This window comes from Pollachius pollachius, assembly GCF_949987615.1.
Source record: "Pollachius pollachius genome assembly, chromosome: 7".
Taxonomy (NCBI): domain Eukaryota; kingdom Metazoa; phylum Chordata; class Actinopteri; order Gadiformes; family Gadidae; genus Pollachius; species Pollachius pollachius.
In genome coordinates this window covers 7,031,750-7,134,843 of record NC_136940.1, presented here as the reverse complement: position 1 = coordinate 7,134,843, position 103,094 = coordinate 7,031,750, and the positions used below count along the sequence as shown (strand labels likewise).

Sequence of the window (103,094 nt, the reverse complement as noted above, 5' to 3'; positions counted from 1 at the left end):
TGTAGTCTAAATGACCGCTTTGTACAGGAAAGTTGATGACAATAATATGAAGATATGATATGAAATTAAAAGAATAACAGTTAGAAATATTTATGTTAATACATGATTCACATGGCAACAGGGAATGAGACCGGCTGCATAAGTGTACTGACTCATTTATGTTTGTTAACAGAGAATTATAACGACATCTGCTGTAGAGTCCCAACCCCCTGGGACCTGCAAACAACAATGTCACAAAGAAGGATTTCAATGTTTTTTGCTCCAAAAGTGGTTGGCAGCCAAGGAGGTAATGGGAATAGAAGGTTTTTTTGTTGTTCTTGTTCTTGTTGAACTCTTTAAGCATATAATGGCACATCCTTCATTTTCAGGTATGATAGCAGATAAGGATGCAGTCAGGGTTCATGCAGGAGACCAAAGGGAGGAGAGTGCAAGTTCAGGTACCTGTAGGCTATGTTAAGAGTGTCTATGTAACAAAGTCGACCTGGTGAATTCCCTCTCAGTATAAAAAGAGGTAAAGACCTCCCACGTGCGCCAAAAAATAGGTTGTTTTGTCCTTGGCATAACTAATAGCACACACGTTTATTTGGTGGTCAATTGTGGTCGCAAATCAGAAGACCTGGTTTCGAGACCAATGAAGGCAAACTAGCAGGAGGAAGCAATACTGACGAGCAACACAATGACACCACTTACATGTAGTATTTAACATATTTTAGTAACCTAATTATAATGTTTGAAATTAAAATTTCTAAATGCAATAATTTGATAGAATATTGATCTTAAGTTTACAGTAGGCTACAGCTTAACTTTTTTTTTATTTATACTTTTATACATTTTCAGAGATAAGGGCAGAGTCAGCATACATAGATGCAGCTGCCAGTGATGCTGCTGACCAGAGTGAGGACAGTGCAAGTGCAAGTGCAGGTACCTGTAGGCTATGTGAGGAGTATCTATACCAATATCTCTAGTCCAGAATTGTATAATATTCAGCAGTGTATCCCAGTATACATCCTTGCCAGTGCCCATTAATTGCAAGTTGTGGATAGCAGAGTTTTATTTAATCATGTTTAAAAAAGGGGGGAGAAGGAGGCCATAGCTTTATTTAGCTTTTTTCCCCTTTTTGGAAACACAGGTGGCTCAGGGTCAGGGAGCACAGGGAACCTGTTAGGAAAGAATGATTTAGGGACACGAGAAACAGGCCCAAAGCAATCCAGACGGGACCAGTACCCCTCCACTAGTTTTGGAAAGCAGCAACGGTCTTTCCAGTACAAATGGTTTGAATCTTTTGACTGGCTGGAGTATTCTTTGAGCAGAAACTCTTCACACTGTTTCTCATGCAAGCTCTTTGGGAAACACAACCCTAGAGCCAGCAAAGATGCCCTCCTCAGCACTGAGGGCTTTAATAACTGGAAAAGGGCCTTGGATAGCTACTGAGAGTATGAGGCAAGTGCTGTCCACAAGTCATCTATCCTGGCCTGGAAGAATTACAGAGCTACGCTAACAGAAGGCGATGTTGTCGACCAAATGAATGTTGGAAATTCCAGTCAGATTAGTGAAAGGAGAGAATACCTGCGGCGCATTGTGGCCGTCACTAGCCTTTTAGGGAAACAAGGCATTGCTTTCCGTGGTCATGATGAAACCAGCTCCTCCCTGAATCAGGGAAACTTTTTAGAAGTAATGAAGCTCCTTGAAACCTTTGACCCCTTCCTCCAGAACTACCAGGCCCCTTCTCATTCAACATATCTATGTCCTGCCTTGCAGAACAGCATGATCGAATGTTGTGCTGATGAAGTGACTGCAACCATCAAGAGATCAAGGCATCGAAAATGTATGCAGTGATGGCTGATGAGGCAAGAGATGGCCACGTTGAACAGCTTTCTGTTTGTGTGCGCTATGTTACAGCTGACGGCGGAGTCAAAGAGCGTCTCCTTGAACTTGTCACCCTTAAGGGATTGAATGCACAGTGCATCACTGACGCAATTGAAAATGTATTGGAGTCGAATGGCCTTAATGATCTCCTGTGTGTCGCTCAGGCTTATGATGGAGCTTCCGTTATGAGTGGTTCAGTAAGTGGAGTTCAAGCTCGCTTTCGTGAGAAACACCCAGAAGCAGTGTACGTACACTGCTATGCTCATGAGCTGAACCTGGTTCTCTGCCATACGTGCAGGGCTGTTCCAGAAGCCAGTGACCTGTTTGAGACATTTGAGAGTGTCTACTGTTTCTTCAGTGTATCAATCGTAAACGATCAGAGATTCTCTGATGTCCAGATGCTCCTGGGCTTGAAGAAGAGTGAGCTTGTCCAGCTGTCAAAAACCCGATGGGCATGTCAGGTGAAGTCTGTGAGAGCAATGCTCAACAATCTGCCAGCTGTTTTAAAGTGCCTGGAAGAGAGTGCAACACCTCTGGCAGTCGGATTACTGTCAAAGCTGTCCAGGTTTTCAAATGTCTACCTGCTGGTCATGTTCCGGAGTATGCTGTCAACTACAGAGGGGCTGCACCTGTACCTTCAGAAGGATTCTGTGGACTTGGCCCAAGCAACACTCAGCAGTCCTTGACACACTGAAATCCATCCGAACCAATGAAATGGCAGACAAGCTTTACAATGAAGCAAAACACATCTATGATGCCAACAACATATGTGAGAGTCACAGTGGTCGCAGGCACAAGCAGAGGGTGATGGAGGACTTTACAATAGAGTCCACCTTGGGTACAAGGGCTCATCTGGGCACAGAAGACCAGCTGAAACAAACTCTGTTGTACCCATGTCTTGACCGTATGGTAACTGAGCTAAACAGCAGATTTTCTGATGTGGGGGCAGAGCTAATGCGAGGCATTCAAGCTTGCAACCCAGCGGCCGTTGATTTCTTCTGTGAGGATTCCCTAGAGCTGATGCAACACATTATAAAATGTCATTGAAAAAAGAGGAGATCCTGGTGGCAAAGCAGTTCCTTTCTAGAAGAAAGAGAGAAGGTGCCGTTTCTGACATGGGCAGTGTTTACAAGCTACTTCACCCAGACATGTTCCCAACCTTGAGCTCAGTTGTCCAAGCAGCCTTGACAATACCTGTCAGCAGTTGCAAGTGTGAGCGGTCGTTCAGTGTACTGCGCCGTGTCCGCACCTGGCTGAGGAGAACCATGGGCCAGGAGAGGCTACATCATTTGGCTATTATGGCAGTGGAGAAGGATGCGCTTTGTGGCTTAGACCATGGTGAAGTCATTGACCGGTTCGCCCAAGTCAAACCGAGGAGATACCCACTTGTGCTCAAAGGACAAAGGTCCAAAGAAAGGAGCAAGAAACAGTGAAACGAGTGAAAATAAAAAGTTCACTACAAACAAGAAATGAACAAAGAAAGACAATACATGTAGAGTAACAGTTAATAATTACACAGACAAATGTACAAGTATACACAATATGGAAAGTGTAAAGTAAAGACAGATATACTGTAGAAGAAAAGAAATGAACAAAGACAAACGCATGACTACAGAAAGATAAGATGTTTAAAAGGCTCTTGCCTTTTAAACATCTTATCTTTCTGCATTTCTGCATTGTATACTTTTTCAGACATTGTTTACTATTGTGAAACTAATAAAAATATGTGAAGAATACATATATGACTATGTGACTCATTTATTATCTAAATGTTTAATGTTGGTGCTTATGAATGAGGCACTTTTTTGTTAAGACAAAGGGAAGTTTGCGAAAATCTATATTTTTACCATTGGTATTAATAAACTGCATACATTGTTTATTTTGTTATTTGTTATTATTTTCAAAAATTGCATGCGCAGTTACGTTTTGGCCCTGGGCTAAGCCCCGGATCTTTCAGAAACCTAGAAACGCCCCTGTGTCAGAATTGTAAAAAATATATATTTTTTTAAGAAACAACATTCACAATTGACAGACCTTGTTTCATATTTACATCTTAATAACTATACGACTTAAGAATCTGCTGACGCTACATACTTTCATTTCCTGACTGCTAAAGAGGAAGTAATACGACCATCTAAATTGACACTTTTAACTGGGTGAGCTTTTTGATGCCCCTTTGGGTTGTGGGCGATATATTTTATACATATTTTGAAATAATTTACTTTTGAGTATTTGTTTAAAAAAATAAATATTTTGTACATTTTTTAATACATGGCGAACAGAACTAGTGTTTTCGTTTGTCATCGCTAGGAGAAATGCAATAGTTCCAAAGTAAAAAGAGCCTAAAACACAGACACACAGCCTAATCACAAACAAGCAAAAAAAAAAGACGCTCCTTTAGATCATCTTTAGATCATCTTTTTACTACACATTGGAAATCTCCCAGAGAAAATGACGAGCAAGTTGTTTTTAATAGGTTAATATGTAACTTTTCTGGCTTTTTTATACACATTCAAATGATTGATGATAATCTTCCTCATTTTGAGTATTTCATCGATTCATTTTGTATATTGAATACTTGTTACATTTGTCCCTGTCATGGGTTACAACCGTCCCTGTACACTGGAACGGTTGTAAAAGTGGAGTGACTTTGATATAAGAACATTTTCCTTCATGTACTTATTTCATAAACACACTTCAATACATTGTTTCAGTAGTTGACACATTGACATTTTAGAAAGTTGTCTATTTCAGTGTAAAATTTGTTGTTTTATTGGGAATATAGCATAAAGTGTCAAAACTGTCCGTACTCCCCTGGTCTCCCTCCTTGTAGTTGACTTCCACACTGTCCCTAAAAAAGGCCTTTCCTGATTGGCTCGCCAGAGGTCGCGTCAACTGTCAAAAAGTCGATCCACGTGTTTAGCGTTTTTCTACCTCAATGTAACGCAGCAAGTGGTTGCTCAGTCGTCCGGCTCCGCACGAACACCCGGTCACTGATGGAAACCTCCTTTTCGTCTACCAATATATCACACGATGGAGTTGTTCGTTCGTCGTTATCTGGGAAGGAGTGACTCCATTAGGTAAGTTAACATATATATATATATATATTAGGTTTTCTGCGCGTAGGTATTTAGAAGTTATTGCGACATATTTGGAATCGAAACTAACTTTATTTAGTTCCGTTCAACGCAGTGAATTGTAAAATATTTAATTAACTCTAAATGTAAGGCATTGTACAATAGCCTGCGTTACAATGTAAGAATCATGTACGTGACTCTTGAGGCAATGTTTATTTCGTTTGGATTACGCAAGATGGGTAAATTTATAACTCCTTAAATTACTCCGAAATGCAAGCCTGCCGCATGCGACGTTCGCGTATCTTCGATAAGTTTGAAGCGTTCCATCTTTCGTATTAAGTGTTAAGCGATTAAACGCTTCGGACTTTTTTGAAAGAAAATGTATTTGATTTGCGTGAAACAAAAGGCATGTTGATGCTACGGACAGATGCACAAAGCCACCGTAGAGGTGAACTGTTTACTGGCGTTTACCGCCATTCAAATACAATCAGATGAGTTGCGTTTTCACGAATAGGACACCCTAATCGATGGAATGGGGAAGAGGTCGCGATGTCCGATCCCCGGTGTGTTGGCGTTGGACCCGTCGATGTACATGTGAAATGCCTATAGGACTAGTTAGGAACGCGTGAGCAGAGAACAGCCTTGGACTTGTACCTGTCACATGAATGTAGTCATTGACCAAGTAGGCCTAACGTTTGGCCTATTGAATGCACTCGCGTTGGCCGTTGACTTGAAGTTCTCCATAAATAAAATGCAGGCCCACATAACGTGTTGCATGATTGAAATTATGAGGTTTTTCCTCATCACTACGTCGCCCACGTTAATGGAAGGTTTTGTATTCTGCGTGTTTAATTTGCGCGTACATTCCTTAATGCTTTGACGATTAAACAATGACTTTGTTGTAGGTCTACACTGACCCCAGACGTCATTAAGGAGGACACTCTGAGGGACGACCTGAGATACTACTTTATGAGCCCTTGTGAGAAGTACAGGTCGCGACGGATTTTGCCATGGAAACTTGGTGTACAGATTCTCAAAATCATCATGATCACCACACAGGTGGGCCTGTGTTTTCTCAAACTTCAGTGCGCCCATCATTGCAGCGGGGACGATTATGGTTCATGATGGTAGAAGATCATTCATGACCTGAATGAGACACGTTTGATGGTCCATAGGCCTTTTTCAATTGTTTTTTATGCTGAGAAGTGAGCTGTAGTTTGATTTAAAGTGTACACCTCGATAGAACAACCAAATAGGGTTTCACCTCTCTGGTGAAACCCTGCTTTAGAGATATTCTACTTCCTCTTTGGCTGTTGTGGACAGATGTTTCATGTTGTTCCACAGCCTAAATTATATTTTAATTCTTTCATGACATTACTTTAAATGTAAATTAATTAGTTGATCAATATAAAATGATTAGATTTTATAATGTTAATCAATTTATCGTTTTAGTAATCTTTTTCTTGGTGGCCCTTTGGACCAAACAAGTAAAGTGAACCGATCTCTTCTCTTTAAGGCTGGGATAGGACTTTGCCCTTGATGAAATCACCTATGACGTGCATAAACTCTACAGTACAGTAATACACGCCTTTAGTGTCTGTTCAGCACTGCGAGGGCCGTGAAAATTGCTACTGCCTAAACAAGAACTAATCATTGGGTCCCCCTCTAATCTCCATCGGCCCCTTGCAGCTCATTCTGTTTGGCCTGAACAACCAGCTGGTGGTCTCGTACAAAGAGGAGAACAGGATGGCGCTGAAGAACCTCTTCCTCAAAGACTACAGCGGCGTGGACGAGGATGACTACAGCATCGCCGTCTACACCCAGCACGGGGTCTACGACTCCCTTTTTTACATTCTCGATCAGGCAAGTGTTCCCTTCGCTCATTCCAAAACATCTCCCCGCTTTTATTTTGACATTTGACACTAATAATTTTGTTTGGTTTTACATTTCCTTAAATTCCCCAAATTGTATCACTTCATTCTAAAATAAATATATTTCGAAATCGATAAATGTTGAGGTTAGATTATGCGGCTGATTTATTCATCCCAGAGAGGAAATGTGTGGTGCAACAGAAGCGCGCGCCAAACGGAAGGGACAAATATTGAACTTGGAAGTGTGTCTCGTGAGTTTGTGGTTAAATTACACATGACTCAAACACGCAGGCCTTTCACAAACCAACAACCCCAGCAATTCACACAGGAAGTGTATATTTTTTTTACCATTGGGCTGACAGTGCTTTCTTTACAGTACAGCCAGCTAGGCAACCTCTCGGTGGGTCCCATCGGCTATGCTGAGGATGAGAATGGGGGTGTCCGGCCCCTTGTGGTATGTAAACGCTACTACAAGAGGGGCACCGTGGAGCCTTCGGACGACGCGTACGACATAGATGCCGAGCTGGAGCACGGTGTGTGTGTGAGGGTTGTATATTTGTGTGTGGGTGGGTGGGCCCTTTATAGATGCTTTCAAGCTTCACATTTTCATTCAGGTTTCAGAACAAATGAACCACTTATTTATATGGACAGCTGAGTAGTGGGATTGCCGTGCCTGACATCGCAAGATCAATGCGTATTAGTCTTGAGCCACTCAGTTCTTTTTAGATTTCAAAGGGCTGACCAAACTTCCCCGGGACGCAATAGGATAGACCTGCAAACAATCAGAGCAACAAAATGTGGGACCCATCAGCGGCAGCCTTCTCGGTTCTTTATGAAAACTCCTCAACGGCTCTCCAATAGGCCACTCCGCTGTTCAGTCATCATATTAAACCCGCCCCGTTTTAGATTAATTGTTGTGATTGGACTGACCTGGGCCAAGTCTGCCTCTGTCGTAACTGCAGGGAGGCCAGACTCGTATGCCAGAGAAAATAAAACATGAGCTCTCACATTAATCTGGTTCACAGGCTAGGGAGCGCAACGATAGAAAGCAACATCCTGGGGAGAACCCAAGAGTATTTTATAAATGCAGATTCTCATACTTGAAGGCAGGACTCAAAATGTATTTGAATAATGTTCCTAAATCCGAACACAAAACTAATGAAGGATAACTTGATAATCCCATATTTGGCCATTTGGATGATTGCTACTGATGCCACAAGGGAAGCATTCCGGGATGTCTCGAGCCCTTGCATATACTTTTATTTATTCTAACCGATGTAACCTAACCTATATGTAAATATTGGTCTTTGCATATTTGCATTTTTGTATTCAGTCATATAAAAACAATCTAGCATTCTTAATTGATACTGTAGTCGCATTTGTTTTTATTCAAAGTCAACCTATGTTTTTTATTTCAGATTGTTTCACATGTCATCCCAAGTCGCAAACACCATGCAAAACCCAAAATGCCTCATTTTATAGTCTTGAGTTCTACAGGTAAGCCCCTGAACTTGTATGTTCAGCAATAATCTATTCATCCACTTCTTCTTTCACCACGTCACAATAAATGGTCTTTCTTTTCTTCTTTACTCTAGACTTGTGGACGTGGAGATCACCTTCCACTTGAAAGGAATTAATTTGCAGTCAGTGCGCGCACGAGAATTACCCGACTGCTATGCTTTCTCTGTGACGGTACAGATAAACAGCTGTATCAATCCTAACCGATTTCTGTCATCATCACAATGCCATCTCTTACCATCTAATGAAACGGCTATCAGTTAATAGTGCATCATTGGATTTTATGTTTATTTTTTAAATACATTTTAAATGACTATTCTCTAGTTGTTTTGAGTTTTAGGTACATGAATTCATAAAAATGTATATATATTCTCCTCCTTAGATAACCCTTGATAATCAGGGCCACAGCGGTAAGATGAAGATCTTCATGGACATTGACTCCATGAGCAGTGCCTGCCTGGAATGGAAGATCTCAGGGACAGGTAGGATCGTTAAGCTGTATCCCACACCGCTCAGACCCAGAGAAGTGGGTAGAGTTGGGAATTGTGTAATATTGATGTAGTGTATATTCTACCAGGGGCAGGCTAGTTTGGTGGTTGGGGAGGTTTGACACCCAGCAGAACGGTTTGCTGTGAGAGTGTGATCCCCAATGTCTACACAGTCTACCTGTAGGCCTCCTGGAGCGAGATGGCTGAAAATGTTTTCCAATTAAGTCTATATTACATTTTTGTCAATTTCCTAACAACCTTTCATGTTTCTTAACCTTTCATCCAATTACATTTCTGTGTTTTTATAGCAACACATTTCCAGACATTTGTGTTTGCATCATAAACACTGCTCGGAAAAACGTTTTTAAAAGACGCGGTACAATGTCTCATGGTAAACACAAGGAGACGGTTGACCTAGACACTGTGTTACGAGGTGTTTTCATATCCACGGCCTTATCAGGAACGGTGCAGAAGGGGGAGGTCACGTGATAATGTGACCAGATAATGACTAGTGTGCCACTGTATCTTTTCTGTTCAGCCCAGAAGAATACCCAATATCTCCTGGTGTTCGACGTCTTCGTCATCATGATCTGCGTCGCCTCGGCCGTGCTGTGCACTCGCTCCATCGTCCTGGCTGTTAGGCTCCTCCAGGTGTGCTGCCCTTTGTTCTTGTTTAAGGGGACATATCATACCACCAGGTGTGAGTGTGATTAGCCATTACAAGCCGTTTTGGAAATCTGCCTCTTCTGACATCACAAGTGGGTGTATCCACCTAGATGTGTGCTGGATAGATAAGCAACGTTTGCTACAGTCCACTGGGTAGGCTGGTAGACTGATCTATCCAGCACACATCTAGGTGGACACGCCCACCTGTGGTGTCAGAAGAGGCAGATTTTCAAAACGGCTTGTAATGGCTAATCACACTGACACCTGGTGGTATAATATGTAACCTTTTAATGCTGCCAACAGCAGTTTCTCCTGGCCCCACTTTGTTCTGTTTTAAATTGTATTTTGATCGAGTCTCATGGTTCTCATACATTCAGAACTGAAATGGCAACACTAATACATCAGAACCATAAGACTCTCGGATCCCAATGCATTCAAAACAGAAATTTGTGATTGCAGCTTTATAAAAGTAGTTAGTTAGTCTGTTCATATCCCACGATCTTCTGACTTCCATCATTTATTTCTGCCTCTGTTCTACTGGGGAAACAAAATATGTAAACAAACTCACAGAATTGTACATTCTGTTCAACCTGGAAATTGCTCATTAATGTATGCTAACCGGTGCGGTCAAGTATTTTTACCTTTTTACATGCTCAGTTCAAACTTTTCATGTCTTTGGCAGAGGTTCACCAGATTTTTCCAGGAGAACTACAATCGCAAACTGTGCGACGAGGACCAAAGCGAGTTCCTGAATGGCTGGTACCTGCTCATTATCGTCAGCGACCTCCTGGCCATCGTGGGTTCCATATTGAAGATGGAGATCCAAGCAAAGGTAATGCATATCATGAGAACCCTCATTATCTGCTGCTTGGTTTAGGGAGGGTCCATCCAGTTGGGATTACTCCATAATGTCACTTTTCACTCATTTGGTTTTCGAAGGTCCAAGTGCCGAATATTGATATTTTTGGACTGAATTGTAGAGTTCAAACCACAATGTCTACCTGTATGTAGGCACATGATGTGTGTTCCCTTTGGGACATTTTAGTGACAATTATTCGTCACAATGCCATGGAAACGGAATTTGTATAGCCCTGAACGTACAGTCTTTAAGGCCTCACTGTACAAATATTTTGATGGCCACCTAACCCCTATCCGTAGGGCATCAGCTCAGTGGCTGGAGGACTTTGGAGCCAATTGAAAGGATGTTGTAAAAGTCTGTTTACCAACTGTTCAGTCCATCCTTTTCCAGAGTTCATGTTCAGTATCTAACACCAAGTTTTAAGAATGTTAAATTAAAGCAGACTTTTGTAAAACTAAATACAAATATCTACCTTGTATCGTTCAATGTAACAAATTCCCCATAGGTGATTAAATTTCTTTTTTAAATCTTTTTTTTAAATCAACATGACCTACAGAACAGTTTAGTATACATATATGAGCAAGCGGACAATGAAAACATTGCTGGTTTATTTTAATTGCTCTTTTCCCCTTCAGAGTCTAACCAACTACGACGTGTGTAGTATTTTTCTCGGGACCTCTACCTTAATGGTGTGGTTTGGCGTTATCAGGTACCTGGGCTACTTCGAGAAGTACAATGTAAGTATATTCTGTTTAGTAGTGTGTTTTGTGTCTATTAAGTATGCTGTAAGGTCTAGTGTACACTATCAATGGTCACCTATCTAAAAATACTCTCAGGGAGCTGTACATGGTCTAGTGGTCAGGGTGTTGGATCGTCAGGGTGAAATGTTGTGCATTTGTACCCCAATGGCCACATCCTCCCCCTTGTCTTTCTAGGTCCTGATCCTCACGATGAAAGCGGCTTTCCCGAAGGTGCTGCGCTTCTGTTGCTGTGCAGGCATGATATACCTGGGCTACACCTTCTGTGGCTGGATCGTATTAGGGCCGTACCATGAGAAGGTAGGGCCCTGGCACACACAGACACGCATGGAGATCCAGAAACTCGCAGACAGACGGACAGAGCCTGGATTTGTGGTCATGAAGGAGTCAATCTTCAAAGTCTGTCTACAGTTCTCTTGATTGGGATGCCTGTTATTTTGTTGAGGTTGTTGGTGTAATTGATTTGGCATTTTGCCCATGGTTCTTCAAAACCCTCTCAGGCTCAACAAGCGCTATATACAAGAGCCTATGGGATTTACAATATGTTTACATGAAAGTTGACAGTATTTAGGCATGGCCGCCAGGGGGCAGTGTTGGTTTGTATTTATTCTTGCATGTTTGGAGCCAGATCGGGGGAGCAGCATCACGATCAGCAGGTGTCTATATAATGCCCGCTCTGGGAATATTTTGACCTGAGAAATGTGCATTCATGACGGGGTTCAAAGCCATCTATCGCATCCTGAAAGTATGACCGATACGGGAATTCCCATGCAGTCAATGCTGTACATTTATTGGTTGAGGCCTAGTCATTTAACTGGTAGTATGTCACAATAGAAAGATCGGTTGAAGCCATCTTGCATTCGGCAGATGTTTTTTACATTTTTGAGTTTTTAGTGGTATTAAAGGAGACATATTATGGGTCCTTTAATTCCTGCCGGACAGCTGACGAAGCTTCGGCGGCAGTCCGGCAGCTCCGGCGGGGGGAACTCGGTGGCAGTCCGGCAGAGAAAGGGATTGTACTCCCGGACCTAAGCGTCCTCCGAGTTCCCCCCAATGGAGGTGCTCGTCCGCTGGTCCACAAAACCTTAGCTATGCTCTGATTGGAGGGGAGTGGGCAAGTGGGAGGTAATATTTAACTGTGCCCCCTTCCTACGTAGGAGGGCGCCGAAACTGACTTGCTCTTAAGGTAACTGTAGGCGGGGTACATTCAGAAATGCATATCTCACTCAAAAAATCATGTATGGACTTTTTTCAAAGTTTGTATGCGTGTGGGAGCACCAGAGACCCAAAACAACACCACAAATCCCAGGGAAAGTGTTGTTTTCATAATATGTCCCCTTTAATGTTAATTGTGGTTGCATCTCCGGTTGTTTTTTGCTATGGTGGAGAGCGGCCTAAAACAGTTTGAGGTGTGTGTGTGTGTGTGTGTGTGTGTGTGTGTGTGTGTGTGTGTGTGTGTGTGTGTGTGTGTGTGTGTGTGTGTGTGTGTGTGTGTGTCATACGACGACAATAAATCGGAATCATAATGTTTTTAACTAACATTATTTTACATTTAAATCGAAAGGACCAACGTCACAAAAAATGTCAAAATGATGAGGCCTAATGTTAAAAAAACATTGCTCAAAGACACATTTTATGGAATTAGCCAAATTATGTATGCGTCAGCCTTGCCGTGCCATCAAGGAAGACTCAAATCTTCCAAACACAACAAGTGCAGATATGTTGTCGTGTCCAGGATCTCCCGTCATGGGACAGCCTCGCTGTATTTACAAAGTGGATGCTCTGGGATTCCCCCTGCAGTCTCGCTCGAAAGAAGCGTCAGCGTCTTGGGTATTTACAAGGGAGGGTAAACAGAGGATGTAGCGCATCTCCTAACATGCCCTCGAGATCCATAGTGTCTCAGCAGTCTGTTGTGTTTAGACGCTATCGCAGTCCCGGGAGGGCGGGGGGGTTTGTAATTCAGCGTGCATATGGGTTTAGGTCTCCTGTGAAATGTTTCATTTATTCACATAAATTTATGGTACGTTCCCAAGGTCATGTGACTTAAGAAATCATAGGTCGACGTAAAAGAGGAAGTCTTGAAGTCACGGGGGGGGGGTAGTGTTACGTTTCCTCCTGCACGTCCTCCGTGTAGTCCACACGTTTCCCTCGTTTGAGTGTTTATCGTCCGAGGGGGGTGTGTGTATCCTGCGGTTCCCCTCCACCTGTGTAAACTATTTATTGTAAATTAACTTGGTAATCTAGGAAACTGTCTCTCACTCGCTTTCCACCCCCTTTCACCCCCGTCCCTCCATCTATTTCACCCCCTCTCTCTCTTTCCTCCCCTCTCGTTCTCCGTCTTTCCCCCCTCTACTTCTTCACCCTCTCTCCCACTCTTCCCCCTTCTATCTCTTTCCTCCCCCCTCCGGTGTCAGTTCGAGAGCCTGAGCCGCGTGGCCGAGTGTCTTTTCTCGCTGCTCAACGGAGACGACATGTTCTCCACCTTCGCCCAGCTGAAGGACAAGAACGCCGTGGTGTGGTTCTTCAGCCGAGCGTACCTCTACACCTTCATCTCCCTCTTCATCTACATGGTGCTGTCACTCTTCATCGCCCTCATCACCGATGCCTATGACACCATCAAGGTACTCATAAACCAGCAGTGGTCCATAGCTGGTCAGGGTGCCTGACTCGAATCCCAATGTCTTGCCTGTAGGCCTCCCTGGAACGACATGCCGTTGCAACCTACCTGCTCCTTAATGACTCCTGAATGTATGTCAAATATCACTGAGTCAGTTTGGATTGAAACGACCCCGACTCTGAAGAAGGTGTATGTGATTTGATAGACTTGCGCATAAGATAATAGGTGGTCCTCCCCAATTCTGATTCCATTGTGTTTTTTTAAATTTATTAAGGGTTATGGTGACGAGCACATGGATAATAGAGGACATCTAGCTTCATAGCCTCAAGTCATAGATTTACTTGATTAATCCACTTGGTTTAAGACTCTCTGGAACAATTCAACGTTTTCACGTTTTATAGTCGGCATCTGAAACACTAGTGCTACGATGTAAATATTCCATGAATTCTTAAAGGCATCCTGCACTTTGCATAGGTTGGGAAGGATCTCTATTTAACAATGGAATTTGGACTGCTCTTCATGATGATGATGATGATGATGATGATGATGGAGGCTTACACTCATGTCCGCAGAACTACCAGAAGAACGGATTCCCGTTGACGGACCTGCACAAATTTCTAAGAGAGCGGAGTGATTTTGACTCGGTGGAGGATGGAAGCCAGACGGGCGTGGGCTTCAACCCCCTCTGTTGCTGCCAGCGGTACGTCAGCAGTAGACTGGAATAAAATCAAAATGCTAATAAATGAGCTTCTCTTTGCTTGAACCCACCCTATTTTTCTAATCACAATAAAAAATATATATATTGTGTGTTTATGTTGGTGGGTGGGTGGCATACAAGCACATGGTTATCAAATCAATCACACAATTAGGTAGAGTATCAGAGCAAAAAACTAAACCTAGATTTTACAATTTGAAACCGTTCTGTTATGGCAGTAACTAGCTTCAAATTGTTTAATATCTGTGTATGTAAACTTTTAACATTGTAAAAAGCAAAAGTCTCCATCTAAAATTGTTCGAAGGTTATGACAACAAAGAAGGTAGCAGTACTTTCCCAATGGTGAAGCCATACATTACTGATGTTTACCACTCTGGCTGCCTTGCTCATGGGTAAACATTGCCTTTTCTCTGACTGAACTATACCATTATGTCTTGAGCCACATTGCAATTGTAAATCAAGGGCAATCATAAGTTTACTAAAGAATTGTCTAGTTGCTCTAAAACTCTCCATATAATCTGTATGGTAAGTTCCTCCGGTGCATAGTAATTATGGTCAAGTCAACAGTTTGTACATTATAGCACTTTAAATCTGCATTAAAAACATGTTGCCGCCACTAAATGAAGACACAATCTACAACTAATAGACTTGTGATTAGAATCATTGATTCAACAATAACCGCGTCCCTGGCCGTCACACACGGGTTGTGTTTCAATGTAACATAAGCCGGGTTGTTTTGACCGAAGCCCATTCTGCGTCCCCGGCCCGCTTTCACTTCCTTTTACACTCCGCTGCTCGTTCCTCCTCTGTGTTCCCGAAGGCTCGTCATGCAGCGCAGGCAACGGCGGAACGCAGCGGAGTCTCCTCCATGCCGTGGGCTCGCCTGAGCCTATGTGGTTTCAGAGCAATGAAATTAGTGGTGGAAGCGAAGCAGACACACCCAGTGATGGGCCTGATTACAGAGGCTGCTGGGAAGAGCCCCCCCCCCCCCCCCCCCGCTTTATTCGAGATAAACAAGCCATGGCCCAAGTTGAATAGAAAGGAAAGGTTTTTAACTTTGCTGCTTGTGTTGTGTTTTTGTTTCTTTATTTTTGAGGACACAATTCGGTGAGGTTGTTGGGTTGATATCCCACGGTCTTAAGTTTTAGTTGTGTGGTCGGTGAAACTGCAGCTTGTGCTGCCTCGACCGTTTATTTGTACTTGCGCACATGTCTGGATCAACTTATGTGCTGAAACAAGAAATGGTAGAAGCCTTATCTACCACACGAACCTCAACACAGCTGTGAGTCTGTTACTTCCCGTTAACACCGTGTATGATTTCAAAGTAAACCTGAGCACAAGCACCATTTCCCCAGCGTGTAACTAGTTTGCTCGATTTGCTTCTGCATTCATATTCATGTCTACCTCAAACAAGAATTTGGTGAAGGAGGTACACTTCAATTCCTTAGAGGCCTCGTTCTTATTCAAGCAAATACATTTCTCATTATGCAATATTTTTGCAAAAAAAAAGTCAGTGTGGTACAATGTCTTTCATGAATGATTTACCGCTCAAGGAAGCATCACAATGAATCTACTTGTCATCTAGGACATAAAGGACTTGCTTTAATTAGTGTTTCTTTCACTCAAGTTTCTGCTATTCTGACTTTCTATGCAGCCTGATCTAATTTGCATGGCTTTTCTTCCCTTGAGAGTGCTCACAAATTTGATCAGTATTTTCAGTGAGACTGTCTTAATAACCTATGGGAGGAAATTTCATCCATGTGCCATTAGGCTTGTCACAAAGGATTTCCTGCTGGGCTCGTGAAATGCATAATCTGGTTTGTTAACAAGCTGATGGTTAAAGGCCGTCTTGGAGCACTTATGTGGTAGGGTTCAAGACTCTGGCCTTAATGTCTACAGATGCAAAAGCAGTGTAGCGTTGATTGCACTGTATCCAAGTTATGATAGATCTACATATGAAATCCTCCACAATGAAACCAAGTTACACCAACGTTAAAGGGGCCATAATATACCACCAGGTGTGAGTGTGATTAGCCTTACAAGCCGTTTAGAAAATCTGCCCCATATCACATCAAGGGGCAGGCTAATCACACTCACACCTGGTGGTATAATCCCCTTCAATCTTGTCAAAATGTCTCATCCCTGTTTTTTGCTCAATTTGCACCTGTTGGTGCTTGTCGATGTTGCTGAAATATGAGTGGCTAACATATCTAGCCTCTTGAATAACATGGTGATTCACCGATGAATAGGGAGGATTTGGAACCACCATTTCCACACATTCCTTCAACTGTGGAACAGCAAAATGGAGGATTGATGTTGTGGTCAACCCAACCTGTACACTCAGTAACATGGGAGAACAGGAAGAGGAAGTCACCTTAACCTTTATTGTTTATATGAATTTAAATGATGGAAACATGAATAGCATAATATCTTTACACCCTTTACAATCAACTTGATTCTTTGATTCTTCTTTCAACCAAAAGTCTCAATTTTGTTTGAATTTGGATTATGTCATTACAGAGTTCAACCAAATGAAGATGTTGCACTTGTCACATGATGGATATCAAAGCCAAGATGTCATGCCAGACTTCATCAAAGTTCATTGATGAAGACACTGTTCTTGGAAGAGAACATATACTCTTAAAGGAAATGTGTAGTACAATGTTAAAGGCCAAATACTTATTTAACCAAAATATATGTGAAATAGTTGTTGAAGCAAGTTTTTTTTTTATTTTTTCTGTAATGAAATTTACTGTGTGGGTTTGTTTGCTTAATATATTGGTATTTTGATGCAATGTGAGCCCTGAAAGAGAATGTTGTAAACTATGTTGATCATCCGCAACTGAATGTAATTTATTTTTCAAATCTTGAAAATGCTTCAAATGTTATTTGAAATTTTGATTACAATGAATAAAAATGTTTTAACATAAGTTGTTAAAGTTTAGGAATTGTACAACACGTGTACGCCTTGAAGCCATCATTTTAATCAGGCCTACACTTTATTTAAATTGTTTTGGTGTCAGATTAGCCTAATTATTTAAATGGCCATTACAATTGATCCAATTGTAGAAAGAAAATTGGACCACATGAGAGAATTCAATTCAAAGGCCGCAACAGAGACAATTTAGACAAGTAGCACATCCTTTAATTCTAAAAAACGCTGTCTCTTTACATGGCCCTGAATACAAGTAACTGTATGGGTCGAGATCAATTCATTCAACATAACGCCAGTGGCAGTTTTAGCAAATTGGGGGCCCAAGGCCAAGATACCTCATCCGATCTTTAAAAGAACAGAGAAATAAAAAATACTGACTGAATGGTAGATAAGCAGGTAAAGCTAGTCTATGTGGAAGTAAAGGTTGGAGATGAGAAAAAATACCTTCCCCTTTATACCCTGCATACACTTCTTTACTCCAAAATGGAAAGCAGAGAACACACAAAGTGTAGCACTACACAATAGTCACAATGGAACCCAAAAGAGAATAAGGTTTCAGATAACACCTGTCTTTGCCAAAATGCCAGGAAAATTAGCACTGTTAAATTCTTCTTTTTTTTAAGATTAAATCAATATCGATATAACAGCAAGACAAGTAGTTAGGGTAAACCCCCACAAACAGTCATATACTTAGCAAAACATCACAAACTGCCATATACACAAAAATTGCCAAGATGAATAATTTACTTTGTATGTGTGAGTGAGGTTGCAATTTGCATTGCACTTGAGATTGACATTTCAATCATTCTGCAAACAAACCCATGTACAAGATACAGGATATTGTAAGTGAATTGACATTACAGTTGAGATTGAACATTTCAAACATTCTACAAACAAACCTATGTATGAGAGAGAGAGTCTATGAGAGAGAAAAGATAGATTGTTCTCTACATCACACGCTTCTGACACAGTCCTACTTATTGACGTCTTCTCACAGGTCTTCAGCTGGCTGCTGCTGCTTCTGTAGCGGCATGTTCAACGCTTTGGACGTTGTTGTTCCTGTCTGTATCCCCAACCGTAGCCGTAAAAAGTGTCATCTTTGGCAGCGTTTCCAAATACTTATCGGCAACGCTGCCTAATACTTTTAGCTTTTTTCTTTTATTTGAGCCGCTTGCGTAACTTTATTTCCTAACCCTTTTCCTAACCCTTAATTTTATTTTCGCGTGTAGACTCATCTTGCTTCGTCTCTGTTTGTGTATTAAAAAATTATCTTTTTCTTTTTTTGAGGTTGGTTGGGCCCCCCCCCTACTATGGGGGCCCCAAGCGGCCACGGCCAATGCCTCTATGGTAAGACCGCCACTGCATAACGCTCATTTCCGACTGCTCAGTGTGAATAGCCTAGGGCCCAATGTAGTCAGCCTAGACATATACATCATACAACCGTTGCAGTAACTCCTTCATTCGGCACGCTACAATCAAGTAAATCATACTGACCACACCCTCTACGTCATCGCAGCGGAGCCTCGAACTCCTTGTAGTGTGAGGATTGACTTTCATAGGACGGTCCCATTCCACGAGAGAGCACCTCCCGAAAGAATGAGGCGTCCACAGAAAACCTGCGGAGTGCATCAACTTCACTTATATTGACTTTTTGACTGACGACGGCTCTATTTGGTACGGGTAAGCAGCCTTTGTAAATTAATTATCGCTTATGTGACTTTCTTTTTGTGTTTACAGGTTGTTGTTTTCGTCCCATTATTGTTACTAAAGAAACAATTATTATAAGCCTACTATTGGCAAAAGGGTTAATACGATCTAACTTTATTGTATCTTCGATGGTACGAAACTTCTTAAATAGGTCATCACGCCACCCACATTTTCGAAACTTCCCTCGTGTAGGTCGGCTATAGAGAAGGACGTGTAGTATGTCTAATCGTGTATTGTGTAATAGCAGTCGTATTATATTTAATACAAATCATAAAATTCTGATACAGTACAATAGTAATATTGGACTGTAGTTACCGCATATTCTATATACATCAATTGACAACTAAATCTTACAACAAAATTTGCTTTTCAACAATTCTCATGTAAATTGTTAAAAACACAAGTGAATGTGTTAGTGAACTAATTTACTAATTGTGTTAGTGAATGAAACAAATTGCGGATGAACAAGCTGACCAGTGCGCTAAACTGATTTACAATATAAAATCCACTTGGATCTCCTACTGGCTGGTTCACCGCAGTCCAACAAATCCGCTGGCTGCCGACATTCCTTCAAATGTGCAAGATAAGCGACGGTGACAGTAGGCGGCCTATCTTCCTCTTTATCTACAGACTCCCACGGACTCGAGATGGCCTTGCAAAACCATTGCTACTACGACCGGGAGATGCGCTTCTTCTACAGCAACAGCAACCAGACCAAAGACGATTGGGACAGCACACAGCTCATCATGGTTCAGGCGGTGGGCTCTCTCTTCTGTATCTTCATCCTCCTGTCCAACCTCCTGGTCATCACGGCCGTCATCACCAACCGCCGCTTCCACTACCCCTTCTACTACCTGCTGGCCAATCTGGCCGCCTCCGACTTTCTGGCGGCTATCGCCTACGTGTACCTCATGTTCAAAACGGGCCAGGCATCCCGCAAGTTGACGGTCAACGGCTACTTCCTGCGCCAGGGGTTGCTGGACACCAGCCTGTCGGCGTCGCTGGCCAACCTGCTGGTGATCGCGCTGGAACGCTACATCTCCGTCATGAACTGCAAGGTGCACAGCAACCTGACCAAGAGGCGGGTCACCCTGCTCATCGTGCTGGTGTGGGCCGTCTCCATCTCCATGGGCGCCGTGCCCAGCCTGGGCTGGAACTGCGTCTGTGACCTGGAGAAGTGCTCCCAGCTGGCTCCCATCTTCAGCCGCAGCTACCTGATCTTCTGGTCCGTGTCCAACCTGGTGGCCTTCCTGGGCATGGTGTGCATCTACATGCGGATCTACGTGTACGTCAAGCGCAAGACGGCGGTGCTGAAGGTGCACACCAGCGGCTCCATCAGCCGAAAGCGCACGCCCATCAAGCTGATCAAGACGGTCATGACCGTGCTGGGTAAGGCTGACGGGAAGGGGGTTAGGGGCCGCGAGAAGGCTCGGAAACGCTGTGTGTGTGTGTGTGTGTGCGCACGCGCTCACGTACGCACGCGCAACGCACACACGTCACATCCATCCATAAATAAAAAAAAATTAAAAAATCCATAAATACATACATTCATATAAACATACATGCATACATACATACATACATACATACATACACACACATGCACACACACACAAACACACACACTCATGCACAAACATCAACGCACATGCACGCACGCGCAAACACACACACACACACCGCACAAGCACACACGCATGCATACACAGCGCACAAGCACACATACACACACACAACGAACACACACACGCGTATACGCACAAACGTGCTGTGTGTCACGGAGTTGGGGATTGTGTTGTTCTGGGGTCGTGAGTCAACGTGTTTCCCCACAGTGACCGGCCTTGCGATGTGGGATGTTGTAAATCAAGGCAGGGTTTACAGGCATATGTGTGTATGTGAGTACAGTCGCACATTGCGTGCAACTCCGGTTGAGTCACCGCGGAACACGGTGGACTGGATTTAGTTGTTTGTTTATGTTGATTTGGTTGTTACTTAACAGGGAGAATTTCTAAGGAAAAGTTTGTGTGCGCCACTGCACTTTGGGGGTAGCACTGCATAGCAAACAAAATACACATAACTTCAATGTGTCTACCAAGCAGCCAAACTTTGAGTAGGAGTATAAATGGCTCTGTCCTTTGATCCAAGGATAACTAAGATTGTTGAATGGACCAAGAATGCTCTTATCAGTGATGGGAATTAGAACCAATACACACACTTTCATCTCTAGTCTCTGGTATGTCTTTTTTTATGCTGTTCATCTTTCTGGCTTAGAAACGACAGCTTTGCCTTCAATATAAATTCTTGCGTTACTCTCAGTGTGAAAAAGCAGAGATTTTCACTTCCACCCTTGTTAAAAACCGCAGACACAAACGAGGGATTAGTGACAAGAGGTGTCTGTACTAAAAAGTAAACGGTTTTGAAACTCAATAGTTTAGCAGTTGACAGACACAATACCCAGAGTCCACCCCACCCCTCTACCTTTCACACAGCACAGAGAGATAAGGCAGGCAAGATCTCTATCAAACAAGCACCTGGAAAGGTCCTGAATTCACGCATTTTTCTCCAACCCACACAAACACACACACCGACTTCTTTGCATTCTAATGGACTGCACATGTCTGCATATCTCGTGAAATACCCAGTTGGGGATGTTTTTGCATTTTTTGTCGCCATGCAAAAATAGTGGGTATCTTTTCTCTTGAACTGGTGGTTGTGGTTTGTGTAGCTGAGATATGGTGTTGTGTGGGAGTCGTTCTTCCGCCTGCACTCACCCTGTCTCCTTCCCTCTTCTGTGTGTAATTAGTTCACCAACCTGTGTGTGTGTGTGTGTGTGTGTGTGTGTGTGTGTGTGTGTGTGTGTGTGTGTGTGTGTGTGTGTGTGTGTGTGTGTGTGTGTGTGTGTGTGTGCGTGCATGTGTAGTGCAAAACCAGCCTCCCATTTGACACAGTGACTGCTCTGCGACCTTTAACTATACTTACACTAATTGTACTTGTATAACCCTCAAGTGCTCACTCTATTATTTCCAAAAGGAAGATGCGCCAGTGGGTTGGCTTCTCTCAGGAAGTTGAGTGGGTTGACTTGTAACCGGAAGGTTTTAAGTTCGATCCCCGCTTCCTCCTAGCTGAGTGTCGAGGGGTCCCTGAACGACACCTAACCCTAACTGCTCCTGACCAGCTGAATGTCTCCTTGCATGGTTGACGCCGCCGCTGTCGTTCTTGGTTTTTAATGAGATTTCTCGATAACGATTGTTGTTTTGTTGTCCGGTGTCGGCTTGTATGGGAATCATTGCAGAAACAGGGTATATGTGTGTTGGCACAAGCAGTAATTGGAAAACGTCGGCCGATGCCACTGGATGTTGTTTGGAATTGATATAATTACAAGGCAACTAGCTAACTACTTGTAGTGCCCAGAATGAGAAGGTGAACGAAAAGTAGTGACCTGATCGGACCTGATCAGTACTAGATGAGATATGTTGTACATGGCCAATAGATGGATAGGTGGAAATCAAAACAAAGCAATACCATGTCCAAATTGATTCTTAAAAGATCTTTTGTAGCCTGACGTGGAATTTTTTCACACACAGAAGGAACATAATAGAAGCATTAAAGTAAGCAGAAAGAAAATGATGTTCTGATTTTATTAAAACCTCTGCCACTGGTGACTAGAAATCCATCTTAGCTCTGGAAACCAGTCGGACCAGTTTGGGAGTCTTTTATACTTTGTTTAATCCAATAATGCCATATTACACCAGAGTGGAGAACCAGAGCATAGGGGTTGTTTTCTAACAGCGCAAGTCTTAACAGCATTAAAACACTGTAAAACCTACCAATAACACTTCATTGTATCTGCAATGGGAAGTTATCATACATTGGTAAACCTAATAAGCCCGGCTTAAATACATAGGATAATTATACTCTTCTTACAATGGAAACAACATATTTGTTTCACTTGTAAATCATTACTGCCTTGACAGAAATGCACATGTTTTCAGAATATGTGTACTGTAGCCACATTTTTCCTTCTTAGTACAAGTTTTAGATTACAAGGAGCGAAAGTGGCCCTTTTCAAATCGGGAAATATGTCATAAACAGGATACCATTTGATGGGGTTTGACAGTAAAACACACAAAGCCTATATTAGTGCATTCAGTCCACATGTAAGCTAAACATTTGCTCTCTTACCCACTTGCATCAGTGTGTTTGTGTGCCATAGAGAGGGAGAGCATTGTACTTTTTGTTTTTTCGTCTGCTGAGGTCATTTCAGAAAAAAAGAAAGATAGCAGAGGCAAGTTGCTACTTGCAATTTCCTCTAAGCACTTGGTGCACATGATCCTGAATCCTAAATTGTGCCCCGACACGTTTGGGATTGGTGACTAATTTTGCTAGGGTTTCTGCGCCTATTTTAAAAAGGAAAATAGGTAATGATTGCCTGCTATTTCCTCTCCAACAGTGGTGATTTATTTGAACTAGATCTAACATGTCTCTTCAAGATTTACTTACTTCTTGAGAACAATCCTTTAATTGTTAAACTCCGTAAATATATATTTTTTGTTTTGTATTAACATTAACTACATTTATACGTATCATTGTATCGGTTCGTTCAAAAGCAGTTGGAATTGAACTTTCTGAATTGATTGAATAACTCTCATGCCATGTTTTTTGTCATATATTTACACGCATTTAAGAGAAAAGTAAAGAAAGTAAACTTGGTTTGTCGCAAACTGATGGATTGGTTGATAACATCTAAGGGATCTTAGGAGGTGAAGGTCAACAGGAAACGTCAATTAACTGGTGTCAAGGGGGGCGCAGCCCAACTCGTCTCAGCCATCAATCTCACGACACACTGTCTGTGTTCCTTTGGGGGCTCGAAAGAAAGACCAAACCAAACCAAACCAAAATACAGCAAGTTGCATCCGGGGGAATCATGATCGCCTAGGAACGCCATGAGGATGCGGGTAGCTCTCTTTAAACTGTGTTTGAGTTTGGGCCTCATCCTTCTCCTCCCCTCCCCTCCCCTCCTACAGGTGCCTTTGTGATCTGCTGGACCCCCGGCCTTGTGGTTCTCTTGCTTGATGGCCTGAATTGCGAGCAGTGCCAGGTGATGAAGTTCAAGCGCTGGCTGCTGCTTCTGGCCGTGCTCAACTCGGTGATGAACCCCTGCATCTACTCCTACAAGGACGAGGAGATGTGGGCCACCATCAAGAACCTCATCCGCTGCGTGGGCAACGGCACGCGACGCCAGAGGTCATCCAAGGCAAACTCCCGCCCGCTCAGCTCGGGCCAGGACACGGGCGTCAGTCAGCCGCCGTCGGAGGAGACCAAGGCAGGGGAGATAGAGGAGGACATCATCAAGACTTGACCGTTGTGTTAGAAGGAAAGTTGCCCCCCGCCCCCACCTCCTCCCCCAAAGGAATTTGATTCACCAGGTTCCTCTCTCTGCCTCAAAGGACCGCTGGACCGTCTGTGTGTCTATGGGTGGATTGAAACGGTTGTCTTGTATTTGGTTGGGTAGTGTGGACTTGAAATGCAAGTGGAACACTGCTCACTTCCCAAGGAGGTCCCAGTAGGCCTGTGCCTCAAGGAACTGTGTCTGCGCATGGGGAACTTAAAGGGAGCCTCCGTTTTGTCGAAAGGATGATTTATTTCAAAGCGATGGTAAGTCATAAACTAGTTGTATGTTGTTGTTTTTTTTACATATTAAATATAACTCCTATTCATATTTAATGTTTACTACATTAAGCTGTTCTTAACCATCCAATTCGATTTGGATTTTCGATTCGATTTGGTGGTATTTTTGAATAGTTGGATTACAATTGAGCAAAGAAAAGATCTGATTTCTTCTTTTGCCACTGTTTGGATGTAAGTGTATGTGTGGCACCACGACCACAACATGAAGCCCTGTAATGAAATTACACAATGACTCCAACGGCCCTATAACGACGTGCATCAGTTCTGATAACAGGTACGAATGCATGCATGGTGGATTGGCAATCTTCCATTCAATGAACTAGAGTGGTTCTTGTTAAAATGCTCAGAGACATGTGTCATTATGTATCAATCATCTGTGTGTCGCAAAGAGAAGTTCACGATCATGACCAACCAATTATGTCTGGGAAATGACTGACATGAAATCCTAAAAGGAACTCAAACACAACATCTAAACCTAAAGCATGTTTGTATATGGCCTAAAACTGGCATCCTACATTTCTGACAGTGTGCTATAAAATATCCTTATCCAGTTGTTGGAAGAACATAACCATCCGACATCTCAAAAATCGGTCAAACAACCGATGAAGACGTGTTCTGCGTACGACACGACTCATGAACAAATCTGCTGTTATCATCAATGAGCCTTGGGGCCATTATGACACAAGATGCCGATGGACTATGTGGGGTTAAAGTCTTCAACCAACATTGTAATATTACCTATGACATATGTTACCGATCATAGTCTGTTAAAACCACTATCTCCCTCTTGTATATTTGTCAAAACAATACAGTCACAGTAAAAGCATTATTTTACTCGGCAATTATAATAAGCTACGTGGCCTGGTAACTCAGTGTTGTATTCATTCCGATTTACATTTTGATGTTCTTAAGATGCATTGCAGTCATCATTAACCTATTCTGCTTCATCCAGTATTTGCAAGTCCTCGTCTTCCTTCTGACTCGCACCCACACACACAACTGAACGCACACCGCACAAAGCAAACCGGTTCCGGGGGAGATTTTTTAAACACCACTCTTTCAGATGTATTTAGTCTGACGAAATACTTGCTTTCCTGAAAGAAAAATGATGTTGCAACACACACTGGATTCCTGCTGACTTCCCTTAAAGGACATGACTGAAGCCCAAGTGCCACGCCCCAGTGACCCTGGGGCGGGGGGGGGGGGGAAGAGATGAGTAACTGGGGCCAAATGAAGCTCTATTAAGTACCCTGCTGTACAGTATTTATGCTATTTTAACCACTCCTAGAATGATAGGACTTCATTAAATGTTTTGTGACAACTGCTTGTCTGTTTTGAGTTTTCTGTCAGAGTTTAACGTGATTAAAAAAGGTTAAAAGGATGTGAAAGACTTGTGTAATAGATAGTTTATTGGCTGATAAATTGTGCTTTTGTCTAAAGTGGAAGTACCATACATACTTGCATCTTTATGGTATTACAAACATGACATAATAGAATAACTGAAAAAGGCAAGGGACAATGACTTTTAATGTTTGGTCATTGAATATGATAACACAATCTATAAAGCATTGCATGGCAATAAAATGGTCAATGTACTTCCTTGTAAGAATAGGCTTCCATTTGTTTGCATTTTATGGGGAGCAATGAAGGGAGCACAATTAATGTTTATTTTATTTAAACCTTTTGAAAATGTTGGCCTGTATACGACCATTATTTAGGCTTAGCCTACACTTTAACGGCCTCATTTTAAGATTAAGCGATGTGGTTGAAATAAGTTTTTATCTTGACACCATTTCACCATCATAATTTATAATGTTTAAGCCTTGGACAGTTTATTATGAAATATCTTTATTGTTCATGGACATTGAAGAAGGCTATCTAAGAAAAAGAACCAAAAAACACATTTGATTAGACACACCTTTAGATGTAGCTTGTTGTAATGTTACCCAAGATTACGTCATTTTAACCCACATGGGTTGGTTAAAATGACGTCATGGAAGAGTGTGACTTTAATTAATAACTACGGGATGGGTTAAGGTCCAACCCTTATGCGCTGTCACGATGTGCCTTCGATTAAAAACATGTCGTGCTGCATGTGTTGCAGGCAGGGCCGACCGAAGAAGATGGGGACCGTTATACACACTTTGAAACATGAATAGAGATCCATGCTGTGGCACAATGTGGTTATTTTAATGCGTCAACGCTGAGCCTTTCATTTCACGTTCCTAAAGATGCAATTAAATGCAACAGCATGTCAAAGTAGTTCTTTGAGTAGGGATGTTTTATGTCATTTAAAAACCACAGACTACAGCGCCATGGAAAGGAGAAGTGAACCCATTCAGGGATTGGCAGGTAGTTCACATATTTACTGGGACAGACAGACAGACATCCAAGTATTTTTCTTCAATCAACCTGATAACTGTTTTGCATTTGTTTTCACTGTAGGCCCTAGATGGCTTCAGTACCAGAAAGTACAGATGTGTTGGGATGACAGCTGGATTATCAACTGCAAGAACATCAAGTTTGGCAACATTGAGCCTTTCTACAATCGTTAACGACCACAGGTGAACTGAATCAGTTGGCGGTTGGAATGTTGCAAACGATGAACTCAACCAAAACCCCACCAAGACTCTTGGTTGTGTTGGTGCAGAATTATGGCAGATCCACTGTTGTAGTTACACAACAATTTAAATAGCAGTCTATTCGTTTACAAACATGTAGAGAGATTGCTTTTCCTTCATGCCCCTCTGTGATTTATACCCTACATAGCACAAGGCTGAATGCCTTATATATATTTTCAGGACAGAATACCATTATGGCATCTAAAACGTAATCAATAATCAATATGTTATAACTACCTTATGCAAAGCTTAAGCTTAAGCTTAAGCAAACAGTTTAATCCAATTTAAAAGGTTTTCTTCTCAAGTCCCCCGTAGTTTTGAAGATCTTGCTCAAAAAGCAGCCAGGGCCCCGTTTCAAGAATGTCATAATTCTGGGTTTCAGATACCAAGATTAGACTTCTCTCAGTTCAGTCACCATGGATAATCAATGCTGGGAGCCCAATGGAGCCAACTTGGTACAGAGCAGGTTTACATTACTCTGCCCACATCCGTAGTGGTGACTACTTTCTATCATCCCTCATTGTAGATAATGCCAACCAACAACCAAACGATTGTAATCAAATGTGTATTGTTTATCTACCTTGTTTGTATAGTATGTTCAGTGTTTGCACAAGATTACTTCAAGCAGCAGTGCTACTGTGTGCTTGTGTGTTTCATAATACAGTTGCTTCTGTATACAAAAAAATCTTACGGCAGTGGCGCTAGTGGTCCAGCGGCGGCGCTAATTGGTGCATTTGGGGAAATTACATTTTATTGAATTTATCTAATCAATCAACCTTACACGACGAGTCTAAATTGTAGTAATAAGGATCACATTTTCATTGTGCCATAGATGATGGACTTTTGAAGCAACACACATTTTTCAGGTTCAATCTGAGTTTAACTGAAATCATTCTTTGAAATTAACATCAGCTGTTCTGACAGAAAATCATGACTATTCAGTGTTCTGGTTTAAGTTTTAAATATATCCTCACCTGATTCTTAGAATTGGGCCCCTGATTGTGTGCCTTTATATTAATTCACCTCTCAGATTGTTGTTGTGTTCTTTGGATTGAGGGTTGGGTCCTATAGGTTGGTCAAGGTGAACAGAGGCACCTTGTGAGCCAGTCTATTCATAAGCACTGATTGAAGAGCCTCTTATCCTGATTGAACATTTAGGCTTTTCAATAGAAGAGGTACAGGAAGATGCTCTCACACACAAAGGCACGCACACACACACACACGCACACGCACACAGAAACACACACACATACACAGAAACACAGAGAGAAGCAGACACTTACACAGAAAAAAACACACACTCACAAACACACACTCACTCCGAAGAAGCCCTGAAACACACTCACACTTTTGAGATACACCGTCGTACACTCAAGTTGGAGCTCAGTTCCTGCCAGTAACGCTATCGTCCCTGATGGCTCTGTGGACAATCTCCCTCCTCTCTCTCTTTCTGGTAGGTAACCTAAAATCATGTGTGTTTGTTGTTAAAAAGGGGGCTTTTGCTACGGTAGACTTAGACCCCCACAGCCTGACAGCTATAGCATGTTCTATATTAGCCCTGTTGCGGTGCCATAAGAATCGTACAGTGGTCATGACATAAGGACACTGCTGTTGTAAATCACAGTGGGATGGTTAACCTAACCAATGATGAATGATAGCGCTCACATTGTGTGGCCATTGTCATGGGATCCCTGGTGCTTTTGTTTTCTTGTCAAAAACACATGTGCTCCTGGCTCTTGCTGCGTGTTCATGTCATACGTGACTATGTATGTTGTTCATGGGCTCTGCTTGCCTGCCCAACTTCCTTTGACCTGTTTTTATAAAAGATGTTGGGAGATTTTAGATTTGGTTGGTGTTTATGTTGCATGAATAATTTTGTGTACACTATATTTTCTTTCTGAGGATAAGGAACAAGGTTCTGGATTGGATTCTATCAAAGGATATTGGATTGGCATTTTAGTAGATTTGGCAGATTTATACATCTTTACATGTATAATGACGGTATTAACCATGACAACTTTGATACTTGAACCGGACTGTAAAGAGCTGACACTTGATGGATCCTCTTGCAGGGAGTTCATGGCTGGCATGACCTGGATAACAGAGAGTTTGACTGCTGGCCAATGGACAACCCAAATGATTTCAACATGATCAGCTGCCAAGGTAAGATGTCAATAGTTAAACAATACATTAGCTTTAGTATAATTGGATGATGAGAAATACACTTTCTTCAGTTTCTTTTGTAAATGTATGTTGTCTTCAATTACTATCCTAGGCTTATTCATGTGTTTTATCATATGCATATAGTGTATGAATGAATGACTACTACTTATGATTAAACCAGGAGGACATTTTGTCTACATTTGTGATCCAGAGAAGCCTCAAAAGCTTTAAAGGGTTACACAGATTGAGAAAGTTCTGGATTCTTTAGTTATTTAGCAGACGGTTTAATGGCAACTAAAGTGTATGCAGAATAGGCCTACTCACAAAGTAGCATCTTGCTAAAGGATGTCTACAGGTTTTTTTTTGCAACAATATACAGTATATACCAATCCTTGATAAAAAAAACTTAAATTTCAGCTGTAATATAAACCGTACATGTGTCATATACACTGTAAATGTCTAATGTATTACGTACATTTCCGTAAGCATGTGGGAATTGATATTGGTGTCTGACGAACATAAATATTTATAAAGCAACCAACCAAGTTTCTTGTATTTGTTTTGGTGCAGAGCTCCTCCTCTAGTAGTTTTATTTGTCTTGTATATAAGAGGTTTAGAGGTTAAACGTGTGTGTGTGTGTGTGTGTGTGTGTGTGTGTGTGTGTGTGTGTGTGTGTGTGTGTGTGTGTGTGTGTGTGTGTGTGTGTGTGTGTTTGTGTGTGTTCCCCAGGCCTTGAGATGGCCTGGGTGTTGCGTCCCCCTGAGAAGGTGTTCAACGGAGAGGAGTTTAACGTCACGTACACAGTGACTGCCTCGGATTCCTTCTACGAATACGCAGCCAAGAACCAGATTTTCCACTTTAGGTGACTGCTGCTGAATGGGCTGCTCACTCAACACACACACATACATACATACATACATACATACACACATACATACATACATACATACATACATACATACATACACACACACATACATACATACATACATACATACATACATACATACATACATACATACATACATACATACATACATACATACATAACTAACCCTACATACACATACATAAATACAAACACACACCCCATATGGACATACATGTTGTGTTATTAAAAATAACCACTTAAATGTTAAATCAATCAAAATAAAATTCACTATTCTAGAAGTAATTTTGAAATTATCTGGGAAATAGTGCTTCTGCCCACTCTTTTGTTGTGAACAAATAGAAAAAGATCTGTAAACAGTACGGTGTGTTTTGTTTTCTGTGTCCCATATCGCAGCCTGCATACGTGCTTGTCTATGTATCCTTGAACCCGTTTCATGTATGCTCCCTGCCAGTGAAGCGTCGGAGGTGAGGCAGTTCTGCGATCACCATGAATGTCCTTCCAACTGGAACAACGCCAACGAGATAAACTGCTGCGTGTACCACGCCAACATCCACTCCTGTCCCCTGGGACTCATGGTTTGTACCCCCTTGCCGTCTAGTTGGCTTAATTTATGATCTCTACGTGGACTACAGTACACCACTGTTCAATGTTTAGGCCGATTTGTTATTATCTTTCATTTTTAATCATTATCTTACCCTCTTCCCTTAAACAGTCAAATTCAAGAACATTATCCTGAATAGTTCACTTAAAAGCCCTATGTTTCTTAAACTGTCTTTTACAAAGTATAGTTAAAAAACATACTTTTTGTTTAATTTAATTATGAAAACAATTAAAAATCATTCAAAATTTTGGACAAATAGTTAATAGTTCAAATTAATTGGATTCTTTATGATTGTAAATATACTTCAATGCTCGTGCTACCAGCACTGGTGTCTGACTAATCAAGTTGGACAGCAAACTCATCATCAAATTCAAACAACTTTACAGAAACAAGGAGGAATCTGTGGCCCGTGGATCCCTGACGACGGTAAAATAGTGACCCACACCGTGTCCAAAGCTGGCAAGATGTCCCAGAAATTCTGGACTTCAAAGGTACTGATATGGAACTGAAACACACACACCCCTGACTGTAGGAGATTGCAGGTTACTTTGTAATATGCTAGGTCATGAGAGTGATATGTCCATGTATGCCCATGTTGTCATGTATTTTCAAAGTTTTTGATTTTTTTTAGTAGTAGTAGTAGTAGAGGCATTGTTATGAGGCAATAATCATCAATTACTAAGAAGACAGTCATTTCTATTCTATTGAGAAGCTTTCTTTTTAAGGAAGTAGGCAAACAATACAAACTGGTTGAACAGGGTCATATTACATTTTTGTCCAAGATAAAAAAAAGTTCTGTAAACATCTGATGTTTTTACATTCACAATAAAGAGTAAAGGCATGTGTGTGTGTTTTGGTACGGCGTGTCTTTCAGGTGGTCCTGGTCCACATGGGAGTCACCTCAGTGATCGCTCATATCAAAATAGGGAAGATGCACGCAGCGCTGGAGTCCAAAGTCCTGGTGGTCAGCGCCCAAGGTCAGCACCACCGCCATCATGTATCAGACTATTGTTTTGTTGCGGATTATCACTGTGCAACTTCCCAAAATAAAAGCATATAAGCAATGGCTTACTTAAAGGAATACGATATAAAATGTGATACCATCTTACTAAATACAGTATGATATATACAATATGATACATATATGATATAATTCTATAAACAGTATATCATGTAATGATAGCATACAAAATCAAAATTAGGAAGTATATATTGTAATAAAAGCATACCAAATGAAATATAATATAGCTAAGAAAATGTAATGTAATGTTATAAGCTGCTTGTGCATATGTTGCAGTGTGTGGGGAGATGATATGTGTGTGTCTGTGTGTGTTTAAAGGTGTATGTGTTGCAGTGTGTGTGGAGATGATGTGTGTGTGTTAAACGGTGTGTAACTCCTGTAGTGTGTGTGTGGAGATTATGTGTGTTTGTTTAACAGTATGTATGTGTGGCAGTGTGTGTGGAGACGATTGGTGTGTTTTTAACAGTGTATAGATGATCTATGTGTGTTAAATGGTGTGTGCGTTTTTACAGTGCGTGTGGAGACAATGTGTGTCTTTAGATGATGTGTGTGTTTAAGAGTGTGTAAACGATATGTGTGTGTTAAATGGTTTGTATGTGTTGCAGTGTGTGTGTGTGTTAAATGGTTTGTATGTGTTGCAGTGTGTGTGTGTGTGTGTGTGTGTGTGTGTGTGTGTGTGTGTGTGTGTGTGTGTGTGTGTAACGGAGCTTATGTGTTGCAGTGTGTGGGGACGATGTGTGTGAGCTGGAAGAGACGTGTCTGAACTGCCCGGCAGACTGTGGCGTCTGCCCCATGTCCCTGACCATCAAGGTGGCCATCGGCCTGCCGCTCGCACTCTTCTGCTGCGGCTTCATTCTCACTGTAGTGGTGAGGTCCACACGCGCACACGCACACACACACACACACACACACACACACACACACACACACACAGATTAAAAGTACACATGTAGACAAACACACACACACACAGATTAAAAGAACACATGTAGACAAACAAACATATTCTCCCCCCCCACAGACACACGTTCCTCAATCTAAGTAAAGTCAGTTCTGAGTATCCTCCATGAATTCCATGAACCTAATTAGTGCTTTCCATTTCATTTCCCTACAGTGGCTTTGGTACCAGAAACAAAAAATGTTTTGGGACGAGAGCTGGATCATCAACTACAAGAGCATCATGTTTGGTGACATGAGCAACATTTGTGTACATCATTTCTTCTGCCATCCTCCGCGTAGTACTGCCCTCTAAAAGGATGATGTGTTCGCCTCAACAGGTAAAGTGTGTTACATGGGCTTCTGCAGTACCACAAGCCTCCAGCAGGGGAAGAGTCACTCCAGCATGAGCCGCAACACCGATACGACGGTGTGCACCGTGGTCAACACCTGCTTCCAGCCCGGCTTTATCCAACCGGGCATCTAGTAAGTCACCTCAAACCCCAATGGCCAAGGCAGAGCAAAGCCAAGCCCCCCCCACCTCCCTCGTCGTGGCACATGGGCACAGTGGGATGGCTCCATGTGCTCCGCTTCCCTCGACCAAATAAGGTTGTCCATGTTAGGTTCACGGTCCTGCCGGTGCCCTTGACCTAGGCAGAAGCCCTGTCTTCGGTCCCCAGGTGCGTCCTCAATTGAGCGTCCTCAATTTTCTTTTGGGATCATATAAAGTATTTTAAAATAATAAGAGGCTACAATAACAGTAAAACCTGTAAGATCATCAAGGCAGCTTGAAGGTGAAATGAGCAAATTCAAAACAAGGAAGCTGAACTTTAGAGCTGGGAAAGGAAACACAGTTTTGTGGATATAATAATACCGCCTGAGGTGATCCAGGAATACAGGCCATGGTCATCAGAACTAACGAGGGACAGGTGAGACCAGTTACCGGATTCAGAGCCTGATTGGTTGGGAAAAGGCTGTGTTCGATACAAGCAGATAATCTAAACACACAGCAAAACACACAGCAAATCCTAAACACACAGAAAATCCATTTAGTATTGACTCTTTTGAAAATACTTGGGAGTGGAAGTTAAAGGCGGTTGTGTTTCTGGTATAGCCATCCAACATCGATGTCTTTTGTTGAATTAAAGTCTAAAAATAGTTTAACATTTTAGGACACAATTCAATAATTTTTCCTTTTAGTATGACATCTATATAAAGGATGAATCCATCATTTATTTACTTGATAATCTACAATCATTCTTGAAGACCCCTTGGGATGTACTTGAATGAATCCGAACGTTTGGTTTATCTTCCAGTGATGGACGGACGGTGGCAGTGAAACACATCCAGAAGAAACATTTCACCCTGTCCAAGACCATCAGGAAGGAGGTGAAGGAAGTCCGGTATGCAGAAGTCTGCTTCTGATGTCTACGCTGCGTTAGAGAATCACTCTCTATCATCTTTGGTTGTCTACCTTAAAATGCCCTCTGCGATCTTAAAAGTAGTTTATTATTATTTAGCAACCACGGAAGTTTGTGGAAAATGAATATGCACATTTAGGATTTCCAAAGCAAACTGTCATTAACCTTTCAGTTGAATGTGTTTGTTACCAAGGGAACTGGACCACCCAAATCTGTCCAAATTCATCGGGGGCTCGATCGAGGTGCCCTACATCAGCATCATCACGGACTACTGCCCTAAGGGAAGCCTGTCTGACGTCCTGCTGAACGGGGACATCCCCATCAACTGGGGCTTCAGGTGAGACTCACAGAGGGCAAGTCCAAGGGCTTTTTACCGTGTGCGTACAGGAATGATGCATATGCATAGGTTAATAAGACGTGCTGGTGTTTAAGCCAATGTAATACTTGGTACAGAAATATCTCTCCCATACGCCTAACAATAATTAGCAGGTAAACTCAAATGCATTCAAATGGTCCTGCTCCTTTATGGGTTCTATAAAATCTATGCCTGTTCCCACCCTGCTTGTGATTGGGCCATCGCTGTCCAATCAGGTTCTGCCTGTGGAACTAAGCTGAGCAGGTAGAGGTTAAGTTACCCTTCCCACAAGGTCGAGGCTCTTGAGGGGGGTCAATCAGCTGGAGGCTGAGTGGCCCTTAAGAGGGACACTACAAGTCATGGGATTGATTGGTGCTCTGTGTCCAGGCTCTCATTCGCGACGGACATCGCCCGCGGCATGGCCTACCTGCACCAGCACAAGGTGTTCCACGGGCGCCTGCACTCCAGGAATTGTGTCATCGATGATCGCTGGGTGTGCAAAATCTCAGGTAGCCACGAATGGACAAACGTCTCCAAAGTCCCAACCTGTCTAGTGGTGATAAGGGGTTTTATTATTAGTCTTGACTAATGGCGTTCAGTCTATTCCTCATTCATTCAATTATCCAATCTGGATCTTTCCGGATACTTCACTGAGTCAGAGCGAATACGAGTGAATCGTGTTGTTAGTAAATTCTAAAAGAAAACACATGCAGAACCAACCATGCAACAAAAAGTATCAAGTAGATTGCGCAACCGAATTCCTGATTTAGTTATTTTCTATGGAATCCGCGCTGGGATAGACACGGATTAACCATTAAGCCAAGCAAACATCACCCTTCCATCGATTCTGATTCACCTTCCTTTGTCTGTCACAGACTATGGCCTCACGGCTTTCAGGAAGGAGGACTTTGAGGGAGTGAGCTCTGGCTTCCCCTGTGGGGACGTCAACCATCTGTACTGCGCCCCAGAGGTGCTGCTGGGAAACAGCACCAACGCCACTGCGGTAGCAGACGTCTACAGGTGTGTGCGAACCACCACCTGCTCCAGTTGGTCAGAAACAGGAGAAGCACTTCACAAATAACGCACGGTTCAACAGTTGGTATAGTCGGAAATCCACAGGTTGGTATAGTCCACAGGCTGAAAGTCCACGTGTTAATTATACTATAATTACCTTACTCCGACATCAGGATACAGGTTGATGTGTAAACCGGTTTGTAAAGTGCTGTAGGATCAGCAGGTCTTATATGTCAGAGCTCTCCTCGCGTGCTTGTGGTGATGGCTGGTTTATCCTGCGTGCATTAATTGCATCATGCCCCCCAGGTGTACAGCCCCGCCCAAGGAAAACGCGGGGCTGTGGCTGAAAGCGCCCTAGGGCCTAGAGCCGGGTCCCCAATTACTTTTCAAAGTGGGCCACATCGGCCATCGAGCAACCAAACCAATCAGCTTTAAAACTCTCCCCTTGACAGGCCTTCCTGGAGTCTCCTTGTTGTTTTGTGTATTGTTGTTTAAAAAAACTGTTATGCGCTTTGAGATTGTACAAACAAAAAGTCATTTACACATGCTCTCCTCAGTGCAGAGCCAAAAGTACATCATTGTGCAACAGCAAGTACTTGTGTGCCGCTGACATGCCCTCCAGTAGAGCCCTAAAAAGTTGATGTTGTAGACTGGTACACTTATCAGAATTATTATTGGGTAAGGGTCAATTATTATTATTCTCCAAAAACGGGGGTTACTTCTGTAAAAACAAGTTATCTCAGTAATTATTGTGTGGGCCATTAATCGACTCGTGGTGGGCCGGGTCCGGCCCGCGAGCCGCCTATTGAGGACTGCTTGCCTAGACGCTGCTTAAACACGCTGTCAACCACACACACTCAACAAGCCAATGGAAATTCAGCCAAAAGAAGCAAACACTGCATATCAAACAAGAGAAGTTATGATACAAATACACATGCCCATGTAGAACATAAAGCTAAAATTGATTGTAATATTCCTTCAAAGGTAGTTGTCGTTCACACATAAGGGTTGTGTTGTGTTTGACCTAAATGGAGTATTAAGAGCCATCCTACGTCTCTCTCTCTCCCCCCCCCCCCCCCCTCAGCTACTCTATGATCCTCGTTGAGATAGCGACACGCTCGGACCTCATCTCAGTGAGTATGGCAGGTCCTCAAAGTCAAATTCAAAGTCTGCTTCATTGTCCATTCCAAAATATGTGCCAAACAGACAAATAGAGGAATCTAAATTGCGTCTGACCTCTCAGTAGATTACAGCCCCGCTAGGCTCCCGCTGTGGTCGCTGCTCTCTGACAGCCTTCTCCTCTGACAGGAGCAGGAGCAGGGCGAGGGGGGGAAGATGGACATCATGTGGCGCCCTCCGCTGCCTGAGCTGAAGGCCGGCAAGGCGGACACAGACTGCCCCAACAGAGAGGACTACTGCGAGGTGCGGCGCATTAACACGATGACCACTCGCACAGTGGGAGAGCCTCGGGGCAGTTCCAGTGAAATGCTTGGCATTGAAAGATAAAGCGATGATGTGAAGAATGATGTGTCCATAACATCAAGGCCATATAAAGAGATGAATGAGAGATGAGACAATAGTTTTATTTTGCCAAGGTTGGTTTGTGATTTTGTAAAAAAAATCGGGATCATAACAAGAGATAAGGAGAGATAAAACATGAAGCCCTCAGTTGACCAAAGTCGGCTGCTTCTTTCTTTCTTTCTTTGTATTATTTGTTTCTTTGTATGTTCTGTAGCTCATCAAGAAGTGCTGGTCCGATAACCTCACATTGAGGCCCACATTTGAGCAGGTGAAGAAGATGCTGGATAAGATGAACCCCCACAAAGTCAGCCCCGTCGACATGATGATGAATCTGGTAATGACCTGCTTTGAGCTACTCTATAGTCATTACCACTGATTACCAACAGATAATAACCTGCACTTGCAGCCAGAGACAAAGGTTTTCAAATGGATGTTTATCGCCCCCAGATGGAGAAGTACAGCAAGCATCTGGAGGCTATAGTGGCAGAGAGAACTCAGGATCTCCTTCAAGAGAAGCAGAAGACAGACCGCTTGCTATACAGTAAGCTATAGCACAACCACGGTGTTGTATAGAATATGGTTACATACACTATAATCCCCCTAACCCTGCATAGAATGAACCACACATCAAATAACATCATAATATTCAGTTTAATTGGATCTTCAAGTCTGCTATTAAGCTATTCATTGGAAAAATAATAACATGGACCGTAAAAAAAAAATATATATTTTCCAAAAATGATTGTTGTTATTGTTGACCTTTTGATTAACCAGACAGTGCCGACTACTGGCAAATAAGTGTAATAGCTCAAGATGTGAAGTACAGAACGCTAGCCACTATGTGTTGTTGTTGTTGTTGTTGTGGTTGCTGTTGTTTTGACTTAAATACATTTCAGGCATGTTACCAAAGCCAGTGGCCGATGACCTCCGGCAGGGCCGGACCGCAGAGGCTCAGAGTTACTCCAAAGCTACCGTTTATTTCAGGTGTCTATTTCTATAATTCCATTGTGTTGTCATTAACTTTTCTTCGCCTACCATTTTTCATTATATAGTTTATAAGTATAACCCGTTTCCAATTAGCAGAAATGTGGACTCGAGTCACATGACTTGGACTCGAGTCATGATTTTTATGACTTCAGACTCGACTTGACAAAATTACGCATGACTTGCGACTCGACTTAGACTTGACTGCTATTGACTTGAGACTTGACTCGGACTTTGCCTCTTTGACTTGTAATGACGCGACATGTCTTGAGTCAAAAACATTTATTGTTTTAGATATCTAACCTGTTTCCCGCCTAGAGGGCTAGACACCCAAGACGCATTCACTTCCGTGAAGATGAAAAAAAAACAGCGAGCGAAGACTAATCTAACACTTCAATAATATCAAAACGAAATTTCGATATCGTTTATACTTTATTCAGAATACAGTTTTAGTTTCATATCAGCTGCGTTTTGAGTTGGTCCCATTGAAGCCGTCTGGCCAGCCACACACTTAAGACATCGTAACTAAATCATTGTTCAACCATTTACCTTCGTTCAAAAAATATAACAAATCTACACACTCGTATCTTCAATAATATCTAAACTGAATTTTGATATCATTTATGCTTTCTTCAGAATCACAGTTAAAGTTTCATATTGGCTTCGTTTCAGTTGGTCTCATTGATTTACGTTGACGCTGGAGGGGAGGACGTTCAGCAGTGTTGCCAGATTGGGCGTTTTTTACCGACCTATTGGCCTACGTTTTGAGGACGTTCAGGCAGTGTTGCCAGATTGGGTGGTTTTCCCACCCTATTGGGCTACTTTTAAAAACATACGATTTCGGCGCATGCGCATATCATAACACATTTGAAGACAGAAACAATGAACATATTATAACTGTGTTGATAAGAAATGACTACATTAGAGTGATATGTTGAAATTATGATCAATAGCCTAATAATGACATTATCAAGTAAAAAAAACATGATGACTTGTTCAAGACTTGAAAAAGTTTGGGACTTGGACTCCACTTGGCTTTGGTGTGACTTTGACTTGGACTCGACTTGCCTTTCCCTGTCTTGACTTGGGGCTCGACTCGGACTTGACTGCTAAGACTTGGGACTTGCAAACAGTGACTTTGTCCCATCTCTGCCAATTAGTAGCCTATGTCTTTTACCAGGGGTCGACTTTTCGGGCTCTTTTAATAAACAATAATCTACGCCAATCTATTTTTATTTTCTACACACACTGTGGCCCCTTTTTGAAAGAAGTGTGAAGTAGCTGCTTCCTCGATCTCCAGTGGCGATGACCAGAGCAATAAACCAATGCTCCCTGCTTCCCTGGTAGTGACATCGTCGGGTTCACCCAGCTGTCGGGCGCCAGCACGCCACACCAGGTGGTGGACTTCCTCAACAAGCTCTACACCACCTTCGATGACATCATCGACAACTACGACGTCTACAAAGTGGAGACCATCGGTGACGCTTGTACGTCAATGATGCGTTCCTATTATTCTGTCAAAACTGATTCAGTTTTTTCATTTATTTTTTTACACTTTATTTATAAAGATATATATGCATAAAAAAATCTTAACATACACCCCACATCTCCCAGCCCATGGACAAACCTTAGGAAATTAAACGACAACCAGACATTGTTTGGACAGTATGTGAAACTAATTGAAACTATTTTAGGGGCTTAGTCAAAGCTGGAACCACTCAACACTCAGACAGCCGCCCAATGCCATGTACGCTACATGCCCACACATCCACTTATTTAGTACACTTCCTAGGACATGTATCCTCAACTAAAGCGTGCCAAGAGGCTCATCAATAACAGCACATAAAAACACAGCAGTCATGAGTCATAAAGGCAGCACCATTTCCTGACTATGAAAAAAAAAAAAAAAATACTCTGCAGACGAGCAAGAGTGACATCTGTAAAGGGAGGCCAGACTAATCAGATGACTGTTTTCATGTGGTTCATCCATGTCCTCCACGCTAATTGCCACTGACCTCTGACCCCTCAGACATGGTGGTCTCCGGGGTGCCGAACGAAAACGGCATCAACCACGCGGGCGAGATAGCGAGCATGGCTCTGGATCTGGTCAACGTCTGCCACGCCTTCAAGATCCCGCACAAGCCCACGACCCAGCTGCGGATACGAGCTGGCATACACTCAGGTGGGGTGCTGGACCAAACCCGAGGAAGCTGGAGGTTCAGGAGAGTCAGGCCAGGCCACATGATCGCTGAGCGGTTGTCACACGCTTAAAGGGGACACATTCTACCAAGGGCGTAGGAACCGGGGGGGACGGAGGGGACGTGTCCCCTCCAATATCGGAGACAGGCTCATTTGTCCCACCTAAAAATTATACCGGGGGGAGAACAATATTTTATTTTATTTTGAAAGCGCAACACAGCGTCTTGTCACCGCTTCTTATTCTAAAAAACTGGATAATTGAGCGTGCAATTAAAGAATTGATTTGATATTTATCAGTTCATTACTGCCATTCAAAATGTGTTTTCCTTTACATTTACAAATGTATCTTTTTTGTAGAATAAAATGTATTTGTGAATTTTTTCAGTATAGTTAATTTATGACATATTTCTGTTCAAACCATTAACGGATCTGTCAGGTTTCCGAAATGTGTCCCCCCCAATGTTAAACTCCTTCCTACGCCCCTGCATTCTACCACCAGGTGTGAGAGTGATTAGCCGTTACAAGCCGTATTGAAAACCTGCCTCTTACGACATCACCGGTGGGGCATGTCCACCTATATGTGTGCTGGGTAGATGAGCAACGTTTGCTACAGTCCACTGGGTAGGCAGGTGGACTGATCTATCCAGCACACATCTAGGTGGACACGCATCTAGTGATGTCATAAGTCTTTTCAGTCTTTCAATCAAGGGATTTTCAAAACGGCTTGTAACGGCTAATCACACTCACACCAGGTGGTATAATATGTCCCCTTTAACTATCTGTTACCTCGCGCTACTCTTTCTATCCTCTGTGGGGCGATGTTGAGTCACATCTTGTTGGCGTCACTCAGTGCGTTTGCATGGGACAGATAGATCGGATTAAGCCGATTTTGCTACTCGAACAGACCGTGTCAATTATCTGAGTGTACATGGCCTTTAACAGATCGGATAATGGCCGGAGCATGGCTGAATTTGCTACCCTAGGTGGCGACGTAGCCCTTTTAACATGTGGTTATAGAGCCACTTCCGGTTGACCTCTACATCCCAGCAACAACAAACACAGGCGGCATTCGAGAAAGATGTTTTCAGTAGACAGCTGTCAGTTCACTTCGGGTCCATGTCATTTCTCCGACGCTCCATTCTTCCGACCTCTCGGTCGTATGCGGACTCCTCCGGCTGGACTCCTCCCGCTGCTCCACGGTAGGAATAATGTAGCCTCGGTGAAATGACATGGACCCGAAGTGAACTGACAGCTGTCTACTGAAAACGTCTTTCTCGAATACCGCCTGTTTGCTGTTGCTGGGATGTAGAGGTCAACCGGAAGTTGCTCTATAACCACTTGTTGAAAGGGCTACAGCGACACCTAGGGTAGCGGATTCAGCCATGCTCTGGCCATTATCCGATCTCTTAAAGGCCATGTACGTTCAGATAATTGACACGGTTCATTCGAGTAGCAAAATCGGTATAAGGCTTAATCCGATCTAGCTGTCCCATGTAAACGCACTGACTGACTACCCAATCAACTGAGAAGGAATGACAGGATGTCAATTTTCAATGTATTCATCTTAAGATTTCTATGAGAGAAATGATGGTGTGTGTGTGTGTGTGTTGTGTTCTGACAGGACCTGTTGTGGCTGGTGTGGTTGGCACCAAAATGCCCCGCTACTGCCTGTTTGGAGATACAGTGAACACGGCCTCACGCATGGAGTCTACCAGCGAAGGTATTGCACATAGTTACCATGGAATATGTACTATGTGTTTTTCATCGGTCGCATTTCCAGGGGGCTCAAATTAATTAATTATGAGACCAATTTTCACATAAACAATGTATTTCGTTTTGAAAATTTGGTACCCCTACAGTTAAGTAGACAGGTCATTCATTGTAGATGGGATTTTACAAATGATTTACTTCTTTTAATTTTTGCCATGTGTTGCCACTGCTACTGTTGCGTCCAGCTGGCTTCTCTTTGTGTTTGCTAATTGGCACCCCACTGTGGACCTTTTGGTCAAGGGATCAACGTTCCGTGTCTAAGTAATTAATCCCCTGCTCTGTCACATTCTCAATTCCCATTCTCAAGGGCTATTCTGAGTGAATTGAAACGATGCAGCAGCACAGTTCAATGATCAAGATTTTACTGTACTATTAATCCCCGGCCCCACTATAAAAAAGAATTATATGTATTTTCTTAGATAGAAAAAAGTATATAACCCACTATCTTTCAGTCATACTTTCGTGCTCTTACGACTAGTTTGTTGGTTAGTATTAATCAGTATCTACATTCTATACTAACTCACTGCATGTGTGCATACACAGCTCTAAAGATCCAGGTGAGTGGCACCACAGCTGACCTACTGCACACACTGGGAGGTTACGTTCTGATGTGCCGAGGGCCGCTCGTCGTCAAGGTAAGCAATGGTTGAGGTCCCACGGGAGGGGAATCAAACCCTTCATTATTTAGGAGGCAGCCGCCTGGAAGGTTATTTTATAATGGGGGGGCTGCCGTCGCCCTCTTCAGTTACATCAAACACACCAGTACAGCGCAAAACAGCCATTAACAGCCATTAACAGCCAGATAATGACAACAGTCATTATCTGTTATTGTTAGGTCTATATGGTCTATAAAAAAAAAAAAGTATTATGTAAAAAAACAAAAACTTAAAAGAGGACGATGGACCGTTGGTTTGAAACAAGAACATTTTGGTTGGGAGGCAAACAACATTAGAGCACAGCCGACCCCCTGCTCACCAACCCCAGTGTTCGATTCTGATTTGCCGTTTACACGGTGGCAGTCTTCTAAAGCCAGGAGGAATGGCTGGACTAACTTATTAGTGGAAACTTTATCGGTTGGCCATGCTAACATCCACTTTGAAACCACGGGTCTTTTGAAAGCCAGATTTTGAAAAGATTGCAGGAAACCCAATCCCTGCATTAGAACCATTAAGAGACGTCCGATATGGGTGTGTCTACGAGTTCACAGTGTTTGGTTCTAGGGCATTATGTGAGCACGGCGACCATATGGACTTGTTTGGTCGGGGGTGCGGCCAATACATGAAGGGGGATATTCTGTATTCCCGAGGGATGGGGCAGCACATATGCTCCCAGGCACTGCCCTTAAATTAATGGTTTGACGACAGCTGCTTTGCACTGCCACGCATAAAGGAAATTACGGTTCAGGATTCCCTTTGACGTTTTGTGGCTAGCCACGTGGGTAATTAAGGGCAACATTGCAATACAATTCTGAGAAAACATCATCGTACCATGGCATATGGAAAGGAATGTGCTGTCAAGAACATAAACAACAAAATTAAGATTTAAAATCAACTCTGCTGACACACACACACACACACACAGTTCAAATTTATGGTAGCCGAAAACTACAGGCTGTGAAATAATGAATGATTGTAAAAGTGGACATCATTTAAGTGACACAAAAATAAAGCACTCAACCAAACGTATGCTCATTTGCATGGATTCCACACAGGGTAAAGGGGAGATGACGACTTGGTGGCTCCAATCAAGAACAAACGAGCCCAAGGACGTCCTGCTCAGAGGCTCCAACACTGAACTGCAAGAGGTCCCGGTGCCAGTTAGCAACTAGCTTGCTGGCCTAGCATAACACAAATACACACAGGGACTTACATGTTACATCTTTTGTGTAACGTACGGCCAATTCATGTAACAAATATCAGATTTTCTTTTGTAACATTTGTACATTGTACAACACTTGACCAATGAATGACCATGTAGTGAACGTGGATCATGTAGCCTCAGTGGCAGATCTAGACGATTTGACATGGTGTGGCAAGAGGTCTGGCAGGGGGGCATGGGACGACAGTACGTGGGAAGAATCCCAATACGTAAATGGCTTTTACAATAACAAGAACACGAAAATACATAAATTTAACTATTTATTGTTACAGTATATCATGCCATAACACAAACACACTACCATAGTTTATAAATGCACAACAGGAACAAACCCAGTGTTATAACAAAACTGTGCGTCTCTTGAAAGTAGAAGTAGCCTATTAATAGCAACATTTAAATATGAAATATATGAAACGTACAATAATTTCCTGTGGAGTATATGTCTGAAACCGGGGCTTTGGTTAAGTATTTGAGGGGCAGGGACCTAAGATTACATTTCCAATAGAGCGCAACAGTGACCGCCCCCTTTTAAACAGCTCTGGTTCCCGAAGTAAATTTCCCATTCATTTTCTCTATTGAATTTTCAGAAAATCGTCATATAAAGAGTTTTAACCCTAACCAATCATCTCTCAGGTTAGGCGTGACCGTAATACAACTGATTCGGGGCAAAAAAAGAAAACTGGAAAAAAAGGCAAAGGTACAAGACTGTACATTATTCCAACCGAATAGTTTAGCGTGTTTATTGCATCTTATAACTTTTGTCATTATTATAGTGTTTATACTGTTAATAAAATTGTTGTCCTATATATATTGCGTGTGTGTGATAGTGTTTTCTATAGTGTTATATAGTGGAAAGTTCCATTGTTTCTAACTAAAATCACTGCTCACGCGTCCATCAATGCATGTTCATGATGGTTATATAAGGTAATAACGTTACTTGTTCTTAATACATGTGAATTCAGTTTTGGATTCATTCAACATTATGTATTCTTAGCTTTTATTCTACCATATTACTAAATAGCACGGCTAATGCGATATCATATATATATATATATATTTTTTTATCGTATATTCTAAATCAATTTTTTTTTTTACATGAATAGCTCATTTCCTCTACAACTCTAACTTTCCACTAATCTAAGACAATCACGACATTATAGGTAATTATCAAAACCTCTATGCAGAATATGAATGGGATTTTCACTTCCGGAACCACACTGTTGAGCTCTATTATACACCTTTGGTTCATTTACTGTTTGCTGTTGCTTTGAGAGGCTTTTGGACATAGTTGCGTTTTTTTAATATATGTATAATTTTTAAGTACAGTTTTAAGACACAAAAGTTATGGGGGCAGTTGAGGTAGCAAGGCTCACCGTAGATCCGCCGCTGTGTAGCCTGCTTAATTCACACCCGATATGGACATATTGACTTGCAGTACAGCAAAGCTTTTCCATGGAAAATAACCACACACACACACACACACACACACACACACACACACACACACACACACACACACACACACACACACTATATTGCAGAGTTTACCGTAAGCACTTTATTTCTGCATTACATACCATATTTATATTTTTATTTATTTGGATACTATATGAACAATGCATTATATAATTATTTACAAACAAATCAATGTTGGTTGGGTAGTTGATCATGTTAGAAATTATAAATGTAACTGTCATTAACTGAATATAGACAAATGCAACCACCAAGAATGTTATTTTTTTAAAAGCAGAAATGCTCCCTCATGTTAATTCTGAAATAGGAAACAGACAATGTGTCCATAGCTTGTGAAAGAAGCTTTTTGTTTTAGCTATTCTGTAGCGTCATGTGTATGTCACCTTCTAATATAATTTGACCTTATTTTTTCAATCAATCATCTGAGTGAGGGAAAAGTGTTTGAGGATTGGTCATTGTTGTTAAGGCCCCAAATGTAGCGGATAGTAAAGAGTTACAGACTGGTTGCCCCTCATACCTTTATGAGGAAACTACAATAGGAACCGTGAATTATTTTCTCTCTCTAAATAACTGAAGCCAGTCACGCTGGAGGTGGCCTTGGAATACATGTCATGCATTATCATAGAAATAATTTGGGAATACTTTGAAATAAGTATATTTAGTCATCTTTTGCAACTGTAAAATGATTGTAATGTGTCCTAATACTTAATAGTAGCCTGTTGTAATAAATGGCTAGAGACGCAGAAAGTAGGTTTACATTTGCTTCGCACATAAATCAAACATCGTCACCCTCTTAAAGTAATGGCCTAAGTCACCTTTTTGCCAAAATGATTTTCTTGCCTAAATCAGCTCTTTGTGATGCTAGCCACCTCTGGTAAAATCCCCAACATCCTCAGTTGAACAGATCATGACATGATCTGTTAGATGATCTTAGGCCATTACTTTAAGAGGGTGACGACATGCAAAATGAAAACCACCAGGTAATGGATACAGGCATCACATATCATCCACCACCATGTTAAATCTGCTGTTACCTCCAGACAGCATAAGGAGGTAGGTACAAACTCATCTATGGGCAACAGGGAATGAGGCTATTTATAAGGAAACTTAACATTATCACTCCACCCACTCCAGCCCATCCAATAGCTCCCCAACATCCGAGAACACACTCATGTTACTGCAGTCGTGATAAGCCTTCAATGAATGGCAGAGATACTGTACGTCAACATCGCTGACAGGCATTTAACTGCTTCTTAGGTCAGGTTGGGTTTCATCGTATCCAAGACTGCGATTGCAATTTTGTCCAATGTGCTTATTGTTTCACTTTTTACGTCATCATTCTTGGAATAGCATCTAGCTGGCCTACATAAAGCAAGGCATGGATTTAAATGGGGGTACCGACTCAGATGTTGTTGACAGTCAACACTGAGGAATGCGTTTTGTATTGGGTAACAAAGGGCTGAATTAAAAAGTACCTGGCTGATAAATGTACCAAAACTCCGTAAATGTCAAGCTTTTATTTGTAAAATAAAATACATTTCCTCCACTACTTACGTCCACAGGGAGGTTGAAGCGAGTTGAAATTTTGCCCAAATTCACCGGAAGCAAATCCCAGACGAGACCCAATCAAAACAAAGCAGCATTTGGTTGCTAGACAACGAGTTACCGTAGTGTTTGGTGTGACGGCGTTCACGGGCGGCGTCGGAGATCGGGACAGTGAATGGACTATGTTATGAGACAACAGGAAAATACCACGTAAGTAACCCCGTTTCTGTTCCTCACAGGGTCTCGTATTGTAACGCTCAATGTTACTGGCGTGAAGTCACTCTTTATCTTGCCCTTTTTAGCTGTTGTATGGATTTGTGATCCACGTCCGCTGCGAGGGGTTGCGCTTTGACTACCGAGCTGCCAGTGCTCCGATATCGTCCCATATGACTAATAACATGCGATTTAGTAAAATGTTAGCCTTGATAACATTACTCAGCTGATCTATGCTGAGAAAATTCGATCCAATCCTTGGAATCACTATTTACCCGCTCCCTATCTGTAATGACCTATGCAAAGTATTTCCCTTAAGACACACTATCAGGTTTGATACTTTAGACTTCAATGATCGCATAGGGCGTATGTCACGAATGCCTGACTCGTATGCGACGTTTACGCGTGGTGTACTTCAAATCAATTAATTAAATACTTGTTGATTCAATAGGCCATTAAGTAGCTCACTTCTCGTTAAGCTTCGTGACTTGGGCTTGCCATCTGGCAGGTAGAATTACTGTGTGTAGGCCTTTACCTCCACCACTGTACCTACTGAACACATCTATTGTGACACATTGTTTTATCATTACCAAGTTACTATAATGAATGTATAACATCAATTTACTTGATTGCATCCTTATAGTCTGATACACTATTATTGATGTATTCTGTACCTCTGTATATATTTGTAAAATATACAACTTGTTTACAGCAGTTGCCTTGAGGGTTGTTTTTATCCAGCGTACTAAGGGAGATTAGCTCTTCTCCTGTTGCCTTACCTCCAACCAGACATGCTTATCTCTATGGGAACAATGCAAGGCATCTCTAAAAGAAGGCCAACTTCTATCAGAAAGAAGGGCAGAATGCTTCATCAAGTCGGGCCATCAAAGTAATTTCCATCAGAGTTAATGAGTTGGTGATCCCTAATTAGTGAGGAACTAAGTGTAGGTATTTAGTTTGGATGATGGTGTCTCTGGTGCATGTTCAGTTCAATTTGATTCAATTCAGTTGCTATTCATTCAATTTAATTACATTTTCACGTGACACACAAAAACACGACAGGACAATAAACAGACCCAGTATCTGGGTTTGCATTGTGCTTTGCTCGGCTCACTCTCTGACCTTGTGCGTAATCCAGACGGTGCGCCACTCATCCTAATCTGAAGCGTCTATTTCAGGATCCGTGTGTGTGTGCGTATGTAGGCAGATCTGGGGTGTAGCGGATGAGCCAGATACACAGACTCCACGGAGCCCCGGACCACAATGCCAGAGTCAGCCCTCGGTGAGTGTGACCTTCCAGGTGTCTCCCTGGGAAAAATGCCCCATTTGTTGTAGATTTTGCAGTTGGCTTAGTGTATTTCTGAATGTGATAGAGGATGATGTGTGAGACTTGTTACTGACAGTTGGACTGTCTTCATATCAATTTGTGTGTGTGTTACAATGAGGTAGGACTTTTTAGAAAAACTCTGCCCTCTTCAAAAGGCCTGTGTAATAAAAAAGTTCCAAATTACATTATTGTTACATTATAGTAAGAAGTAAAACAAATACATGTTTGTATTTATTATACAGGTACTCACCCGAATAAACCTTATTTAAGAAACATATAGTTAAATGAATATAAGCAGTATGGACTTGTAGTGCTTGTTGATCAAGGCCAAAATACATCAACCGTTGTATTGTAACTCATACTGGGCTCAGGCCAGCATGAGTTACACCCCACCATACTGGGCTTCAAACTGTATTACATGAACGCCAATCCCGTGAATTGAGACCACGAGCTCTGACAAAGCTCTTTTTATCCTTTCTTTCTTTGTATGCGCAGAACACCAGAACACTGCCGGCAGTGCTGTCGTATGTAGGATGTCTCCCCTGGGCCATTTCAGCCAATCAGAGGCCCCCCCTCTATCCGGGCACAGAAGCCCCTTCGTGCTCACCTCGTTCTGCACCGAGGACAACGTGCTAGAATGTCGCTCGTACATCAATCAGGTGCGTGTGACTCAACATGTGTTCTGTGGCTGAGGTGTGCGCTGAACAGCACAGAGGAAGACGTTGCCAACCTATATGCTATGACTACCGCACACTGAATGTAGGTGTACTGTGTGTGGGTCGGCTGTATTATGGTGAACATTGAATGTATGTCTATTGCTCTTTGGTGCTACTAAGGAGTGTCGAAAATAACACAGCATTTCAACTGCGCCTGGGATTCTAGACAATCCTTCATAGACAACCGCAGGTATCAACCTATCACTTATTCCCAGATACCCCTGGGGCAAAAACCTTGAAACAGACGGATCAAGCATGCATCTTAAATGACCCACTGGCACAAAGGATGTGTCTGAAAGAGAAGGGAACACGCCTTGTGGATCCGTATCACATGTGCCTCCCGTGTCTCTCGTGCCCGTTGCCCAGGAGGTGTCGTCTCTGGGCCTGCGTGCCGTGTGGACCCCGACCGACGGGCCCGCAGAGCTCAACGTGGTGGCGGTGCTCAACAGCCTGTACGAGCTGATCCAGCTGCATCGCCAGGGCCTGAGAGCACTCGACGACATGGAGGTCGAGCGGCAACGCTCGGCCAGCAACGCAGAGCTCCTGCAGCTCAGCAACACCCGCCTTAAGGTGATGGGAAAGCCCTCCCCTGTCCCCTACAACAGCAGCCACGCACGCACAAACGAAAACCGTTAAACAACGGTGTGTGTGCTTGGGACATGTAGGCTTTTACTGGTCAGAAATGAGCCTGCGTTTGATTTAAGCTTCACCATTCACTTGGGCTTAATAAGTGCACAACCGATGAGAAGTGCACACTGATCCATACAGGCCATACTTTGTTGAACATGTTGATCTTTTGAGCGACGGATTCAATATTAAACTCAGACGACGTTACCCAATTGAATTGTAATCCCTTAGTTGTATCTTGTTGTGATTCTTGTATTTCTGCTGTGTATTGTCCTACAGGGCCAGCTGGAACTTTCTAAAAGAGAAAACACATCTCTGCTTGAGAAAGAGCGTCAGCTGCAACTTAAAGTGAAGAACTTACAGAGTTGCCTAAAAAATGAAAAAGAAGAGGTACAGATGATGTAATATTTACTTTGATGGCAAGTCTGTATTGTGAAACCAGATCTGGTTCCCTGAGGGAAAGTATGTTGACTTCACCAGTGTGTGTTATGTTTTGTCAGGTCCAAAGACTCCAAAACATAATTGCTAGTCGGGCAAGTCAGTACAATCATGACATGAAGAGGAAGGAGCGAGAGTTTGGGAAACTGAAGGAACGCTTGAATCAGCTCCTTGTCGACAAAAAGGAGAAGAAGCAAGGTCTCAAATGTTTATCATGTTGCCTTTTGTATATTACCTTATCATTTCTACATATTACAGTTAATCTCCGATGATGTCAGACAATACAATTATGGTTTATTTCTTTATATTATGAGATTTATATTTTTGTTCTTGTATTTTTTACTGGCAGCAATGGAAGTGTTAAATTACGTTGAACGCGCTGACGGGAAACGGAGCATGTGGAAAACTGGGAGGACAGAGGCCAGGTATGTTCTGTAGAACTCCCACCTGGAACACCTAGAACTCAATGAGCTGGAGAGGCTACATTACTGATAAGGGGAATTAGATTCGAGGAGCATCATTATCATACAATAATATGATATTATTACATAATTATTATTACCATGATAATAGAATCTGGATGCGTACTATTATGGGGTAGAACTTTATTAAAGTGTGAATGTCAAAATTCACAACAGAAGAACCAGCTTTCTTTATTAACTGACCTTTAGCAATTGCCTTGTATTATAGTCCTCAACGGACCAGTAAAACCCCAAATACAATACAACGGTCAACAAGACACAACCAATACTGTGTTCTCCTATGAAGCTAACCGCTAACGTCCCGCTGCTTCTGAACACCACATGACCGCGTGTATGTGTGAATCAGTATCCTCAACCAAACCAAGTGACAACGTGAAACTGAGAGGCTACTTTTACTTTTACTTTCAATTTTATTTTTATGCATACATGTATTCTTTTCATTTTATCCTGGATTTTCATTATGTGTCTGAGATAAAAATGTCTGCATGTTTATCTGTCTTTTATGTCTGGTGAGCCAAAGAAAAAAGTCCACCTTGGTGGACATTAAAGATTCATTCTATTCTATCCTATTCTATGTGTGAACGATTCTTCCCAAAGGCACGAAGGGGAGGTGTACCGCACCCTGCTGAGCGACTACGACGCCCGTCAGAGGGAGCTGGTCCTGGAGAACTCGGAGCAGCGGAAGGTCCTGCAGCAGATGAAGAGGGACATGGTCTCTCTGCTGCGTGGCTCCAAGCCCGCCAGGAGAGAAGAGAAGCCCGGCGACCCGCAAACACAGGTCAGGGAGAAGTACTGAGGCCTTTGGTTCACCAGGCTCATGTTAGGCACATGGAGGGTCGGCTTAGCTCAGGAGGTAGAGCAGTTGTCTTGCAGCCGAAATGTTGCTAGTTCGATCCCCAGCTCCTCCTAGCTGAGTGTGGATGTGTACCCTGAGCACTTAAGACACTTAACCGCTCCTGACGAGCTGGCTGTCGCCTTGCATGGTTGACTCTGCCGTCGGTGTGTCAACGTGTGTATTAACCGATGTAAGTCGCTTTGGATAAAAGCGTCTGCTGAATGCCCTAACTGCTATTGTAATTGTTAAAATGCTAACGCATCACACTGACATATTTTTTTTATCAAAAGTAGATAGCAAAAGTTACGAAAAATGCACATTTTGATGTGCATTTTTGATGTGCGTCATGAAACGGAAAAAGATCTGTCTGATTGGTTGCTAGATGAGATTTTCGGATTCTTAATGATGGACTTCCTGTCAAGCAGCTCGCCGCTAGTGTGTTCGTAGAGGCGATGAAATACACCGCTGTCATTACACACGATATCATGACATCTTCTACACTGTACAGGGAGACTCGGAGGACTCGGAGGAGGTGTTTGAGTCCAGTAAAGAGGAGTTTGAGGGGTCTTGCGTGGACGCCAGGGAGAAGCTGACCAACAGTATTCGCCTGAAGTGGAGGAAACTCAAGAGCCACATGGAGAGACTGGACAGCCAAGGTAGTGGACCTCGTGGTCGCCATGTCACCGGGGGAGTTGTACCTTACTGCAAAGACAACTTGAATCTTCGCTTTTTGTAACCTAAATGATTAATAGTAAATCATAACACTGATGTCCATATAGCTACTGGTAGCAACATTAGACATTGCTGGATATATATATATATATATATATATATATATATATATATATATATATGTCAATATACAATGTACCTAATATAAGAATGCTTTTACCTATAGAGCACTTTCCACGGTGTCATGTTCAGGATTTAAGTGCTTCTTTGAACAGCTTAAGATAAGCAAATAGCTCTAATATTTTATTACATTTTATTAACTTTTAGGATATATTGTTATTTAATATTCAGATGGTAAATAATTTGTTTTGTGAATGCCATTGTGCAAAAATATATATTTTACAATATTTAACCAAAGAATATGTTTTAATTAAAAAATACAGTTGAATGGGTTCACCTGGTCCAAAGCCTGAGTGGTTGAAACTCCAGGGTTGCTGTGGTCTTGTGTTGTGGCACAGCGTCTTTGGTGCAGGCTGGGGAGGGTACCCAACCTGATGCCGTCCCCCTGGAGACCCATGGGCAGGAGATGGAGCGGCTGAAGCTGGAGATCCAGCAGTGCAAAGACTTCATTCACAGCCAGCAGCAGCTACTGCAGGTCGGGTCATCGTCATTGACTGCTAGTTCGCTACGGATTAGTAACAAAACATTTGTGTGTGTTTTTATGGCTCATCATTCTCTTGCAAAGGTTTCTGAATCATAAAAAAGCAATATTGAAAATACTTTAGATATATATTTGCATCTTTATTAAAAAGCTAGAATCTAGTATTAAACCTCTGCCCTATCTAAGTTCCCTAACTAGCGAGCTTTATTGGCTTGAGTTGTAGCCACAACCTCGGTTTGCCTATTTTTTTTTATATAACCTGGGCAGATTTTAAAGTCCCCTTTTTATACACTCAAGTTCCAGTTCCTACATCATTTTCTTTCATTGGCCTAAAAACAGCAACTGACGGCATCACTTCGAATGACTCCAAACTTGAAGTGTAACTTGCGCCGATATCAGTGAGCTACGGTTGCTCCCTGCGTCCGTCAGCGACCACTCACAGTTCCCTTGGTCCCTCTGCCCAACAGCAGCGGCTGACTTCCCCGTGTGAGGAGGAGGAGGTGGCCTCGCTACCCCCCGGCAGTCCCATGCAGGGGGAGGGAGGGAGGCCGGGGGAGAGGGGGAGGCTTGGGGAAGACTGGAGGGCTCTGGAGGAACAGAGAACCCACTTTGAGAAGGAGAGGAAGACCTTCACCGAGGCGGCCATACGGTTGAGCCACGAGGTGGGAGCGAAAAACACAAAGAACAAATAACCTCAGTGTACTTTTGGCGGGAACGGTTGTGGATAATTGTTGTCCTTGTTAAAAGAAGAGATTCTTACAAAGTGGGAATGTCATGCTGCTTTAGGCAGACTTTCATGAATCAACATGTCTTTGATTCAGTATAGGGCTGGGCGATTAATCGAATTTTGATCGAGATTTAGATTTTAGCGTCAAACGGTCACAAAATTAACATAATCAGTTTTTTTTATTATTATTATTATTTAATGTTTTATGGAAAGGGCAGAACAGCTGGATACATATCTGTATATTATTTTAGATTGGTAAAAAATAACCCTAACCCTTTTTTTGGGAGAGACATGCTGAATAAATACAACTTGTTTTCAAACTCAAAAAGAATCGTTTGAATAATCGTGATTTCAATATTGACCAAAATAATCGTGATTATGAGTTTTCCCATATTCGAGCAGCCCTAATTCAGCATTGTTTCTAGATACAAACTCAGTCAAGCATGTTTTATCCATAGTGCCACAATTTCTCCATATACTTATCGTACCAACCTGAATTGTTGTGTCTGTATCATAGTTGTATAAATCCTTTATCATATATTTGTTTTGGTATTGGCAGCGAATGATGTTCGAGGAGGACCGCGCCATGTGGCTCAAGCACCAGTTCCTACACTGGACTCCCTTCACCGACCAGAACCAAACCCAGATGACTGAATGTAAAAGTGCCCTATCAATATGTGAGTCTTATCCTAACCCGTATCTTGTTATTCACCAACGCTGTTTCTTTGACGATTTTCAGAAACTACCAAGGCAATAAAGTAATGTGAATGATCTGTTATTGATGATGATTAAAGGTGACATATTATACCACCAACTGTGTGATTAGCAATTACAAGCCGTTTTGAAAACCGGCCTCTTCTGACATCACAAGTGGGCATGTCCACCTAGATGTATGAGGGATAGATGAGCAACGTTTACTTCAGTCCACTGGGTAGGCTGGTAGACTGATCTATCCAGCACACATCTAGGTGGACACGCCCACTTGTGATATCAGAAGAGGCAAATTTTCAAAACGGCCTGTAATGGCTAATCACACTCACACATGGTAGTATAATATGTCACCTTTAATGATTGATTATGAATGATTCCACCATGCAGGCGAGCTGGAGGCTGCCTCAGTCTTCTCCCCAGAATGCTTGCCTGGATCCCCGTCCCCTGAGACCTCTTCCTCACCTAGATGCCAAGCTCTCCAGACCCAGTCCACAGCAGACCCTTACCGCAGTCTTCCTCCCTCCCCGGAAAGCAGGTACTGATAAAGGCACAGCTATCTGCCTAGAAGACCAAAAAATATGTATATGTACGTTTTAGGACTAAATGAGCTGTCAAAGTCAAAGTGTTTTATCATCAAATGTGCAGTATAATATTCGTACAATACCATTTGTATAAAACAGGGCAATGGTATTCTACATACAGTAGTGATGAAAATAAAGAAAAAAGGAATGTAGTCTATTAACATAAAATACAAGGTATAAACGGGTTCAGGTTAAACACTATTGACAGTGAGACTCTGCAATAAAGTGACTGTGTGTAAACCCCCCCCCCGCTTTCAGCCACAGCCCGACCCAACCAATCACAATCAACGGCTGCATAGGAGAACTGCCGGTTGGTCCTAGCGGGGGAAAGGCCCCCGTGCGCACACAGTTGACCAGCTGAAATAAAGCTTACGAATAAATGAGTTAATCACAAGAAACCGGCTTGGGATGCAGAGACAGAGGACTCAATGATTGTGCATTAGTTTGGCTCGTAACAGCAGCTTGCAATGATGTAGAACCGTGTGGCATTGTACTCGCACACCCAGATAGGGAAGGCCAACGCTTGAAGACACCTCGTCACGCAGTTGGTCGAAAGTAATGAAGCAGTTGCTCAATCAATCATTTACAATCACTTAATCAATCAATCCATCAATCACAGACACGACGCAACAGGAACTCATATTCCTGTTTTCAAAAAATAAACTAACATGATTGACCACAGATGAAGGAGCCAAAGGAAATGGTTAAGCACAGCGCCCTGGTGTTATGGACATAGGTTCAGCCTCGATAAATACTTATTGATTAACTTATTTTCAATGTGATTCCAAAGTATTTTTAAGTCTTGTATTTTCTATTTATTTTTATGGTAATGCCAATGTTTTTTACTTTTACTTTGAAAGTGTGTGAGTGGTACACCACCATTGCACGCAACTCCAATTGAGTCATTGTTCATTGTTTACATGGAGCTAGGTGTTGTCATCATTTGGGGTTCATCAGCTAAATGTATCTTTAGGTTTTGTGTCATATGAATAATTGTCTAAATATATTTAGGATGGATTGAGATGCTGCTGTTTAAATCGAATCATTTAATATAATGTTCATAACACCTTAGTATCAAATATTGAGTAGCTAATTGTATTTCCTATTGCATTGGGCCTAATGGAACACCTATGCTATAAGTGGACATCATGGGCAGGTGCGTTTGTTGAGGCCCAGAGAGTCAAGAATGTTAAAGCACCAACAATGTTAGCAAAGCATGTTGAAAGCTACCCATACAGTATCTTTGTTCACCATCTCCTTTGTCCAGGTAACAAATGGACATTTTGTGTTCTTGTCCGTACATTTTGTTTTGAAATTGAATACACTCTTTTAGGAGAATAAAGAAAGGTAGAGCTGTTCTCAATAAATGTTAACTAGTAATTTTACAACTTTGATGAATGTGTTTTATGAAAGGAATAAGTCAGAAAAGAGGCAACTCTTTTAGTCTCAAAAAAGGAGTGTTATAAGAAATTAGTTCAAATAATTTAAATCCCAAATATTTATTTTCTGTTAAAATAATTAAAAGTACATAAATAATACCGGACAAAAGTGATATTTGTGCAACCGTTTTTATTATTGTTCTTTGACATTACATTTTATTGTCAGAACCCTGACACCAATCAAACTGCCAAGAAAATCCAAAGAAATATTTGTTGTATTTGATCGCTTTAAGGATACAGTAGTTAATTGATAAATACTCTAAGGGGAGGGGTGGCTTTGGTGAGCGGGGCCAGCTTAAGCACAGAGATTGGCGCAGTTGCAGGCCAAATGAGCCATCACGCTCTCTCTCAGGTCCACACTCTGCTCCAGGACGCTGCTAAGATCTCCAGAGCGTTCCTGCTGAGCGCCTAAAGGAGGAGAAAACATCAATGATGTTGAGGGTCGCTCAGCATGGTGTGTGTGTGTGTGTGTGTGTGTGTGTTATTATTACTATCAAGCTGTGCTAGTAGTGACTTTCCTTTAGATACATTTAGGAGCAGGTGTAGGGTGTTAAGTCATATTGCTCAAGGATGCCTACAGAAAGACTAGGCAATTAGGGATTCAACCTAGAACCCTTTTGGCTTTAGGGGGTCAAACATACTACACACCACTACGACTAGACAATTTGTCCGGTTGCATAAAATCTGTTGTGTGAAGGAATCAGTTAAAGTTGATAAGTGGATCGTTTTGAGGAATAAAGAAAGGTGACAAGGTGGTATTGAGGGTGCTTACTAATAGGCAGGCAGTGGAAGCCAACGGTGACCGGGGTGGTCTTGAGTGGGAAGCAGCCAGGAAGGCAACGCAGCACCGTCTCAACGGAGTGGCAGTTAGACTCCTGTCCGTGGACCATGATCTGTCTCTCCAGCTTCACAGACTCCTGTCTCATACGGCACTCTGTGGCGGGGTGGATGAGGGAAGTGTTGTGCTGAATCATGAAGAGGTCAAGTTTCCCATCCCGACATTTCTACTACTCCTATGCATTGGTGCGTATTGATTTCTCTCTGTACATTATTTTGTCGTTCAGGGTAGTGCCTTTGGATACCTATTGTATTTCTAGGGATTCTTATCATATTTGTATTCTTAAATATTCTCTGCAACCTTAATGCGAGAGAACCTTAATGCCACATTGTACACACTGAACCCTAAATCAACTTTCTTCTAATCATCTCTTTTTTTACTGTTCTGCTGTGATTGGTGTCTTTCAGATTCAGACTATGAGGAAACACAACCGAGGCAGAGGTGGAGTCAAGGCAAAGCGGGTTTTACCGGAGGCATCTTGGCAGTTCTCAGCGGGGATCACCCAGGAATGGGCGTAGCTGACGGCGTCCTTGGCCAGCTGTCCGTTGGGGGTGCGGAACTCCTGTCTGACCTCTCCGTCGGCCTTTCCACAGATTCCGCATGTCTGTCCCTTCATCCAGTCAGCCAACTTGACCTGTGAGTCCAGATGGCATTGTGTCAGAATACCTGGTAACTCTTTTTATCCATGTCAGTCTGCCTAGGCACCTGCTAAAATAGTTGGGATAATATCCAAATGGCAATAGTCCGGAAATACACGTAAACATCCCCAGGTCAACATAATAAATATAAGACTTTGAATTTGGGTCTCATTAAATTTCCTTGTTCAAATGTTTTTAACTCTGTTTTACCTTCCAGGAGCTCTTGTCGAAGTAGACCTCATGAAGACCGTGGCTGGCCGCATATACAGATATGCCCTCACCGTTAGACTTGATCTGGATTGTACCTTGGAAGTGGAAAAGCATTTCGATTTTGAGTTGAAGTCGGAGTGCCATGACAGGATGTTGAAGATTGGATGTTAGATGTTTTTTTCAAGATACCTGTCGGGTGCTGGTAGGGCAGGTTGCTGGTGGGGATCTGCATGCCGTTAACCTTCACAATCACGTCGTCGTTCTCGGGGTACAGGTCGATATCGCTAAAAGAAAAGATAAGAGGCGTTTGGTTAGGCACATGGCTACCAAATATGTTTTTCTTCACAGACACACAAGTACTCACATGTCAGCGAGCTTCACATTGATCCAGTTCTGCTCAATGTTGTCCTTCTTCAGCAGAACCATGAATTTGAGCTCCTGGGAGCAATCCTGGGCCAGAACCTGGTTGCAAGACAGTGGCATCTCGTTCTTGTACCTCCTGCTGTTGAATGTGGTCAGGGTGTTCTTGGCGTAGCTACACTGAGCTGGAATGGTGAAAAAAGGGAACAGCATTTAGGGATCCATGACTCAAACAACTTCTTTGGATGCTAAATACCATAGGTTCTAGCTGCCTTTTACCTTCATAAACCTGAGCCAAGACGTACTGGACTTTTTCCATGATGTTTTCTTCGAAGGGAGTAAGGCTGGTGAGTCCGTCAAGAGGCAGAGCAATGGGAAGATGCAGAGCTAACTTGTAGATAGTGTGCTGCACGGATAAGAACAAAATGTTTTTTTTGTTATTATTCAACATGGCATATCAGAGTCATATTATTTTCATATATAATTTCACATTTATCCTGAACAGAGTGTCGATTTGATATACCTTTGGTGTCTTCATGATCACATCGAGGTCCTTGTTAGAAGTTGCAACCACGATGAGAGAAACCTGCTTCTCAATGTTGATCTCCTTCCCTTCAACGAGTCCAGCGAGGATAGAGGCAGGGATGTACTTGTAGACGCTGTAAGAGGAAGAGTTGGGACACAATTGTAATAGGCTGCGTTACATTACAGTAGCATGGTGCAGGCTGCATGGATGGGGTTGCTCTTACAGCTTGGCGTAAGTCTTGAACGATATCGGCAGCTTTTCCCAGGACACTGTCAGACGAGCCGCAGGGCTTTTGACGACCAGGCCAGTCTCAGCTGTCGCCATGGTGCTGTATTCCTTGCATTCCGCTCCCCAAGCAACCTTAGCCTATTCAAAAGAACATTCTACATCAATGTATAATCCATGCCAATGCCAAGTAAATAAGAGAGAGGACAACATGACAACATTGTTTTTAGAAGCCGCTTTTATCCAAAGGTACTTCTAGTAACCGAGAACAAGCAATGCAGGATATGAAATAAATATTACTTACAGTTACTTTGTGCTTGCTAAGCAGAATTCCATCAGCACACAGTTTCCAGGTGTCATCCTTGGCCAAAGCTGCAATGATCAGCTGGACTCTTTTGTTGGGCTTGTCCAGGTAGGTGGACAGCTCATATCCCATCATTTGGTTGTCAGCTCTGACCACACGGACCCAGATGGCGAAGGCAGGAGGAGCGGCAGCGGCAAGGTATTTGTTCTGTGAAGAAAGTACGAGAGTTGCAATTAATAAAATCTAAATAATTACGTGTGGTTCAAATTGCGTTGATCCAAAGTGACTCTCAGTGTCTTCCGACCGATGTTGTTCAGGAGCAGGTAGGGAGTTGGGTATCTTGCTCAAGGATGCCTACAGGTAGGTGGTGGACATTTGGGATCAAACACCCTAAAATAAAAAGTCTCACATTGTTGTAGATGGCCCGGAAGCTTGAAGCACTGCTTCTGCCTGTGGAGGTTCTCGCTGCAGAGGTGGCCTGAGAAACGACATTTGGTTTACAATATGGAATTAATTGTCAGCAAAGAAAACATAGAAACCTAGGAACGCCATCGTGTATCATGACCGAATCATAGATCATAAGACAGCTTATCACCTGCTTCTTGTGGTCCTTCTGGAACTTCAACGGGTACACAACAGTCTGCATGGAAGAAACACAGAATGTCAACATCAGCAAATATAGACATACACTATACATAGAGCCCGTTTGTAGACGTCAAGCATCTCCATGAGAATCTCAGGGTGGCAATCTCTTACGTTGGACAGACGGCTTCTTGCAGAGCGGGAAGAGCTGGAGGAAGAGCTAGACGAGGAGGAGGAGGATTTGGAGTTCAGTTTGCTGCTACGGCTGCTGCTGCTGCTGCTGCTTCTGGAGGAGGAGGAAGAGGAAGAGGAGGAGAACAACTTGGCGCTGCTGCTGGAGCTGCTGGAGGAAGAGGAAGATCTCTTCACGGAGGGATTCAGGATTTTCTTGAGCTTTAGCAGAGCAGGTGTGCCCTGGGCGAGCTCTTCTTCTACTTCTTCTTGGCTCAGGTTGATCTGCTTAATGAGCTTCCCTGCAGCCGCCGCTCCGACTTGGACCTCGATCTCTATCCTCTCGATCTCCTGTCCGGCAACTGTCGATAAATAAAGACACACGCATACAGGAAGTTATGTGGTTGACTTGAGGCACAGAGCGTTTTTTCCATGCACCGTATAACATGTTTCCTTTTAGTACTCGCCATGTTTAATGACCACAGAGACAACATGCTTTCCAATTAGTTGGTAGAGAGGTGTGTTCCTGATGAATGAGGCATCCTCAGACTCCAGCTTGACGCAGGTCTTCATTGCGGCTACTTTAGCACAATACTTCTTCTCAAATCGGGCAAGCTTGGACTTGATGATGGGTTTCATTCCAGATACCATATCAGAGAAGATCTCAGAGGATTTGGACTAAACAAAAGAAGGGACCAAAAATAAGTAAGGAAGTTATGGTGAAATGATGGTGCAGTAGGGCAGGGTTTTTTCAAAGACGTCATTGTGAACAACTTACCGAGCTACCAGACACAATGGAGTTGGCATTAGACACGAACCGTCTGCCGATGAGGGGCTCCAAGATCTCTGCGGGAATGATAGGCACGATTTTCTCGGCCAGGAGATCTTCAATGTTTCTTGCCACGGCGAAACTCTCATAACTGTTAAGGAAAAAAAGGATCAGGTCATGTTTGGGTAACACACATGAAGACCTTGCAGAGGTGCAGATGATGGAGTTTCGTCTGTAGGGGAGAGATAGGTGGGGGTGTGGCTCTCAGCACCCATACTATTTCATGGGTATGCAGGTTTATGTCTTCTGACAAACTCACTGAGACTGACACTTGATGAGTATGATGCACACGCCATCACACCTCTGTCAAAATTGTAAAGCCTGCCTATTATTTGGAGCTACCTAGACTGAACCAACATGCAGAAACTGTTGTCTTTAATATTTGTATTCACGATCAGCTATGTCATAGCAAAGCCAAACTATTTCCTGTAGCAAACTGTTCTAGATCAGTCTACTCATATCCTTCTGATGGAGAGAGTTCTTCTTGGACTAAAGGAGTGGAAGCCAAAACCATAGGACTGGCCAATGGCTAAATTTTATGTGAGACTTAACATTTCTGTTGGTAGCTGCATTAAACACTGCACATGGTACTAGCTTGGAGCCCAGTGTCTTTTACACTCCTTCAAAGTCTTTTGTTCTTGTTTAAAGTTTAAAGGAGAGAGTTTTCTTTACCGCACGGATGCAAGTTGGTCAGGCACGACCATGGGCAATGCCTGGATCCTGAAGTTGCCTCCAGTTATATCAAGATTGGCTGCAATTTTGCTTGGCAGGACAGAGTTGACCTTGGCTCTGACGAGCACAGATGACTGGATGAGGTCAGTGTTTAAGCCCATCACAGCGAATGACTGAACAGCGACACTAGAGGAAACAATGGATTTGATAGGTTTCATGAATTATATTATCTTTTTTAAATATATATATAGGATTTTAGGAATAACAAAAAGACCTACCTGGGCCTAATCTCAGTCTCCAGGTTAATCTTGGCCTTCAGCAGATGAGTCCAAAGGAAGTTCTGGGGCAGAGCAGGTGTGGTGCTTGCCTTGACTAACAAAAACAAAGTAAAAAAATAAATGCACATTCCGAACGTTTAAAATCCACATGGTGCAAGGCCTCTTCTCTCTCATTCAATTGAAATAATTAGCAAATTTATAGCATTATAAAGTAGTGTTCATTATGTACCAATATACTAACTACTTATTATGGTCAATCCAGAAGACGTTTAACAAGAAACATGTTCTTCTTGGTGTTTTTACTATAGACTGAAGTCACGTACTTTGGACGGCGGCGTTAGCAACAGCAGCGGTGTACATGCTGAGCTCCATGGGGAATCCGGCGGCGGTGGGGAGGATGCGGCGAATCTCGGCAGCCAGCACGGGCTTGGTCAAATGGGCGGTAAATCCAGACAGCAAACTCCTCAGAGCGTCCTTTCCCATTTCCTGAACGATGGGCCTACTGGCAAGCTAACAGGAGTGGCAAAGTGTTATTTAACAGGGGTGGTTGGTAACACGCACGTTGTGACTTACACATTAACACATTGTTTAAATGTTTTAATTGTTATCAATGTTGACATTTGTTTAATTAGCAGCTGGGGAATTGTAAGTTAAAACTTACTGCAATGGCCTGATCGATCAGAACTTTGTCAAGGTTGGCAAAGGCGATTTCCTGGCCCAGGAACTTGATGTACACAGTGGCCAGAGGCTTGCTGGTAGGCAGAGATCTCCACTGGGACAGCTATTGGACAGAGCAAAACAGTACATTGTCACATTCTGAAACATGGAGCATGTTTGTCTGTGTGTGATCTGGTCCATTGGATTGCTTACAGCCTTGATGACACGCCTCATCTTGGTGATCCTGTCAGCGTTCTCGTTATCAGGGTTCTTCAGCAGGGCCTCCTGGAGTCCCTCGGTCCTCACTCCAATCTGAGAAGAAGATGAACAATTTAAAGTGTTTACCAATGGCCTTTCTCAGTTTATTAATTCAATGAGTAAGTTATTTAGTAAGCTCCGCCTGCTTTAGATGGCTAAATGAAAGGGCTCAGTCAACACACCTCAAGAACATCAGCTGCAGCTCCGGCAAGGTAGCCACGGGCTTTGGCCACGAAAGCCCTGGGAAGGATGCTGGCAGCATCGTTGATGTAGAATGCACTGGCAGCAGCACCAAGCATCATGGGCTCTGCCCAAGAGTTCCATAAAAACAACATTTAGATACCAATCACCCGACAATGGTAACCAATCACCCGACAATGGTAATGATTCCTAAATGTTATTTTCCTTGGTGTCCTTACCGCTGTAGGCGTCCATCTGATTGGCTTTGCTGAAACGGTAGCTCAGACGATCAAACTTGGGGCTCAGGATCCGGACAGCAACATTGCATGCGGCAGCACTGCAAGAAAAGCCAACCATAAGTCCTTGCACTATTGGTGAATCACAATTATCATCAGTCATGTGGACTTCATGAGATATCGAGAGGAATGCCTGGTCTTACACAGACGCCTGGTGAGATGCGGTGCTTCTGGTCAGGGACTTCATGTGGGAGTAGGTGAAGCTGGCCACCTGCAGGTTCTCTTCGGTCTTCAGAACGTTGGCAAGAGCAGTTACCAGGCCAATGCGAGGCTTTGTCTCAAACAGCACAATGCACGCAAGCATTCGCAGCTCAGGCTGCAGGGCTTTGTCCATGAACAACTGCATGACCATATCTTGGATCTGTTTTTTGGAGAGAAGAAACAAAGAAACTCAGATCTGGAATCTCCTGCAGATGCTGGCCGAGGTCTCATCATTCTATTGAAATTGACAAGTTACGGACCAATCTGGGCTCCTTCTTGGCGATGTTCCTCATGGCCAGAATGGCGTCAATGTGGACTCTCGTTGGCAGAGCTGCAGCAGCAGAGCCAAACAAGGGCAGGATCTTAGTGATTGTCTTAAGACTGTGGGGGTGTCCGGCATTACCCAGAACCTTCAGAAGCAAAATGATATCCTCGATGTTTTCCTCTGCAACAGCTCTGGCGATTTTCTCGTGGATGGGCTGGCAAAGGGAAATCAAGAATCATCCACATGACCTGACTGTTATAATGTTAAAAACAAAGATAATTTTCTATTTTCTACCTTGATGAGCTCAGAGGGGCAGGCGATCTTGTCAGAGCAGAACTTTGCAACCATGGTACCATAGCCGAGCATAACGATTTGACGCAGAGCAGGATTCTCCAAAACCAAGTTGTTGTTGATCAGGGACTGGACAAATGGAATAAGTCAATTAAGTAGATAGTATATGACAACTGCCATCCAATAAACTGCTTATTTTAAAAATGTTACCCACTTCCACAATCGTAATGGCCTCCTGATCAGCTGTCACCATGTGTATAGATGCTACAAGAGCCTGAGCTGCCTCAAGAATGCTGATATCTCTAGCCAGTAACTTCTCCTTGATGAATCTCAGAGTGGTTGAGGTTCCAATGGCGGGAAGGGTATCCAGGATCCACTGTCTAAGAGTCAAAAAGAAAGTCAAATGAGCTCAACTCAACAGTTTTGTGTCAATTTGTTCATTATGTATCACGATTGTATGATCTAAGTCACCTGTAGACTGGTTTGCTCTTGAATTGACTCCAGATCTGGTTAATGTCCATGGTGTTTGATTTACGGAGCACCTGAACCAGTTCTAGAAACTTCATGGGGGCCTCTTCGTGGACTGTTTGCATGTTGTTGATGACAAGATGGTTGAGGAGCTCCACAACCTAGTGATGGAGCAGAAGAAAGGAAGACGGTTACAAAAACAATATTCATATGAAATCATGTACAAAGTTTATACTTGTCATATAACAACTTCAAGAAGTACCTGAGCTTGGGGGTTTGTGATCTTAATCAGCATAATGGGAGTCTGCAGAAGCTCGGAGGCAAACTCATATTTGATGGATCCACGATGGAGATACTGAGCGTTAACCGGTGCGATGGGGGTCTTCTGAATCTCAAGGAAAACCAAGGACTGCCTAAAAACAACAACAGTTAACTGATGACTTCCTGCCCACCTCCCATATTGACATTGGTTGTTGTGGTTATTCCACGTACTTGGTGTTCATCTGGGTAGCGCCGTTAAGCTCGTTGAAGGGAGAGAACTGGATGAGCTCATTGACGGTGGCCTGCAGGATCAGAACTCCAGTCGGGACTGGCTTGAGGACGTAGTTGTACGCGGCAGCTCCCCTCAGGTTCTTGGCACCCTGTAGAGATGAGGCATACATATACAAATTCAGACATTGGCATTGTTGGCATTGTTTTTGGCATTGCTTTTTACTATCTGTGGCACATGTTAACTTTTTTCTTTTAATTTAACTCGACAAATTTATGAGATTAATGGTGTGCTTATTATCTCGTTATTATCTCATTATTATTATTATTATTATTATTATTATTATTATTATTATTATTATTATTTGTTTTAGCTGTACCTCATGTATTACTGTTATTCATTGACATAGCTCTCAGTGATTTTTTTCTGTGGGTTTCCATGCTTCTCTAGAGTGTGTAAAACATTGCAGACAACTCAAAAAGAGCTTGAGTTACCTTCTGGCACTCTATGCACTTCTCTGTGTAAGCCAGACCTAAATCCTTGACAATCTTCTCCTGGCAGTTATTGAGATCCCTGGTCTTGGTCAACAGAATGCGGTCGGCCTTCTCGTCTTCAGTGATGGCGTAGAATGTGTTGCACACGCCCTGAGCTCCAGCCTGCAAGGCACAACACACGTGCACATTTAGGAAAACTCGGTACAGAGTTAAAAAAAAACCAATCACCGTGGAGTTGCATTTTGTAACAAACCTCCTGCAGCTCGTAGACATTCTGGGTCTTCTTGATGTTCAGCTGCAAGATGTTTAGTACACCTCTGAAGATGTTCAGCACGGTGGTGGAGATGCCTTCTGGGGAGTAGACCTTCCCGACAACACCGTTGGCGTACTCAAACTTGATGGGAGTCGCAAGCTGGGAGGCCAGGGCTTCCTTCAGCTTGTTGGCCGGGATGAATGGATCCTTGGGCAAGACGCCACTGTACTCCAAGAGCTCAGGATCGGCAAGCTAGGAGCGAGATCAGATCATCATTAAACAAGTCAATAGTCGATTTCGGTTTTGCATTTGGGTAGTTGCCTTAGCGGGATGTATACCTTAAGCAGGTAAGTATTCTCAGCAATGTTACTGATTAGAACTTTGCTGAGGACCTTCAACCCAGCACTCGCCAGACCCTCCTCAGGAAGGCCCGCCATGAGCACCGCCTCATACTTGTACACATAGGTCTTGCTGCTGGCGAGGTCAGGAGCTGTAAGCACAGTTCCATTTAACATCCGAGTTCTCATGGAACAGCAATGGAGATACCCATGGAGTTTTTCTCATCTGAAAGTTTACCCCCTGAGAAGAACTGTACACTTACCAAAGTTGACGTACTGTCCAGCTGAAATTAGAGAATAAATAAAAACACAATTACCCATTTTCAAACCTTTTCATGAATTCTAAATGGTAATATTGCACTAGTAGAATACATTTTAATTACTTGAAATTATTACTTCAAGTCCAGGTTCAAATAAAATGAATATCAGAAATGTAGGTTTACAAAATAAGACAATATTTCAAATAATAACAATGATCAAATAGTAATAACTATATATAAAAATATAGACAAACATATAAAAATAATAGTAGATGTTGAAACACGAGCACATGAAACACTCACCCACGACGGCCAGAGCCAGAGCAAACACAAACACCTTCATTGCTGCTGTGAATGTGGTATACTCCAGTCCCAAGCAGCCTTATAAAGGGGAGCATTTTGCGGTTGGCCTATGGTCAAATCCCAATGTCAGGCCAACCCGCACCGATGACATTGAATTGTGCCTATTTTGCGGCACATTTCATTTTTATCTCATGGGGTTAAAAAACCTCCCCTATTTGTTGGTTGTGGTAGCGTATTGGTGTGAATCAATGAATAGGAGGTTAGGGCCACCTGACTTGTACTTGTTTGAATAGGCAGGGCTGCTTTCATCAGAGACCCAAGGGTTACGAGACCAGCTCGTCATTATGAAACTTTGAGCCAAACTTGTATGGGTGGGGGTTGTTTATATTAAAATCGCACATCAACCATATCTTATGGCCATTCCAATCTGACTGTATTCCTTAATCATCTGAACATGATCAAATCAAAGTTTAAAGAATTCACACACTGAGCATGGCTCAGTGACTTGGATAATTTACCTCCATTATCTGTTTACTCATACGGTCATGATTACTGCCATGTTCCTTCACCATGCCTGCTACTGCTGACAGTCTCACAACCATTCAGGGTCCAAAGCATTTACAAATGTAATAGGAATAATGAGATATTTATTAAGAACATAAAAATAGGCACAGGTGTGAAATGTAGTAAAAAAAAAAAAAGTAAACGATACTGTGAAATAGTACTGTTACTGTGTCACCCATCACTTGCAGTTTTCACTTAATACGCCATAATATTGCATCATATAATGTCATATTAAATGTCCACATATTGTGGTTTGGGGTGTGTAGACAAAAATGGTTGTCAGCAAGACGTCAACACAAAGAAACAAATGGGATTGGACACCGCCAAGTGACACCCAAGTGACCCCCACACTAAATCTGTCAGTATTTCAACAATATAATGAAGGCAATATATATTTGTATTCTATTGTCCTAGTTTGTGGACCTATTATCGGATGTGATAATTTTCATATCGTAGATGTGATATTTGTTATAGTGTGGATGTGTCTTCTGAAATATTAAAGATGTGATACAGTTGTATTATTCCCCACAGGTTCAGTGACATATTATGTCGCAAAACTGCTTTAAACCAATGTGGTTCATGTCTTATGTATTCTTTCTCGAGCCCTTTCCTAAATACATACCCAACTGAATAACCAAATTAAGAGCACCTATATGGTCTTAGTTGTTTTTTCATTACTTGAATGGTGGACAGGTGGAAAGGTTAAGACACAGGTGAAAGCTAGGATTAGATTTTTGGTTTTAGAATTAGGGTCAAACCTCCAAGATATTTTCGTCAATCCATTTTCAACATGTTAGAACTGAAAGGCATCAAGTGGAACCGACTTAGCAGAAATGGAATATAGTATTCATAAGTATGTTTTAATTAGTTCATAATCCAATGAAAATAAGAAATTGTGTGTTGCTGTTACCTGAGAATGAGCCCTTTAAATTGACATAGGGTGTGGGTCCTCATCCCCAGAACCAGCCATGTTGTACCGCCTTGTTTCTACACTATCCCAGAAATTGCAATTTTCAAATTGCAAGTGAACTCTGTTTCAGCTTGAATTTGAACACTATGCGATCTTACATTTTGTGTTTCGGGATAAGAGTTCTAGGAAGGAGGGGTGCGTGCTATCCCCATGGATATGACCCATTTGTGAATGTGTTGTGAATTGTTAGTACTGTTGTTGTTGAATATGTTGTCAATGAATTAGGCAACACACCGAGGGGTTATACTATTAATGTCTGAGAAGCTTAAAAAAATCAATTCAACCGATGGCGCTGTGTTTGACTCCCTGAAGTCCCGATTGAACCCCGACATGGAGGAAAAAGGGTGTGTTGCCGATGCGGACTCCCGGACACCCGCCGGCCCCCGGAGCTGAGCTCCTGCCGGAGCTGAATGCCCGAGTCCGGCAGGAGCTCAGCTCCGGGGGCCGGCGGGTGTTGAAGTCTGTGAGTCCATAAACTGCAACAATCCCTTTCTCCATGTTCAAACTTCAGATTGATGTGGAAGTACCAAAGACGAAGAACCGTAATGACGGAGCATTGAGAAGAGCCGTGTAATAAATATGGATTTATATTGGGTTCATATTGGGTTGGGTTATATTGACTTCGCAGAGGCCTACATAGCTTTACCCAATCAAAATTAAGGGCAGAATATTATATTTAATCGTGTATGTTTAATTGCAATCGTCTAAAGTGTGGCCCTCGGACTAAAACAGTTGCCCACCCCTGGTCTATGCACTCTAATTGGAGTCAAAATAATGAGTTGAAGTAATTCATAAATCCAATTTGTTAGTTAGACTTAACTAGAGATGTGCTCTTGTTCATTTTTGCGATTCACATCACCTAAAGCTTTTCTTCTGTTATGTGTGTTTCAGGTGCTTTGTGAAGGCTCAGCTACTCACTCGTTGGATGAAGTGGACTTGCAAGTTTTGCCATTTTGCCTCATACAAGCAGACGACTATAGTAAATCATTACAAGGACAAGCATGGACGTGGAAGAACTGGTTTTAGTTGTATTTACCTTAATTGTTTTACCGTCTTTCAATCCCATGTGGAACTTGTACAACATTTGAAGAGCCACAAACAAGGAACCGGTCCCCTTGCTAAACTTCATTGTGAACTTTGTACTTTTTCAGCGCCAAGCAACATCAAACATTATTTTCTTCATTTAAAGAAACATTTGATAAATAGAGAGACTGTGAATTGCCCGTTTGTGGGATGCTCTTTTAAATCTAGAGTAGCCTCAACTTTTACTGCTCACAGAAGCCGACGTCATCAGGCTTCTACATTCAATATTTTCAAACCTGAACATATTCTTCATTGTCCCAGTCAAGATTATGTCAATGATGAACAGGATAACTCTGATTTAGAGTCACCAGATGTTTCATTGACTAAACCTGACTCTCAGCCTACACAGAAGTCAGTTGAGCGCCGAATTGCATCCCTTTTCCTTCGACTACAAGCCGTCCTTTATGTGTCAAAGTCTGCAATTCAAGAACTTGTCGATGATTTGTTTGATATTGGAGAACATGCTGGACAAATGATAGGGAGTCAATTGAGAATGTTTTGAAGGAGTATAATTACACATCTGAGGAATGTTTGACATCGTTGACTGAAGCATTTCAAAGTGCTAACCCACTTAATTTGCTTTCAAGAGAAGGATCTTTAGGCACCGACTACAAAAGACAGTCATATTATAAAAAAAACTTTAATGTCATTGAGCTTGTCGAATATCTTTTGAACAGACAAGAAAAGTCTCATTCTGTTTTCTAAATCCCCATTCTAAAGTTACTTTCCAATCTTCTTAAAAGAGAAGAGGTACTGCAAGCATTAAGGGAATACAAACCAGTTGAACAGTCTGGCCAGTACAAGTCTTTTCTGGATGGTGACTTCTATAAATCAAATGTAATTCTCTCAGCTCAAGAATTAAGTGTAGCTATTACTTTGTATATTGACGACTCTGAAATCTGCAATCCGTTAGGCACATCAAAAAAGAAACATAAAGTCTGTGGTGTGTATTGGGTTATTGGGAATTTACCCTCTAGATACAAGTCAGCATTGTCCTCAGTCTACCTTGCTTTACTGTGCAAGGTTGAGCATGTCAGGATTTATGGTTATGATAGTGTTTTGAAGCCACTGATTGAAGATATTAAATATCTGGAAACAGTTGGTGTGTTTGTAGACAAACTAGGGTTTAATGTTAAAGGCACCATCTTGTTTGTTGCTGCTCACAGCTTAGCTGCACATTCCTTAGGTGGATTCCAAGAGTCTTTCAATGTTGAAAAGTTTTGTAGGTTTTGTCTAGTTAGTCGTCAAGACATACAGACGTGTGATGTTAGGACTGGGAACTTTGTTTTAAGGTCACCAGAGTCATTTGATGAAGCTGTAAATGTGTTGAAGCAGAGTGACGTTGCGTCTGTTGATGTGTGAAACGAGACTTCCCTCTCAACAGCCTGACAGGTTTTCACACATGCACAGGCTTTCCACCTGATTTCTTACATGATGTGTTGGAAGGGACTGTACCTGTAGAACTAAGTCTGTGCCTTGCCAATTTGATTTCAAAGAAGTACTTCACATTAGAAGAGCTTAATAGTGAAATACAGAGCTTCCCTTTTAAATTCTCTGATAAGACAAACTGTCCTCAGAAAATTTCTTCAACTTTTTATGGCTGTGCGTGTGTGTGTGTGGGGGGGCGGGATCTGTTGTCCGGTCAGCTGTGTTTTTGGACTTCACAAGTCGTCACTGTGATCCTCCATAATTAACCCTCTTGCAATGTTTCCAAATAGGAGCAACCCAGGTGTAGCCTGGCTCCGCCCGCCTAAGTACTTCCGCTCAATTTTAATTTCCCTTCAGTAACCCAGGTGTTGGATTTCCTGCAAAATAACATCCAACAGCCTGATCCAAAAGAATTAACCCTCTTGTAGTGTTTACCAAATCTTTCCAGGAGCAACTATTTGTTTTGTATCTATACAAGGGATTAAACGTTTTTTCTTCAGTTTTAGGTCGAAGTGATCCACGATGCTGCTGCGAGTTGTCCTCTCTGAAACGGATACCAGACGCGTTTCCATCGAAAATACCCCCCCGAGTGTTGAGTAACTGTCCGAGGTGTTGCGTGCAATACTTTGCCTGAGAGGTGGATTTATTTTACAATTTGAGGACCCTGCGTTCAAGGATCAGCTGACCAACTTGACCGACATCAGAGACCTTCCTGAGGAGCGAGCAACATTGAAAGTGTTGTTCATAGCTGATGCAGCTCTCTTGGATTCCACATTGGATACAGCCAGCCTTCCATCTCTCAGCAGTGGTGACTCTGACTACCAGCAAGCCAGAAGCCTACTATTTTGTCTTAGTATGTGTCCTTTGTTCCAGGTGGAAATGCTGAAAAAAGACCCGGATCACCAGCAGATAGAGGATCTGATGTCTGCCACATTCTCCAAGCGCAGAAAGGAGATTGTAGGGGATCAACCTCATCGGGAATGTCATGACCAGATGGCCGGCCATGTTCTGTGAGAGACAGGTATCACAATAAACAACTCGTTCTGAGATCGTTCGTTCACTCGTTCGTTCACTCGTTCGTTCGTACACTTAATCCAATTATGTTTGACTGGAAATCAATGTGTGAGTTTCCCTCCAGGAAGTACTTGAGCTGGATTACATTTTTGCATTGAGTCTTGCTTTGCATTTACAATGAGTCTTTTGTACATTATTTCCACAGAGAAAATGTTGGATACTGTACTGTGGTCCGTTCAGAAAATGTTGTCTTTTAATCTGATTGTGCATACGGATAAGTGAGAAGATTGTGTCTAGTTAATATAACTGAGTGGACAAAAGCCTTTGACAACAGACAACATTAGCTTACATTAGCTTGGTGATGCTTTGTATATCTGTTCTCTAAGCTCTAAACCTTTTTGTCTTTTTTTTTGTTTGTCTCCTCAGGTTCGGGCAGAGTTCAAAAGAGTCGTAAGCACAGACCTTCTTGAGTCGTTCCTCGACGGACTTGATGACCTGGTACCAAGACTGCTGGAAGTGTACGAAGCTGCAACCAAGTCGGGGAAGAAACCTGCACTGAAAGCCATTTTGGACTGTCTGAAGAAAGATGTGAGTGGACGAGCTGAGAATTCTAAAATTGGGCACCCGGTGTTATGATTGCAATAAAATCTCATCACTGCTTATTTTTGTCCTGTAGGACACAAACGAAAGGAGAAGGACTGCTGCTCTGCTGGGTCTGCCACACTACCTATCCGAAGAGCCATCCGACATCATTAGGATGTGTGACGTGAGATCTTTTTCTGTCATGCATAACAGCCAACATACACACAAATCCACCCACATATAGACTTGTGCACACACACAACCTTTAACACAGATATTGGATTATATCCACTCATGGGTGCTGATAAAGTCCTGTGGCAACAGAATAGCGGTGATGTGGGGAAGAGCGAGGGGCAGAATAGTGGTGATTACAGGAGGGAGGGGTAGATCAATGATGTGGGAGGAGAAGGGAGGGGTAGACTAGTGATGGGGGGAGGACTCAGTGCAACATGCACATCCCCAGATCTGAGTGGACACTGAAGTTTTTTTTTAATCTATCACCCCTGCAGTAACCTCCCAACATTGCACCTACAATGCACTTGCACATAGTAATGCGCGATATAAACGATATACGATATAAACGATAAAAAATGGCCTACGATAGAGATTTTAATTCTATCGCTCTATCGCGATAATGCATGTTGATGACGCAAAATACAATGTTTAATTTTTGGTTTGGTGCAATTCCTTTTCGCATTGCAATTTTCGCAACAGTGCCAGAATTCGTCAACAAACCTGCATGTGTGCAAAGAACGTTAAATCATTGGACAAAAAGGTCTGGGGCGTTGTAAAGCGTTAAAGAAAAAGGGGAGGGGGGGCGGGGGGAAGCACCGGTGAAAGTAAACAATCATGGATATCCAGCGTGATATACATTGATCTGCGGACTGGTCCAACTCCTTCTCCCTCATCCTGACTCGGAATGTGTCAAATGCATCGGCATTTTTAAGTTATGTTTTCCAGCATACTTTTTACTTGCTTTTGTCGGACCGTCGGGTGGTGGCTCAACATGGAGCAAAGAGGAGACGGAATGTCTTTTGGATATCGGACCCAAATATCCAAAAGACGTTCCGTCTCCTCTTTGCTCCATGTTGAGCAACGTCTCCGAGACCACCTCTCCGGCTGGGTCAACCTCCTTTTGATGGTTAAAAATATCACGTAATCGACATAAATCGTAATCAATGATCGATCATCAATTAATCATGCCCATCCCTAATTGTCAGTACAGTGTCTGTTCCTTATCTAGAAAGACACCCGTTTTTCCTGTTCTCTGCATCTTGGGTGGCATTTAAGAACCAAGGACTTCAACTAAGTGTAGTGCCTTTTAGAATGGTTTGCACTAAAGGAAAGAAACCCAATACTAATTTTATTTATCTGCAACATTATGTTGTATGATTACAGTGTTTCACAATAAATGTTCTCGAAATGACATACAATATTTCTCTTTTTTTTTAAAATACATTTAGCAGTTTGGCTTTCCTTAGGGTCTATGTAACCTGTTCTGAAACGGTTATTTTATGATTTTATATCGTGATATATATCGTTATCGCAAGAGGCTGCAATGTATATCGCAATATGGATTTTAGGCCATATCGCCCATCTCTACTTGCACATTCACAACGGAAATCCCAAGGATACTCTTATTAACCTGAAAGCATGTCAAGGTTTATGATGACAGAGACACATGTAGCTTTGCAGCGCATGTACTTCTAGACCCAAACATTCACACTATTCTTTATTTCTGCTTTTCAAGGCCCATGGTGATTCTCTGGCTGCAGCCATGAAGGGGAAGGCCTACTGATAGGCTATGAAGGTGAAAACCAGGATGCCTTTCTACGTGAGGTCTTCAATGTGGCAGTTGTGGTTGAGGAGACCATTTTACTGCACAACTTCAAGGATGTGCCATCCAGCTTCGCCATGCTTCTGGGGATCATCTACTGCGGTTGCCTTTAGTACCTACGAGCCATGAAATATTCCTTCGCGTTCCTTCAGAGGGTAGTGATGAAGATCAAACCAGATCAAGCCTCTGCTAGTCCATGGTGTCCGAAAGCAGCTGCTTATGTATAAACTGTAAACCGTGCCCCACTTGGGAATGGGACGGTAATGCATTTTTTTTATTTGTTTCTGTTGCATTGCATTCCAAAGTTGTAAAAGTATTTTGTAATTGTATTTGTTGGACTGAATGTTGTTCAAATAATGTGGTCTGTATTTAACTCTGGTCCTTTTAAACCCATAGCCTTGTTGATCGAGGTTACCGAGTGCGAGTAGGCAAAATAGCGTGAACATTTGGCACAATCACAATATAGACAGTTATCAGGACAGCAGCTAAAGCGAAGCTTTGGAGGCAAGTTAGCTTTAGTTGCCGTTTTGATAACTGTCAATATTGTGCCAAATGTGCACATTCTTTTGTCTACTGAAATCTCTCGGTAACCTCGATCATCAAAAGATATGGGTTAAAAACGAATTCTCCTTTAGATCTAGAGTGTGTATGTTTATGTAGGTAAACACAAGAGTGGGAAACTACTGCTGTACTGTTCATACTACTGCTGTACTGTACTAACTTGTATTGGCTTAAAAATGTTTTTGTACTCAAATTTGTGTGTTTTTATAGTTAATTGTTAAGTGAAAACACAACATTATTTAAGATAATCTTAACTTGATAAGCTGATTCAAAGACATTATTTAATTGAAATTACAAGGTTGAACCCACTAATGAGGATAAGTGTACAGAATGCATAGTGATGAATAAATCACATTCTTTAATTAAAATTTCAAGTTGAAGCCACTAATGGGGATAAGTCAACAGAATGCACATAAATTAGTCCACTATATTTTGAACTTGCAAAGCAAGCTTGAAACAATAACTGTAGTCATGTTGACTCACAGAAGGCAATTCAAAGCTTAACTAGACTCAAAATAATGAGTTGTTTTTACTTGAAATTTTAAGGCAGCTGGGAAACTTATGATTTTAAGTAGAACCAAGTAGATATTTTTTTACAGTGTAATAAGTAAAGATGGAAAAAATGAATTTTGTAATTATTATTATTGAAAACAATTTATCAATATAGGGATGTACTATGTGACGAAAATGTGCACTGCACATAAAAAAAAACTCAACTAAAAACGTATGGGCATATAAATGGGGAATATCAATATCTTAATACCCGAAAAAAAAGCTGAATTGAATCAGCCTTGAAACTGTAATAGAGATATAGTGCACTATGCCATATTAAACAAGGACCTTGATTTGGACTTTTGAAAAAAATGTCAGGCTAACCTTACCTCTGTACTGAAAAAAGTAATGTCATGCATTGGTACAACCTGTTTATTGTGAAATCCGCCCCAAAATGTTTTCCTTTAAAAGGCACCTCCCGACAACATCGTTCACCATTCCAACCGTCATGAAGGTACTGGTCGTGCTAGCTCTGTCGCTGGTCCTTGTGGGTAAGTTGAACAAACATTATTAAACACAATGACTTATTGAGTTGATGGATTTTTAGTATTGAGAAGGTGCATTTTAAATTCATCATTCAGAAAGCAAGAATACTCTATAATTGTAGTATTCAGATTTTAAAAATGTTTTGTTGCATTGTGGCAGTAGGCTATACAATAATATAATTGTTTTTGAATGGGTTGTTTCGTTGACATTGTAAGCAATGCCAAAGCAGTGTGTCCATTCCAATTTTGGAATAATAGGAATATGTTTTGTTATGGCTGCATGCATAATATAACTCTTGATTTTTGTAATAATTATAGCTGGGGTTTTAATAAGGTTTTGTCATAATCATATCCCATCCCGTTCCCCATATTTTACATTTTCTGGCACATATGTCCTTTTACAGTTTTCTTTGCTTACTATTTATTTGTATTTTGCAGCTAGCATAGAACTCAAATACGGTAAGGACATAACACATGCAGTTGCAACATTACATCGTTTAAATGACAATCAATTGTTGCCTGGCTAACTAAGCCTGGCCCACAATTAACTGTATGCTGATGGCTGTTACTCCTGCTTCCAGCCCCAGAGTTTGCTGTAGGAAAGACCTACACGTACAAGTATGAAGCAGTTATCCTGGGAGGTCTGCCTGAAGCTGGTCTGGCCAGGGCTGGTGTCAAACTGAGCAGCAAGGTCGTCATCAGGGCTGAGGCTCCTAACACCTTCTTACTCAAGGTAAATACTTTAGCATTGTTAATATATAGTGCATAGTAACATAGAACCATACTGAGGATATGATTAATAGGAATAAGAATAAAGAATGATAATAATAACAAAATACCAAAATTGAAATGTGTGAATGTTAAGTTACTAACTTAAGTCATTTTCAATTGTCGTTGCAGCTTGTCGACCCAGAGCTCTATGAGTACAGTGGAATCTGGCCCACCGACCCCTTTGTTCCAGCAACCAAGCTTACCTCAGCCCTGGCAGCTCAGCTACTGACACCCATCAAGTTCCAGTATGCTAATGGGGTTGTGGGAACAATCTTTGCACCTGCTGGTGTCTCTACCACAGTGCTGAATGTCTTCAGGGGAGTCCTGAACCTCCTTCAGCTGAACATCAAGAAAACACAGAATGTCTACGAGCTGCAAGAGGTTCGAGATTGTTGCATGCATTACACATTTATTTTCTTTATTTTTTTCTTTGATGACCTCATTATATGCCTAAGTATTTCAGTGCCACAACTTTGTCATTGATTTGTGATCGTTAGGCTGGAACTCAGGGCGTCTGCAGGACCCACTATGTCATCAGTGAGGACGTAAAGACTGAACGTCTTCATCTGACAAAGACCAAGGATCTGAACCACTGCCAGGAGTTAATCCACAAGGATATCGGCTTGGCCTACACAGAGAAATGTGTTCAGTGTCAAGCTGTAAGTTTCCTTGGTTTTCTTTGAACCCTCTCACCTTACCACTCACGCACGGGTGTCATAATTGTTTTGTGTCTTGTCTCAACAGCGGGGTATGGCCCTGAAGGGAGCCGTTGCAGTCAATTACATCTTGAAGCCAGCAGCCACTGGTGCGCTGCTCTTGGAGGCAACTGCCACTGAACTCATCCAGTTCTCCCCCTTTAACATCCTGAATGGGGCTGCCCAGATGGAGGCTAAGTATGCATGAATGATCTTTAAAACAGACGATTGATTTGATATCAATACTTGTGTCACACCTCTACCAAATGACCAGAGATTGATGTTGTTGTGTTCTTTTCCACAGGCAACTTTTGACCTATGTTGGTATTTCAAAGACTCCAGTTCTACCCATTGCTGCATCTTATATTCCCCGTGGATCCCTGCAGTATGAGTTTGCCACTGAGCTTCTCCAGACTCCAATCCAGCTCCTGAGAATCACCAACGCAGAGGCACAGGTGCTTAGCCGGCAAACAAAAACCACACCCAACCAAAACAACAATGCTTACAGAATAACCGTTTTCACATTGTCTGTCTTGACAGATTGTTGAAGTGCTGAACCACATGGTGACTTACAACGTGGCCAAGGTCCATGAAGACGCTCCTCTCAAGTTTGTTGAGCTCATCCAGCTCCTGCGCGTGGTCAGCTACGAAAGGATCGATGCCCTCTGGTCTCAGTACAAGGTTAAGCCAGCCTACAGGTCAGATGATAACAAAATCGTAGCCTTATATCATCATGCATTTCTACTTCCTTTTTTCCCAAAATTAATCAGAAGTTTCTTCCTTCAGAGCAGAATCCCTAAAAAAGTAACGTAATGGCATAATTCAAAACTTTTCGCGACGAGAGTTTCCGTATTGCCTTCTGTGTCTCGCTATGATCACATGGATAACTTTGGCATTGTCCTGCTTGCAAGACACTGATTGGCTCTGTGAAAATGCATGCTTAGCCACTCTAGCAACCGACAACAGACTGAATCACAGAAACATTTTTAAAAGTGCGTTGGGATTCAGGGACTGGAACCAGGCAAATTGTTTCAATCCATACAATCCATGCATTGTATGTTTGTGTTTTGCAGGCATTGGTTCCTGAACGCTGTACCTGCCATTGGAACTCATTTGTCTCTGAAGTTCATCAAGGAGAAGTTCCTCCTCGATGACATCAGTGTCGTTGAGGCAGCTCAGGCTCTGATTGGCTCCATCCACATGGTGACAGCTGACCTGGAGTCTATCAAGTTGGTCGAGGTAGGTCAGCCTGCCAAATGGTCCCTGTGTTTTTTTGTTTTTACATTTTGGAAATGAAGAAACCTCAATGATACATTATTTGGATCACTCCACAGGCCATGATCGCCCACCACAAAATCCAGGCCAATGCTGTTCTTCGTGAAGTTGTTATGTTGGGCTTTGGAACCTTGGTTAACAAATACTGCGTCGCAATGCCACTCTGCCCCGTTGACTTGGTGAAGGTACGTGTTTTTTTCTTCTATTTGTGTGCTAGATTAAGAGCAATGAAAGTCCTTCCAATCCCATCTCACCTTTCTTATGTCTTTAACAGCCCATCCACGACCTGCTCATCCAGTCTGTTGCCAAGGTTGACATTGACGGAGCTATTATCGCTCTCAAAGTTCTGGGTAATGCTGGCCACCCTGCCAGTCTTAAGCCAATCATGAAGCTACTGCCTGGATTCTCCGCTGCCGCTGCTGCCCTGCCCCTGAATGTTCACATCGAGGCCATCCTTGCCCTGAGGAACATCGCAAAGAAGGAGCCCAAACTGGTAGGACTTTGTCACAATCCCTGACAGTTGTGCTTTGAACGCACTATTCTGCTTGTTTGGTTCTAACCCTTCACCTCTGTTCATTAGATCCAGGATTTGGCCGTTCAGGTCTTTATGGACAAGGCTCTCAAGGCTGAAATCCGTATGGCTGCTGCCCTAGTGCTGTTTGAGACCAGACTCCCCACGGGTCTGGTGACTGCCATCGCCGACGCAACCCTGAAGGAAAGCAATCTGCAGGTTGCAAGCTTTGTCTACTCTTACATGAAGTCCATGACCAAGAACACCGCTCCTGATTACGCATCAGTGTAAGATGCAAAACCTATAATGATGATTCATCTATCCTCTATTTTGGGCTGATATGAATGAAACTTAACAGCAGATGACATTGTTCCTCTAGTGCCACAGCATGTGCCGTTGCCGTGAAGATGCTGAGCCCCAAATTCGACCGGCTGAGCCTTCGCTTCAGCAGGGCTCTCTACTTGGATGCCTACCATAGTGAGTTGATTATTATGACAAAGGTTTTCCTTTAGACATGTCATCTTGATCACACTGGCAGCTTGACATGTGTCCTGTTATGTCTGTAGACCCCATGATGGTTGGTGCTGCTGCCAGTGCTTTCTATATCAATGATGCTGCCACAGTGATGCCCAAGGCTGTTGTGGCCAAGGCCCGTACCTACTTCGCTGGAGCTTATGCTGATGTTCTTGAGGTCAGCGTAATTTATAAAAGTTGATGCATAATATAAGAGCACCAAATATCTAACTCTAGCCTGAACCTTCTGCATAACTTAACGTTGGCGATGAAAGAACAAATATGTTCTGAATATGTTCATTAAAAAATGATTTAATTTTGATTGTATTTTATTTCAGCTTGGCGTCAGAACCGAGGGAATCCAGGAAGCCCTCTTGAAGTTGCCCCAGGCTCCTGTGGACGCTGATAGGATCACAAAGATTAAGCACTTCATCCGGGCAGTAGGTTTCTGCCATCGCTTCAACAGCAGACTATGAGTTCCACACACATGTCAAGCACCACGGTAGAGCTGACAATGATCTCTTTTCCTCAGATTTCCAACTGGAGGGCCACCGCTGTGAACCAGCCACTGGCCTCAGTTTACGTGAAGTTCTTTGGACAGGAAATTGGTTTCGCCAGCATTGACAAAGCCATCATTGATCAGCTTATCCAGGTAATGTGTAACGTTACAAACCATTCTTAAGTAAATTAATAAACACATTTAACCAGAAGCACCGTTTTAATCAAGGCTTGTTTTCCATACAGGTGGCCACCGGACCTAGCGTCGCCACTTATGGAAGAAAGGCCCTGGAGGCCCTTCTCTCCGGTTTCTCCTTCCACTATGCCAAACCCATGCTGGTTGCTGAGGTGCGTCGCATCATGCCGTCCAACACCGGTCTGCCCATAGAGCTCAGTTTCTACACCGCTGCTGTGGCGGCTGCCACTGTTGAGTGTAAGCCCCAGAAACGAAACCTAACACAAGCAAAATATAGTATTGCAAATAATTATTTAACCTCCTTTTTCACTGTCAATGTTCTCTGCATTACAGTCGCAACCACCGTGTCTCCTCCTCTACCGCTGAACTTTGCTGCTGCTCAGCTTCTTAAGTCCGACATTGAGATCAGAACCGCGGTTACTCCAAGGTACGACAAAAAGAGACATTGCGTTTCATTACAGTTTGATGACATGCTGCTTGTACCAGTTTTTTGCTTGCATACATGATCAGATCACATTTCATTTCCTAATAAGGAATATAATCATGACTGCTATTTCATCCATGTTCCATCCCTTTCTGACCTCCAGTGTTTCCATGCATACTTATGCTGTCATGGGTGTGAACACCGCCTTGATCCAGGCTGCCATCATGTCAATCGCCAAAATTCACACAATTGTTCCTGCAAAGATTGAAGCAAGAATTGACTTTATCAAGGGCAACTTCAAGATTCAGGCTTTGCCTGTCCAGGGTTTGAATAAAATCACAGCTGCAACGTATGTAATTTTTCTTTCTGCAGATCATTCAGATAATAATTCAGAAAAAATATTTTAAAAAAGCCTAATGTTCTCTCTTCTCTTGCAGTGTGGAGACCTTTGCCATTGCAAGAAATGTTGAAGACCTTGCAGCTGCAAAGCTTACCCCAATGATTCCAGTAAAGTCCAACACACTGTCACGTGAAACATTTAATTCTAAGATGGCTTCCAGGTTGGCTTCTTTGACATCCTCTCTGGGTAGTGGATTGGTGAGTTGGGGACCCGTTCTTTGGAAAACACAAACAAATGCAATACTTGCAGTTTCATAGTTTAAGAAACATTGTCCGAATTTCATTTTCTATTGTTTTGTTTTTACAGTCCAAATCATCAGAAATCATTCCAGTTGATTTGCCTGAGAACCTCATCAGGAAGATCAACCTCAATGCTGCCTTTGCTAAGAAAATGTGCGGTGAACTTAAAACATTCGGAATCAAGGTATGCGCCGAGATTGAATCCCGGAACGCCGCCGCCATCAAGGACTGCCCACTATATGCCGTTATTGGAAAACATGCCCTCATTCTCGAGATTTCACCAGGTAAGTACAAATATTTAAAATTATTACAATTATAAGACATCGGATTGCATATAAATATTTAAGTCAAATAAATTTTATCAACCATTTGCCTCCAGCCGCTGGACCTGTGATTGAGAAGATCGAGGTTGAGGTTCAAGTTGGCGAGAAGGCAGTGGAGAAGATCATCAAGGTGATCAACAGGAGCCAGGAGGAAGAAACCGTAGAGGAGAGGAATGTCTTGCTGAAACTCAAGAAGATCCTGGTTCCTGGTCTGAGGAACGCCACCAGATCTTCCTCTTCCTCCAGCAGCTCTAGTTCCCTCAAATCCAGCTCAAGCAGCAGTTCTAGCAGCCGCTCTTCCTCCTCCTCCTCCTCCTCATCCAGTGCCCACGTGTCAAAGGTGATGCCTGTTTTTGGTCTCAATTCCTGGGCATGAAAAAAAACATCAACATCAACATATGAAATAGATCTTTGTTTTGAAGTAAAAGTTTGTTAAATGGCTTCTTGTTTTGTTTAATTTCAGCAACAGTCATTCGAGATGAAGTTTTCCAAGATTCACATCCACCAGGTGTGTTATTTGTCATTTATATTTGAAGAAATATAATTATACCAGTAGTTATTTATAATGGTCGTTGCATTCATTTTATTGCCTTATTTTCTTTTATGTTTTCAGCATTCCGTTTCCGCAGCCAGGACATCAAGCAGAAGTAGCGCTGCCAGCTTCGAGGCCATCTACAACAAGGTGCAGTCATCAGAAAGAACCAATGCATGTAATTGGTCACATTGAACACTCAATGATTGCTGGTGCTAAGCTTATCCCTTCTGTATGAATCATCAGGCCAAGTACCTTGCAAACGCCATCAATCCCACTGTGACAATCCTTGTCCGTGCTGTGAGAGCTGACCACAAGGCCCAGGGATACCAGGCCACAGCCTACTGGGACAAGCCGGCTTCAAGAATCCAGCTGATCCTCGCTAACCTGGTGGAGGAAAACCACTGGCGGATCTGTGCTGACGCCGTGCTGCTCAGCTATGAGAAAATTATGGTAAAACCTTTTTCAGCAACAACCCCGAATTCAGCTCCAGGAACAGCTTTCATCGTTTTCTGTGTTTTGCATGCTTTAAATTAATATTCATCATTTTCAATTAGGCCAAGGTTGCCTGGGGAATTGATTGCAAGGAATTCGAGACCAAGATTATCGCTGAAACTGGACTTGTTGGTAAAAGCTCTGCGATGCGCCTGAAGTTCACCTGGGATAAGCTTCCAACTTCTGCGAAGCGCTATGCCAAGATGTAAAGCCACAAATCATACCAACTTAATCAAAACATTTGGCACTGATTGAATAGCTGAATGTATAATATATGATTTTCTTCCTGATTAAGGCTGTCAGACTACCTCGGAAATGCTGCACAGTTGGCAGGCGTGGAAATGTCAAAGACTAAGAATTCTCTGAAACAATTGAAACTGACTTTGGCTTTGACATCTGACAAAACTCTAAATGTTGTGCTGAAGACACCAAAGGTAGTTTTCTCCTAAATATAGCAGTTTGAAAAAATCCTAAAAATCATTGTTATGCTGTTACTTTAATTCCTGGTGGTCAATATCAAAACATTACTTTTGCTATACAGAGAACCTTCTACAAACTGGCTGTGATCCTTCCAGTCTACATCCCTGTTGGAAATACAGCTGATGAGTTGGTGGCCTATCAGAACAGTCTATCTGATAAGATTATATATGTGCTCACCAAAGCAAATGCAGGTCAGCCCCTAAATTAATTTCCATATTATTTACTTTCTACAAAAGAATGAAAACAAAATATGCGTTCTTTGATTAATCTGTCTCATTTTGCAATAGCTGAGTGCACCATCATCAATGACAAGGTGACCACATTCAACCAGCGCATCTTCAAGAACCAGATGCCCGAATCTTGCTCTCAAGTTTTGGCACAGGACTGCACCGAAGATCTGAAATTCATTGTTCTGCTGAAGAAGGATCTGGCATCCAACAACAAACAAATCAATGTGAATATTGCTGACATGTGAGTAAATCCCTTCCAAGAGTTCATTGGACATATCGACACGTTCATCGACACATTCATCGACACATGTATCTATAAAGACCCCTTACTATTTATTTTCACAGTGAGGTTGACCTAATTCCCCTGAACAACGACATCATCGTGAAGATCAATGGAGTCATATTGCCCACTGCCAACCTGCCGTACCAGCACCCTACAAGTACATAAGTAACACTGTGAACTGGAACAACAGTCCAATACTTGATGGATTGTACCAATTACATTTATACCTGTGATTATTTCAGACAAAATCCAGATCAAGAAGCTGGGTGAGGGCATTGCTCTCCATGCGCCAAGCCATGGTCTTCAAGAGGTGTTTTTGGACACCAACACATTGAAGGTATGAAGAAAAATATTATGCAATGCACCGTTTTCCTCTCCTATACGACACAAAGAGGTTCCTTATCAGTGGATCATTCTGTTCACAGGTCAAGGTGGCCGACTGGATGAAGGGACAGACCTGTGGACTCTGTGGAAAGGCTGACGGAGAGGTCAGAGAGGAGTACCAGACCCCCAACGGGCGTCTCGCCTCAAACTCAGTCAGCTACGCCCAATCCTGGGTGATCCCTGCCGAGAGCTGCCGCGACCTCTCAAGTAAGACCAGTGGATGATATGGCCAAGGCTTTGTTGAGTTTATTAGCTTGGTGGACAGCTACAAAATGTGTTTCAGCTTCAAACTGGGTTTTGATGTTGATCATTTGGTTGACTACAAAATCATAACTTTGGATTTATTTTTTCTTCTCCTTCAGAGTGTTACATGAAGCTTGAATCTGTGAAGCTGGAGAAGCAAATGATCCTCCATGGAGAAGAGTCCAAATGCTTCTCCGTTGAGCCTGTGTTGCGCTGCCTGTCTGGTTGCACCCCACTGAAGACCATCCCTGTCACCACTGGTTTCCACTGTCTGCCCGCTGGTAAGTCAAAATCCCTTAAAGACAGCAGCGCTGCGTTGTGGGGGACGGGGGAGGTAGGATAGTCTATTGTTGGGGTGTTTGATTCCCCAGCCTGAAGGCGCTCGGTTCGAACCCCAATATTCACTGACTACTTGTAGACATTCCTAGACTAAGATGCATAACCTAATTTCTTACCGTCTACTTTCTAAATAACATCTGTAATTCATTAGAGCTTGCTTTCAATGAAAGGGTCTGCTAAGTGATCAAATAATGTAGTATTCTTAACTGCTTTGTTCTCCATCGTCCCTGTAGATTCGAACATGAGTTTGACCAGCCTGAACAACATCTATGAGAAGAGTGAGGACCTGAAGGAGACCACCGAAGCCCACCTGGCCTGTCGCTGCTCAGCACAGTGCGCTTAAGAAAACGTAGCACACTATATGCTCCCTATTGTATTGTTAAAAATGGTAGTATGGAGGAGTAGTTGATATTCCTTACCCTACTGCATGTATTAGTCTTCTGTATTATGTTCTAATAAAACCTGCATTCCTTTCAATGGCAGACTTGGACATGTATTTTTTTGCCATTGTTTGCGCTCATCGTTGGAAAATTGACTCTCTTAACACATGACCATGATTATTGGGATATTCTTAAAAAAAAAGGATCTGCAGCTGAAAGACAAATTGCTACGCATGCTAAAGTATGATTCCTGAACTACATCTACAACCACATGTCACACAAAATACCGTAATTGCATTCAAGGCCACTGGGCATACAGACATATATGTAGCTCAATATAAGAAATTAAAAACATAGGCCCCATTATGAAGTCCAAGCAGGGCTAATATCTTTGCTATTTGCAGTATATGGCTGTAAATGTACACATTACAAACCGAAATACAGTAAATTACTCTTAGAAGTCTTACAGTGTACAACTACGTAGACCTACATATTTCAAACAAATGTTTGTATTTCAATGTAGTGAAGTAAAACGAAGGCCCCATTATGAGGTCCAAGCAGGGCTAATATTGTTTTATTACTTTCTCAATTGTACACAAGGACGTGGCAGGTGGCTCACAACTGGAAACGATTCAGTGACATTGGCAACCCATTTAATGTCCCAGCCTGTTAGTGAAATGTCATTGGGTCAGAACTTGTGTACACTCCAATGGCATTTAGAGAAACAGAATGTCAAAACAGAATTTCCCTTTTTCCAAAAAAAAACCCTTTTCATAAATATGATCATAGGACACCAGTATCCTTTAACCTGCCTTAATCCTATGCTTTTATTAAGATGTTTCTAGGGTTAACATTTAACCATGAAAACATTTTTTTTTTTTTATTGTTAGCAAACAGTCTATCAATCAATAATTTAGAACAGTCAACAATCAATTCGTTGCTCGGTGCAATGCAGATACAATTCTTAAAATATAACCACAAGCGGTGATTAACGGGGTCTGAGCAAAATGAAAAGTCAAGAACACACTAATGGAAGATATATAAATATGACATATAATTATGAAGGAAAGATATTCCCCTTAATGCCATACTGTGCCTCAGCTTTCAGGTGACTGGGCTTCAGAGCAATGGCCGAATGTCATGTTCAGCTTGTTCATAATTGTCTAATCGGGATTCAAACTCTCAAACTAAGGATCATCAGTACAAGGCATTATCCCATTGAGCCACTGACAAACCGGAAATGTAGCCTCATTCACATGGTGAAAATGTCTATTGATAAACACACAATATCCAGAAAACTCCAAGCAAACATTTCTCAAATGAATTAAGGGCTTTCTTCTCCTCAAAAATCTTTGAGATTCTGGGGAAATAAAATTTGTTGTCAAGAACAGTAACGGAAGAAATATAAATATGACAAAGTTCATTATGAAGGAAAAATGATTTACGAAGAAGTTCCCCTTAATGCCATACTATGTCTTGGCAGTCAGATTCTTGGGAACTAATGAGCCGGAATGTTGATCGCCTGATGAATTTCAGGTGCTGTTCAATGTTGTGTTTCTTAAATGAGCAATGACAAATTGTCATGTTCAGCTTGTTCATAATGCTCTAATCAGGATTCGAACTCTCAACCTAAGGATCACCTTAGGTTGAGATTGATAAGCACACAAAGTCAAGAAAACTCCAAGCACACATTTCACAAGATAATTAAGGGCTTTCTTAAAAGAGTACAGATCTTAAAATGTGCACTGTTAATGGTATCCACCTAATGATAGCCATATGGTAGTTATACAATAACAAAATGTTAATATAGGTAAAATGGGTTGAGACTGTGGACGTTTGGCTTTTCTATGAAATTGTGGGAAAAGTAAACAATTTTAGAGCAGAAGACCAGGTTGAAAAAGATCCATCTGATTTTAGAGATTAATATGATGAAAGAATTTTGAGTCCAGGTCAATCTCGTAAGGAGAAATAAGGATAGTTCATAATTTTGTGAAATAGCGCCTCCTTTGGGTGCAGTACCACAATTTGGATTCATAAGTAGTAGGGGGTATTGGTATCCACCTAATAATAATCGTATGTTTTTTTTATACTATAACAAAATGGTCATATAAGGAAAATGGGCTAACTGCTCCAACTTTATTGGCCAATATTTCTCAAATGGAACAAAGTAAAACAAATTCTGTTTGATCTTTGTGAGGCTTGGTCTAAAGATTTTATGTGGCGATTTTGGTGATTTTTTGATGATTTTTGTAGCCTGTGAATGTTTTTATCATGTTAAGCTTTAATATGAAATTGTGGGAAAAGTATACATTTTTAGGCTAAAGACCTGGGGTGTTATAAATGCGTCTGATTCTAGAGATTAATATTCTGAAAGAAGTTTGAGTCCAGGTTAATCTGGTGAGGAGAAATAAGCCTAATACATGATTTTTTACAATAGCGCCACCTTTGGGTGCAGTACCACAAATCTGGGTTTATGGGTAGAGGGGGTTATTGGTAAACATACCTGAACATTTCAAGGGTTTTCGATTTACGGTATATGCTGTAGTAGGACTTTTACAGAATTTGAGGGGAAAAAAAAAATCGTTACAGAAACAATAGGGGCCAAGCAGCTTCGCCGCTCGGACCCCTAATAAAAGAGTATGTAAGGGGCTCCCCGGTGGGTCACCGGGTAGAGCTTGTACCATTAAGGGCTAGTCCTTACCACAGCGACCGGGGTTTGAATCCTGCCCGTTGTCCTTTGCTGCATGTCTTACTCTCTCTCTCCCATACCTTCCTGTCGCTACATTAGAAAGGATAAAACCTTCAAACCCAAATAAAATCTCCCGACCCAGGCATTGGAAGAGCTTACAGTAGACCATGAAGACGTATTTGGAATTGCAAAATAATATGAATAATCATTTTTCTGGCAATATACGTTTTGGGCGGGTCTTGGGTTGATTGGTTTTAAGACTGCAGTTGGGCTGGAAATTGCCAATCTAATCTGGGCAACAGTGATTAAGAGCTAACTAGAACGACCGCAATTTGCGTGAGTGAGAAGCTCGAGATGAGAGCTGGTATCAACCAACCGCCTGGATCCAATGAAACCAATATCTGTGCTTGATGGCCTTATCTTTGACCTTAGATAACACATTTCAGGTGGCCATGACATTAGAGAGTACACACGGCCGGACCCAATGACATTTTACTAACAGGCTTGGACATTAAATGGGTTGCAAATGTGCCTAAATCGTTTCCAGTTGCGAGCCACGTGCCACGTCCTTGGGTACAATTCAACAATATTAGCCTTACTTCATCATGGGGCCTATGTTTTAATTTCTTATATTGAAATACAAACATGTTAGGCTCAGTGGCCTTGAATGCAATTAAGGTATTCTGTTTGACATATGTAGGCCTATGTAGTTGCACACTGTAAAACTTGGATGTAAATAAGGAGCGAAATTCTAACAGTAATCTACTGTAGGCCTATTTAGGTTTTACAGGTAACGCTATATATTAAGGTCCTTGTAATAAGCCTTTGTTAATAGGCAATAAGACTTATGCTTATTAACATTAATAGGTGTTAATAAGACTATCTATAAGTGTTAATAATAACATAATAAACATGTTTATTGCGAGATTATAAGACTTTTATAAGCACTTATAAGAAACTTGTTAACTATTTATTGATTGCTTAATAACATTAATAATAGTCTTATGAGTTTCTTTGAGTTTCATAGTTGTTAAAAAAAGCATTACAAATACCATTTATTGAGTCTTACTAACCTACCTATTATGTCATTATTAAACCTTTACTAAGCATTTTTTATGCTTATTAAGGTTAATAAATCCTTTATTAAACTGCTAATTATGCATTTTACAGGTACAGGATCTAAAGCGGGAACAATGCTTTCTAAGGTTAATAAGTCCCCACATGTTGCGTTAGTGTGATCTGTTTTGTGCCTCATATCATATCCTTTAAAGGGTTTTATTTTTAAGGTTATTTTAAACTGGAAGTTTTGTTTATGCAAGTGGATGATGGCTTGACGCATATGCTTGATGAAGTGTTTGGAGAACATGTCAGAATCGTCATCACGAGCACCCCAGATCAACAACTGTCCGAACTGGAGGATGACTCTCTGGTAAGTTTGAGAAGGTAATGCTATAGTAGCGGTAGCTGGTTCTAGCTAGCTAGCTGTTTGCTAGCAAGCTTTTTTGGCTTACATGCTACATTTGTCCATGTCTAAACGGCTTAATGCTTATTGTAACCTGTCTGCTGTCTATTATGGTCAATGTTCTTCTGTGTTCCTTCAGGGGTCAGCAACCTTTTCAACTTGCAGTGCCAGTTTTACATTTTCTCGTTAATGAGTGTGCCTTAAGCAACAATATATTAAAAATTAAGATGAATTATGACACAGTGACCAAAAACATTTCCAGAAGACCTGGAATTGTACTATTTCCATATAGTCCACAATCATGCATCAACATTTTAAATGTTTTTTTGGTTGTTATATTTGCAACATGGGCTTACAAATTACAATTACATATGTCCCATCTTAAAACACCATTTTCAGAAACTCATTCAAAAACATATTTGCACTGTGAGAAATGTAAAAAACGAGAATATATGAGAATGTTGGAACCATCCACATCAATATCTTTACGACATGTACAGCTTTGCAAAACTATGTGAAGGCGATGCATAAAGGCCACTTGCAACAATATTTTAAATATTTTCTTCTCTATTACTCACAACATAGGTTTAAAAACGATTAATTGATCCCATTTCAGAACACTGGTTTCTGTAACTAATTTAAACATATTTGCACTGGGAGGAAATGCCCAAAACAGAATAAAGTGCGAAAAAAATCGGTGGTAATGATTATGCTGTCGCATTGTGCTGTGATTTTTTTAAATAATAATAATAAAAGAAAAATAAAAAAGTTTTTTTTTTGTTTTGTTTTTTAAGTGTGCCAATGATTATGCTGCCCCGTGCCAGTGGCGGCACGCGTGCCTAGGGTTGCCGACCCCTGCTTTATACAGTAACAAGACCAGCCAGAAGAATTCCCAACCATCCCCTGAGGCCATGGAGAAGCCGGAATTGGATTTGTCTAGTCCATTTTTTTAAATGTTGATGTTCAAGATGTTGATGAAAATTCAAAACATTTATATTTTTTAAAAGAGCTCTCTTAAAGTGTGTTTTTGTGCTTCACCGCCATAACATAGTATTTACAGTATGCCTTTTTTTATTTCACATTTTATCAACCTTGATAACATATAGTACTCATTAACAGTTAATAATTGCATATTAAAGGACTTATTTACCTTAATAAGCATTGTTCCTGCTTTTGATCCTGTACCTGCAAAATGCATAATTAGCAGTTAAATTAAGGACTTATTAACCTTATTAAGCATTGTTTCCGCTTAAGATCCTGTACCTGCAAAATAAATAATTTGCAGTTTAATAAAGGACTTATTAACCTTAATAAGCATGGTTCCCGCTTTAGATCCAGTACCTGCAAAATGAATAAGTTGCAGTTTAATAAAGGACTTATTAACCTTAATAAGCATGGTTCCCGCTTTAGATCCAGTACCTGCAAAATGCATAATTAGCAGTTTAATAAAGGATTTATTAACCTTAATAAAAAAACAAAATGCCCTAATAGGCAAGTTACTAACTTACCTAATGACATATTAGGTAAGTTAGTAAGACTCAATAAATCGTTTGTAATGCGTTTATTAACAACTAGAATCATAAGACCATTATTAATGTTAATAAGCAATCAATAAATAGTTAACAAGTTTCTTATGAGTGCTTATAAAAGTCTTATAATCTCACAATAAACACATTTATTATGCTATTAACACTTATTGATAGTCTTAACAGTAAAATAAAAGGCTGATGTCGTAGTCGAGCTTCAAATGATTAATCGATTAGAGATTTCATTGTTCTATATCGGGCGTTTGTCAATGGGGAACCTGTTTATATGGCTAGAGGCTAGGTGCTTCCTACAAATCTGGTTTACTTCCGGTAGAAGCTAAATGCTAACGTGCTTGAAAACGATCTGTTCACATAATGCTGTCTACACAAACTAAATCATATGAAAGCTAAGACTCCAAGGAGTCCAACGGTACAAGCCTTATCATGTTGCTGCCAGTAGATTACTGTAATATTCCCTTTTTTTGAAGAATATCCCAATACTCATGGTCATGTGTCAAGAGATTTTCTAAAGATGTGCGCAAACATTTGCAAATGAATTCATGCCCAAAGTCTGCCATGATAATGAATATTTTTAATTAGAACATAACAAATGACTAATGCATGCAGTAGGGAAAGGAATATCAACTAATCTTCCACACTACTTTATGTACAATAAAATAGGGAATATATAGTGTGTTATGTACGGCAAATAGCAAAGATATTAGCCCTGCTTGGACTTCATAATGGGGCCTATGTTTCAATTTCTTATATTGAACTACATATATGTCTGTATGCTCAGTGGCCTTGAATGCAATTACGGTATTTTGTGTGACATGTGGTTGTAGATGTAGTTCAGGAATCATACTTTAGCATGCGTAGCAATTTGTCTTTCGGTTGCAGATCCTTTTTTTTTTAAGAATATCCCAATATTCATGGTCATGTGTTAAGAGTCTATTTTCCAACGATGAGCACAAACAGTGGCAAAAAAATTCATGTCCAAAGTCTGCCATTGAAAGGAATGCAGGTTTTATTAGAATATAATACAGAAACCTTATACATGCAGTAGGGTAAGGAATATCAACTACTCCTCCATACTACCATTTTTAACAATACAATAGGGAGCATATAGTGTGCTACGTTTTCTTAAGCGCACTGTGCTGAGCAGCGACAGGCCAGGTGGGCTTCGGTGGTCTCCTTCAGGTCCTCGCTCTTCTCATAGATGTTGTTCAGGCTGGTCAAACTCATGTTCGAATCTACAGGGACGATGGAGAACAAAGCAATAAAGACAACATTATTTGATCATTTAGCAGACCCTTACATTAAAATCAACCTCCAGTGAATTTCAGATGTTACTTAGAAAGGAGATGGTAAGGTGTTAGGAATCGGGCTCTAGGAATGTCGGGTTCGATGTGAAATATTGGGGTTTGAACCCAGCGCCTTCAGGCTGGGGAGTCAAACACCCCAACCAATAGACTATCCTGACTGCCCCCTCCCCCACAACGAAGCACAGTCTTTAAGGGGTTTTGACTTACCGGCGGGCAGACAGTGGAAACCAATGGTGACAGGGATGGTCTTCAGTGGGGTGCAACCAGACAGGCAGCGCAACACAGGCTCAACGGAGAAGCATTTGGACTCTTCTCCATGGAGGATCATTTGCTTCTCCAGCTTCACAGATTCAAGCTTCATGTAACACTCTGAAGGAGAAGAAAAAATAAATCCAAAGTTATGATTTGCATTTTGTAGTCAACCGAATGATTAACATCAAAACCCAGTTTGAAGCTAAAACACATTTTGTAGCTGTCCACCAAGCTAATAAACTCAACCAAGCCTTGGCCATATCATCCACTGGCCTTACTTGAGAGGTCGCGGCAGCTCTCGGCAGGGATCACCCAGGATTGGGCGTAGCTGACTGAGTTTGAGGCGAGACGCCCGTTGGGGGTCTGGTACTCCTCTCTGACCTCTCCGTCAGCCTTTCCACAGAGTCCACAGGTCTGTCCCTTCATCCAGTCGGCCACCTTGACCTGTGAACAGAATGATCCACTGTTAAGAAACCTCCTTTGTGTCATATAGCAGAGGAAAATGGTGAATTGCATAGTATTTTTCTTCATACCTTTAACATGTTGGCGTCCAAATACACCTCTTGAAGACCATGGCTTGGCGCATGGAGAGCAATGCCCTCACCCAGCTTCTTGATCTGGATTTTGTCTGCAATAATCACAGGTATAACTGTCATTTGTACAATATAACCAGTTTATCAAGTATTGGACTGTAGTTCCAGTTCACAGTGTTACTAATGTACTTGTATGGTGCTGGTACGGCAGGTTGGCAGTGGGCAAAATGATTCCATTGATCTTCATGATGATGTCATTGTTCAGGGGAATTAGGTCAACCTCACTGATGGGGAAAATAAATAGTGAGGGGTCTTGATAGATACATGTGTCGATGATACACATATCAAAAATGAAAGAATACGTCCAATGAACTCCCTGAAGGGATTTACTCACATGTCAGCAATATTCACATTGATTTGTTTGTTGTTGGATAACGGATCCTTCTTCAGCAGAACAATGAATTTCAGATCTTCGGTGCAGTCCTGTGCCAAAACTTGAGAGCAAGACTCAGGCATCTGGTTCTTGAAGATGCGCTGGTTGAATGTGGTCACCTTGTCATTGACAATGGTGCACTTAGCTATTGCATAATGAGACAGATTAATCAAAGAAGGTGGATTTTGTTTTCATTATTTTGTAGAAAGTAAATAATATGGAAAGTCATTTATTTTAAATCGAGGCTGACCTGCATTTGCTTTGGTGAGCACATATATAATCTTATCAGATAGACTGTTCTGATAGGCCACCAACTCATCAGCTGTATTTCCAACAGGGATGTAGACTGGAAGGATCACAGCCAGTTTGTAGAAGGTTCTCTGTATAGCAAAAGTAATGTTTTGATATTGATCACCAGGAATTAAAGGAACATAACAATTATATGTTTTATATTTCTTCAAACTACTATATTTAAGATAAACCTACCTTTGGTGTCTTCAGCACAACATTCAGGGTTTTGTCGGATGTCAAAGCCAAAGTCAGTTTCAATTGTTTCAGAGAATTCTTAGTCTTTGACATTTCCACACCTGCCAACTGTGCAGCATTTCCGAGGTAGTCCGACAGCCTTAATCAGGAAGAAAATCATACATTATACATTCAGCTATTCAGTCAGTGCCAAATGATGTGATTAAGTTGGTATAATTTGTGGCTTTACTTCTTGGCATAGCGCTTTGCGGAAGTTGGAAGCTTGTCCCAGGTGAACTTCAGGCGCATCGCAGAGCTTTTACCAACAAGTCCAGTTTCAGCAATGATCTTGCTCTCGAATTCCTTGCAATCAATTCCCCAAGCAACCTTGGCCTAATTGAAAAGGATGAATATTAATTTCAAGCATACAAAACACAGAAAATGATGATAGCTGTTAGTGGAGCTGAATTCGGGGTTGTTGCTGATGAAGGTTTTACCATAATTTTCTCATAGCTGAGCAGCACGGCATCAGCACAGATCCGCCAGTGGTTTTCCTCCACCAGGTTAGCGAGGATCAGCTGGACTCTGGAAGCCGGCTTGTCCCAGTAGGCTGTGGCCTGGTATCCCTGGGCCTTGTGGTCAGCTCTCACAGCACGGACAAGGATTGTCACAGTGGGATTGATGGCGTTCGCAAGGTACTTGGCCTGATGATTCATACAGAAGCGTAGGCTTAGCACCAGCAATCATTGAGTGTTAAATGTGATCCATCACCTGCATTGGTTCTTTCTGATGACCGCACCTTGTTGTAGATGGCCTCGAAGCTGGCAGCGCTACTTCTGCTTGATGTTCTGCCTGCGGAAACGGAATGCTGAAAACATAAAAGAAAATAGGGCAATAAAATGAATGCAACGACCATTATGCATAACTACTAGTATAATTATATTTCTTCAAATATAAATGACAAATAACACACCTGGTGGATGTGAATCTTGGAAAACTTCATCTCGAATGACTGTTGCTGAAATTAAACAAAACAAGAAGACATTTAGAAAACTTTTACTTCAAAACAAAGATCTATTTCATATGTTGATGTCGATGTTTTTTTTCAAGCCAAGGAATTGAGACCAAAAACAGGCATCACCTTTGACACGCGGGCACTGGATGATGCGGAGGAGGAGGAGGAGGAGGAGGAAGAGCGGCTGCTAGAACTGCTGCTTGAGCTGGATTTGAGGGAACTAGAGCTGCTGGAGGAAGAGGAAGATCTGGTGGCGTTCCTCAGACCGGGAACCAGGATCTTCTTGAGTTTCAGCAAGACGTTCCTCTCCTCTACGGTTTCTTCCTCCTGGCTCCTGTTGATCACCTTGATGATCTTCTCCACTGCCTTCTCGCCAACTTGAATCTCAACCTCGATCTTTTCAATCACAGGTCCAGCAGCTGGAGGCATATGGTTGATAAAAGTTATTTGACTTAAATATTTAGTATATGCAATCCAATGTCTTATAATTGTAATCATTTCAATATTTGTACTTACCTGGTGAAATCTCGAGAATGAGGGCATGTTTTCCAACAACGGCATATAGTGGGCAGTCCTTGATGGCGGCGGCGTTCCGGGATTCAATCTCGGTGCATACCTTGATTCCGAATGTTTTAAGTTCACCGCACAATTTCTTAGCAAAGGCAGCATTGAGGTTGATCTTCCTGATGAGGTTCTCAGGCAAATCAACTGGAATGATTTCTGATGATTTGGACTGTAAAAACAAAATAGCACAAAATGATATTCAGACAATGTTTCTAAAACTATGAAACTGTAAATATTGCATTTGTTTGTGTTTTCCAAAGAGCAGGTCCCAAACTCACCAATCCACTACCCAGAGAGGATGTCAAAGAAGCCAACCTGGAAGCCATCTTGGAAGTAAATGTTTCACGTGACAATGTGTTGGACTTTACTGGAATCATTGGGGTAAGCTTTGCAGCTGCAAGGTCTTCAACATTTCTGGCAACGGCAAAGGTCTCCACACTACAAGAGAATAGAGAACATTAGGCTTTTTTTTTTTAATTAACAAAATTATTATGTAAATGATCGGCAGAGAGAAAAATGACATACGTTGCAGCTGTGATCTTATTTAAACCCTGGACAGGCAAAGCCTGAATCTTGAAGTTGCCCTTGATGAAGTCAACTCTTGCTTCAATCTTTGCAGGAACAATTGTGTGAATTTTGGCGATTGACATGATGGCAGCCTGGATCAAGGCGGTGTTCACACCCATGACAGCATAAGTATGCATGGAAACACTGGAGGTCAGAAAGGGACGGAACATGGATGAAATAACAGTAATAATAATATTCATAATTAATAAATAAAATTTAGCATATGATCATGTATGCAATGAAACCAACGTTTATTTTTTTGTTTTGTTTTTTGTCGTACCTTGGTGCAACCGCGGTTCTGATCTCAATGTCGGATTTAAGAAGCTGAGCAGCAGCAAAGTTCAGAGGTAGAGGAGGAGACACGGTGGTCGCAACTGTAATTCAGAGAACATCGTCAGTGAAAAAGGAGGTCAAATTTGCAATGCTATATTTTGCTTGTGTTAGGTTTCGTTTCTGGGGCTTACGCTCAACAGTGGCAGCCGCCACAGCAGCGGTGTAGAAACTGAGCTCTATGGGCAGACCGGTGTTGGACGGCATGATGCGACGCACCTCAGCAACCAGCATGGGTTTGGCATAGTGGAAGGAGAAACCGGAGAGAAGGGCCTCCAGGGCCTTTCTTCCATAAGTGGCGACGCTAGGTCCGGTGGCCACCTGTATGGAAAACAAGCCTTGATTAAAACGGTGCTTCTGGTTAAATGTGTTTATTAATTTACTTAAGAATGGTTTGTAACCTTACACATTACCTGGATAAGCTGATCAATGATGGCTTTGTCAATGCTGGCGAAACCAATTTCCTGTCCAAAGAACTTCACGTAAACTGAGGCCAGTGGCTGGTTCACAGCGGTGGCCCTCCAGTTGGAAATCTGAGGAAAAGAGATCATTGTCAGCTCTACCGTGGTGCTTGACATGTGTGTGGAACTCATAGTCTGCTGTTGAAGTGATGGCAGAAACCTACTGCCCGGATGAAGTGCTTAATCTTTGTGATCCTATCAGCGTCCACAGGAGCCTGGGGCAACTTCAAGAGGGCTTCCTGGATTCCCTCGGTTCTGACACCAAGCTGAAATAAAATACATTAAAATTGACATTTATTAATGAACATATTCAGAACATATTTGTTCTTTCATCGCCAGTATGAAGTTATGCAGAAGGTTCAGGCTACAGTTAGATATTTGGTGCACTGATATTATTCATCAACTTTTATAAAGAAATCTGACCTCAAGAACATCAGCATAAGCTCCAGCGAAGTAGGTACGGGCCTTGGCCACAACAGCCTTGGGCATCACTGTGGCAGCATCATTGATATAGAAAGCACTGGCAGCAGCACCGACCATCCAGGGGTCTAAGGAAATCACAGAACACATGTAAAGTTCCAAGTGTGATCAAGATGACATGTCTCAAGGAAAACCCTTGTTATAATAATCAACTCACTATGGTAGGCATCCAAGTAGAGAGCCCTGCTGAAGCGAAGGCTCAGCCGTTCGAACTTGGGGCTCAGCATCTTCACAGCAACAGCACATGCTGTGGCACTAGAGGAACAATGTCATTCGCTATTAAGTTTCATTCATATCATCCCAAAATAGAGGATAGATGAATCATAATTATAGGTTTTGCATCTTACACTGATGCGTAATCAGGAGCGGTGTTCTTGGTCATGGACTTCATGTAAGAGTAGACAAAGCTTGCAACCTGCAGATTGCTTTCCTTCAGGGTTGCGTCGGCGATGGCAGTCACCAGACCCATGGGGAGTCTGGTCTCAAACAGCACTAGGGCAGCAGCCATACGGATTTCAGCCTTGAGAGCCTTGTCCATAAAGACCTGAACGGCCAAATCCTGGATCTAATGAACAGAGGTGAAGGGTTAGAACCAAACAAGCAGAATAGTGCGTTCAAAGCACAACTGTCAGGAATTGTGACAAAGTCCTACCAGCTTGGGCTCCTTCTTTGCGATGTTCCTCAGGGCAAGGATGGCCTCGATGTGAACATTCAGGGGCAGGGCAGCAGCGGCAGTGGAGAATCCAGGCAGTAGCTTCATGATTGGCTTAAGACTGGCAGGGTGGCCAGCATTACCCAGAACTTTGAGAGCGATAATAGCTCCGTCAATGTCAGCGTTGGCAACAGACTGGATAAGCAGGTTGTGGATGGGCTGTTAAAGACATCATAAAGGTGAGATGGGATTGAAAGGGCTTTCATTGCGCTTAATCTAGCACACAAATAGAAGGAAAAAACACGTACCTTCACCAAGTCAACGGGGCAGAGTGGCATTGCGACGCAGTATTTGTTAACCAAGGTTCCAAAGCCCAACATAACAACTTCACGAAGAACAGCATTGGCCTGGATTTTGTGGTGGGCGATCATGGCCTGTGGAGTGATCCAAATAATGTATCATTGAGGTTTCTTCATTTCCAAAATGTAAAAACAAAAAAACACAGGGACCATTTGGCAGGCTGTCCTACCTCGACCAACTTGATGGACTCCAGGTCAGCTGTCACCATGTGGATGGAGCCAATCAGAGCCTGAGCTGCCTCAACGACACTAATGTCATCGAGGTGGAACTTCTCCTTGATGAACTTCAGAGACACATGAGTTCCAATGGCAGGTACAGCGTTCAGGAACCAATGCCTTCAAAACATGAAAACAATGTTCAACATTTCTCGTATACCTTTTTGGACGTTGGCACTGCATTTTCTTTGGTGTTCATGAAGCAGTTTTCATGATCCATGGATAGAAATTATTTGCCTGGTTCCAGCCTCTGAATCCAAACACACTTTTAAAAAGGTTTTCTGTGATTCAGGGTCTGTTGTCAGTTGCTTAGCATGATTTTTTCCTGAGCCACTCAACTTCTTGCAAGAAGGTCTATGCTGATGTAATCCATCTGACCATAGCGTAATACTCAATTTTGGAAAAGGAAGCAGAAATTCATGATCAGGCTATAATATTATTATCAACTAACCTGTAAGCTGGCTTGACCTTGTACTGAGACCAGAGGGCATCAATCCTTTCGTAGCTGACCACGCGCAGGAGCTGGATGAGCTCAACAAACTTGAGAGGAGCGTCTTCATGGACCTTGGCCACGTTGTAAGTCACCAAGTGGTTCAGCACTTCAGCAATCTGTCAAGACAGGCAATGTGAAAACGGTTATTCTGTAAGCATTGTGGATTTGGTTGGGTGTGGTTTTTGTTTGCCGGCTAAGCACCTGTGCCTCTGCGTTGGTGATTCTCAGGAGCTGGATTGGAGTCTGGAGAAGCTCAGTGGCAAACTCATACTGCAGGGATCCACGGGGAATATAAGCTGCAGCAATGGGTAGAACCGGAGTCTTTGAAATACCAACATAGGTCAAAAGTTGCCTGTGGAAAAGAACACAACAACATCAATCCCTGGTCTTTTGGTAGAGGTGTGACACAAGTATTGATATCAAATCAATCTTCTGTTTTAAAGATCATTCATGCATACTTAGCCTCCATCTGGGCAGCCCCATTCAGGATGTTAAAGGGGGAGAACTGGATGAGTTCAGTGGCAGTTGCCTCCATGAGCAGCGCACCAGTAGCTGCTGGCTTCAAGATGTAATTGACGGCAACGGCTCCCTTCAGGGCCATACCCCGCTGTTGAGACAAGACACAAAACAATTATGACACCCGTGCGTGAGTGGTAAGGTGAGAGGGTTCAAAGAAAACCAAGGAAACTTACAGCTTGACACTGAACACATTTCTCTGTGTAGGCCAAGCCGATATCCTTGTAGATTAAATCCTGGCAGTGTTTCAGATCCTTGGTCTTGGTCAGATGAAGACGCTCAGTCTTTACGTCCTCACTGATGACATAGTGGGTCCTGCAGACGCCCTGAGTTCCAGCCTAACGATCACAAATCAATGACAAAGTTGTGGCACTGAAATACCGAAGCGATTAATGGATGAAGTCATCAAAGGAAAAAATAAAGAAAATGAATGTATAATACATGCAACAATCTCTAACCTCTTGCAGCTCATAGACATTCTGGGTTTTCTTGATGTTCAGCTGAAGGAGGTTCAGGACTCCCCTGAAGACATTCAGCACTGTGGTAGAGACACCAGCAGGTGCAAAGATTGTTCCCACAACCCCATTAGCATACTGGAACTTGATGGGTGTCAGTAGCTGAGCTGCCAGGGCTGAGGTAAGCTTGGTTGCTGGAACAAAGGGGTCGGTGGGCCAGATTCCACTGTACTCATAGAGCTCTGGGTCGACAACCTGCAACGACAATTGAAAATTACTTAAGTTAGTAACTTAACATTCACACATTTCAATTTTAGTATTATATTAATATTATCATTCTTTAATTTTATTCCTGCTAATCCTATCCTCAGTATGGTTCTATGTTACTATGCACTATATATTAACAATGCTAAAGTATTTACCTTGAGTAAAAAGGTGTTATGAGCCTCAGCACTGATGACGACCTTGCTGCTCAGTTTGACACCAGCCCTGGCCAGACCAGCTTCAGGCAGACCTCCCTGGATGACTGCTTCATAGTTGTATGTGTAGGTCTTTCCTACAGCAAACTCTGGGGCTGGAAGCAGGAGTAACAGTCATCAGCATACAGCAAATTGTGTGTCAGGCTGATTTGTGTGGCAATGAGTCAATTTATTGTCTTTAATGTTTTCACATCCAAGAAGGTAGTAGCAATATATTTGCAGATACCGTATTGAGTTGGTCAAATGAAAGGTGTTATTACCACAAAGTTGTGAATGTCTATTGACATTTTAAAGATGGACCCCAAATATAAGACAACCCCACTTTTTCAGATTCATTTCTAGGAAATAAAACTGATAATACTACAATTTTATGTTGCAGGTGCATGTGTTATTGACTCATCTTCTTACCGTAGTTGAGCTCTATGCCAGCTGCAAAATACAAAAAAAATTGTTAGCAAAGAAAAAAAAAGGTACAAGGACATTTGTGCCAGAAAATTTAAAATATGGCGAAGGGGATGGGAAATGATTATGACAAAACATTATTAAAACCCCAACTATAATTATTACAAATATCAAGAGTTATATTATGCATGCAGCCATAACAAAACAAATTCCTATTATTCCAAAATTGGAATGGACACACTGCTTTGACATTACTTACAATGTCAACGAAACAACCCATTCAAAAACAACTCTATTAATGTATACTGCAACAAAGCAAAAAAAAAAGAAGTAAAATATGAATGATATAATTATAGAATATTCTTGCTTTCTGAAAAATCGACCTAAAATGTACCTTCTCAAATCTATAACAATCCATCAACTCAATAAGTAATTGTGTTTAGTAATGTTTGGTCAGCCTACCCACAAGGACCAGCGAAAGAGCTAGCACGACCAGTACCTTCATGACGGCTGGAATGGTGAACGATGTTGTCGGGAGGTGCCTTTTAAAGGAAAACATTTTGGGGCGGATTTCGCAATATTAACAAGAACCCCTGGTCTTTATTTGCCCGACGCTAGGTTGTCCCAAGTCATGACATCAATTATATTAGTACAGTTAGGTTAACCTGACTTTTTTCAAAAGTCATACTTTTAGTATGAAACTGTATTTTTAACTTTTTTCGTCGCATTCAAGTATCTTGAATATATATATTCTGTTATTTGAATCGAAACCCACTTGCAGTACAATTGGTGACAGTGTTTTTTTTTTTAATATATACTTTAAAAGGCATTACCGTTCAATTGATAGTAGTATAGAGGTGTATTTTAAACACAATATTATTATACTTCTGTCATTTCAAATTAAATTCAAATACACTTTCTGACTATCTTTATGCAAGGCAAGGCAACTTTATTTATGTAGCACTTTTCATACACGAAGCAGAGTCAAAGTGCTTGAAAAACAATAAAATTAAATAATAAAAGAAAATGGACAAAGGCAAAGTTAGAAAATGCATTGTAAAAAATGCAGTGTATTTAAGATTTAGCAGAAAGCTAAAGCAAACATAAAGGTCTCCAGTCTTGTTTTCAAAGTGGTCAGAGTTTGGGCAAGTCTTAAATCCTCTTGCATAGTTGCATAGTTGCATAGTATCTAAATCCTGCTTTCCCATGTTTTGTGTTAACTCTTTGGATAATTAACAGATTGGTCTCAGATGATGTTAGTTGTCTAGAATGCTAATTTAGTGGAAGTATATCAGATACCTTGGCCCTACTAGGGATTTCTAGCATATGTTTTCTACATTGCAACATTGTGGCAACCATAGGGCTTCTCATATAATGTGCTAAATGCATGTGGTAATTAGTATGGTGTATAAGGCATCACCATGCTAATTATGGGAGTTAGTATGGTGCATAAGGCATCATATTGTGCTGAGAGTGACTAAGGCCTGATCACCCTTGGGCTTTCTCTGAACCTATCTCGTAAGTAGCTTTGTAGCTGATATGAAAGCTAACAGTTTTTCATTTAATCCTTGCCAAGTTTTTGCATTTTGCTTTCAGTTGTTGAGTCCTGTGCTGGGGGGTGGGGGCGGGGGGGATTGCTACACATACTAAAGTATGTTTCCTGAACTATCTACAACTACTTCGGCCTACATATGTCGCACAAAATACCTTAATTGCATTCAAGGCCACTGAGCATACACACATGTTTGTGTTTCAATGTAAGAAATTAAAACGAAGGCCCAATTATGAAGTCCAAGCAGGGCTAATATCGTGTTATTACTTTCTCAATTGTACACAAAGACTTGGCAGGTGGCTCACAACTGGAAACGATTCAGTGACATTGGCAAATAATTGAATGTCCCAGCCTGTTAGTAAACTTTCATTGGGTCCGAAGTTGTGTTCGCTCTGATGTCTCCAAAGTAATAGTGTCGGTTCTAAGCCAATCAGGAAGCTCAGCTGTCTACAGTCATAGAAGTGGCTCCACCAAGAGGCCGAACTCCCAAAATGTTGCTATTTCATAGGTTCACTGATTTCATATGTACCTGTGTTCAGCTCATGCAGCCTGTTTGGTATGTCCAATGTAGGACTTTTGTGCATATGTAGTATAACTGTTTCTAAA

At 42.0% G+C, this 103,094-nt stretch overlaps 7 protein-coding genes across 14 annotated transcripts; 5 read left to right on the top strand and 2 right to left on the bottom strand.

The window, feature by feature from the left end:
- The first annotated feature begins 4,805 nt into the window (after positions 1-4,805).
- mcoln2 (mucolipin TRP cation channel 2) lies at positions 4,806-17,365 on the top strand. Of its 4 annotated transcripts, XM_079739979.1 has the most exons (14): positions 4,806-4,946; positions 5,849-6,002; positions 6,633-6,806; positions 7,191-7,347; positions 8,233-8,311; positions 8,410-8,506; positions 8,715-8,814; positions 9,359-9,471; positions 10,169-10,318; positions 10,981-11,082; positions 11,281-11,403; positions 13,518-13,724; positions 14,293-14,420; positions 16,956-17,365. In XM_079739979.1, the coding sequence occupies exons 1-14, from the start codon at positions 4,900-4,902 to the stop codon at positions 16,990-16,992; spliced, it is 1,668 nt and encodes a 555-aa protein (XP_079596105.1). In that variant the 5' UTR covers positions 4,806-4,899; the 3' UTR covers positions 16,993-17,365. The 4 variants fall into 4 exon arrangements, with proteins under 4 accessions (XP_079596105.1, XP_079596108.1, XP_079596107.1 ...); XM_079739982.1 differs by lacking the exon at positions 4,806-4,946 and having other exon boundaries at positions 5,866-6,002; positions 7,196-7,347; XM_079739981.1 differs by lacking the exons at positions 4,806-4,946; positions 5,849-6,002; positions 6,633-6,806 and adding an exon at positions 6,819-7,065.
- A 1,544-nt stretch (positions 17,366-18,909) lies between these two features.
- lpar3 (lysophosphatidic acid receptor 3) lies at positions 18,910-28,884 on the top strand. Of its 3 annotated transcripts, XR_013811959.1 has the most exons (4): positions 18,917-19,044; positions 19,708-20,466; positions 24,102-24,732; positions 27,211-28,884. XR_013811959.1 is itself a non-coding variant. In XM_079739363.1 (3 exons), the coding sequence occupies exons 2-3, from the start codon at positions 19,725-19,727 to the stop codon at positions 24,434-24,436; spliced, it is 1,077 nt and encodes a 358-aa protein (XP_079595489.1). In that variant the 5' UTR covers positions 18,910-19,050; positions 19,708-19,724; the 3' UTR covers positions 24,437-26,087. The 3 variants fall into 3 exon arrangements, 2 of the variants coding, with proteins under 2 accessions (XP_079595489.1, XP_079595488.1); XM_079739363.1 differs by lacking the exon at positions 27,211-28,884 and having other exon boundaries at positions 18,910-19,050; positions 24,102-26,087; XM_079739362.1 differs by lacking the exon at positions 27,211-28,884 and having other exon boundaries at positions 24,102-26,087.
- On the top strand, positions 28,877-46,329 carry LOC307077871 (atrial natriuretic peptide receptor 2-like). 3 transcript variants are annotated; one of them, XM_079739361.1, is made up of 22 exons: positions 28,877-29,549; positions 30,279-30,411; positions 30,893-31,016; positions 31,429-31,533; positions 31,917-32,019; positions 32,785-32,930; positions 33,178-33,250; positions 33,341-33,485; positions 34,316-34,402; positions 34,614-34,757; positions 35,163-35,284; positions 35,651-35,795; positions 36,874-36,922; positions 37,110-37,211; positions 37,525-37,644; positions 37,758-37,851; positions 38,207-38,294; positions 39,642-39,781; positions 40,324-40,476; positions 42,115-42,213; positions 42,807-42,898; positions 43,975-46,329. In XM_079739361.1, the coding sequence occupies exons 1-22, from the start codon at positions 29,510-29,512 to the stop codon at positions 44,089-44,091; spliced, it is 2,421 nt and encodes an 806-aa protein (XP_079595487.1). In that variant the 5' UTR covers positions 28,877-29,509; the 3' UTR covers positions 44,092-46,329. The 3 variants fall into 3 exon arrangements, 2 of the variants coding, with proteins under 2 accessions (XP_079595487.1, XP_079595486.1); XM_079739360.1 differs by having other exon boundaries at positions 37,098-37,211; XR_013811958.1 differs by lacking the exons at positions 42,807-42,898; positions 43,975-46,329 and having other exon boundaries at positions 37,098-37,211; positions 39,595-39,781.
- A 940-nt stretch (positions 46,330-47,269) lies between these two features.
- On the top strand, positions 47,270-55,832 carry LOC307078098 (afadin- and alpha-actinin-binding protein-like). Its single transcript, XM_079739705.1, has 14 exons — positions 47,270-47,369; positions 48,576-48,654; positions 49,195-49,358; positions 49,782-49,985; positions 50,322-50,432; positions 50,543-50,678; positions 50,830-50,905; positions 51,560-51,740; positions 52,306-52,453; positions 52,988-53,124; positions 53,598-53,792; positions 54,417-54,534; positions 54,956-55,103; positions 55,408-55,832. The coding sequence occupies exons 2-14, from the start codon at positions 48,636-48,638 to the stop codon at positions 55,508-55,510; spliced, it is 1,740 nt and encodes a 579-aa protein (XP_079595831.1). The 5' UTR covers positions 47,270-47,369; positions 48,576-48,635; the 3' UTR covers positions 55,511-55,832.
- Positions 55,833-56,883: 1,051 nt separating this feature from the next.
- Positions 56,884-67,015, bottom strand: LOC307077849 (vitellogenin-like; the record flags this gene model as incomplete). Its single annotated transcript, XM_079739322.1, has 34 exons — positions 56,884-56,996; positions 57,361-57,522; positions 57,895-58,060; positions 58,275-58,369; positions 58,464-58,558; positions 58,639-58,819; positions 58,914-59,040; positions 59,158-59,293; positions 59,384-59,526; positions 59,690-59,896; positions 60,099-60,167; positions 60,285-60,329; positions 60,446-60,804; positions 60,910-61,120; positions 61,221-61,362; positions 61,944-62,129; positions 62,222-62,315; positions 62,545-62,731; positions 62,883-63,002; positions 63,092-63,190; positions 63,319-63,443; positions 63,556-63,653; positions 63,756-63,973; positions 64,074-64,292; positions 64,373-64,498; positions 64,584-64,749; positions 64,841-64,998; positions 65,100-65,250; positions 65,330-65,478; positions 65,822-65,983; positions 66,075-66,326; positions 66,413-66,564; positions 66,676-66,696; positions 66,976-67,015. The coding sequence occupies 34 exons, from the start codon at positions 67,013-67,015 to the stop codon at positions 56,884-56,886; spliced, it is 4,974 nt and encodes a 1,657-aa protein (XP_079595448.1).
- Positions 67,016-76,014: 8,999 nt separating this feature from the next.
- LOC307077924 (vitellogenin-2-like) lies at positions 76,015-85,225 on the top strand (the record flags this gene model as incomplete). The annotated part of the gene is made up of 34 exons (XM_079739440.1): positions 76,015-76,057; positions 76,490-76,510; positions 76,633-76,784; positions 76,952-77,203; positions 77,320-77,481; positions 77,567-77,715; positions 77,822-77,972; positions 78,058-78,215; positions 78,591-78,756; positions 78,852-78,977; positions 79,067-79,285; positions 79,373-79,590; positions 79,683-79,780; positions 79,870-79,994; positions 80,155-80,256; positions 80,349-80,468; positions 80,561-80,747; positions 80,844-80,937; positions 81,098-81,283; positions 81,372-81,531; positions 81,641-81,857; positions 81,953-82,236; positions 82,360-82,404; positions 82,510-82,578; positions 82,675-82,881; positions 82,986-83,128; positions 83,219-83,357; positions 83,465-83,594; positions 83,691-83,874; positions 83,979-84,073; positions 84,159-84,253; positions 84,342-84,507; positions 84,663-84,824; positions 85,116-85,225. 34 exons carry the CDS (start codon positions 76,015-76,017, stop codon positions 85,223-85,225), a joined length of 4,935 nt encoding a protein of 1,644 aa, XP_079595566.1.
- Positions 85,226-92,082: 6,857 nt separating this feature from the next.
- LOC307077922 (vitellogenin-2-like) lies at positions 92,083-101,441 on the bottom strand (the record flags this gene model as incomplete). The annotated part of the gene is made up of 34 exons (XM_079739438.1): positions 92,083-92,192; positions 92,472-92,633; positions 92,795-92,960; positions 93,050-93,144; positions 93,239-93,333; positions 93,444-93,627; positions 93,733-93,862; positions 93,969-94,107; positions 94,198-94,340; positions 94,445-94,651; positions 94,747-94,815; positions 94,921-94,965; positions 95,089-95,381; positions 95,479-95,695; positions 95,805-95,964; positions 96,052-96,237; positions 96,374-96,467; positions 96,558-96,744; positions 96,837-96,956; positions 97,049-97,150; positions 97,308-97,432; positions 97,522-97,619; positions 97,712-97,929; positions 98,017-98,235; positions 98,325-98,450; positions 98,546-98,711; positions 99,043-99,200; positions 99,286-99,436; positions 99,543-99,691; positions 99,777-99,938; positions 100,059-100,310; positions 100,478-100,629; positions 100,943-100,963; positions 101,399-101,441. The coding sequence occupies 34 exons, from the start codon at positions 101,439-101,441 to the stop codon at positions 92,083-92,085; spliced, it is 4,944 nt and encodes a 1,647-aa protein (XP_079595564.1).
- Between the last annotated feature and the right edge of the window lie 1,653 nt (positions 101,442-103,094).

Coding starts and splice junctions, on each gene's coding strand:
- mcoln2 (XM_079739979.1), top strand. CDS start 4,900: ATGGAGTTGTTCGTTCGTCGTTATCTGGGAAGGAGTGACTCCATTAG. Junction 6,807..7,190: donor TTTTTTACATTCTCGATCAG/GCAAGTGTTCCC, acceptor CTTTCTTTACAG/TACAGCCAGCTAGGCAACCT. Junction 14,421..16,955: donor CCCCTCTGTTGCTGCCAGCG/GTACGTCAGCAG, acceptor ATGTCATTACAG/AGTTCAACCAAATGAAGATG.
- lpar3 (XM_079739363.1), top strand. CDS start 19,725: ATGGCCTTGCAAAACCATTGCTACTACGACCGGGAGATGCGCTTCTTC. Junction 20,467..24,101: donor GACGGTCATGACCGTGCTGG/GTAAGGCTGACG, acceptor CCCCTCCTACAG/GTGCCTTTGTGATCTGCTGG.
- LOC307077871 (XM_079739360.1), top strand. CDS start 29,510: ATGGACAACCCAAATGATTTCAACATGATCAGCTGCCAAG. Junction 31,017..31,428: donor CCTGTCCCCTGGGACTCATG/GTTTGTACCCCC, acceptor ACAACTTTACAG/AAACAAGGAGGAATCTGTGG. Junction 42,899..43,974: donor GAGGGCCGCTCGTCGTCAAG/GTAAGCAATGGT, acceptor GATTCCACACAG/GGTAAAGGGGAGATGACGAC.
- LOC307078098 (XM_079739705.1), top strand. Junction 51,741..52,305: donor CCGGCGACCCGCAAACACAG/GTCAGGGAGAAG, acceptor TACACTGTACAG/GGAGACTCGGAGGACTCGGA. Junction 53,125..53,597: donor GCCAGCAGCAGCTACTGCAG/GTCGGGTCATCG, acceptor TCTGCCCAACAG/CAGCGGCTGACTTCCCCGTG.